Source organism: Arachis hypogaea, chromosome 6 (genome assembly GCF_003086295.3).
Source record: "Arachis hypogaea cultivar Tifrunner chromosome 6, arahy.Tifrunner.gnm2.J5K5, whole genome shotgun sequence".
NCBI classification, from domain to species: domain Eukaryota; kingdom Viridiplantae; phylum Streptophyta; class Magnoliopsida; order Fabales; family Fabaceae; genus Arachis; species Arachis hypogaea.
The window spans coordinates 105,753,984-105,875,607 of record NC_092041.1 but is presented as its reverse complement, the minus strand read 5'-3'; the positions used below and the strand labels follow the sequence as shown (position 1 = coordinate 105,875,607).

At 33.8% G+C, this 121,624-nt stretch overlaps 7 protein-coding genes, 2 long non-coding RNA genes, 1 other non-coding gene and 1 pseudogene across 14 annotated transcripts in view; 4 read left to right on the top strand and 7 right to left on the bottom strand.

Moving 5' to 3' along the window:
- Positions 1-4,013: 4,013 nt before the first annotated feature.
- Positions 4,014-8,806, top strand: LOC112697349 (uncharacterized). Its single transcript, XR_003151203.3, has 2 exons — positions 4,014-5,457; positions 8,193-8,806. It is a non-coding gene; the product is annotated as an uncharacterized lncRNA (long non-coding RNA).
- Positions 8,807-10,311: 1,505 nt separating this feature from the next.
- Positions 10,312-13,424, bottom strand: LOC112697348 (uncharacterized). Of its 2 annotated transcripts, XR_003151201.3 has the most exons (7): positions 13,236-13,424; positions 12,722-12,983; positions 12,435-12,478; positions 12,236-12,271; positions 11,683-11,795; positions 11,428-11,463; positions 10,312-10,606 (listed from the first exon to the last, which is right to left on the bottom strand). It is a non-coding gene; the product is annotated as an uncharacterized lncRNA (long non-coding RNA). The 2 variants fall into 2 exon arrangements; XR_003151200.3 differs by lacking the exon at positions 13,236-13,424 and having other exon boundaries at positions 12,742-12,983.
- Positions 13,425-33,190: 19,766 nt separating this feature from the next.
- Positions 33,191-34,804, top strand: LOC112697347 (hydroquinone glucosyltransferase-like; annotated as a pseudogene).
- A 644-nt stretch (positions 34,805-35,448) lies between these two features.
- On the bottom strand, positions 35,449-40,995 carry LOC112697346 (uncharacterized). 2 transcript variants are annotated; one of them, XM_025750485.2, is made up of 3 exons: positions 40,640-40,995; positions 38,160-38,230; positions 35,449-35,780 (listed from the first exon to the last, which is right to left on the bottom strand). In XM_025750485.2, exons 1-3 carry the CDS (start codon positions 40,850-40,852, stop codon positions 35,744-35,746), a joined length of 321 nt encoding a protein of 106 aa, XP_025606270.1. In that variant the 5' UTR covers positions 40,853-40,995; the 3' UTR covers positions 35,449-35,743. The 2 variants fall into 2 exon arrangements, with proteins under 2 accessions (XP_025606270.1, XP_025606269.1); XM_025750484.2 differs by having other exon boundaries at positions 35,449-35,797; positions 40,640-40,964.
- Positions 40,996-42,598: 1,603 nt separating this feature from the next.
- Positions 42,599-45,143, bottom strand: LOC112805870 (B3 domain-containing transcription factor VRN1-like). Its single transcript, XM_025848194.1, has 4 exons — positions 45,036-45,143; positions 43,796-44,144; positions 43,562-43,713; positions 42,599-42,862 (listed from the first exon to the last, which is right to left on the bottom strand). The coding sequence occupies exons 1-4, from the start codon at positions 45,141-45,143 to the stop codon at positions 42,599-42,601; spliced, it is 873 nt and encodes a 290-aa protein (XP_025703979.1).
- A 554-nt stretch (positions 45,144-45,697) lies between these two features.
- On the bottom strand, positions 45,698-47,632 carry LOC112697345 (uncharacterized). Its single transcript, XM_025750483.3, has 2 exons — positions 46,636-47,632; positions 45,698-46,083 (listed from the first exon to the last, which is right to left on the bottom strand). Exons 1-2 carry the CDS (start codon positions 47,454-47,456, stop codon positions 46,080-46,082), a joined length of 825 nt encoding a protein of 274 aa, XP_025606268.1. The 5' UTR covers positions 47,457-47,632; the 3' UTR covers positions 45,698-46,079.
- A 4,164-nt stretch (positions 47,633-51,796) lies between these two features.
- LOC112805869 (UDP-glucuronate 4-epimerase 3-like) lies at positions 51,797-54,134 on the bottom strand. The gene is made up of 2 exons (XM_029287668.2): positions 53,120-54,134; positions 51,797-53,003 (listed from the first exon to the last, which is right to left on the bottom strand). Exons 1-2 carry the CDS (start codon positions 53,659-53,661, stop codon positions 52,247-52,249), a joined length of 1,299 nt encoding a protein of 432 aa, XP_029143501.1. The 5' UTR covers positions 53,662-54,134; the 3' UTR covers positions 51,797-52,246.
- A 21,281-nt stretch (positions 54,135-75,415) lies between these two features.
- LOC112697343 (protease Do-like 9) lies at positions 75,416-84,914 on the top strand. 2 transcript variants are annotated; one of them, XR_011862618.1, is made up of 10 exons: positions 75,416-76,232; positions 76,963-77,162; positions 77,285-77,465; positions 77,861-78,052; positions 78,513-78,745; positions 82,279-82,366; positions 82,738-82,839; positions 82,934-82,984; positions 83,084-83,188; positions 84,338-84,914. XR_011862618.1 is itself a non-coding variant. In XM_025750479.3 (9 exons), the coding sequence occupies exons 1-9, from the start codon at positions 75,638-75,640 to the stop codon at positions 84,434-84,436; spliced, it is 1,758 nt and encodes a 585-aa protein (XP_025606264.1). In that variant the 5' UTR covers positions 75,416-75,637; the 3' UTR covers positions 84,437-84,914. The 2 variants fall into 2 exon arrangements, 1 of the variants encoding a protein (XP_025606264.1); XM_025750479.3 differs by lacking the exon at positions 82,279-82,366.
- Positions 84,915-85,233: 319 nt separating this feature from the next.
- On the bottom strand, positions 85,234-90,120 carry LOC112697344 (WAT1-related protein At3g28050). 2 transcript variants are annotated; one of them, XM_072197526.1, is made up of 8 exons: positions 90,105-90,120; positions 88,112-88,238; positions 87,888-87,953; positions 87,684-87,797; positions 86,386-86,629; positions 86,144-86,302; positions 85,893-86,044; positions 85,234-85,812 (listed from the first exon to the last, which is right to left on the bottom strand). In XM_072197526.1, the coding sequence occupies exons 2-8, from the start codon at positions 88,159-88,161 to the stop codon at positions 85,638-85,640; spliced, it is 960 nt and encodes a 319-aa protein (XP_072053627.1). In that variant the 5' UTR covers positions 88,162-88,238; positions 90,105-90,120; the 3' UTR covers positions 85,234-85,637. The 2 variants fall into 2 exon arrangements, with proteins under 2 accessions (XP_072053627.1, XP_025606267.1); XM_025750482.3 differs by lacking the exon at positions 90,105-90,120 and having other exon boundaries at positions 88,030-88,515.
- Positions 90,121-113,917: 23,797 nt separating this feature from the next.
- The window catches only part of LOC140173742 (uncharacterized mitochondrial protein AtMg00810-like), a 14,888-nt gene continuing 7,181 nt past the window's right edge, over positions 113,918-121,624 (top strand). Inside the window, exon 1 of the mRNA XM_072198308.1 lies at positions 113,918-114,306. Within this exon, the coding sequence (XP_072054409.1) occupies positions 113,918-114,306 (389 nt within the window). The remainder of the gene's footprint in view (positions 114,307-121,624) is intronic.
- On the bottom strand, positions 118,296-118,403 carry LOC112700174 (small nucleolar RNA R71). The gene has a single exon (XR_003153090.1). It is a non-coding gene; the product is annotated as a small nucleolar RNA R71 (small nucleolar RNA).

Sequence of the window (121,624 nt, the reverse complement as noted above, 5' to 3'; positions counted from 1 at the left end):
TGGTATCATTTTTCATGTATAAATAGCAAGCATCTTCGAATTCTTTTACACACAGCAATAACAAATATTCCTACTTTTCTCTTCTTTCATATATTATTATAAAGTCTGTTTCTACTTCTCTCTCTCTCTCTCTCTCTCTCTCTCTCTCTTTACAGTGAAAAGCAAGTAATAAGAAATCTATTCTCTCTTTATGTTACAATCAAATACTCTTCTCCTTATATTTCTACTACAATTCTTTCTCTTCTTTTATTTTATAAGTATTTTAAATTCTATTTTCTATTACTCTTTACATATAATATTAATAGCAATATTAATCATCTTTATTATATTGAGATAGTAACAATAAATAAATGCAATTCTCTCTCTCTTTATTTTTAATACTTCTTTCTATCTTTGTATATATATATACAATACAACATATAATATTATTATATATATATAAATTATTATTGAGCTAATTATTTTAATACTAGAGTCTTCTATTTATATATCTTTATTTTACATATCTTTTTTAGATCCTTTAAATTTCAAAAAGTGTAAGTTTAACAACCACAAACAATTGGCTCAAACCACTCAATTCAGTCACCAAAAAAAAAAACCACTCAATTCACATATATGATGCTATCTCTCTTCTCTTAAATGCACCAACTCTTAAAAAAAAAAAATTAAGAAGGATTTTTATATACACGAGCATAATCATCACATGAAACTTCCTATTACATGCACATGAATTACCACTAATTTATAGTTGCAATTGACGGTTTTCAAGTCTTAATAACTAAGCTATTTCAAATAAACTCCACTTAGTATCTAGACAAGGTTCTAACATAACAAGTTGGCACCTTTTCATTTCAATTTGATAAATTCTTTTGGCTTGTTCAAATATTAAAATATTTTTTAAATTTAATTTTGAATTTTTTTAATTAAATTAGTTTATCAAAGATTAAAAATTAATTATATTTGTTTTTCAATCTCTTTATTAATAATTTGTCAATAATTAATGTTGTGAAATATTAATTGACAACGTATATAATACGACAATTCTAATTTAATATTGACTAAATATATTTATGAAAATATATTAATTTAGTTCTTTTCTCTAATTACATGAACCTTATTGGTACGTATTTCAAATGTTCGTGATATAAAAAGACTAAATAGTATTTAATAGTTATTAGTTTTTTTTGTGACAATAGTTATTAGTTTATTTTGATGTATTTTGATTTTTGTTTATTTAATTATTATATTAGATTTTATGTTTATGAGTTTTAGAATTTTTTTGTTTTAATCTAATTAGAGGTTATAAATATCTCATGAGTTATTGTAGTAACAATATTGAGTGATTAGAAATGTCAAAGCACTTTTTGATTTCGTGATGAAACTATGATGTGAACAAATGAAGTTGAGTGTGTTCCTCTCTTGTTACACGGAGAATTTGGTAGGAGGTTGAAGAATCCTTTCATTCAATGCTGGTGTCAACAAGTTAGGTAGAGGAGTTTTGTTGTATCAAAAAATTTGATATAAAATAAAGTGATTCTCTTTGTATTTAATTTTAACTTATTTTTTGTTTTTATTTCAATTACAATTTATCTTTTCTATTCAATTTCAATTCTTGTCTTATTTATTTTTTTTTATCACCTATTTTCAATATACCTAATGATTAAATTGATAGATTTTTAAAATATATTTAGTCAATGTCCAATTGAAGATATTAGATGTCATATATGTTACTAATTAATATTTTATATTATTAACTATTGACAAAAATTGTTAATGGAATAATTGAATGATAAATATGATTAATTCGTAATATTTGAAGGACCAATTTAATTGATAAAATTTTTCAAAAACAAATTTAAAAAATATTTTATTTTTTAAAGATTAAGTTGATTATTAATTCTTTGTACATAAAGTATAATTCTCAGTATTTTTTAGGCATATATATATTATTTTAAAACTCTTTGTCTTAGTTTCTAATGCCTAATGGCACCAAAATTGCCTAGTTTAAATATTTATACTTCAAGTTAATTATAATTCGATTAGTGTGAAGAAAGCAAGACTTAATTAACAGTATCTAAGAATATTTTTTGCACTATTTTTTTAAAAAAATTCTTCTAAAATAATTGTGAATTGGAAATTATGATCACTACAACTCCTTGTGATGTATCTCATTTCAATAAAAAAAAATTAAAGCAATTATTTTTAGACAAAATCCATATAATTTACTAATTACACAGTTGAATCACAAAAATACAAAATTATTTAAAATTATATAAAAAGTGAGAGAAATTAATTCAAAATTTATAAATAATGTAATTACTACTCAAAAAATTAGGTTTTAATTGCTATTCAAATACTTATATATCCATTATGATTTTATCATATCATCGATCTGGAGTCAATTAAATGTCAGTGGTTTTTAATAAGATTTTTTTTGTTGTTTTTTTTTTTTAAATATTTTGAATCAATATGTTATTAGATCAACTTAATTAAATTTATTAAAAAAAATTATTCACTTAATACTAATGTATTCTTCTACCTTATATGGAATCGTAACTTATTTTTTATGCAAAGTATTATCTTCGCCTTTAATGTTTGGATCAATAATTTTTAATTTGCTTTTTAATGTTTTAAAAATTATATTTTTGTTCTAAAAATTTTTAAACAAATTTTATATTATTCTATTATTAAATTTATGTAAATATTTAATGGAATGAGTAATGTGGACATTAACAATATTACTGTTAAGTTATATTTTTTTTCTTATGTCAAAGAAACATAATTAAAAACTCTTTGTAACACTTTCTATTTTTAATATCTTACATGTAAATTAAAAAATCCTCAAATTCTATTGATCAATTATCAACATTCCAAAAATTACAGAAAAAAATGTTTACATTAGTGATTATTAGTCGATCAATTTTATTCACGTATTAAAATCAAACATTATTAACTTTTAAATATTCTAATTGTTCATGTCAAACTTAATAATAAGACAATATTAACTCTATTTAAAATTTTTTAAAACCGAAATATAATATTTAAAACTTTTTAAGACTAAAATAAGAATTTAAAACGTTAGACATCGAAATAGAACTTAACCAAAACATTGAGGATCAAAATAATACTTTATCTTAATTTTTATTCTTTTGATCAATACTAATTTTTATTAATTATAATTTTTAAATTAAGTATCTATAAACTTGTATCTAATAATATTCCATTCTTTCAAGACTTTTGTAATGATAAAAATTTAATTACAAGTTTTTATTAATTATAAAAATTTAATTGTAAACTTTTAAAATATAAAGATTAATTTATAAATTTGACAAAAGCCTATAAGAACCTTCACATTAATTAAATCATATTGTTAATATCGAAATCAGGGATAAAATAATACTAAATTTTAGTTTGGTAAAATTTTTACTTTTCAAAAGTAGTTTATAAAAGCTAACTTTTAAAAGATAGCTTTTTAAAAGTTGTGGCATTTATGTTTGGTAGATTAAATTAAAAATAGTTTTTAATAAACATAAGCAACAATAATTGTGTTTGGTAAAATAGCTTTCAAAATTTAAAAATACTATGATAGACATACATACAAGTATTAAATTTAAAAATTAGTTAACATATGAAGTTATATTACACTTTTAAATTTTGAAAAGTACAAGGCAACTTTGAAAAACTCTACCTTAGATGCTTTTAAAAGTACCTGCAATCACAAGCACATGATCTTTTTTATTTACCAAACATAAAATAAGGAGTTTGAGCTTTTAAAAAGCACAAACACCTCTTTAAAAAGTTTTACCAAACCAAGCCTAACAAAGAATATCTCCAATATTGTTACTTACATACTAAAGTTAGTATTGAAAGCAACAGCCCAAAAAGGATAAGCCTAACTAGTAATAGTCCACTGCAGCCCAATGAATCAATAGCAGCCCATTAGTTAATACTTCTCAAGAATAGTTAATAAATGTGGATGTACAAAAAGGGATCAATTTTTGTTAGGGTTGGATATATAATTCCTTTTAACTCTGTAAACATTTTTCTTCATTCATTCAATAAAAGTTACTCCATTAATTATTTAAGATTCTTTTTTCTTCCTTTTGCTACTGGTTCTTGTTTTCTTCATCACCTGTCTTGCTGTTCTGTATTACTTAGCTTTTAGCAATCTTTCTTTTTCTTTCATGGTATCATGAGCATCTGGTTTTTCTCAACCATGGATGCATTTCTACATTCATCTAACAATTCACCTCCTGGGACCAATAACAACAACAATTCAAACCCTGAAAATTCTGCCAACAATAACAATAATCTTCTTGCGAATCTCAATCTCTTTTCTTTCCCACCTCAGTTGTTCAACTCCCGACCCTTTACTCCGATTAGTGATAAATTAGGAGAAAGAAATCACAAAACTTGGCAACAACAAGCATTGGCAACAGTTCGAGGTCAGCTTTTGGAAAATCATCTCTATAAATATCATGTTCCTCCCAGATTCACTATGATTCAAGATCAACAAAATGGAATCAAGTCATCAGCTTATACCCAGTGGCTTCAAGATGATTATAATCTCCAGTCTTGATTTTTGGCATCTATTGATCCTGTATTCAAAACCAAAATGGTTGGTTGCTCTTTTAGTCATGAAATTTGAGGCAGAATTGAACAACATTTTGAGGAATCTATCACATATCGTGTCAAATAGCTCAAAGCACAGATAAAGATTATCAAGAAGTAAGGTTTAACAGCTTCTGAATAATTTTTGAAGATTAAGGAGATTGTAGATTCTTTAGCAGCTTTAGGCTCTCCTTTAACTGTTGAAGAACATGTTGATGCACTTTGAAGGATTGACTGAAGAATATCAAGTTTTAATTCACACTGTCAATTCCAAGCGACAAATTTTTAGTCTTTGTGAGGTTGAAACTCAAATTTTAACCTTTGATGATATGCTTGATAAATTCTGAAAATCCACAACCTCTATGATTCAAGCTAATATCTCTCAGAGTTCATTTCCTTCCAATTCCAATCCAGGTCGTGGTTTTGGAGGAAGAAGAGGTAGAGATGGTAGGTTTTCACGAGGAGGCAGATCTTTTTTCAATCAGAATAGGCCACAATGCTAGGTATGTGGTCGATTTGGTCACATTGCTTGGAATTGTTTCAACAGATTCAACTAGCATATACCTCCTCCATCACAAAATTCTCAGACTCCCTCTTCTACCTCCTTCACCAATTCTCCAAACTCTTTTAATCTGTCACAAGCGAGTACCACTACAACTACACCACCACCACCCCCTCCATCTTTTCATCATCCTACTGCCTACATAGCTGCTCCAGGATCTATTGCTAACTCCTCGTGGTACCCAGATACTGGTGCTTCCCACCACATTATTCCTGATTCATCTTTGTTTATCACATCTTCAGATTACTCAGTTCCTGACCAAGTTCAGATTGGGAATGGCTCAGGTTTGCATATATCTAAAATTGGTACTTCTTTATTATATGCTTATGATTCTAATAGATATTTCATATTACAACAATTAATTTATTCTCCAGAAATCACTAAAAATCTTATCAGTGTCTCCAAATTTGCTGAAGATAATGATGTTTATTTTTAATTTTATGCTCATGTGTGTTTTGTTAAATGCCGGCAAACTGACAAAGTGCTTCTTTAAGGACATAGACAGGGTGGCATTTACAAATTTTTCAATGTTACTGTTCCTAATTTTTCTCTAGATTCTTTACAACCTTGTGCTTTTCTTTCTTCCAAAGTTTCTTTGAAAAGACTTAGCCACACAGCCAAGAAAATTGTACTGACAATTCTATCAAGTTGTAATATTGACATGGACAAGAATAAAGATACTTTGTTTCCTGAGGTGTGTGAAAACTGTATGCATGCTAAAATGTATAAATTGCCTTTTAATTCCTCACTTACTGTTTATAATGAACCTCTCCAACTTGTTTACTCTGATGTTTGGGGTCTAGCATCCATTGTATCACACTTAGAATTTTGTTATTATATTACCTTTATTGATGCATATTCTCGGTATACTTTTCCTTTTTTACTTGTCTCTAAATCTCAAGTTCTGTTAGCTTTCAAATACTTTAAACAGCAAATGGAGAATATTACAAACCACAAAATAAAAGCTTTTCAGTCTGATAATGGTAGGGCTGGGAGAAAACATAGGCACCTCATTGAAATGAGTCTTGCCATGTTATCTACAGCCTCTATGCCATTTACTTTTTAGGATGAGGCTGTTTTAACAGCTACTCACTTGATTAATCGCATCCCAACTCCAATTTTGGACAATAAATCTCCTTACAAGACCTTGTTTAACAATGTCCCTGATTATACTTCTCTAAAAGTTTTTGGTAGTAGTTGTTTTCCTCTTTTGAGGCCTTACAACAAAACAAAGTTAGATTTTAGATCTCATAAATGTGTCTTTCTTGGTTATGCCCCAAACTCAAAAGGCTATAAATGCCTTTCACCTTATGGTAAACTTTATATCGCAAGATATGTTCAATTTGATGAAACCTCCTTTCCTTACAAGGAACTATTTGTTAAAACTGATTAGAATGACTCCTCTAGAGATTTTGATAAATCTAGTTCTTTTAACCATTTTATCTCTAGTATAGGTTCTGTTTTAGGCTCTTCATCTCATAGTTCTTCTATTTCGAATATTCAGTATACTAATCGTACTCCAAGAGATGTTAGTAGTCATAATCCAAGTATTCCTACTAATTCTAATTCCATACACTGTGATATTAAAACACAACATTATATTCCCGTCTCTGGGATGCAAATCTGCCCTCTACCTATTGACTCTAATAATAATAATAATAATAATAATAATAATAATAATAATAATAATAATAATAATAATAATAATTCTGCACTTGTTTCTAAATCTGCAGATGCTCTTATATCTTCTAAACCTCCAAATCAACATCCCATGCTCACCAGGTCTAAAATCAAAAATTTCAAACCCAAAGCTTTAATTAGTAATGTTGATTTACATGTTTTACATGAAACACCTCCTAAAACACCTAATGCTGCATTAGCTATTCCTCATTAGAAAAATGCTATGCAAGAAGAGTATGATGCCTTAATCAGAAATCATACTTGGACACTTGTGCCAAAACCTTAAAATGCCAAAATTATTGGCTCGAAATGGGTCTTCACTATAAAAAGGCTTTCCGGTGGCACCGTACAAAAGTACAAAACCAGATTGGTGGCTCAAGGCTTTCACCAATCTGAAGGCTTTGATTTTGAACAGGTGTTTAGTCCTTTTATTAGACCTGCCACCATTCGCATTGTGCTAAGTATAGCTTTATCTAAAGACTGGTTTATAAGACAATTGGATTTTAATAATGCTTTTCTTAATGGTGATTTACATGAAACTATATATATGCATCAACCTACTGGTTTCTCTCATGATTCTAACAGTTTAGTGTGTAAATTAAATAAAGCCCATTATGGCCTCAAGCAAGCTCCGAGAGAATGGTTTCTAAAGCTTAGTAATACTCTAAACAGGTTTGGCTTTGTTAGTACTAAGTCTGATACATCTTTATTCATCAAACATGGCTCTCATCAGGTCATTTATATTCTATGTTATGTTGATGACATTATCATCACTGGTAATGATTCGAATGAAATTGATGTTATGGTACAAAAGTTAAACAAGATTTTTACTCTAAAAGACTTGGGAGAGTTATCCTATTTTCTTGGTATTGAGGTTCATAAAACTGAAACTGGACAGCTTCATTTATCCCAAACTAAACATATATAAAGACCTACTGCCTAAATTAGGAATGAGTACAGCAAGTGCTATGCCTACTCCTATGATCTCCTCTTTATAGTTACTGTCTACAAGTTCAGAACAATTTGAGGATTCGAAACTCTTCAGATCTGTTGTAGGTACATTGCAATATGTTACCATCATTAGGCCTTACCTAAGTTTTGCTGTGAGAAAGGTTTCTCAATTCATGCACAGCCCTTTACTTGCTCACTGGAAGGCTGTGAAGAGGATTTTAAGATACCTTCAAGGAACACAAGAATATGGTTTGCTCTTACACGAATGCAACGACTATAGGTTGTATGGTTTTTCTGATTCTGACTGGGCAGCAGATTTACAGGATCGGAGGTCTGTTTTGGGTTATTGTGTCTTCTTTAGAACTAATTTGGTTACTTGATCTTGCAGGAAACAAACAACTATAAGTAGATCTTCAACTGAGGCAGAATTTCGAAGCCTGGCAGCCTGTGAAGCAGAGATAACATGGGTGAAGAATTTGCTGTCTGAGTTGAAGATTGCATTGACTACTATTCCATCAATATTTTGTGATAATTTAAGCACTGTTTTGCTCACTGCAAATTCAGTCTTACATGACAAAACGAAGCATTTTCAGTTAGATATTCAAGTTGTTTGAGAAAAGATCAACAAAAAGTCATTACAAGTTATACATATTCCTAAAATTGAACAAGTTGCTGACATTTTAACAAAACTTTTGTCAGCAACTAGTTATGAGAGGCTCAAAGACAAGCTCAGAGTTGTTCCAAGGAGCAACTTGAGCTTGAGAAGGGGGGGGGGGGGTATTGAGAGCAACAGCCCAAAAAGGATAAGCCTAACTAGTAATAGTCCACTGCAGCCCAATGAATCAATAGCAGCCCATTAATTAATACTTCTCAAGAATAGTTAATAAGTGTGGATGTACAAAAAGGGATCAGTTTTTGTTAGGGTTAGATATATAATTCCTTTTCACTCTGTAAACATTTTTCTTCAATCATTCAATAAAATTTACTCCATTAATTCTTCAAGATTCTTTTTTCTTCCTTTTGCTACTGGTTCTTGTTTTCTTCATCACTTGTTCTTGCTGTTCTGTATTGCTTAGCTTTTAGCAATCTTCCTTTTTCTTTCAGTTAGAATAATACATTAGCTGGGGTGGTGGCCTTAACATTTTTTCTTATTCTATTCTAATTCACTCACGAGAATAAATAAATATGCCACTAAGAAGTAACGACAATGAATCTATTCGTACTTTGTACCAAGGATACGAGCTTAAGAGATTGGAAAGATTGGAGATCCTAATTCACATAGAATCATAATTAGGCCAGAAAAATAATTTGCAAAATACTCTGAAACTTAAATGATTAATCTTTTTTGGTGTTAAAATTTGTGGTGTCTTTATCTACTAAGCTCCTTTTCTTTTTATGCCTTTTTTTAAGATAATGGCATTCTGAACGTTTACTGCTCTCAATATTCTAATTCGACAATATCGTGTAATCGCTACTTCATTAGTCTTAATGACATATCTATTTGGTAATAATCTGGTCTATTTTCTTTATCACAGTGTCGGATGATTGATATTGTCCAGAACAGTGCTCCAACTTGAGTTTCTCGACTTAACAATTTTGTCGGGAATATCCGAATTTACGGGATCAAAAATAGATAATTTTTACTTATTAATTTTTAAGTGTAAAAAATATCTAAGAAACCTTTCAATTTCTTTCATGCAAGGAGAAATTACTTTTTTTCAACTTACAAATCGCTAAGTTATCGATTCTTCTCTTTGTATCAATCAATGCTACATTGAGTATTAATTAAATAACTCCTCTTTAACTTCCACTTTCCTAATTTTCTAAAACAATTCCTCTTCTCAAAGAGAAATTTCCCAAATGTTTTCTTCTTTCTCTCCCTCGGTTTTTCTCTCTACCTTCTTTCAAGTGGTGAGTGATGCTTTCTGCAAATACTAACAATCAAGTCCCCTAATATCAAACCCAGTAAAATTTTCTCCTTTACTTTTCATAATTTCGTCGATTAATGTGTGTATTTTGAAAATGTTCTTCCTGCATTTTTCGCTTCACTATAAGAAATTACAGAAATAGCGACCGATTTAGCAACCGATTCTGGTGGTCCTAAAACCTTGGTCGCTAATTAGAAAATAGCGACCAACTTTGATCGCTAACCGTTAGCGACTAATTTTTGAACAAGGCCACAAAATCCTCACCAAAGAATATCAATCACTAAATCGGTCGCTAAATGGTGACCAAATTTTCCGTCACTAAGTCGCTAAATGGCGACCAACTTTTTGGTCGCTGAATCAGTTGCCGATGAAATTGGTCGCTAAATTGGTCATCGATGCCTTATTTAAAAATTTAAAATCTTTCTCTAATTTCTGAACTAAAAATCTAAATCAGTCGTTAAATCGGTCACAATTCCTAATCTTATAATTATAGATTTTTACTAATTTCACATTTACCACTATTAAAACTTAATTTTCATAAATAATTATATTTCCACAAATTTAAAAAAGAATCAAACATAGATCAATTTTTCAAATAAATACCAAAAACATTCACAATGGCTACATAAAAATATAGAATTTAAAATATTAAAAATTTCTAAATACATCAAATTCATAATCCATAATCTAGACTAAAACATGGTAAAAATAATTCATAGATAACATAATTCTACTCTATTTAATATCTACTTAGACCAAACAATTGCATCTATCTCAGATTATACACTCCAATATAATTCGAGCCTCTTTCAAGAATATCACGTCTTTCTATGATCGCAGGATTATCATCCAGCAATAATGACAATCGCTTTTGCTGTAAAATAATATATTAAGATCAAATGAAAAATAACACAAAACATTAAAAGATAATATTCATTAAATACATGAAAGTATTGAAAAGTATTAAGAGAATAAGTATCTTGCAAGTTACCAATTGTTAAAAAATTGACTTCTAATTCCAAGAGAAAAATAAATCAAATGAATAAATGAAGCCAGACAAAAACATTTACTCCTCAAAAATAGTTAACATGCATAAATTAAAAATTCCAATTGTTCTGAACTAACATCAATTATAATAACCATTTGAATGGACGCATTAAACTGCCGGACGCATTAAACTGCCTAACTTCCCTTTAGACTTTTACAAAATGAAAATTAAATTTTCAAATCTTAAATATTAGAACAATTATATATTCAAAAATTAGAAACCATATTACCGAATATCATAAATAATGCATATGGAATCATAAAAACAAATAAATAGGTAAAACAAATAAACAAAGTAAATGAAATCATATGCAAATAGAATAGCTCCACAAATACTGTTTTCACTCAAGTTTTTGTGGTGCACAGAAAAAAAATAAGCATGAAAAAAAAAAAAAAAAGAGATGCTGATACTTCTTTCTATTTCTTAAAACCTTTCCCCTCTTCTCTTTTTTCCTTTTAAAAAGCTAAGAATTCTTACAATTGCTATCACTAGTTATAATTAGTATACAGGGTACAGAAGAGATTAGTGAAAACCATATATGTATATTTACTGTATATATACTATTTGATCTAATCTATAATATATTTTAACAAAGTGCCTTTAGTAGTAAATAGTGTCTGTAGAGTTATGTTCATCATATGACTTACCATCTCTTTTTTTCTCCTTGCAAGAGTCAAATATCACTGCATCAATAAGAACAGACAACATAGAACAAGTGGTTAAAATGTGCAAAATTTATTTTTAGAAAAATTTTATATGTATTATTTGGTGTAGACCCTAAACCTCATCCAATAGAAAAAAAGGCTGAGTCAGTTTCCTTTATGTGAAAAAGAGCGAATACAAATATTATTATTCAAAAAACATAAACATAACCCATAAAATATTATTAATCACAAACTCACAATTAACTTCATAATCTTTCTGGGAAATTGAACACCCTGGACTTTGAGATTTTCCAACTTAGCAAAGTTGAATGCAGCAGCTTATCCGGAGCATTTTCCCCCAAATAAAAAATCTGACAAATGAAAATTTAGTAATATACTAAATACTAAATAATTTATATATAAAGGAAATTTAGATGAAATTGCTTGTTTTGGACGACAGCAATAAACTTGTGGTGCATAAATTTTTATACTTTTTTAATGGGAGGTAAACTAATTTTATGTGTATGTAGAATTAAATAAAGAAAACCAGTTTTAACTTTATAAACTATTGTTAACACCATCTAGCATCTCAACCTTTTGTCCTTTATTATATCAATTAATTATTAATCAACAAAGAATGCTATAAGTTGAATCATTGTGCACAAAACATAAATAAATTTTGTATGTAAATTTTCATATTTAACCCCCAAAGAAACACACCCTAATCTTAAAGCCTAATAAAAAAATACTGAAACTAAAACCAAATTAATCAGCAAGTGATGAACATTATAAGAAGAAATGAACAACTCACCAACGCCATGGCTTCGCTTCGACGAAGACGGTGAACCTATTAGTTCAATTCAACCAAAAAACACAAAAACACAAAAACATAATCACAAACACAAAAAATTTGAAATTATATACTACTTGGTCTTCATAATGCAAATAATTTAAAAAGAGCGCCAAAAGCGAAAAACAATAAAAATAGTACAAAATAAAAAATTATATACCTGTCAGCTTCATTGGAGGATTCGGACGATGAGCAACGTTGGATCTGAACGGTGATGCAATGATCCGTGACAAATTTAATAAGTTGAAATTAAAGCACATAATAGACAAAAAGACAGAGAAATAGATAAACAATAACAGATTAGAGACTTAATTAAATATCCTAATAGATAAAACTAAATCAAAATCAAAATCAAAATAGTGAGAAATTCTCTGAAATTATAGTGAGAAATCAAAATCAGAGATACGAAGATAAAGTACCATGACTGAAGGAAAAAATTTGCTTAACTGAAAGACTACTGTTGTTACCGGAGAAAAATTTAACACAGGAGGCGGCGCTGAGAAAAGAATGACGCGATGCGAGCAACGGCGGATCTGGACAGGGATGTGACGATCTGCGACAATGACTTAACGAGCAGACGAAGAACGCAACGAGGGGGCAAACAAGGATAAAGATTCGAGGAGGAGAGATGACACCGACGAAAATGGGGTCTACAAGAACGGTGCCGACCAGGACTCGTCGGAGAGTGAGGGAGGCGGCGAGAGAGACACTGTGTGAGAAGAGATGAGCTCAGTGTAAATTAAGGTTTAAAAGTTATGTTTTCTTTTAATATATTTTAAAATTTAATTTGTTTAATATATTGATTAATAAAAAAAATAGCTTAATTTTTCTTGTTCAATGGACCATAATCACATGATTTTTATTGTGACTATATGATTTCATTTGATAACAGCAATTGTATTGAAATTGGATAAAAAAACATTGGAACAACACCAAATAATATGTAGTTTTTGAATCAAACCTGTGAATTTCAGTTGTTAATGCATTTAGTAGTCTGATCCAATAGAAGTTTCGTGAGCATCATCTACTTCATTATTACTTCCTTTATCAACATCAAACAATGAGAAATCCTTATACCTATTGTCCATCTCAAATTGCGTTACAAGGCGCTCTCTTGGAGATTCGAGTCTACTTTTAAAATGGGGGTAATGAAGAGAAGAGAAGAGAAGAGAAGAGAAGAGAAGAGAAGGGTACTGCAGAGAGTAATCTTTAAATTGAAGATTAGAGTTTTTAATTTTGATTTAGGAATCAAATTGCACAAAAAAAATTTACTAATCCATGTCAGTTTTCGGTGGCGTCAGGTGGACAGAATGTGCCTGAAGGACGACTCTGGATATCGGAGTGTAATTTTAGGGACAAAAATGAGTAACTATTAACTTTAGAGACTACTTTGAGTCTCGAGTGTAATTTCATGGACCACTTTGAAGCATAATTTCGATTCAAATTATTGATATTTGAAAATGAATCCTCTTAATTTTTTTAACAATTGAGAGAGTAAAATGTGATTTCTCACAATTAGTTTTATAAGTGAGACTAAGAAAAAATATAGAAAAATTAAAATTTAAAAAAATTAGAGATCACACTTTACTCTTTCAATTATTAAAAAAAATTCATTTCCTTGATATTCATCATGCTATCACCAACAACTTAACACACATTAAGTTTTATCAGTTTTGGCAAGTTAGGGTCCTAAGAATTAAGATCTTTTGACAAACTTGCTAAACAATTTTGATTTAAAACGCTACTTCAATACCAAACTTTGATCACAATCTAGGAGTTCAAAATCACCAACCAAATCCTTAAAGCTTCAAGATTATAATTCCTAATCCTTAAGTGACTTATATTGTGGTTCTTAGAGTGAAATTGGTAATAAATGTGAAGATAGTAAAATTTTGATAAAACTGATGCTCTTGATTAAGCATAAAATAGCCTACTTTATCCTTAATAATCATATTTTATTATTAGTTTGGCGAGGTCTCTGACAATTCACAATCTTAAAGGGTTTATCTGTGAGGTTGGTTTTATCTGTGAAACAAAAAATCAATCTCCACAAGTGGAAGAAAAACTAAGATCTTGTGGTTTTCAAGAAATGGTTTATTGTGGATCCGGATGGATTATCTAGGGGTTTGGCAATGGCATGGAGGGATGGTTGTATTGTTCAGATTTTATAGTATGGTAGATTCTTCATTGCGGTATCAGTTCTGACAGTTAGTTCTAATGATCCCTATGGTGTTCTAGGTGTTTATATATCTCAGTTCAAATGATCAACATAGAATGGCTCAGTTTGCTGAATTAACTTCAGTCACCTAACAGTTCGATGGTAAGGTTGTGTTAGTGGGTGATTTTAGGTGGGGTGTTAAATCTCTTTCTTCTATTGAAACTTTTAACAGTTTTATTGATGATAATTTCCTTATTGATATTGGTATGGTCGGAAGACTATTCACTTGGTCTAATAGGCGGAGTGGTGATGAGTTGATATAGGAAAGACTGGACCGATTCCTAGTAGGAGTTGATTGGCAGCAACTCTATCCCAATGCATCGGTTCTTAGACTATCAGAATCAGGGTCAGATCACTCCCCCCTTCTCTTAGACTCTAATCCGAGAACTGAGAGATCTAAACAACCATTCAAATTCCAAGAAAGATGGTGTTCCAATGATGAAATAAGGCAGATTGTTAGAGAGGTTTGGCACGAATAGATTGATGGTTCAGCCATGTATATCCTAGCTCAAAAAATAAAGCATTGCCAGCATAAGATTGTCAGATGGCAGCAAGAACACAGATCTAATTCAAAGGTGGAGATTGATTTACTACAGTTTGAATTAGAGGAACTCCATTTAACAGGAATTCATGGAGGCTGGTGCGCGAAATTGAACTCCGCAAGTTTCGCACAGATAGACCGGCAAGTGCACCGGGTCGTCCAAGTAATACCTCAGGTGAGTGAGCCTCGAATCCCACGGAGATTGTCAGATTGAGTAAACAATAGCTACCTTGTAGATCTTAGTCAGGCGGATAGAAAATATAGTTATTGTAAAAAACGCATAAAATCAGAATAAATAAAGTGTTATGGATAGGTGTGAAATCAATGATAAGAAAATGGTTGAGGCTTCAGAGATGCTTCCTCTTTTTGGATCAACTTTTCTCACTCTCTACTTTAACTTCTGATGATGCATTCCATGGCAAGCTGTAAGTGATTAATGCCAGGTCAGTGGTTATTAATCTCCTCTGCTTCAGATCAAATGCCAGGTCAGTGGTCATCCAATCTGAACTGGGGTGAAGCTCCTGCAGTCCATTTCCCTTGGTGATCCTGCTCAAAATGCCACAGACAAGGTCGGATCTTCCAGATCAGAGAATATTGCTTCACGATTCTAGCCTATACCACAAAGGCCCTAATTGCCCCGTACCTCGACTGAACTGATGTCTCCAACTCCCCAACGAAGTTGTGGATTAGCCGTCTAAGAGATGTATAATCAAGCTTGTGGCTCAATACTATCCCGTCAAGGACTCGTAAGAACCCATGTAGAATAGGGATGACGGTCAAGTTACACTCCCAATTCATTAGGATGAAAAACGAAGATACATCTTAGACTAGAATCAAGCATATAGGACACTGATATTATTAATCTATAAGAATCAGCAGAGCTCCTAACCTTAACCTAGGAGGTTTAGTTGCTCATTCTGTACAATAATGTTCAAAAGTAAAAGTAGGGAAGAAGATCCTAAACAAAGGTGATCTCCTCCTTAAATACTAGGCTAATAGATAGGATTTACAGAAATAAGATAAACTAGTCTTGTAGTGTGAAAATTCACTTTTCGGGCCTACTTGGTGAGTGTTTGGGCTGAGTTTGGGATGAATCCAAGAGTTGCTACTCCCTCTGGGGCATTGGACGCCAGCTTTGGACTCCTTTTTGGGCGTTGGGTGCTAGCTGCTCCCTTTTGGGTGTCTAACACCAAGAATGGGGTCGGTAACTGGCGTTGAACGCCAGTTTTAGGCCTTTATTTCCAGAGCAAAGAATAGATTATTATATATTGCTCGAAATATCTGGAAGTTAAATTTCCAACGCTGTTGAGAACGTGTCATTTGGATTTCTGTAGCTCCAGAAATGCACGTTTGAATGCACAGAGGTTAGAATCTGACAGCATCTGCTACACTTTCCTTGCCTCTGAATCGGACTTTACCAAAACTCCTCAATTTTAGCCAAAAATGACCTGAAATCATATGAAAACATGCAAACTCAAAGTAGAATGCAAAAATATGAAATTTTCACTAAAACCTATGAGAATATAATAGAACTTAAGCAAAACATAACTAAAACAATATGAAAATGATGGCAAAAAGCGTATAAAATATCCGCTCATCAGAACACCAAACTTAAACCGTTGCTTGTCCCCAAGCAACCAAAAACAAAGTAGGATTAAAAAGAAGAGAAGGATACAATAAATCCCAGAGTTTTCAATGAAGCTCAGTTTCAATTAGATGAGAGGGACTAGTAGCTATTCACTTCTGAATAGTTTTGACATCTCACTTTCCTTTGAAGCTCAGAATAATTGGCATATTTAGGAACTCAGAATCCAGATGATACTATTGAATCTCCTAGTTTAGTTCTTTTTTATTCTTGAACATAGCTTTTTTTGAGTCGTGGCCGTGACCCTAAATGCTTTGTTTTTCAGTATTACCACTGGATACATAAACGCCACAGACACTTAACTGGGTGAATCTTTTCGGATTGTAATTCAGCTTGGTTAGAATTCCCAGATAGTGGTGTCCAAAGTTCTTAGGCACATTCTTTTTGCTTTGGATCACGACTTTAACTGCTCAGTCTCAAGCTTTTCACTTGACACCTTCACACCACAAGCATGTAGTTAGTGAAGCAGCTCATTTGAACTTTTTAGGCCAAGATTTTGTTTCTTTTGACCCTCCTAACCATTGATGCTCAAAGCCTTAGACCCTTGCTCTTGTCTTTTAGTTTAAAGAGCTATTGGCTTTTTGCTCTTGCCTTTTGGTTTAAAGAGCTATTGGCTTTTTCTTTTTCTCTCTTTTTTTTTGCATTTTTCTTTCTCTTTTTCTTTCTTTCTTTTTTTGCTGCTTTTTCTTGCTTCAAGAATCAATTTTTTTTGGATTTTTCAGATTACCAATAATACTTATCCTTTTTCATCATTCTTTTAAGAGCCAACATTCTTAACTCCAACATCAAATATGCACTGTTTATTTATGCATTCAAAAAGTAAAAGCAATGCCACCACATCAAGATAATTGAACTATTTTTTATGATATAACTCAAAATTCAAGTATCTCCCTATTCTTTTTCAAGTAAAATTTTCTTTTAAACAAGGTGAGATATATATGGAGTAATTCGTAGCTTTAAGACACAAATGAAGATGATCATGCACTAGAAACAGGAAACAAACATAAAACATAACAGAAAAATAACATTGGAAAGGGGATTAAGGGAACGGGACCACCTTAGTGACGGCGGCTACTACTCTCTCTAGTGGTCCAATAGAGCATTTAAGCTCCTCTATGTCTCGCCCTTGCCTCTGTTGCTCTTCCCTCATAGCTATTTGATCTTCTCTTATTTCATGGAGGATAGTGGCTTGGTCTTGATGTTCCAACCTCAGTTGCTCCACGTTTGAGCTTAGTTCTCCTAGAGAAGTGCTCAGTTGGTCCCAATCATTTTGGGGAGAAAAGTACATCCTTTGAGGTATCTCAGGAATTTCTTGTTGAGGCGGCTCCACATGCTCTTGTTGTGGTCCATGTGCCGGCTCTCTAACATGCTCCATCCTTCTTTTAGTGATGGGCTTTTCCTCCTCAATGGGGATGTCTTCTTCTATGACAATTCCGGCTGAATTACATAAGTGACATATGAGGTGAGGGAAGCGGAGGCAAGTTCCTTGATTGTTGACTTTCTTCCTCTTCTTCCAATGGTTAACAAAAATGAATCCATGGAAAAGAGGAGGAGATTAGTGCCCTCAGATTTGAATTCCTCCTAACAAGCTTTCTTTTAGTGTGATCAGCTTGATTCTCCTTGCTTGTTAGGATAGGGCTTGTATTGTTTCTCCATCCCCTATGCATCTTCCTCTTGGGACCTTCTTTCATGGTGGGTGGTGACCGCCCAACACCAAACTTAGGTTTGATGTCTGAAAAAACTGTATGAGTTTTCACCAAAGGAGGAGGCTTCAGTATTGTACTCTGTATGAAAGTACTTCCTTTGTCAGGGGGTAGTGGAGGTTTCAGGCCCTTGATAATCATGTAATCCTTCTGTAACCTCAACACCAATTCGCCTCTCTCAAAATCACAGAGTTTTCTTCCAGTAGAGATAGACCATTGCTCCAAAACCTCAGCAAAAAGAATATTGATTTGCATCTTTTTAGAGTCTTCCAAGGATTGTGAGCAGTGCTAGTCCTTGGTCTCCTTTTGGGGCATCTGAGGGTGTGATACTGCAGGCTTTCTTCCCATAAGAGGGGTGTGTAACAGTGTGCTTCCAACCTCTTCTTGAGTCTCTTCTTTATCTAATTCCTTAATAGTGTGTACCACCTTAGACTCATCCTCCTTGGTACTAATAAGGGCCAGACACTTTTCTCTTGGATTCAACTATGTGTCTCTGGGAAGAGTGTTAGAGGGTCTCTGCAATTTTTTAGAAAGGTTCCTCTGAATGACTACACTGCACTCCTGAGTAAGCACCACTATTTCTACTTCCCTCTAATCCCTCTTGTTATTTAATATTTCCTTCATGAACTTAGCATACGAAGGTATTTTTTCAAGAGCCTCTGCAAAGGGGATTTTGATCTCCAGCTTCTTGAAAGCTTCTAAGAATTTGGCAAATTGCCTATCCTTTTCTACTTTCTGGAGTCTTTGAGGGTATGATAACTTGGCCTTGTATTCAAGGGCTATGAGTGGTACAAGGTGAGTGTCTATGGTGCCTATAGAAGGGCTACCAGCTTGCTTATGAAAGGTATTCTCAGTACTTACACGTGTCTGGCCTCCCTTGGACTAGCGTTGGACGCCTGGGCTGTCCCCTTCTGGGCGTTGGACGCCTGGGCTACCCCCTATTAGGCGTTGGATGCCCTAGCTCCCCCCTTCTGGGCGTTGGACGCCTTGGTTGCCTTGAACTACAGCTTGTTCAGCTTCTGCCAGCTCTTCTCCCTCCCTCTTACTGTTTTAAGGCTGGGTGTTCAAGGTACTCCTAAATTGAAGAGCTTCGCACTCTTCTATTATCTGTTCAGACAAGTACTGTCTAGCTTGACTCAACTGTGCCTTTATATTCTTGTTAGAGGCTCGGGTTTCTTGCAACATCTCTTGCAATTTCAACATTTGTTGTGCAAGGGAGTGTAGCTGCTGAGTTAAAGACTTATTCTGTTCTGGAGGGTTAGATACAGTAGTCACTGTCTTAACCTCTCCTTTCATTGAAGTCTCACCAGATGAGTATAAATGCTGGTTGCTGGCGACTATCTTAATGAGTTCTTGAACTTTCTCAATTGTCTTTTTCATGTGTATTGAACCACCAGCAGAATGGTCTAAGGACCTCTCAGCCATATCTATGAGTGCGTAATAGAAGATGTCTAGCTTTACCCATTCTGAAAATATTTCAGTAGGGCATTTTTGTAGCATCATCCTGTACCTCCCCCATGCTTCATAAAGAGACTCATTATCATGTTGTTTAAAGCCTTGAATGTCCAGTCTTAGCTGGGTTAGCTTCCTTGGAGGAAAGTATCTATTCAAAAACTTTTCCACCAGCTTATTCCATGTGTTCAAGCTTAATTTGGATTGAGTATCTAACCACCTCTTTGCTTGACCTTTTACAGTAAATGGAAAGAGCAATAGCTTGTAGACATCCTGGTCTACTGCGCTAGTTCTTACTGTGTCAGCTATCTGCAGGAATTCAGCAAGAAATTATGTGGGCTCCTCTTGTGAAAGTCCCTGAAACTGGCAGTTTTGCTGCACTAGAGTGATTAACTGTGGGTTGAGCTCAAAATGAGCTACTCCAATAGGAGGTATGCTAATGTTGCTTCCATAGAAGTCAGGAGTGGTGGCTATATAAGATCCTAAGGTTATTCTTGGTTGTGCCTCTTCCTCTAGATCCATAGTGGTTCCAATATTGCTGTTACAAACACTAAAAGTTTAAAAGATTAAAAAAGATTAAGAAAGATAAGATTTAAAAATTTAAAGATTTTTGAAAATCAAGTTTAAAAGATTTAAGATAAAGAAAGTTTTGAAATTTAAAAAGAAAGATATGATACAAATTTGTAAAATATTTGAAAATATTTTATTTTAAAGTTTGAAATTTGAAAAATTAAAAAGGCAAACACTAAAAGACACCAAACTTAAAATTTTTTTGAAATCCAAGGACAAAATTTTCGAAATTTTTGGAGGACAAACACAAAAAGACACCAAATTTAAAAATTTTAAGATCAAACAAAGAAAAGGACCAAGAACAATTTGAACACCAAGAAAGAAAAACAAGAACAATATTCAAAAAATCAAGAAAGGAAAAATCAACCAAAACCAAGAAAAGGTACCAAAATTAAAAGTTTTGAAGATCAAGGACACTAATTTCAAAAATTTTAAAAGAAAAACACTACAAGACACCAAACTTAAAATTTTTAAAATCAAATGAGAAAAATAACAAGAACAATTTTGAACACAAGGAAGAACACCAAGAACAATTTTCGAAAAACTAAAAGAAAGAAAAACCAAGAAACACAAAAAGACACCAAACTTAAGAAATTTGAAACCAAAGACTCTAATTTTCGAAAATTTAGAAAAGAAAAGAAAAGGCTCAAAAAGACCCCAAACTTAAAATGTGACACAAGACTCAAACAAAAGAAAAAGATTACTAAAGAAAAGAAAAAGTTTTGAAAAGTTTTTAACAAAGAAAACAAGAAACACAAATAAAAGAGCAAATAAACCATAACAAGTACCTAATCTAAGAAACAAGATAGTCCGGTATTTTGTCAATCTCGAACAATCCCCGGTAATGGCGCCAAAAAGTTGGTGTGCAAAATTGAACTCCGAAAGTTTTGCACAGATAGACCGGCAAGTGCACCGGGTCGTCCAACTAATACCTCAGGTGAGTGAGGGTCGAATCCCACGGAGATTGTCGGATTGAGCAAGCAATGTCTATTTTGTAGATCTTAGTCAGGCAGATAGAAAATATAGTTGTTGTTAAAAGCGCATAAAAACAGAATAAATAAAGTGTTACTGGATAGGTGTGAAATCAATGATAAGAAAATGGTTGAGGCTTCGGAGATGCTTCCTCTTTTTGGATCAACTTTTCTCACTATCTACTTCAACTTCTAATAATCATTCCATGACAGGCTGTAAGTGATTAATGTCATGTCAATGGTCATTAATCTCCTCTGCTTCAGATCAAACGCCAAGTCAGTGGTCATGCAATCTGAATGGGGGTGAAGCTCCTACAGTCCATTTCCTTGGTGATCTTACTCAAAATGCCACAGACAAGGTCGGATCTTCCGGATCAGAGAATGCTACTTCATGATTCTAGCCTATACCACAAAGGCTCTAATCGCCCCATACCTCGGCTGAACTGATGTCTCCAAGTCCCCAACAAAGTCGTGGATTAGCCGTCTAAGAGATGTATAATCAAGCTTGTGGTTCAATACTATCCCGTCAAGGACTCGTAAGAACCCATGTAGAATAGGGATGACGGTCAAGTTACACTCCCAATTCATTAGGATGAAAAACGAAGATACATCTTAGAATAGAATCAAGCATAGGTTGAAATAGAACAATGATATTATTAATCCATAAGAAATAGGAGAGCTCCTAACCTTAACCTAACAGGTTCAATTGCTCACACTGTACAATAATGTTTAAAAGTAAAAGTGGGGAAAGAAGATCCTAAACAGGGTGATCTCCTCCTTAAATACTAGTCTAATAGCTAGGGTTTACAAAAATAAGATAAACTAGTCTTGTAGTGTGAAAATTCACTTTTCGGGCCTACTTGGTGAGTGTTTGGGCTAAGCTTGGGATGAAGCCACGAGTTGGTACTCCCTCTCGGGTGTTGGATGCCAACTTTGGACTCCTTTTTGGGCACTAGCTGCTCCTTTTTGGGCGTCCAATGCGAGGAATGGGGTTGGTAGCTGGCGTTGAACGCCAGCTTTGGGCCTTCATTTTCAGAGCAAAGTATAGACTATTACATATTGCTGGAAAGATCTAGAAGTAGCTTTCTAACATCGTTGAGAACGCGTCATTTGGACCTCTATAGCTCTAGAAATGCACGTTTAAATGTATAGAGATCAGAATCTCACAATATCTGCTACACTTTCCTTGCCTCTGAATCGGACTTTGCCAAAACTTCTCAATTTCAGCCAAAAATTATTTGAAATAATATGAAAACACGCAAACGTAAAGTAGAATATAAAAACATTAATTTTACACTAAAACCTATGAAAATATAATAGAACTTAAGCAAAACATAACTAAAATAATATGAGAATGAAGCCAAAAAGTGTATAAAATATCCGCTCATCAGAAGCGACATCATTTCAGAAATAAAGGACAAACTTGAAAAAGCATTGCAAATTTGGGAATCTTATTGGAAAGATAAGTTTAGAGTCAAATGGCTCAAATTCAGTGATCAAAATACAACTTTCTTCCATCAGAAATTTAGAAATAGAACTCGAAGGAATAAAATTTGGCAACTAACTGGCAATGATGGTGAAATGGCTACTTCAAATGCTGATATTGCTTCTGTAGCTGAATCTTATTTCAAGGACATCGTCTCCTCCACTTGTCATGAGAACCCTGAACTTCTGTTTACTGATTTTGAACCTAAGGTTACAAATCACATGAACCGTAGGCTTCAAAGACCAGTGACTATGGAAGAAGTGAAATGTGCAACATTTAGCATTCATCCTCAAAGTGCTCCAGAAGATGATGGTATGACAGCAAAATTTTTCAAAGCTTCTGAAACATACTTAGTGGTGATGTGTTTCGAGCATTTAAAAGCTTCTTTTCGGGGGATAGAATTTTGAAAGATTTTAACCACACTCAGATCTGTATTATTCCCAAGATTTCTGATGTTAAAGATATGACTCAGGTAAGACCAATAAGCCTATCCTAAGTCTTTTACAAGATTATTTCTAAAGTACTTGTACATAGACTTCAGGGTATGATGAATAGACTAATTAGCCCTACGCAGAGTACTTTTATTAAAGGCGGATTAATCTCTGATAATATTCTAATTGCTCATGAGTGTATGCATTACTTGAAGAACAAAAAAAGGACTCAAAAATGAAATGGCGCTAAAATTATATATGCGTAAGGCATATGATAGGGTGGAATGGCACTTTCTTTGGTTTATATTGGTGAAGTTTGGTTTTGACTCCCGGTGGATCATGTGGATTCGAGAATTAGTGACAAATGTTTCTTATTCTGTCATTGTGGAAGGACAACCCTATGATTTCTTCAAACCAAATAGAGGTATTTGACAAGGAGATCCTCTATCTCCCTATCTTTTTCTTTTCTATGCAGAATGTCTCTCCTTCTTGCTACATAAGGTAGAACAAAATAGACTAATTCAGGGTCTTCAGATACGTAGGCGATGTCCCAAGGTCAACCACCTCCTCTTTGCTGATGATTCCATCTTATTCTGTAAGGCTAATCCTGAAGCATGTTCAAACATCCTGCATTTATTGAATTCTTATGAAAGCATCAGTGGCCAGAGGGTAAATCTTAATAAATCTGCTGTATTCTTTAGCCACAACACTCCCTCCACTACTCGTATACTACTGGCTAACTCTATGAACATTAATCATATTGGGGCTCAAGATAGACACCTTGGTTTGCCTTCTACAGTCTTTAAATCGAAAAAGACTTCTTTTAGTATGATCAAAGAGAAGGTTCGGAAAAGAATCCAAGGGTGGAAGCGCAATCTTCTATCGTCAGGTGGTAGACAGGTGTTGCTTAAGGTAGTGGGAGAAGATATTCCTATTTATACATTGTCTTGCTTTAAGTTGCTTGATGGATTAATTTTGGAAATTCACTCTCTACTTTTTTAGATCTGGTGGGGACAAAAAGGTTCTGAAAGGCGGATGGCTTGGATTAGCTGGGACAGTATGACTCGCCTATGAAGAGAAGGATGCCTTGGATTTAAAGATCTTATAATCCAAAATCTGTCACTTTTAGGCAAACAGTTTTGGCGACTCGTAACACAGCCTACTTCCCTATTATCCAAAATCCTAAGAGGTAAATACTTTAGCAATGGTAATGCTATAACGACAGAAATTGGAGTCTTACCTTCTTGGGGATAGAGGAGCATACTGGAAGGTCGAAAGATTATTGAAATAGGTCTTAATTGGGCTGTGGGTACTAGAGAGAATATCCGAACCTTTGAGGATCCTTAGCTGCCTCCTCCATATCCTTTAATGATTTCTGACATACCAAATAGACAGGCTATTTCTGAGTTGGTTCCAAGAGTTAAAGATCTAATTACTGAAGATAGAAATTGGAATCAGAATCTCATTCAAGAATTATTTTTCCAAGATGTTGCAGACAAAATTTTGTCAATTAAAATTCAGTAGAGTAGGGACAAATTGCAATGGGATTTAAACAAATCCAAGTAATATGATACATTTTCAGGTTACAGAATTGGCTATTTATTTTACCATCCGCCTTTGGAGTTTTGCCCTAATTATATACAACAAAAAAAGTCGTGAATTGATCTATGGAAGTTGAACTTGCCTCACAAAATTAAGCTATTTATCTAGAAAGCTCTCCATGGCCGGCTTTCGGTGCTTGCTCAGATTCATCACCGCATCCCATCTATATCTCTAATATGCCCCTGCTGTCATGAAGCAATAGAAACAGTCACTCATTGTTTGATTGATTGCTCTAAAATTAAAGGCGTATGGTCTCAGAGTTATTTTCGTGACTATCTTCCTCCTCAGAGTCCTAACGACTTTTGGACATGGTAGACTGCATCAACAGAGATGCTTAATCCGTTGAAAAATGCTGACCGTAATCTTCAATTGCTTGCTATCATTTGCTGGAACTGTTAGAAAACTTGCAACCAGTTAATTTTTGAAGGTTCTACTTTAATGCCGTCTGCCATTCTAGCAAGCTCTGTCAAGTTGCTCCGTGAAATCTAGAGAACTCCCAGTTTAGTTCGTCATCTCCATTATGCAAACTCTTAGCTTAATTCAATTTGATCTATCATTCTTTCTTCTTTAAGATTTTTCTTCTTTTTTCGACCATGCACCGTTAGATGAATACCTTCAGTGTATTATTTTGAAAAATTTCCATCTTTTATTATGCTGTCATACTTTTGGACATCTTTGTATTTCATTTTTCAATAACTAATGAAATATAACCTACTATCTTTAAAAAAATCATATTACATGAATAAAAGTAAAAAAAAAAAAGACAATTGTTGTTTTTCCCTCCATGCAAAATTTAATTATGTTAATGAAAAAAATTAATATATTTTAGGAATTTACTTATTACTAAAAAAATTATTTAATAATATATTTATCCTATTACAATATTATTTATATAAATATTCTATTTTTAGTACGCGTAAATTGCAGTAGTAATTGCATATTTATTAAATAACATCTAAATTGCATCAAAGATTGTATTTAGTTTTAAGAATAGGGACTAGATAAGATATTGAAAATTTTTAATATCTTATTTAGTAATAAATTAGAATAAATTATAAAAATTTAATTTATTTATATTTTTTTATTTAAAAAATTTAAAAAGAAAAATATAATAATAAAAAATATAATTATAAAAAATTAATAAAAATAATTAAAAAATAAAAAATAAATTATGTCTCTTATTAATATCATTCTTGTCAAAACATAAAATAATTAAAGATCTTAGTGTGATTTTTTTTTCTAAAGTTAGGAGTGAAACTCGAACCTGCAATTTTTAGATGAATATAGAGAGACTATATTATTTAAACTATAGTTGATTGACAAGATCTTAGTGTGATTTACTAATAATAAAATTAGGATATTTATGTAAATAATATTGTAAATTGTAATAGGACAAGTATATTATTAATTATTTTTTTTCAAATTTAAATAAGTATAAATCCCTATATTTTTCTATATATTTTTTAATTATTTTGATGACTCTTTATCAAACAGATATGAAATAATGTATATAAATGTATAAAATATATAGTAGGATAAATCACAAAAATGCATTCGAATAATTTTGTTGTTGATAAAAATGCATTCGAATTTTGATATAAAAAAAAATTCTCAAATAATTTTAAAATATAATAAAAATATCTAACATTAAATATGTTTTCTCAAAATAATATTTTAGAGATTGAATTTTGATTAAATTTTTTGTAAATATAGTTTAAAAAATGAGATATTTTTATTCTTAAAATTTGATGATTTTTTGCTAAATATATATTTTTTGTGATTTTTTTGTCAACAACTAATAATACTTTTAAAAAGTCAAAAAAAATATAAAGATCAAATTTTTACTCAATTTTTTGTATGTATTTTTTAAATAATTATCTAATTATTTTTATAAAATTTTAGCTTAAATATATAAATGATTTATTAAATAAAAATTTCGTTTGTCCTTAAAAAAATATTATTTTTTATTTTTTTGTCAAAAATAAAATTATTCGAATGCTTTTTTGATAATTTATCAGTATAATAAGTCATGTTTTAGTGGATATTGGGTATTCATGTAGCATTTTTTATGTCAAATATACTAGATGAGAAAATCAATCTAGCTTGTTTTACATGGCCTGTGAAAATTCAAGATCAAAACAGCTCAGGTGCGTATTGCGTTACGTCATTGCGCTACGTCATTGCGCAACTGTCTCTTTGAAAGTTTAATTTCTTCAATAAAATAAACAATGAAAGAATAAAGAGTGTTTCCTGATGCTCATTCCGCATCTGCATTATATTCAATGAACGGTATCCCCCATGTACAAAAAATATTTAGAGGAAAAGAAGGTTTTGCTAACTTTATTAGAAAAAAGTTAACTTTATATTATTAAAAATTTAAGAGTATTATTTTTGTTGTAAAATAAATAAAAGATATATAAATATAAAATAAAGATGTATAAATAGAAGATTATAACATTAATATAATTAGCTCAATAATAATTTATATATATACATTAATATTATTTGTTGTAATATATATATAAAGATGGAAAGAAGTATTAAAAGTAAAGAGAGAATTGCATTTGTTTTTTGTTACTGTGTGTGTAAAATCTATTTGTCTCGTCCATGCTTTTATAGGCAAATAAATTCAACTTTTCAAACTATATTAATTGTGCTGTCATGAGAATTTGTTTCTTTCAGCATAGGAAATCAGATCCACCATCAATGAGCATCTATCATTATCCTTGTTGTAACACTCTCCTTGGATGCTCATTTAGAAATATGCCTCATTAAAACTTTACTAAAGAAAAATCCAGTAGGAAAAAAACCTTAGTGAAGAAAAAAGAGTACAATATCCTTTGTGATGGGGACTGCCTCATTAAAAACCTTGTCAAGAAAAACCCAATGGGAAAAAACCTGACCAAGGGAAAAAGAGTACAGTTTCCCCTTATGCCGACATCATTTAATGTTTCGAAATCGGCGCATCCCAATCTCATATACCAATCTTTCAAAAGAGGATTTTGTGAGTGACTTTGTAAATAAATCTGCCAGATTGTCACTTGAGCAGATCTGTTGGACATCAATTGTCCCTTGATTTTGAAGATCATGAGAGAAGAAGAATTTGGAAGAAATATACTTTATTCTATCACCTTTGATGTATCCGCCTTTAAGTTGAGCAATGCATGTTGTATTATCTTCAAATATGACAGTTGGAGCTATCTTATGATCAATCAATCCACATGACGACAGAATATATTGAATCAGGCTCCTTAGCCAAAAATACTCGCGACTAGCTTCATGAATCGCTAGTATTTCAGCATGATTAGAAGAGGTTGCTGCTATCGTCTGTTTTGTAGACCTTCATGATATAGCTGTACCACCATATGTGAACAGGTGTCCTGTTTGAGATCTCCCTTTATGTGGATCAGACAAGTATCCAACATCTGCATAGCCAACTAATTGTGACTTGGATTCATAGGGATAAAACAATCCCATATCAACCGTTCCATGAAGATATCGAAAGATCTGTTTGATTCCACTCTAATGTCTTCTGGTTGGAGAGGAACTATATCTTGCTAGTAAATTCACAGCAAATGATATATCGGGTCGTTTATTATTAGCAAGATACATTAGCGCTCCAATGGCACTAAGATATGCTACTTTAGGACCAAGGATATCTTCATTTTCTTCTTTAGGACGGAATTGATCCTTCTCCACATCCAAAGATCTTACGATCATTGGGGTACTCAAGGGATGTGACTTATCCATATAAAATCTCTTCAAGATCTTTTCTGTGTATGTTGTTTGATGAATAAAGATCCCATTTTTTATATGCTCAATCTGCAGGTCGAGACAAAATTTAGTTCTTCCAAGATTTTTCATCTCAAACTCTTCTTTTAGAGTTTTTATAATTGTTGGAATATCTTCAAGAGTCCCAATGATATTTAAATCATCAACGTACACAGCAATTATAATGAACCCAGATGTAGTTTTCTTTATGAAAACACATGGCAGATATCATCATTCTTGAATCCGTTTTTGGCCAGATACTTAGTAAGACGATTATACCACATTCGTCCAGATTGCTTTAGACCATATAAAGATATTTGCAATTTGACTGAGTATAACCCTTGCGAATATTCATTGAATGGTCTAGATATCTTTAGTTCTTCAGGGACTTTCATATAGATATCCCAATCTAATGAGCCGTATAAATAGGTTGTTACCACATCCATTAAATGCATATGCAGTTTATGATATGCAGATAAACTGATCAAATAACGCGATGTTATCGCATCCACTACAGGGGAATACGTTTCTTCATAATCTATACCGGGTCTTTGTGAAAAACCTTGTGCCACAAGTCGGGCTTTATAGCGCACAACTTCATTTTTCTCATTTCGTTTTCTCACAAATACCCATCGGTATCCAACAAGTTTTACATCTTCAGATGTACGAACTACAGGTCCAAAGACTTCACGTTTTGCAAGTGAGTCTAATTCAGCCTTCATGGTTTCTTTCCATTTTGGCCAATCATTCCTTTGTCGACATTCTTCGACTAATCTTGGCTCAAGATCCTTATTTTCATGTATGATATTCAATGTCACATTATATGCAAATATTTCATTGACAGTTATCTTATTTCGGTCCCATTTTTCCTTTAAAGACATAATTTATCAAGATCTCGTCATTTTCACAATTTTCAGGTACCTGAACGTCTTCTGGCGTTAACACTATATCAGAATTTTGGACAGCTACAGGTGTCTCTACTATGTCTTTTTCAACAGGAATATTATTTACCTCTTTTCTCTTTCAAGGATTTTTGTCTTTGGAACCGACAGTCCTGCCACGCTTCTGGCGTGAATTTGCTTCAGTGGCTACTTGTCATACTGGGATATCAATTTGAATTGGGGTATTTTCTGCTGGTATATAAGATTTAGTTATCCTCTTTGTATCAGAAAATGCATCAGGCAAATTATTTGCTATTCTTTGCAAATGTATAATCTTTTGAACTTCCAGTTCACATTGCCCTGATCAAGGATCTAAATGTATCAACGATGATGCATTCCAGTTAAGCTCCTTTTCAGGAAGCTTATTCTCTCCCCCCTAATGTTGGAAATTTTGATTCATCAAAATGACAATCCGCAAACCAGACTTTAAATACATCTCCAGTTTGTATCTCAAGATACCTCACTATAGAGGGAGAATCATATCCAACATATATCTCCAATTTTCTTTGAGGTCCTATTTTGGTGCGATTAGGTGGTGCAATGGGAACATATATCACACACCCAAATATTCTTAAATGGGAAACATTTGGCTGCTGGCCAAAAGCCAATTGCATAGGAGAGAACTGATGATGGTAACTCGTTGGCCTCAAACGAATAAGTGCTGCGGCATGTAAAACAGCATGCCCCCAAACCGAGGTTGGGAGATTTGTTCTCATAAGTAAGGGTCTAGCAATTAATTAGAGGCGTTTAATAAGTGATTCTGCTAACCCATTTTGTGTGTGAACATAAGCTACTGGATGTTCAACACTCATTCCATTAGCCATACAATAAGCATCAAAAGCTTGAGAAGTAAATTCACCAGCATTATCAAGACGAATTGCTTTGATTAGATTTTCTGGAAATTGTGCTTTTAATCGAATAATTTGAGCCAATAATCTCGCAAACGCCATGTTGCGAGAAGATAATAAGCACACATGTGACCATCTCGAAGATGCGTCTATTAGGACCATAAAATATCTAAAAGATTCACATGGTGGATGAATAGGTCCACATATATCACCTTGAATCCTTTCCAGAAATTTAGGGGGCTCAAATCTAATCTTTACTTGTGATGGCCTTAAAATTAACTTTTTCTGAGAACATGCATCACAACAAAATTCACTAGATTTAAGAATCTTCTGGTTCTTTAGTGAATGGCCATGAGAGTTTTCAATAATTTTCCTCATCATGGTTGTTCCCGGATGACCTAATCGGTCGTGCCAAGTTATGAATTCATTTGGGCTAGTAAACTTCTGGTTTACAGTGGCATGTGATTCAATTGCACTAATCTTGGTATAATATAACCCAGATGAAAGAGAGGGCAACTTTTTTAATATAACCTTTTTATTCAAATCATGAGCTGTGATACATAAATACTCATGATTTTCCTCATTCATTGTTTCAATATGATATCTATTTCGGCGAATATCTTTAAAACTCAACAAGTTTCTTCGAGACTTGGTAGACAATAGTGCATTATTTATTATGAATTTTGTTCCTCCAGGAAACAAAATTATAGCTCTTCCGGAGCCTTCTATCACATTGCATGAGCCAATAATAGTATTAACACATTCTTCTTTTGGCACCAGATGGGTAAAATATATATTATTTTTTAGAATAGCGTGCGAACTTACACTATCCACAAGGCATATATCTTCATTACATATCCTTGCCATTCTCTTCAAAGACAAATAATAATAAAATAAGTAGCATGTACAGTTGAATTGAATACTTGATTGGAATTATTTTTCTAAGAAATACTGCATATAAAAATAATGTCATATACTAAAATTTTATTTTAAAACATGACATATTTAATGATTTCAAAATTTATAAACATTAATATTTCATTATTTATATACATCATATTTGAAACTTAAATACATAGAAAACTTAACAATACGTTCTTTACATTATTTATTTACATGAATGCTTAACAATCTCACACATTAAACTATTCCATCATTGATTAAATGACCAATATTTCCTTCAGAATCCTCAGAGAAATCAGATACATCATAATGAGTGGTGGAATTTTCAGCATCATTTGAAACGAAATTCGACTCTTTTCCCTTGTTGTCCTTTTTCAAAGATGTCTGGTAAAGATCGACTAGGTGCCTTGGGGTACGACAGGTACGTGACCAATGGCCCTTTCCACCACAACAGAAACACTTATCCTCTGTTGATTTATTCTGCCCGATATTTCTTTCTTTATCCCACTTCTGGTGAGATCCTCTCTTTTGAATATAATTCTTTTTCCTTCCATAATTTTTCTGGTTATTAAAACCTTGCCATTTACCTCTTCTGGGGTAATTTGTCGCATTTACTTCAGGAAATGGGGCGGCGCCAGCTGAGCGCGCTTCATGATTTTTCAATAGCAACTCGTTGTTGCATTCAGCAACAAGAAGGCAAGAAATTAATTTAGAATATTTTTTAAACTCTTTTTCTCGATACTGCTGCTGCAGGAGCACATTCGAGGCATGGAAGGTTGAGAAAGTTTTCTCCAACATATCATGATCAGTGATCTTTTCCCCACATAATTTCATTCGTGAGCTGATTCGAAACATTGCAGAATTATATTCATTTATGGATTTAAAATCTTGTAAACGCAAGTGCGTCAATTCATATCGAGCTTGAGGAAATATCACCGTTTTCTGATGATTATACCTTTCTTCAAGGTCTTTCCAAAGATCTTCAGGATCTTTTAATGTGAGATATTCATTTTTCAATCCTTCGTCAAGATGACGACGAAGAAAAATCATGGCTTTGGCTTTATCCTTCTGGGATGCATTATTTTCAGCCTTAATGGTATCTCCAAGATCCATTGAATCAAGATGGATTTCAGCATCTAATATCCATGATAAATAATTGTTTTCAGATATATCAAGAGCATTGAATTCAAGATGAGAGAGCTTCGACATAATAAAAAAATTTTACCTGAGATTTCCTAAAAATTTGATTAGAGTCTCGTGCTGATAATGTGTTGTAAAATAAATAAAAGATATATTAAATATAAAATAAAGATGTATAAATAAAAGACTCTAGCATTAATATAATTAGCTCAATAATAATTTATATATATACATTAATATTATTTGTTGTAATATATATATATATATATATATATATATATATATATATATAAAGATAGAAAGAAGTATTAAAAGTAAAGAGAGAGGGAATTGTATTTGTTTTTTGTTATTGTGTGTGTAAAATCTATTTGTCTCGTCCATGCTTTTATAAGTAAATAAATTCAACTTTTTAAACTATATTAATTGTGTTGTCATGAGAATTTGCTTTTTTCATTATAAAAAATCAGATCCACCGTCAACGAGCATTCATCTTTGTCCTTGTTGTAACAATTTTCTCAATTAAATTATTCTTCTATTTTTATAGTTTGAAAAGTACGCTTAGAATTTATACTAGTTAGCAAAATCCTAATTGAAAATCATTTCACAACGTGGAAGTTGGACACAACTAGTCAACTACTACAAGGAAAAGTTCCCGTATATAGTTTACATATCTCAATTCTCAACCAAAATCAAAACCATAGCTTTTCTCGTACAATCCAATTGATGGCAAAAACAATGCGCATAGCTGTTATTACAAGTCCTGGCTTAACCCACCTAGTTCCAATACTTGAGTTCTCCAAAAGATTCTTGGAGCTTCACCCAAATTTTCATGTCACTTGCATGATTCCCTCACTTGGGCCACACCCAGATTCAACCAAATCCTACCTTCAAACTCTTCCTTCAAACATTCACTCCATCCTTCTCCCTCCAATCAACAAACAAGACTTGCCCCAAGGAGCATACCCTGGAGTTCTTATTCAAAAAACCGTTACCCTCTCTCTCCCATCAATTCGTGACACCCTTAAATCCCTCACCTTAAGGGAACCACTTGCAGCTTTGATCGCAGATGCTTACGCCTTCGAAGCACTTTCATTCGCTAAGGAGTTCAATTTCTTGTCCTACATTTACTTCCCTTCTTCAGTTATGGCTCTCTCATTGTGTTTGCATTTGCCAAAACTTGATGAGCAAGTTACCGGTGAGTACAAAGACCTAAAAGATCCTATCTATTACCCGGTTGTGTACCAGTTTTCGGGCGTGATCTTCCATTTCCAATGCAAAATCGATCCAGTGATGCTTACAAACTCTATCTAGAACGTTCCAAAGGATTCAGTAATGTAGACGGATTCATAATCAACAGCTTCTTGGAATTGGAATCAGCTGCTATGAAAGCACTTGCAAGGGAGAAAAGTTGCTTCAGCTTTTATGCTGTTGGACCAATTACACAAAAAAGGTCATCAAGCAATGATGGTGATGAGGAATTAGAGTGTTTAAGATGGTTGGATAAACAGCCACATAGTTCTGTTTTGTATGTTTCTTTCGGAAGCGGCGGAACACTCTCTCAAAGCGCAATCAATGAGCTAGCTTTGGGTTTGGAATTGAGTGGTCAAAGATTTTTATGGGTTCTTAGAGCACCAAGTGATTCATCGAGTGCTGCTTACTTAGACAACCAAAAGAACGAGGATCCTTTGAAATTTTTACCAAGTGGGTTTCTAGAAAGAACCAAAGAGAAAGGTTTGGTTTTGCCATCATGGGCACCCCAAGTACAAATCCTTAGTCACGATTCAGTTGGTGGGTTTTTGAGTCATTGTGGTTGGAACTCGGTGTTGGAAAGTGTGCAAGTGGGAGTTCCAATAATCACATGGCCACTCTTTGCAGAGCAGAGGATGAATGCTGTGTTGTTAGTTGATGGACTCAAAGTGGCGGTGAGGCCGAATGTTGGAGAAGATGGTGTTGTTGAAAAGGAGGAAGTTTCAAAGGTGATAAAGTCTCTAATGGAGCAGGAAGAAGGTAAAGCAATGCGCAAAAGAATGGAGGATTTGAAAGCTTATGCTGCTGATGCAGTGAAGAAAGATGCTGGTTCTTCAACGCATGCGTTGTCACACTTGGCTACTAAGTGGGAAAATTTTAGTGGGATTGAAGATAATAATTAATAAAGCCTTTTCCCAAAAAGGTCACCCAAAAATAAAGCCTTTTAAGGTTCGGTTGATGTGGATGTTATACATTGTTTAAGTATATGGATCAATATTTTTATTAAAATTTAGTCAGTATTTAATTAATAAAAAAATTAATTTTATATTATGAGATATAATTTTATATTATTAAAAATATTAATAATAATTAATTATTAAAATTTAGTCAGTATTTAATTAATAAAAAAATTAATTTTATATTATGAGATATAATTTTATATTATTAAAAATATTAATAATAATTAATTGATGATTATAAATCACCAAATTTACTATCTTCTTAATATTTCTCATTATTTAATATGGGCCAGCTATAGTGGCTTTTTTCTTTATTCTTTTTTTTTTTACTTCAATTATATTAAGTATATATTAAAATTAGTATAAAATATATATTAAAATATAAAATATACATTTAAAATATATATTATTAGTTGGTTGCATACTAGATGACAACATTCAACACCTCAATAAATTATTTTGTGACTCATGACAATGGCTAATTATATGAACAACAGCTGTCACTTAATGATCCATATCAATATTAGCTTAAGACAAAAACAATGTGTTCTGTCTCCTCTCTCTGAACAACCAAAGATTTTTTTTGTCTGAATGCTCAAGTTAACCAGTTAATTTAGTCTTGAATAAAGACAAATTTATCCCAAAAATCTTAAATGACTTATTACATGTGGTTTTATTTTACTTTTCTTTATAATCTTATCAGAAAATTCGATACAAGATAATGCGCCAAGACAGCAGCAATTCATTGTGATGAAACAGACGACATTTTCTGTTTTTCCCTGTGCCTGGTATATATAATTATATATTACACTTGATATGCAAATACAAACTAATGTTATCAATTCAACACAATTAACAATATAACTAATTAAACAGCATTGATATAATTAAATTGGAAATTACATGACTGAGTCCATCAATTCAATGTGTGTGTTTCCGACTCATGATTGTTGATGCAAAATCTCCACGGTTCAAAACCATCACCTCATGAACTTTTCAATGGCCTCCAGAAGAAATCCTAACCAACTAATTGTTGTATCTCATGACTTAGCCTTTTGTCGTGAATCATCCATATACCTAACCAAATAAACATGCTATATTTATTAAGTTTAACCAAGTCCTATAAGGAATAAAAATCTAATGAACAAACAAGACTAATGCTTTTATAAGCTTATGAGCTTGTTATGAATGAAAAAAAAAATTGAAATATGTGGCATCATGTCAAAGAATGTTTGATGTACTAATATAAAACTTATAAAAGTTAAAACAATACAATTTAATTGTGTATCCTCTTGGAGAAATGAGAAGTCTTTGATATCCTCTCGAGTATCGGTACCAGTCCTACCTGGTCCCAACCAAGGTGGATTTATATATAGGTAAAGGTAACGCAAAAAACAAGCCATTCATGCAATTAACTTCCAAATTAAATTAGATAAATGTTAGATGAATAAATTATGTTTGTAACCACATTTAACCAAGTCCTTTTTTTTTCTACTCGTTTTTATTGTGCCAATAAACTATTGAATCAACTTGGTCATATAGTATCACGGATTTAATTAATACTAGTAGAAATACATTTCGCTAGACCAAACTAGAGGATCAATAATTTGTTCTTATGTTAATACATTTGATATTGGTGCAAGAAGATAATAGGACCTTGATCATAGTGATTGAAAAAGAAAATAAATTGGATTAATGAGGATTTGTACAACCTATTTGTAATTTATGAGTAGAATAGAACAAATGGTGCAAAATCCTACAGAATTCTGAGAAATGAGATCATTGAGAACCGAAAGTTAGGAAAGAATTCAGTGAATTTGGACTATAACGGAGAATTCCAAAAAGGGCTATGGTCAGCGCAACTACTAGAAGCTGCTCGAAGAAGGGTGAAGTCTGTTACATGTAACTAAGTCTATAACTAGTTAGTTCTTACTGAGTCAGCATCAATTGGTTACTCTCTCCCTCGTATATTAGCTCATCACTACAATGTAATCTGATTGAACTTAACCTCATAATGAATATGCACTCATTCTCTTCTCTCGCACTCTACCCTCTACTCTCATTCTCTCTAATTTTTTCTCTGCCTTTCTTCCCTAAATACTCTTCCCTCCTTGTTTCTGATAAGGTTCACCTTGTGATGCAAAAACACCATAGAATGACATAGCTTCTCTCCCTTCTTTATACCCGAATTGAAATTTGAGATATATATAAAAAATAGATATCATTGAAACATTTTTACTATATTTCAAAATTATGTCATATCTAAATTATTACATTAAAAAATAAAAAAATAAAAATCTTTTAATACTAATAATAAATTCTCCAAATAAATGTAGTTGAACTTCAGTGGGTGTTGGTCTTAAAAATCGACTTAAATATAAATGTAGAAGAAATCATTTCAACAAGACATCTAATTTTTAATATAGGTGGAGAATTGACTTCAACCGTGAGTAATTAAAACAACTTAAGCCAATGAATAAAACCGAGACAATAAGTAGGGATTAGTCAATTGATACAAGAAACAGTAAAATATTAAAATGTGCACACACTGTAACAGCTTACTCTCCCCAAATCCTATTCTAATATTTGTCTGACTTTCCTGTTAACTATTCTCTCTTTGTCGCCACACCAGTTTGTCATGCATTGTAATATATATAACCCACATCCATTTTCACTTCCTCCTTTAGTGACCAAACTGTACCCATACACCCAAGTCACCCCACGGGTCCCAAATCCCAACAGAAGACCACTTAGATGCTAATAGGTGGGATTTTGCAAAGGAAAATAGTAACGAAGTAGACAAATGGGAGGGAAAGAAGTAGAAAGCCACTTGTAAGCCAGGTATGAAATCAAACCCAGGCATCATTTCTATTTGGAACAGTATAGGTTGGGTTCTGCTAGGAGTAGGTAGATTTTCTTCTTCCGAAGCATTCAAGATAGACAAAATATAATATTCTTATGCGGCATATATGGTTTCTTAGTGTGAAAGAACACTTGCAAGTGTACGATGGTCTTCATTTTTTCTCCTCCTGTCTTTTTTGTTTGATTAACTAGCTCGAAGGGGAGAGTTCAGAATTTACTACATGGACCACTGTTAAGACCTAACAAAATTAAATGGAACGGTTTGTTGGAGCCATTGTTAGAATGGAGTATTGTTAGTGCCTAATTGAGATAAATTTTAAGTTTTTTGTGACAAATTACTAGTTATCTCAATGTTTAAAGAGGTTAATTACATTTTTTTTCCTAAAAAATATTATAATCCTGTATATAAAACTCATCGTAACTATGTCTATAATCATGATAAGAGTTTAAGGCATGCCTGAATAATATTTTGATCTCATCTATGCAATGTTTATACTCATCTTCTCCTACATGATTAAGGTTGCCAATAAAAGACGAAAAAAAAAACAATTTGCAAGTATTATTTCTTTACATAAGCTAGAACCATATTCTTACTTATCCTGTTTACGTGGAGGCAACCCAAGTTTTGCTCTTAAATTTGCACCAGCTTCAATGAGGTCGTCCACCTATAGTCAATGTGATGAAGAGTCATAGGCATAATCGTGATGAAGGAAGACATTTTATTTTACTGAAAACCAGCATTAAAAGAAGCAGGCACCACAGTTAAGTGGGAAAAAAAAAGTTAATAATCAAATTGATCCTCCAGTTTTCACTCAATGAACAAATTGGTCCCTCTATTTTAAGTTGATCAGGTTAGTCTCTAAGTTTTAAACCTTAAATCAAATTTGTCCTTTTGTCAATTACCAAGTTAGTCTCTAAGTTACCAATCTACCATGGCATGCCATTAGGTAACTGATTGGAATGCCTTTCCTGCCATATCAGATTGCCTAATGACATGCCCCGTTGACAATTAACGTTCCACATCAGCTTTACATTAACACCGTTAACTAGCCAACTTAATTCACATTTTAAAATGGGGGACTAGCATGATTAGTTTAAAAAATGAGAGACCAATTTGATTATCAAAAGAAAACTGGAGGACCAATTTGATTGTTATCTCAAAAAGAAAATGATTATCTAAATTTTTATAATAATTAATGGACAATTATGATTCATGGTTAGAGAACAAGAAGAGAGACCAAAAACGATATGATTACCAATCACCAACAAACAACCACACATCTTTTATCATGCACCAAGCTTTGTCGTGTGCAACATTAGGCCAATGAAACAAATGCAACAAGCCAGCTCTATAATAAAAGTGATCTATCGAATATAATCTTAATTAATTTACTTGTCTCTAGAATCTTTTCAATCAAGCAAATATAAAGTATCTTGTACCTCTTATAGATTTTGTTGAAAATCATTTACTGGTAATTTAGCAACTGATGCCACTAAAAAATGAATAAATTTGATGAGAGCTGCTGCTGCTAGAATGCATATCATAACTAAGAATGTCATGGAAGATTATTAATAAAGCCAAAAGTGGACCAAACATGTATAATAGCTAAATCATATAAGCAGATTTTCTAAAGTCACAACAATTTCTCTCTGTTGTCAGGGATTGTTTTCAAATTCAATACTTGTAACAGTAATTATTCAAGCTCATATTCAGAAAAAATAAATAATAATAATAATAAAGGGGAAAAAAGAACACAGACGCACACACACTCTGACACCATAGTTTCTCCCACTGTAACTGTAAACATCATATTTGCTAACTCGAATTCCTGAGTAACACAGCTTCTTCCATCACTAGAAGTCTAGAACCCAATAAGGCCATATACAAAAACTAAGGCCCGTTTCGTATTTCACTCAGCAGGATTACCTGATAACACATTTGACTCAATCACAACTCAACCTACAATCAACAAACCCTTTTCTGACATTTTAATACAGAATATGTATTCTATCTCCTAGTTGATAATATATATATCAATACAACTCATTCTTTGTAATTTGAATTAGAGCATCTCACCATCACCATAAACATGTAACAAGAAACCACCCTAACAATTCATTCTTCGTAGTTACTGAATCACATACCCATTCCTTCCACTATACAAAACCACATGCATCTTGGTCACATACACTTTACAAGCAATACCATCCATTTCATTGCAAATTAAGCTATATCAATATTCTCTTTGTTGATCAATCTTCTTCAAACACAACCCATACCCATTTCATAAGGGGGTATTTGGTAACCAGAACCCAGCTAGCTAGGTACATTGTGGCTTTGCTCTTTCTAAATTATTGTTTAGTTACTTTAGTAACATCACAAATGAATGGAACTAGTTTTCATTTGAAACAATTTAAGCCTACAACTAGTTCTTACAACAAACTAATTTCTCTCTAATATATTTTACCTCTTTATGATACCTCCATCAACCAGTGACTGCACACCACCAACTAACCACCACTGTTCATTGTCGGTAACCATTGATCATAATAATTTTGAATGAGTTTTAAGTTTTGGAATCAAACACCATATAACAAAGAAACCGGTTCAATTTTAACCTGCCTAACGTAACCAGTTCCATCTGCACCTAATGAGTTCTCAAAGTAGCCAAACACTTCATTCTCGACCAAATTACCTAATCACATAAACATATCAAGTTTTATTTAATAAAACTACATTTCCATCCACACTTATTCGGGTCTTGAAGCAACGAAACCCAATTGAAACCAGATTCAGTTACACAAAAACCCTACTTCTATGCACGAAATATTTCTGCAATCATAAGAAACCCCTAAACTACAAACCATCACAATTCACTCTGCAAAATTACATGATCACACATACCACATTTACAACAAAAAACATATAAATAAATAAACAAAATAAAAACCAAAACCAACATGAAGCAACGGAACCCTCTTCAAACCTTCAACTCACAACATAATTCATATGAAATTACCCACCACAGCATATTACTACAGAAACAGGAATCTTGAATTCATGACAGCAGTACCTTGTGAATGCCGTTAGATCGGAGGATGAGGACGGAGGCGGAGGCGGCGCTGCCGACGAAGAGAGAAGCGACGGCGAAGGCCTTGACAGGCATGAAGCGAGAATCGCCTGTAAAGCCTTGAGTGTAGGAACGTAGACCCCATCCGAGTTGAGCAGCAGTGGCCGCACCCCACAGCCATTGTGTCCACTCCACACCGCTACCAATGTTCTCCATTGATTATACTCCCTCTCTCGCTTCTCTAACTCATCATAGCATATAGGGCCTTCCTTTTCAATGAACTCCCAAATTAGTGCTTAAAATAAATTTGGACAAATTAGACCAGAACACAATTTATTTATCCATTACCTTTTATCCGAGCTTGTGCGAAAAGATTTTTTTTTTAAATAAAAATAATTTTATATTTAAAAATTTTATATAAAAATATATTTTTATTTAATAATTATATTTAAATATAATAATATAAAATTTTATTTATTTATTAAAAATTTTCATGTGAAGTTGTTAGTCGATAATTTTTAGATAATAATATTACGATTTTTAACTAGCAAATTCACATAAAAAGAATTGTAGGTGAGTCTTTACTTTATTTATTACGTTAAAAATATTTTTTTAATAAAAAAATCTTTTTAAAAAATAATATAAATTGTAACTTCTAAAAAGAATATTTTTAATTTTTCAAGTACTTTATTTTTACTACTAAAATTTAACCAATCACATCAAAAAATAAAAAAAATTAAAAAATCTTTTTTTAACAACTTAAAAACACAAACAAATTTATAATATTTTAAATAGAAGAGATTTGGTAACAATTTTTTAAATAATTTTTATTATATATAATTTATAAAATGATATTTTGTTAACTTTAAGAGAAAAATTTATCATTTTTTTAATATAGCATGCTATTTTGGCTATAATCAAATTTATTATCATCCAAATTTAATTTATAAAATGATAGATTAATAGGTACATTAGAATATTTTAGATGTTACTTAATTCTATACAAAATGATTAGTAAAGATGGTGAGATATTTGCATAATATTGCTGTTTAGATTAGTTTCGAAAGAAAATCAATCTAATCAAAAGTAGATAATTTGTTTTAATTTGCATTATTGTTTGACTTTATTTTTCAATTTAATCATATCTAATTCCAATTTATTGTAATTTTGATTGGATTAGTTTATTCAATTTTTTAAAGAGATTTTATTATTAAAAAATATAAATAATTTTAAGTTGATAAATAAATAAATAAATTTTATATTACAAAATATTTATTAAATAATAATACATGAAAATTTTTTTTAAAAAAAGTTATAACAAATTAATATCAAATTCCTCTAAAATAAGAGAGTTATGAAGTAATAAAGTGAGGGAATTAATCACTTTTAAATTAATATAATAGAGCTCAATAAAAGCTATAAATTAAATAATGATTAATTTTTTATTTTATCATTTTATTTATTTCAAAAAATCTAAATTAAAAAAATTAAATATAATATAAATATTATCTTAAATTTAATAAATAATAATATTATATCATATTATACACAATTTGAATTGATTTTAACAAATAGATACAAAAGCTGACTTAATTCATATGGTTTGTCATTAATTCAATCAAATCTAAGAGACGAATGACAAAGTTGAGCTGAGGAAGAATGTAAGAGACTGGAGAGCCATATAGAATTCTCCTCAGTGTCATTTTTGAGAACTTTGAGATTTGAGGATATAGATCATGGTTATGGTTATGGTTTCAGTAATTTTGTATTTCAATTCAATAATTTCTTATTCATTTCAAAATTAAATACTGACAAACATTTGCAGGTATTTTAGAAGACATAATTAATGAAATAATATTAGCATTGTATAAAATTTTGTCCATAATAAGCACATGCTTGATAAGATAAAATGAGTAGAATTTATTTGTACTTGTCATGATAAAAACATAGGTTGATGCCCAATTATGGCTCAGTAGTGGAGTGCTTAAAAATGGAAACCTTCATGACTATGTCTTCAGAATGGTTAGCTAGTAATTCAAAGGAACATGCATCCCCTACTTCCAAATCAGATTCCCTTGCAAATCTTGTCCAACCTGCTGTAAGGCAACCGGTAGAATGTTTTTCGTAATAGATCAACCTAACCTTTGAAGATCTTTCTCCAACCAACAATGTAACAGTTTGCTTGCCAGGTTTGATATAATCCTTTAAGGAGCCCCTCGGTAACCACTACATAAGATGCATACTTAGTTGTGTTTAGTTTATGAGATTAGATACACGTTTATTATACTATAGTATAAACACCCAAATCCATTCTCAAAAAATTCCAACCAAACACTTTGGTTTTCAATAATATTTTATTCTCTAAATTAAAAATTCTAAAAAATTGAAAGTCGTTTTGAAAATGGACTACTTTGTCCTAGAGTATATTTATTTTCATCTAAAAGCAATGCTAGGTCACCATCCAGCAAATATTATCATTTTTAACTCGTACTTGACTAGCAATAATTTGTATATATATTTACAGAAATTTTGCATACAAAAAGTATATAATTTGCACATATATTTACCAGAATTTGCATATATGAATCAATATAATTTATGTCCATATTTTTCAGATTTTGTATGCATGAATTAATAAAATTTATTTATTAAAAATAATTTAGTATTTGTGCTAGTCAAATGATGGCAAAAAATATTAAAAGTTACTGATCTCCAAAAATTTCTCTTTATGTAATTGTTTTATAGTAAAATTTGTTAAAACTTATTTATCCATACACATATTAAAAATTTAATTGAAAGTAAAGAAGGAACTAATCTATCCGACTATAGTCATTTTCGAGGATTTTTAGAAAATAATTTTTTTAAAAAAACTAAAATTTTTTAGTCATTGATTCGAGTGTTTACTGTATAGAATATTAAACATACCATGCAACATGATCCTCTGTTTGGTTTTATCATAACCGTGAAGGAAGTATTTTTCGCAACTTCTGTAGTTTCAAATTTTCCAAAACCCGATGGCTTAGTTTTAGAAAGCAAGTCATTGGACATCTTTCCTTCCCTTGGATTCTTCAACTTACCTAGAAAAAAAGAAACAAATTAAACATAAGAAGTTATAAAAATTTCATCTAAGAATTAAATTGTCTTGAATATTAGAAGTACCCCCATCTTTGTTGTTTGCATTTGTTCTCTTGGTTTTACGAGGAAGAAGTTCCTCATCACTAGTGTTGGCCCTTTTACCATATTTATTCTTGAAGGGGTAGTCTATTTCCGTGGCACTCATATCACATATGAACACATTAAAATGAGATGTTCCATCAAATCTAAAAACCAATAGATCCCCAAACCGTAGAGAGTGATACTCCACAAACTCTTTCCAACCATTTTGTAACCAAATTCTTCCATCATGTTTCTCCAAATATACCTCCCATTCTGTGCCATTTGGAAGCTTAAGAACAACTTTGTTGGACAAGCGTTCTCCATATTCCCTTACAAACTTTCTAGGAATCATCTATCATATAGATTCAAATTAAATATGAATATATCATATAGTGTGTTCTAATAAACTCAAGTTTAATTGTATACATCAATAACTTTATCAAAAACACTTGACATTTTGATAGGGAATACACATTGGTAAACTAGGTTAGCCTAGTTTTTCATTAAGTTACAAATGTGTTATATTCCAGGCAAAATGTCAAAAACGAATTGAATATGTGGCATTATGCTAGTGAGTATAAAGTTGATAGAATTTGATCTTGACAAGAAACTATATATATTAGATTAACGTCCACAAGATTTGTAGTATTATGTAGTATTATATTTAAAATTGTTTAATAATTTTGTTCGTGTTCTGTTCTAGTGTGTTGGTTCTACATTGGAAAGGTAAAAACTAAAGAGAAAAGTTAGATTATGCCACTTTTGATAAAAAAAAAAAACAAAAACAAAAAAAAATGTGATAAGGCACTTGAGCACGATATCAAATAATGTTGTCTAAAAACAATTGTAAATTAGCTTGGTTTCTCTTTTAATATCCCATGTAGCGTTTGGTGACAGAGATCGAAATAAATCTCAATATTCTATTTGGTGCAAAGTGGAAGACAGAAATTGAAACAAGAATGAAATTCTAATTTAATTTGTACAAAGGGTAAAATTGAAATTAATTAATTAAAATAAAAGTATTTTAGGTATAAAATGTTATTAAAATTTCAGTCTTCATCTCTAAAAATTTTAGTCCCCTGTATTCTCACTTTTTGGAGATACTAAAATACTGAAATTTTAGAGACACAAACAGAAATTTTAGTATCAGTCTTTGAACCAACAAACATGATATTGAGTTTCAATTTCTTAGTCTCTCTGTCTCAATAATTCAAAACAAACGCTACCTAATAGACTTGCTTACAATTTTTCCATCTAAAATGGTGCTCGGGAGCAGGATCTTGAAGAAGTGAACAGGCTTTGTTGTTGCCTCATCACCATTGGAGGCATCTTTGTAAAGTTTAGAAGCCATTTTGAATTATTAGCAACACAAGTGATGAATCTAAGCTTCTTAGTTGTAACCCAAATATCAACGAAAAAGGGTTTCATATATGATACTTTAAAGTTGTAACGAGTTATAAAATTTAATCAATATAACTCCTGAAACATTAAGTTACAAGAAACTAGATGTTATTAACCGCAATAACATTATATGGTCATTGAATATAATAATGCCTTAAAACAAGTTTTTGACTTTCACCTAAATATTGTCTTTCACTTTCCAATTTGTATATTAATTTCATAAAATTTATTAAAAATCTCAGCAATGAAGTTTATTATGAAATTAATTTATCATGAACATAGAATCCCATTATCTAATTCCAAGGTTTTGAAAACTGAATTGATTAGTAATATTAACATTGCCAACTAATAAATGGATATTGTACAATTAAACTCTATTGAACAACCTGTAGTAAGGCCATAAAGGATTAAAGTTTAAAGCCGTTAAATGCTGCAATACAAATGTAAAAGAAAAAGGATGTATAGCTATTTATCAAGGAATAGAGATTCAGATAAAATAGTGAATGAGAGAAATGTAAACTCTTATTGATATTCCAACACTCCAGATACTCTGTATATTTACATGGAAAACTAACCTTCCTGCTAGGACTAAACTACTAACTGACCCAAATAACAAACTAACTAATTTAATTAATACACAACTCCAAACACTATTATCCATAGGAAATTAAAGTGACAAATTCACTTACACAGAAGTTGATTCTGTGCTTGAGATTTCATTACAAGCGAATAAAAAACCAGAAAAATGCTTCACCTAGATTTCTATTGCGAAAAAATTCCACATGGATTTCATAGGGTTCCTAGTAAGGAATGGTTCATCTATCAACTAGTCACAGCACAACCGAGTTGCCGAGAAATGAAAAAAGCTATGAAAAGTGGTCCCAGATCATCTGCAATAACAATGAGTAATCTGCTTCATACACTCCTCAAAATGTCAAAATCAGAAACATGGAGCAAATTATTTAGAATCTATAAAGGCATACCAATTTCAAGAAATGCATAATTGGCAAATCTCATCAACTATGGCAAAGCTAAGTTCTCAAAAGCCTACGCCTGAATTAACTAACTTAACAATCCAAGCAAAATTAAACTCAAAGCAAAAGTAATAAGGCATATTATAACCACCAAGATGCTGCATTATAAAACTTCTAGGATCAAATTACTGGTACATCAATTCAGTTATTAACTATATATATACGCACATATATGCTTGCCCATGCTTACTCAAAGAGCTTCTAATTCTTTTTTTGGTTACACTATGGCTATGAAATTTCAACCTAGATACTCACGCGTACTATCCAAATCCCTCAAGACGAGTCCTAGAGGCTTAGTGCTTCTAATTACAATAGTTAATATTTAATAAACCAATACTTTGCATTTGAAATAGGACACAAAGCCACAAATGGTAAATAGCTATGAGCCTTGGAAGAAATTGTTCTTACTCTTGCTCAAGTTCCTTGAGCTGCTTCAAAGCACCAACCATGTTTCCCTCGAAGACCCTAATTTCCTCAACGAGCTTGCTCCACAACCTAAGATAATACTTAACATTTCCATTCTCTCTCTCACACTTCTCCATGGCCAACTTAATACCCTTCAACATGCCTATATACTTGTCAAGTTTCTCCAGATACTCAAGAACACAATCTTGACTCGCCTTGCTTAAATCCCTCTCATTGTCCAATATCTCCTCGAATCCAACCCTCACCATCTCCAACTGCTCGCTGCAGCTAAACACATGCGCCTTCAGTACTTGCCAGGCATCGTCGTCATCGGTCTTCGCTTTGTTGAAGCCATGAACAACGGGGATTCTCTCCTTCAGCTTCAAGTGCAGAGTGGATTGAACGTGGTACGGCTTGCCACCAAAGATCTCATCAAGATAGTTCTTGCCATCCAAATCCAACGATTCCGGAATTGTTTCGATCGAGGAGATCGTGGTCGTTAGTGTTACTGGCCTGTTGACGAAACCGTTTCGACAAAACCCTAGAAACAGAAACGCAGATGCTGCAGTTACTGTCGCGAGGGAGGGAACTAAGTATTGGAAATTTTGTTGAGGAGGGTCGGGGGAAGGAGGTGACGGTAAAGAATTAGAATGAGAGGAAGAAGAGGCTCTGATAGAAGAAGATGGAGGCGATGATGATGATGGCGGAGAAAGTGGTGTGCGAAGGAGAGAACAACAGGTGGATTGCGTTGGGGAGGGAGAAGAGTAGTGAAATGAAGAGCAGAGAGATTGGTGGCTGTTGTGAACCGTGGGAAGGGCTTCCATGGATTCAGAACTGACGAGCTTTCGGTCAAAGAAGTCGGAGCCTGGGAGGGATCGAAAATAACCAAGTGGCAGTGCCCGATAGTTTTTGTAATTTGCTCATGTAACTAGCAAGAGACCCGCTCCCTGCGGGGTGGGTGATTGAGTTATGAAATTAATAACAATAAAATGAGATGAACACATAAAAATTGGGATTTGAATTTTTTAAATTTTGAATTTAATTTTAAAAGATAAAGTGTAATTTATTATTATTTATTTTATAGGTAAAAGTAAAAAAATATATGAAAAACATATTTAATAATAAAAGATTTTATTTTTTTTAAAGTGAAAATATAAAATTTAGAAGATCTAAATTCTAAAAATTGGATAATAATATATTTGTTATATATATTTATTGATTTCAAAAATATGATAACAATTATGTAATTAATAATTTTAAATTATGTATTAATTAAACATATTTAATCTTTAATTAATATATAATAAAAACATAGTAATAATTTTTATTTAACATGTGGATCATTTTTTGTTAGATAATTATATCTTGTAATTAAATAATACCTGATAAACTAATAAAACATAATAAAATGAGTAAATATGTAGAATAATAGACCAATTTAGCGGTTCCTCAATGCATATAAATCAAAGATTTCAAATAATAGTATAAAAGATAGCAGAATGCTTCCTCACTAATAAACACAAAGCAATCCAATTTTTTTTAAATTTGTGTAAAAATGTCTAAAGAGTATGATATGCTAATGGAAGTCAATGCCAAGAAGATTGAATGAAAATTTAAGGTACATGTTGTTCATATATGAAAAAATCTAAACAGTTACAACCAAAAGGAAGTTAATAGCATAAAGATAGTGCTTCAAGATATTGAGTTAAGTTATTTAACTTTATTTACTTCATTTCAATTTGTAATTGATAAATGAGATTCTTATAGGAAATGAATTTTTTTTTCTAAGGAGGAAGGATCCAAGCATCAATCAACAAAGATTTATTCAAGAAGTGGAAGAGTTTTTTGAGAAGTTTAAAATATACACTATAAGTACTTCATAGTTGTAGACAAAATAAAAAAAATTAAAACAACAATAAATCGATGAACTTTGATTTTTTCCACAGAACTGTTGTTGTTCGTGTGGAAAATCCAAATTATTCACTCGAACCCTTCTGTTTGAAGTCTATCCCAAAACTTCTTGCTGCTGAAAAGTTTGATGATTCTTAGCTATTGGGTGAGCAACCACTTTGTATGTTTCTTTAGATAGTAACCATCCTTTCCAGTATTTTCGAAATTGTGACTAATTTGGTATCATTTATTGTTCGTTAGACATCTTAGGGGAGGTCGTTAGGAAGGACCCAAGGGATATAATCACTAGTAAGGGAAAGGAGACAAAACATATGATGGTTGTGATAGCAGACCTAGAGTAAGCCTCTTAAATCAAATAGACAAGTTCTGTGTCGTTTGAAATAGTATACATCAGTTTAATGTGGATTTGTATGGGTGTTGTGTTACGTAGTAACAACAATCTTGATTGTGTGTTGTTTGGTGACATGGTCGACCACATACTTCTCCATCTTGAATATGACAGGATTAAACCACTAATAGTGGTGTTGCAGTTCTTTAAACACAGCCGATGGAATGGTATGCATCAACATGTTAGAATTCCTAACCCACTTCATTAGTAAAAGTGGTTTGTTTACTAAAGTTGGTATGTGATAAAGCCATGTTTACTAAAGACAAAACTGATTCTTATTGTCTCTGTTTTCAAAAAAGGTATCGATTCAGAGCCACTTTGATGTCTCTAAAATATGTGTTAATCCTGACATGAAGGAGGTACATGATTTTCAGAATAGGTTTGTGTAATAGTCAATAAGAAGCACTTTTTTTCTGTTGTGTTCCCATTAATAACGTTGTTTAATGGAGTGAATATGCAGCTTTTTTGGCAGTGTAAGGTCTAATTCGGTTAGGATTAGTCAGGTCTCTAGTCATGGTGTGCAATCTGGTGTCGTAGTGAAATCAATAGAGGATGCACTCAATTCCACAGAGGTCCAGTTAGCTAACACTTTTACTAATAACTAAGTGTATTTGGCATTCACTAAACTTAACAATAGTGGTTTGATACTTACCTAAGCTTGGTGCAGAAAGGTCCCATAAAGATTGGTGGAACTATTGTCTCTATCAATATTGGCAACAACGATTGGTTTTACAAATTGTGTAGAAAGTGTCCAAAGAAAGTAGAAACCCCGATTGAAAATTGATATGAATGTTCCAAGTGTGGTCACACACATGGCAGTGCATCTCTTAGGTGTGAGACAAGAGTTAATTTGGATGCCTTTATTTTATTGGTCAGACACATGGATTTGATTATCAGATTATTAAGAATAATTTCAAAGAATAATATTTTCAAGTGACATTTCAGATGCAGTTTAATTAACATTAAATTACTTGCATGAATTGTAAAGCATTGACCCTATTTTATTAGTCTGTTGAACTATTCAACAGGAGAATTGGTGGACGAAATTGTGATCCTCTTTGTATTTGCATGAGAGTTAAAAATTGGCTCTATTGGAATTTATAATCACAACTTCATTCAACTTAACCAGCAAGTGTACTGGGTCATCCAACTTCACAATTTATGATTACGAAATTGTTGTATTCAGATTTTTTTTACAATTTCTCACCCGGTATTGGATTTAAGGAATGCATATATATAGCCCTATATGTCTCCATAGTCAACCAAATGATGACAAAAACCTTCAAAATTTCTATTTATCTTTGAAATTGCTGCACATGCATGGACACACGGCATGCTTACAGATTCAAATTTTAATTAGTCATAATCTAAAACTCTTAAATGCACAAATTAAAAATGTTAACTAAAAAATCATGTTAGACTTGTTATCTGCCAGAATCTACAAGTGCAGATGCTTTTACTTAAATCAACTGCTATGTTAGTAGGCCAGCCGTGCATTTCAAACCTTTGATAGCCATCATCTCCACACCATATAGGTGTCCATTTTTGCGAGTCTTTTCTAATCTTCTGCATGCGACTTTGTTGGATTGGGGCACCTTGCCAATATGGTGAGATAATTTCACTTTATTTTTGACAATAGACCTCATTATAAATATCCGAACCTCCTCTAATAGTTTTACAATTGGCTTCACTCTTAACTCCTTGATTCTTGAGTTAAATACCTCACAGCCATTGTTACAGATGTTGTCCATCTTTGATCCATAACTGAAAAATGCTCTTGTCCATGACTCTTTAGGCCATTTGTCCAAGTATACCTATGCCTCTTCATTTTTCTTCTTTAGTCTATTCATCTTTTGTTCAAATTCGTGGCGGGTAGTTTCCCTAACACTGTTCCACAACATGCCTCTCAACTCCAACTCCTTTCATTATTTATTGAAATTCTATCATAAATGCCATCCGCAAAATCTGTGGTGAACCGTAGGTAACAATTCCTTAACAGCTGGTATTAAAAGGGTGAATGGTTAGAGATTGATTCAATGAGTGAGAGCACAAAATTTAGGTTTTCATAGCTTACAGAGCTATTTATTCTTCTCTTCTATGGTTCTTATTGAATATTATGTTTTTTCAGTTTAATCTTTCTTTGTTTCAATGATAAAAGACATTACAGTGAGAAATGTAAGAAAAAACCATTGAGTGAAAAAAAGTAGAGAGAGTTAGACTTAGAAAAAAGCCAATGCTTATTTCAAAAATTTTTTGTATGTATTTCTATTTTGTTTTCGTGATCCTAAGAAGATTCTCTTATAAGTTGGGTGAGCACTTTGCAGTTGAAAGTTAAGGTGGGTTTCTAGTCAAATCTGACTTGGGTAGAAGTTGAGTTTGTCCCAGATAGGATTGGGTAGAATTTTAGAAAAATTGGTGAATGTAATCTTGTTCAAAGATAGTGAAATTCCGTCATTGTTGCGATAGAGACTGGATGTAAGCTACATTACACTGAGTAGACGAACCAGGATATATGGTTGTGTCACTTCTCCGTCTCTTCTCTGTTTCTAGTTTTATACCTTAGGGATAAAATAAAATAATCTCCTAATTATTCTGTCCAGCTAGATTTCACAGCTATATAACTTGCACACAATTTTGTTCTGAATCCTTCTTTTTACAAGAGACAAAATAAAAATATCTCCTACTTTTCTTCCGAAGTAACTCTACATAATTCAAAAATCCCATTCAATTCTAAGATTACTCAAGCAAAATTAAAAGAGGCCTAGATTCAACTCTCATTCTCTAAACCACTAATATGCATCATATATATATATTGAAATTTTCAATATCAATCAAACTGAAGTTGTAAACTTATGTAAACTAAAATTTAAATTTGTCAAAATATTACATGGCCTGAAATCAGCATATACTGTTCTAGTGACAACAAACAAAAAGCATATACACTTTCAATGAATGCTACATTTTCTAATGTTACAAGAATAATTACATTTAGGGAAAAGACTAAAGAGAAGAATGTGATTCTTCCTATTTGATACTAGGTTCCAAGGCATTAGTTAGTCTCCAAGCATGAACAAGACTTCCTCAATGCAGGAAACAATGAACCTCCTCATAAGCCATCTTTGTCACATATGAAGAGCACATTGAACAAGCAACAGAACAGAAATGCCAAAGTACAACCACAAGAATTATAGTAGGCTACAATAAAAATCAGTCAAAAAATTCACATAAAAAATCAAACAATTATATCTCAAGATGCATGTTGACTGTTTATTGTTCTCCCAAATTTACCCTCCTACGATCCTACCACAAAATCATTCACTGATCAGCTTTCTTGCCATCAGAATAGTAATTGATGTACCATTGAACAAATTTCTTTAAACCATTCTGCAAATCCGTTTTTGGTTTATAACCAAACTCTGACTGAGCATAACTAATGTTTGCATGAGTAAACTGAACATCACCATTTCTTGGCAACTTCATTATGTTTCTCTCTGCCTTAACTTTCAAGAGCCTCTCCAAAATGCTCACAAGTTCCGAAACCGGCACCGGCGAAGTATTCCCTAAATTGAACACCCTCAACTGAGCCGGTCCGGTTTTCTTCCCTCCACTACCAGTACTCTTCTCTGCAGTATCCAATGCTCCCAAACAACCCCTCACAATGTCATCAATATAAGTGAAATCTCTAGCAACCGTTCCATGATTCGCAGCTTCGAAGATCGGAATTGACTTGCCCTTCAAGATATCCCTTGTGAAAAAGAAGTAGGCCATATCAGGTCTTCCCCAAGGGCCATAAACAGTGAAGAACCTCAAGCCTGTTAAGGAAAGTCCATAGATGTGATTATATGTGTGAGCGATTTCTTCACCTGCTTTCTTAGTTGCAGCATACAAGCTTGCAGGTTGGTCAGTTCTATCCCTTTCGGAAAATGGAACTTTGGTGTTCAATCCGTATACTGAGCTTGAAGATGCCCATACTATAGCAGGTTGTGGATTCATAGATTTACAAACCTCAAGCAAATTCACAAAACCTGCAATGTTGCTATGAACATATGAACCGGGGTTTTCCATCGCATACCTATGTCAAATATTGATGCATATTAGTTCTCTAAAAGCTTCAAGAGTTGTCAAAAAACAATACCTTTTTTCATAGGAACACATAAGTCTCTAATTAGGGTATAAAACAAACAATACCTGACACCAGCTTGAGCAGCTAAATGCATTACATGGGTGAAAGCCACAATCTCAAAGAGTTTCTTGAGAAGGTCAACATCATTAATGTCTCCTTCAACAATGAAGACCCCAGTACGCTCTAAGAGAGCTTGGCGTGCACGTTTTAGCGAGGGATCATAATAATCATTGAAGTTGTCAAGGCCAAGAACTCCATCACCCCTACGTTTGAGTGCAGCAGAGACATGGGTTCCAACAAAACCTGCAGCACCAGTTACAAGCACAGACACCCCATTCGGGGACCTAATTCTTGCAGAAGAACGAACCCTCTTCTCCCATGCGGCACCGAAATTGTTATAGGTCCTTAGGGACCTGCGTGAATGGTCTGTAGGAAGCGATGATGGTGATGGTATTGATGGGGTTCTAAAGAAGAAGATGAACATTAGACCCAAGAACACAAAGGACCAAAATGTGAGCTTGGCTAAGGAAGTCTGCCACCGAGGCCTATGAAAATATGAACCTTTCTCCATCTTGAACTTCCCAGGTGTGGACGGGGTGTTATCCATCTCAACTTTCTTCAACGATTTTTATTACAATGATAGAGAATATGAAATTGAATTACTCACAAATTGTGAAGAAGATAGAGCACTTTCCTTAAGAATTTATTACCACGTTTGTTTCAGAAATAGTGCATTGTTATTTCAGAAAATTAAGTATCACTATACTTGGGCATTATGGAATGATGTTCACGGTGAGGATGGGGAAAGGATCAAAGGAATGAAAGAGAACTTTCTCAGTGTTATATATGGAAATCTTCTTGTTTCTTGGCTGTTAATTAAGGTTGTTATAAGGCCACTCTTTTGGGTTTATGGTTTCTCAAACCAAAGAATTTAAAAATTTGGAAAGACTGCCTATATTGCTTAGATAGAAAAAAGAAAGTATGAAGCATTTGGTTAGTGGTGAATCAAAAGGCTTATAATAATTTGATTTAAAAAAACAAAATTTTGTTTCCAATTATTGTATGTGTATCCTTTTGATATTTGCCTGGAAGAAAGAAGAAAGAAAAAAAGAAGACATGTTTGCTTGCTGGAAATGGAAGTTCAATAGTAAAAGAAGTCTAATATTTCTCTTTTATCTAAAATAAAGCTAAATTGATTGGATGTAAGGCCTTGAAGTTGGGAGTTCCAATAGTTTGCATTATCCTTTTTATTTGAGGATATAATAAATTAATAATGTGTGGGAGAAAAGTTGTTTTCATTGAGGGGAAGAGAGTTTAAGTTTGTAATTAGAAGAGCATAATAAATAATGACTGTCTTTAAGTAAATGGTAACTTTTTTAGGCCTTTCCATAAGAGGATCTCTCTTTCTCCACCATTAAAATGTGACACTTTGTTTGGGCATAACATAACTTCTGATAATGTATATATTCAGGGGAAATAGTTTCATTGATGTACTATGCCATCTTGGGGAGTTTTAGTACTACTATAATTTAGTTTAGATTATTTTGGGCATATAAAATATAAATTGGTCTTTACTAATTTAAAACCATAGTCCTTTCCATGTCCTAGAACATCTTTTTAATAAATAATTATTTACATGAATGGCCATTTCTAAAATTAATCTCTATTTTACATCTTTTTAATATACATTTATTTAATTTAAATAAAGTTATTTTACTTTTCGTATAATTTAAATTAGTTTTGTATTCTCTCATGTAATTGCGATAATTCATAAATTATACAGATTTTACTTTTAATTTGAGTATAATCGATTTAATATACCCATAAAAAATATTGAAACGTAAGGTATTACTTAAAATAAGAGTGATCTATCATAAAGAGTTATAGTAATTGAATTGAAGCAAACATGGAATCATTAGAAATGAGAACTTGATCTCTACAATTTTTATGTTGCTCACATTTTTTAATTCTCAATAATTGTAGGTGAAAACTCACAATAAAAAATTAGTGTAATGAGTATTTCTAATGCTGTCAAATCTTGAATTTTATACACTAATTGGATCATAATATGAACTATATAGATCCAAACTAGACGGTTCTAGTGCTATTGGAAAACTAAGAAACAGAGTTTCAAAAGTGATATGCATTTGTCCAAATAAAACAGTGAGTATACCACCGCATATGCGAGTGTGTTTTGTATACGCAGATCAAGTATTGCAAATTACATTAACTTGGAACGTGAATTAGTGTTTTTGGGTGCCTTTGGTCCATTCAAGGGCTTGAGCTAGTATTCCGATAGTTACACTCTACAACGCTTTATTTAGTACTATTTCACTCGGCCTTCTACTAGTTAAAATTCTCCACCGAATAAAACCTTCATAATTATAGATAGTCTTTGTCGATTAGTTGACTTTCAATAGGAATACTAATGTAATGAACGAGCTACAAAATTTTGGGAGAACAATCACTATAAAGTTAAAGTCCAAGATCTTTTAAAATTCTGTTTTAAGTGTTGGCTATTAAATGAGACTTTTTTTTTTTAGCCTATTTGAAAACTTTTAATTTAATAAAATTGAATTTTAGTATTTAGAATAAATTAAAAAAATATAACGACTCATTGTTATAATTTATTTTATAAATTGGTGTTCTTTATTTTTAGAAATTATTTTATTATAAGTAACTAAATTAATTTTATAACTATTTAAATTCAATTAAATTCATATTCTTATATATATATTTTTTTATGATGTAATATTTTACCTAATTAAAATTATAATTCTAGTAATTTATAAGTAATGAAAATTATATATTGTTGATCGAAAAATATTTTTCGATAACAGGGAGTTAAATCGAAATGAGTTGAGTATGGTTTCTCGAAATGATATGCTTGTAAACCTGAAGTTGGAGGTAATCGGTGCTGATGTGTATTTCGATTGTGTTGTTGATCGAGTGAGCCAAATCGAATAGAAGATTCGATTCGAAGAATTGAGCAAAGCTTTCGAAAGAGCTGATCGATTAGTTGTAGAAATGGGAAGTTAATAGTTTTTATTGCACGAGGAGATTATGGAGAATATAGGCTCCGTTTGGTTGATGTATATGATGAGACATAGACACAAAGACATAGACATTAAAGACATGGACAGAAAATATTTGTGTCTATGTATTGTGTTTGGTAAAAATAAAGAACAAGACACATATTTTAAAAAGACTGAATTATCCTTCATTCTACCACAAGTTTTACTATTATTACTGTACATCCATTATCCCAAACACTACATGTCATCACCATTGAATTTTTATTTCTTTTAATATTTTTTATTTCTTCTAATATCATCTTAAATTATCATTCAAATATTAAATATATATTTTTTTGAAAAAAATAAAAACTAAAGTTATCAAAATTTAAATAAATAAAAAATTAAATGTATAATTTTTTTTTTGAAGAAAAATAGAAAGATAAATTTAGTTATAAAATCTAAAAGAGGAAGAGAAAAAAAAGAAAGGTTTAGGGAGATAAGAGGACAAATTTTAAAATTTCAATAAGGGTAAAAGAGTAAAAAATTAGTGTCTCACAAGTTGTGTCTTAATGTCTCACCAAATTGGAGGTACACAAATTTAATGTCTCTGTATCCATCCGTATCCTCTCGTGTCCTTCGAAAATCTGTGTCTCACCAAACCAAACAGCAAACATGTATCACTGTGTACCACTGTGTCTATGTCTCAGTGTCTATGTCTCTCAAACCAAACGCTGCCTACAATAACGCGGCGGGAACGGTTACAAAGAGAGACTGCATTTCAAATTTGAAATGCCGAATTTAATTGTAATTAATTGTAAATTAATGGGAAGTTATGTAAGATTAACCTATAAATACTAGGAAATTTTAGTGAATGGGGGTTGAAACTTTTACTCAAAAAATAATACTCTTGCACTTTCACATCTCAGAAAATTCCTGAGTTTGCACTCGAGTTATATTTTCTGTAGGATTTCTTTCACCTTCCTATTTCTTTCAATTTATTTTATGTGTACACTTAACATTCTAATTAATCTTATCTGTTAAATGTTCTTCATTTCCTTTGTTTGAATTTATCCTTTTGCATTTTAACATGATTTTAATAGTCTTTTGATCTCTTTAAAGGCATTTTTATTGTTTCTTTCTAATTCTGATACAAACTTTTTCATTTGCCATATACTTAGTTTTTTTTCTTTGAAAACTTTAATTTTTGAATCTTATTTATTAGTTCATAAATTTCTCTTGTTTTTTATTTTCAATAATTTGTCTAATCGGAGACGTTTTGATGTACTTTTAAAAGTTGGTACTCGCACAGAGGAGTAGGTTTCGCTCCCAGACCATTAGATATCAAACCACTATCGATTTGCTAAAAATCGACAAAACATATATATATATATTAATTTGATTAATTGATATTTTTAATTTAAAAATAGAGTTTAGTTAACAATATTATTATCGAATTCGATATCTCCCGATATGTGTAAACCCCGTAAAATTAGCGAATAATTAATTAATAATTCAAATTTTAATAAAGAAAATTAGAAATATAAATTTTATAGTAAAATAAGACAGAGCTAATTAAAATAAAAATTTTGACACTAATTTTAAAAAAATTGGCCCAAGATTGAGTCGAATGGACTGAACCGGTTGAATTGGGCCCGATCCTTTCAAGCCCAAAAAATTTAAAGAAAATGTCCCTCTTCTTTCCCATTCAGACAAGAACGCTAAAATAACCCAAGTGGGAGAGAAAAGAAGGGTTCCAATCCTAACATTCAAACAAACCTCCATAACTTTCCGCTCCGAGTTCTGATCGTCGCACCGTTTGCGGCCACGCGACCACCGCATCGAACTCTAAGAAATTATCAGAACAATTTTATAGATATGCCACACTCTCACTCCAGTTTCTCTATCCCCTTGAATTTCAAAAATTGTGAGTATATATGTTGAGATTTTGTTGATTTGGATTCTTTAGGTTCGATTTAGCTTGCGAGACTTGTTGGGCCTGGTTCATTTGGTCCGTGGGTATAGTAAAGATCATTAACTCTATTCAATTATTTGACTTTGTGTGTTGGAGATTAAATTTGGGTATGTATATGCAAAAGTTGTCCTAGGTATATGTATATATGTGATAAGAAGCAAAATTGAAAACATTAGAGGCTTGGTTGGAAGCTTGGGAAGCTAAATTGTGGTGTTGAAGGCTTGTGGGCTTGCTTTTCGCCTAAGTGGGTTACCTTGGAAAATATGTGGAAATAGGCCATGGTATGGTTTAGGTTTCTCGTATTTAATATATAATGTTCTGTGAAAAGTTAGGTTAGATGACCATAAGATAGGTTGGAATGCTTGATTGTGCTTAATGCTTAGTAAAATTTGTGAAGGATGTTGAATGAGTATGAGAATGGGTTGATGGTTAATGCTTGTGGTTGAAGATGTTGTAGTGAAGAGTTATGCATATGAATCATTATTATTGTTTCATTGATGGTTAATGCTATTTTGGATATGGATTGTTAGATTGGAGTGGTTGAAATGATTTGTTGTATGCTATGGAAAGAATGAGGATGTGGAGGAGGTAATTTAGATTATTTTAATATTGTGTAGAACTTTGGAATTTTTGGGTGAAAATCATGTTTTGGTAAAAATTGAGGTTTGAAAGTCTTGTGTAAAACGGATTTTTGGCCGAACTTTGACGAGCTATAATTCGGCTTCTGGACTCCCAAATTATTTCAAACTTATTTCATATAAAAATTGGGTCCGTTAAGTTTACGCCGTTTGAAGAACGGATGGAAAATGTTTTCAAACAAAAAAATTATGTGCGTCGGATGTTTGGTCCTAAAAGGTGAAATTCTGCAACTTAAACATTTTTTTGATTCTGCATAACTCGCGTACGCGACCACGGACCACAACACGCGACGCAGCCATTCCATTGGGGTTGGACGTTTCGCATACGCGGGGTGGTGCATGCGTACGCGAGCAAAGGATTTTAAGGGGACGCAACCATTTGCACGCGACGCGACATACCCATTCGGATTGGATATCTCACGTACGCGAGCAAGGGGATGCGTATGCAAGCAAGGAAAAATCAGTCCTTGCATACGCAAGCAAGGTGCTTGCATACGCGATGCCCCTGTTTTCTGCAAATGAGTTTTTATGTTTTAAAACATAATTTGAGCCTCTAAACCTCTGTTTTTACTTTTTTTAGCCCTAGATTATAGCAGGAAGCCTAGTAATAAGATGAAGCTAGGAAATGGTGGTAACTTGGGGTGAAGTAAAGTTGGAAAATTGATGAATTATATAAAGAAATGTGAATACTTAGAGTGCATTTGGTGCTATGACTTTGATGATATGAATATGCAATGTTTGCAAATGATTGTGAATATTTATTGGCTTATGCACTCAATTATCTGAGATACGAGTTTTACTGGGTAAAGTACCGTGACTGGTCACCACGTGTTCCATGTTGAGACTCGATACTCTGTTGATCCTACATCGTAAGAGGTGACCGGACATTTATAAATTCCTGGAAAGGTTGACCCCCCCATTGAATAAAGTTAAATATATATATATATATATATATATATATATATATATATATATGAATTATGAATGATAAGAGAAAAAGCTATGCATAGACTCATGGGGATGCGCGACCGGGGACAGTTCAGGGTTTAGAAGCCGGACTTGTCAGGTTGGCTTGATAACTGACAGATGAGACTCATCAACTATAGAACAGACATACATCATATGCATATTATTTGCTTTGCTTGTTGTGCACTAATTGGGAATGCCTAACTGATTATAATATGCTAATTGTTATACTTGCTATCTGTATTACTTGTATTCTACCCGTGTTTTGTCTTTGTCTACTTGTATGTTTATGCCAATTTACCGAAGATGGAGGAATGGAGGAAAGGTGGAAAGACTTAGTGTTAAGGTTAAGTTTTAAGCTAGGCTTAAATATCCTTAGAAGACCACTCGTTTAAAGGTTTCTGTTTTAGTCCTTTAAGCTTTAAAATCTGAGTGTCGGCATTCTAGGATTGCCTCTGGCATTCCCAGGACCTTATATCTTAGGCGCGTGGCACCTTTACCATACTGAGAACCTCCAGGTTCTCATCCCATACTATGTTGTTGTTTTTCAAATGTAGGTCGAGAGGTACCCCGGTAGGCGTTTAGAGTTCTGCAGCGAAATGGATATTTTGGGCCCTACTTTTGATATTTTGATATATATATATATATATATATATATATATATATATGTATAGACTCTCCTCATGTATATATATATATATACTTTGCTCTTGTACCTCTTAGAGGTTTTATGGAGAACTAGGGTTTTTAAACATACGTTATGGGTTAAAGGTTGTATATTTTATATGTAAATATTATCCGGTCAGCCTTAGCTTCGCAGACTGAGTTAGGAGCTTGTTATTTTGTATTCTTGACCATCTATTCCTACTTTCTGTTTATTTATGCTTATGAATCTTAGTTTTCTTTGCACGCAAGTAATCTTGTTTCCCAAGCATTTTGCATTTTATTTTGCGATTCCGCTTTGTCCATTTTTCAAGGCTCCTCGTATACTGTATCATTTTCAATATTATTATATATATACTTTTTATTTTAGAGGTCGTAATACCACACCACCTCTATTTTACGGCTTAAGCGTAAAGCTCTATGTGGTAGGGTGTTACATTATGGTATCTGAGCAGTTCGTTCCTGTAGAGCCTGAGGGACGGACTGACTATGCTTCTGTGTATTCTCTGTGTATGTGTCTATGTGCTATTAGGATATCTGATTGATATATGTGGCATAAACGTTCATGAGCATGCATTTGGGACTTGAAGCACTAGACTTGCGATATTGAGACTGATCAACTTGATATCACTTGTTTGGTGTGTATAGGAACCAGATGTTGACTCGCAGAGCGGTTGCGAGCGAGACAGAGGTATTATAGAAAATGCTAATCCTGAATTGACAGGGAACAACCCTGTAGAGTTGCCTTGGGAAACATGGCTGCGGCTATGCAGGCGACAGCCGAAGCGCTGGGTAACCAAATGAACCATGAGAACAATGGAAATAATGGCAATGAGGGTCCAATAACGCTTGCCTCTTTCCTGAAGGTTCACCTTCTGACCTTCAGGAGAACCTCAAACCCCACTGAGGTGGATAACTGGATTCAGGCGATGGAGCGGATACTGCAGGCTCAGTAGGTTCCCAAGGAGCAATGGGTCAAATTCGGGACGTATCAGCTGTAAGGCAAGGCCCAGTACTGGTGGCAGGAAACACGACGTATCCTGCAACCAAACGGTGTTGTAATCTCTTGGGAAGTGTTTCGCACAAAATTTTATAGAAAGTATTTTCCAAACTCAGTCAGAAATGCCAAAGAACTTGAATTGCTTCAATTAAAATAAGGCCAAATGACTAATGCTGAGTATACTAACAGATTCAAAGAACTGTATCGATTTTCTCACATTTGCCAAGGTGCGCCTGAGGATTTCGCTGAATGGAAATGCATTAAGTACGAGGGAGGCCTTCAGAGTGATATTCTGAGCTCCGTTACACCGATGGAGATTATAGTGTTTTCGGAACTCGTGAATAAGAGTAGGGTGACTGAGGAGCGTGTAAGGAAGGCGGCAAAAAGTCTGAGGATGCCATTCTAGAGGGCTCAGGGAAGGAACTTTGCACCAAGAGGAAGGAACTTTAAGCGTGGAGGTTTTGTTCCACAGCAGAATCAAGGTCAAGGCAGTTTCAAGAGGCCGAATCACAATGCTAATCAGGGCAGAATGTTTGAAAAGCAGTCACAGAGTGATCTAAGCTGTCAGAAGTGCAGGAAGCATCACCCAGGGGTCCCGTGCAGAGTAGGACTGGGAGTGTGTTTCTTCTGCGGATTACCCGGGCACTTGGCCTGGAATTGCCCAGAGAAGAAGAAGTATGAGACTGGTAGAGTGCAGCAGCCAGAGAGAGTGTACACCACTTCTGCAGTAGGTGCCAAGAGATCCGAGACCTTGATCAGAGATAACTGTGAAGTATCCGGTAGAATTTTAAATACTTTATTTGATTTGGGAGCAACACATTCATTCATTGCATTTGAAAGGGCTAATGAACTAGGATTGAGAATAGAAATATTGGGTTATGAGTTAAAGGTGCATAATGCCACTTATTAAATTAACATTTTAATATAATAACAATAACAAATTATTTGACACATGATTGATTAGATTATGGTCATACTATTTATTCCCAACATACGGCTCGGACTCCTGTTTAGTAGTCCGTATCTTTTTGATTGGGCAGATTGGGAGTTATACCTCCCTCTCCTGTCATGACCGCCATGCACTTCTTCATAGTAAGGAGATTTTTTCCGAGCTTGAAGGTAATCATCCTCACACTAGTGACCTTGGAACCTTTCCAGGCTCACTCTTTCTCGACTACGTGGCTGATCTCGGATCGTACGGCTGTGAGATCGAGTTCTTCGGGACTACGAACGCTCCTCCAACTTATGCTCTAACTCCATCTTATTTTGTATTTTCCGCATCTCTTGCATTTTCTGGCACATCTCTTGCATCGCATGGTCATAATATTGTGGTCCCAAGCCGACGATTCGATGTTCCCCAGAGTTATGCTCGAAACCTAGGGGCACTTGGTGATCCTCGACGGAATTAGGATCGGTTTCATGACCATTCCCATGAAGCGTTTCTTTGAGCGAAATATTTGGATTATTGGTTAATTGGATCATCTTGTGTTCAACCATGTTACGAAACAATTTTAGGGATCCCTACAGATAGCACCAATGTTCGTACTTGTTTTAGGATACGTACTGAAGAGAATCCGAGATCCTGACGTTGATTGTTCACAGACCAAGCCGAGTGGACAACATACAATACCACTCTGAAACTTAAGTCAATAACGTATGTTGCAGAGATGATAATGATGTGTTAGCTATTTCTAAAGTTTCCATTTTATACGTTCTTTGAGTATTCGTTGAGCACTTATTACTTTGGATTGACATTTATATCATTTATTCTCTGTTTCTCTGATTCGGGGATATTTGACTTACACTACCCATATTTCTTGCATGATGTTAGTAATGTATGACTTTGGATAGCTGGATTCTTATTACTGTTATTGTCTATAATATTATCCAAATTAATTTAATTATTTTTATTTCAAATACTGAAATTGGAGTTAAGCTTCAAAGTGGTTCCTGAAGTTACATTCGAGCCTCAAAGTGATCCCTGAAATTAATAGTTATCCAATTTCTTCTTTGAACTTGCTCTCCGGGACTCATACTAGTCCTTAAGACACTTTCCATTCATCGAAATACTAAAACGATGTCGTTTTGTATTAAAAAAAAACCAGAGCCTCCCCTTCCGGTCCTTCTATTTCCCTTCCTATTTTTCTTCTTTCCCCCTTATTCTTTGTTCCTTGGCTTCTTTGATGCGGACCACCGGCACAACCCATAAGACCACCGAAGCCAGCCCCTTTTTCTCCACAAGCTCGCTGTCGGCTGCCACCACTCTGGCGTCGTCGTCGAACCCAAACCGCTGCGACGTTTTCTTCTGTTGTTCCTTTCCAAGCTACCAGCCGCTAGCAACCCCAGAGGCCACCCCACGACTCCTTCTTCTTCGCTTTTCCTCCTATTCTTCTTCTCAATGTTTTTCTCCTCCCCTTCGCACAAGACCAGCCACCACTGCCACCACCCTGCGCCGCTGGCCCGTCCTTTCCCTTCGGCCTCATTGACGATTGGATTTTTGATGGTTTAGAATTTCACTAATGAAATCTCGTTGTAAAGTATAGTTTCTAAACCAAGCAATAATCCTTTCATACAAAAATTTGTTTGTCACAAGTACAAACCCCTAAAGTTAATAACCGAAGTATTTAAACCTCGGGTCGTTCTCCCTAGGATTTACAATAAAGTGTCTTGTTATTGGTTGTGAGTTATATTTGGGGTTTTTTAAGATTTTAGACAAGAAATATAAATGGCAAAGAAAATAAACGAACAACTAGCAAAGCTCTTGGCAAGATATGAGAACTAGAAGTCCTATCCTAGTTATCCTCCTCAATTGTGATGGCAAATTGTCCATTGCTCCCACTTAGTCAACCTCTAACCATGGAGGAAAGTCAAGTGGATGAATCAATTTGATTCCTCAAGTCCTAATCAACTCCCAAAGGAAAGACTAGCTTTAAAGGCATTCAAATCAATTAGCAACTTCTAATTATCAATCAACAAAGGAATTAGATAACTCAAGAGTCACTAATTACTCTACCTAGGCCAAGAGGAACAAAACCTACACTAAAATCCAACCAAGCATTTCATCAAACACTTGGAAGGTACAAAAGAAAAGCAAAGCAAATTGACAACAAGAAGAGAATCTAACAACAATTATTGAAAGAAATTAACAACAACAATCAAAAGAAACACAATTATTATGAATTACCTTGAATTGAATTGAAAGAAAGTAGAAGGAACAATACTAGATCTACAACAAAATATAGGAACAACATAAAAGAGATTACACCAAAAGAATAGGAGAAGAATGAATGTGACCACAAGGAATTGAGAAGATAGAAGTAGAAGAAGATGAATCTAAATCTAGATCTAAGAACTAAACCTAATCCTAATCCTAATTCTAGAGAGAAGTGAGAGCTTCTCTCTCTAGAAACTAGTTCTAACTACTTCTAAAACTAAACTATGACTAATGGTAACTAACTTGTGTTTCCCTCTTCATTCCTTGGGTTAAATAGCATCAGAAAATGAGTTGGATTGGGCCCACAAGGCTTCTAAAATCGCTGGCCACGTTTTGCTTCAAGTGGACTAGGTGGCAGCAACGGCGCGTGCGCGTACTATGCGCGTGCGCGCCACCATACTTATAGCAACTATGGCAAATCTTATATCGTTTCGAAGCCCCGGATGTTAGCTTTCTAACCCAACTGTAACCGTATCATTTGGACCTCTGTAGCTCAAGTTATGGTCGTTTAAGTGCGAAGAGGTCGGCTTGACAGCTTTCTGGTTCTTTCATTTCTTCATGAGTTCTCCAACTTTTCATGAAGGAAAAGGAGAAGAAAAAGAGAAAGGAGGATGAAAAGGGAAAGAACCTTAAGTTGGGAAAGGAGAAGGAGAAGGAAAAATGGAAGAGCCTCGGGTTGGGAAAGAAGAAGGGGAGGGTGTTTTTATTTTTTTTAATAAATATAAAACGATTCATTTTCAGGATTTTGATGAACGGAAAGCGTCTTAATGACTAGTACGAGTCTCAAAGTGCAAGTTCAAAAAGTTCGTTTGGAAAACAGAAGCTATTTTTTTTTACTTTTGAATTATAAAAAGTCATAATACGCGTGTTTGGCACCATTTAAAAATTTTTTTTAACTTTTCAAAAAGGTTAATTCACAACTTTATGAAGAAGTAGAAATATATGACTTCTCATTCTCGAGTCATTCTATCACTTTTCTAAAAAAAATTGACTTCAAAATAAAAAGATTTATTTTCATTCTTGGCTCTGTGAGAATGTTTTCTATTTTTTTGTGAAAATACTGGTCATCACCACTATTTCTACGCAATATTCCATCTGTTAGAGGCACTAGCCTTCCATTGTTATTTTTACACAATATTTCCCAAAACTATTGACCTTCCACCACCATTTTAAAAAATATTTGTTATCATCATTATTTTAATTTTCATTTTTATGTATAAAAAAACTATATTTTTTGAATTATTTAATCAAATAATACAACTTTAAAATAAATATTTCTATAACTAAAAATTTAAATATAAAATAACTTATTTATAAGTTGTTATTAATAAAAATCTTTTATTTTTTTAAAAGAATTTACGGGCCTGCTACACATACAAGTTTACAAGCTTACAAGTTGGTCCAGCCCAAATAGAACTCACGCGCATGAAGAGAAATAACATGGCGCGTCAAAATCACGCGCTCAACACTCGAACGGTTACGTATGGCAGACTCTTCCACTTCTTCCACTTCTCAAAGCGCTTTGAAAATAAGGAAACCGTCCCATTTTCGAGCGAAAATCAAAGTTCAAAATATACAAAGCGTTGTTCGAAACCTCTATCAAAACACCATCAAACTCTCCGTGAAGAATCTGAAGAGAAAACAAAGCAACAATACTCAACGTAAGTTCATTAAGATTCCTGTATATTTTACTTTTCTTCTACGTCGTTCTTCTAGGGTTTACTATTATTCTTGCTTCTTTGTTACACTGTTCTAAGTTCTACGTCGTTGTTCTAAGTTCTACGTCATTCTACGTTGTTGTTCTAAGTTCTCCTGCTATTTTTGTTGATTTTTGGGGGTTTATTCCGTAGATTGGGGGGTGTATACTACTTAACCTTGTAATGTGGCTTGATATTGAAGCATGGTTGAGTGATATCTGACTGATATCTATATGGATGTATCTGAATAATATCTATGGGTGTATCTCACTGTAATCAATGGGTGTATCTTGTTGATATCTTTGGGTGTATCTGAGTCATATATATGGGTGTATCTTACTGTTATCAATGGGTGTATCTTATTGTTATTAATGGGTGTATCTGAGTCATATATATATGGGTGTATCTTACTGATATCTTTGGGTGTATTTTTCGTTTCAGAGAAAATGGCAGCAAGAAACCAAACAAAAGACCTTAAGTGTGCCACACATCTCCTGAGTGATAAGTTCAGAAACATGACTGAGGAGAAGAAGGCGATTGTGAGGGATCTTGGATTCGGTGGGTTGATGCACATCCCACCACTAAGGGTGGATCACCAACTCTTAAGGGAGCTGGCAAACAACTTCAAACTTGGGGAGAACAAACTGAAGACAGGATATGGTTCTTTCCAAATAACACCAAAAAAATAGGTCATGCGCTTGGGATCAATGCAACAGGTAACTAGCTTAAAATTATAGGTGTATATTAAGTTGTTACTTGGGTGTATTTAAGTTGATGCTTGGGTGTATTTGAACCGACTTGGATACTTTGTTGTCTTCCTTTTTGTAGGAGATCTATTTCCTGAGAAAGTTGAGTATAAGAAATTTTCTGATGATGACAAAATAATTTATAGAAGATTCCAGGGTAAGACCCTCAAAAGTCTTACCGATGAAATGATGGAAATCGGCATTGGCAACGAAGAGGAACGCCTGATGTTCAAGAGGATATTCATCCTCTACATACAGATGGCGTTCCTTTTGCCAACGACGATAAACAAAATATCGCCCGTGCACCTGGCCCCAATTTTTAAGATGGACGGCATATCGGAGAGAAACTAGGGGGGCATGTTTTGACCTTCATGGTCAAGGGCATTACAGACTACCAGGAGAAGAAGAAGAAGGCAATTAATGGCTGCCTCTTCGCCCCGATGATAATCTACTTTCATCTTTCAAAAAACAAAGGCAAGAATAGGACTGAAAGACCACCAAAGCTCTGGATTGCCAACTGGACTAAGGAGCAGTTGGTGAAAAGAATGACTGCAGAAAGAGAGGAAATTTTGGTAAGTAAACATAATAAGTTGGGTGTATTTTATTTACCCGAATGCTGCTAACTAAAATATCTCATGTTTCAGGAGATTGTGAAGATGGCAGAGACAAGAGAAAAAATGAAAAAAAAAAGAAAAAAAGAAAAAAACAAGAAATAAAAAAAACAAAAAAAAGGAAGGCGAGTCCAACATCTTCTTCAGAGACAGAAACTACTGACAGTGACACTTCTACCTCTGAGTCTGAGGCTCAAGAAGACTCAGAGGATTCAGGAAGAAAACACCCCAGCAAAAAGGGGAAAAAGTAAGTACCATACTTGGGTGTAATTTCTTTTTCGGGTTGGGTGTATTTTGTTTGTTCACGTTGGGTGTATGTAGCTTATTAAGCAGGGTGTGTTTTGTTTGCTGCGTTGGGTGTATATTGTATATTCAGTTGGGTGTATCTCGTGAATTCATTTGGGTGTATTTTTAGTATGTTCTAAATGACAATTGTTTGCCTTCCAGAATGGACTCCAGAAAAAGAAAGCAGAGGCAAGAGGAGTCAGATTCTGATTCAGAATCTGAATTTGAACCAAGTGATGAGTAATGTCCTGAAATTATTACTCCTTTCTTTTGGCTTCATTATAAAGATTTCGTGTATTAACTGAAGTGTCTATTATTAACTTATAGGAGCGAAGAATCATCACCTGCGGAGAAGGAGAAGAAAAAGAAAAAAACAAAAACAACACCAAAAAAGTAAGCACTTCTTTGGATAATATTCTGTGATAAAATTAATTTTTTATTTCTGATTGGTACTCTTTTTTTTCCACCCAGAACACAACAAAAAAAGAAAAAAGTTGTTGTGGAGGATTCACCTCCTGAAGAAGATCAATACTTTGACGGGTACAGTACCTCGTAAGCTATATTACGGTCTATCATCGTAATTATTTTTGTTAACGTCTTATTTTATGAATGTAGTGAGAGATATGAAATATCAAGTGACGAACTCGATGAATGGCTAAGGGAAAACGTTGATAAATCTGCTGCAGAGGGGTATGTCTTGCTGGGCTGTGTATTTGAGATTTTGGTGTGTTTTGTTTGCTAATAATTGTATCTTGTTTAGCAGGGAGAACCAAGCTGACCTGCGATCGACAGAAGGTCGCTATGTGTCCTCTGAAACATAAGAAGCTTTATTATTTAATAAAATCTTGTTATTATTTGAGATTTGGATGTATTTTGTGAACCATTTGGGTGTATTTTGTGGATCAAGTTGGGTGTATATTGTCCATTTGGTTGGTTGTGTCTCGTGCATTCATTTGGGTGTATTTTATACCTGTATCTTATTTTGTCTGAATAACATGAAATCTGTTTAGACTACCGGCTGTGAACTTGGGAAGTGATGATCCTTCCTCTCAGGGACGCACAGAACAGAGTAGTGTAAACCAGCCGTCACAGAGCATGTAATTTCTCTTTCAAATAACTGTTACTTTTGTTCTTCTATTACCTTCTACTTCTAATTCTGTATATATTTTTTTTAGAAAAAAAGCCCTTTATTATTTTATTCAAGAAAAAAAGGCAGCAAACAAAAAGCAAAAACTGCAAGTATGTAAGTTCTCAAAAAACAAAGCCCGTCTTCTTTTTGAATTGTTCGGGTGTATTTTTTGACCTTCTTTGGGTGTATTTTAGGTTGATTCCGACTGATTCGAATATGATGGTTGTGAGGGAACAAACACCGTCGGAAGCGCTTGCAGTGTGAGTTTTTCAAGAATATTTCAACCTTATAACCTTATTATTTTCAAATACGTTGTTAACCTTTCATTTTTCTTCTTGTTTAGAGTCCCGATCCAGGTTTTTGTGCCGGCATCCCAAACAACCAGTGACACAGATTTCGAACCAACCCCTATGCTACGGATTGAAGGGACTACAGAAACGTAAGAAATAGTATTGGGTGTATATTTGTTTAGAGTTTGGGTGTATATTTGCTAACAGTTTGGGTGTATATTGTTCCTGATCAATTTTTTTTACGCCATGATTAATTTTGTGTAACTGTGCAGCACTCCTGAACCCCCCAAACAACTTCAAGAAACCACACCCACGCTTCCCCCAGCTCCACTAAAATGTAAGTTCATCAGACTAAAATTAATCTCTGCTTATCATCCGTATATTCTTATTCTTACTCTTATTGTTATACATCATGACGCAGTCATCCAGCCGCAGAAGACGCTGCTGCCCTGTTGATGATGGCACGGACAGCAACCTATGTCCCTAAAATAGATCCAGGGATGTCATCATTCAGCCTTGGATTGACTGATTCAAGCCAAGAGGGGGCGTCAACGCAGGAGACAGAAAGGGAAAAATCTCCAGAAACTGCAAGTATGCTAGAACAATTAGACAGTTTGGTCCAAAAATTAGCAAGCAGTGCGGCGAAGGGAAAAGACGAAAGTCCACAAATTCAGAGGGAGACTGGGGGAGAAAGTTCTGCAAAGTTTGAAACTCCTGGGGGAATAAATCGAATTCCAGATGATATGAAACAAAAGTGCTACATCTGGGGGACGAGACTGAAGGAAGACACAGATGGTAATACTGACGAGTGTGAGGAGATTTGCACTCTGATTGGCCAAGGAGAATACATTTTGATAAGAATGCACCTTGCATCCCTCCAGGCAAAAAGTGATATAGAATCTCAGGTAATATTAGACTAACATTAATGTTTTTCCACCAAAGTCAACTGCAAATGTTTATTAATTTAAAATTGATTTCGGCATATATTTCTAAATTGTATCTGCCATCTGCCTCATCCTAAACCAGAAAAATGAAAAGAGGTTTCAGGAACAAATATACTGTCTCCCCTCCGATATTGTGGTAAGTGTTACTTCTACGAACTTTGGGTGTATTTTTTGTATTGATTTGGGTGTATTTTTTAGGTTCGATTGGGTGTAAGTTGTGTATTTTCAGTATTTCATTTCTTGTTTCGCAATTCTTGCAGAGCATGGCACTTTCGGATCACCCAAAGGGGGAATTCATATCCCCGAAAACGAAAAAGGAATTCAGGGTGGAAGTCTACCCGAGTTTCATTCCCTTCATAGATAGAAAAAAATTAAGTTCGCATCCATATGTAAGTTTTCGTTTGCTAAATTTGTTAGTTCGCTTATTTACTTATATGCCAAATAAAATAACACACTGTTGAAATGTGGCAATCCTTCAGATTTTTGCTCCTGTTTGCCACTCGGGGCATTGGTGGTTATGGCTGATAAATAGAACAAAGCGGAAATGTCAAATACTTGACCCGCTACACAAAAAAGCTCCAAGCGATGAGAGAAAGGACATTAATAAATTCACTGTAAGTTGCCTCTGTCTTCTTTACTTTAATAGATAGGTCTATTTCGTTAGTTGTGTTAGTTGTATATTGTGCATTCAGTTGGGTGTATCTTGTCCATTCATTCGAGTGTATTACTGATTCGTTTTGGTATTTAAGGGATATGTATTTTCAAGATTGATAACATATGCCGGCGGGAAACCTCTGGCGAAAGGGGAGAACGAGAAGAAAATTAAAGCATCATATGTTAAAATATCAGGGCAAAAAACAAGGTATAAATTTGTGACTCTGAACATTAAACTTTTCTAAATGAGATTTGTAATTTATTTTCTTCGTTTTCAGCTATGACTGCGCTATCTACGTAATGAAGTGGCTTGAGTTAATTGAGGCGGAAAACATTAAAAAGGGGAAGTATGAATGGGATAATTGGCCACATGTAACTGTCTTTAGAACTATATAACTATGTATTACTTTACTGAATTAATATTTCTGTTTAAACATAACATACTTTTTAATTGTAGGAGGAGGTGGACCACTATAGAGTGGAGTATGCTTCCCGGATACTATTTCAGTGAGATGAATAAACAGAGAGATCGGGCAATTAGAGAGAGTAGTGCTATAAGGCTGTCGAAGCCATCCTCTGTATTATTGAGTCCGTTTTGTCAGATCAATTCTGCTGATATAGAAACTGGGTAATCCAACTGCTGGGTAGTTTGTAAATTGAACAAATGATGTAAATATTTGCCATTTATCAACAACTTCTATTCCATGTATATTTTTTCCCATAGTTAAACTATCTGTGATGGTAAACTGTCTGTGATGTATTCAAAAACTGTATTACAGGTGGTAAAATATGAAGCAAAAAATCAAGGCATATATAAACATAAATTATAAACTGTTACACCCAACGCAAGTCTAATAATACACCCAAGATTGAATAAAATATACACCCAACTTTCTGTGCTGTATTCAAAATGTATGAATTACATGTACTAAAATATGAAGAAAAACATCAAATGAAATATACGCCCATAACCTGCGAATTTTTACAGCTTTTGTTCTATATGTATCTATATATGTGTCTATATGTAAATTGTGAATTAACAAAAATACACCCAAAAAGAACAGTGCTTTTACACCTATATTCTATATAACTATACACCCAAAGAGTTATCCCCTGCTGCTGGTACCCTGAACTGATAATTTATAACGTGTCCTTGATATTGGCTGCAATTTGAATGCGCCGCTGATGCAGCATCAAACAGGTTTATCTAAATATAACACTCACACATTAGCTAAACTATTAACGAGAAAAATAAACTCAATCTCCACAAATTTAAAGAACATTACTTTTACCTCGCTTAAAACTTTAGTCTTCTTCTTCTTTGTGGCATTTGCAATCTGTTTCTCCAACTTTGAACCTAGCCTATTTTTTGGACGTCCTCTTGTTCGAATCCTTGGCGGGCTTTGAAGCTCGTTAACGGATTCCAAGTTGGCGTCTTCGTGGGATAAAGAAGATGTCCCCTTCCTTTTGGCTTTTAATGCTTCCATCTCGGCCATGGTGTTATCGTACGCACGGTGCAGAATTGCAGTCAGCTCCTCCGATTCGGAGGCAAATTCGCAAATATTTTGCGAACGAAAAATCAATTGGTCGAACCTCTTGCTTCTTGACTCCATCAGTGGCTCGTCGTGGCTGCTCTTGATGTGTATGTGTCGCCTCTTTACCTTCTTGCTCCATCGTTCCAGTATATATCTAGGGGACACTTGGCTTACTTGTTCGAAGCTTAACACGCTTAGTGCGTGACGGCACAGTATCCCTCTCGACTCGAATAATAAGCATTGGCATTTTACCTCGGCTGCAACTGAGTCGTAGGTAACCGCGAATTTGTTGAATATTGAGCTGGAAACTTGTTCTATGACTTCGTATACTGAATAGCCTAGAGCGGAATTCTTTAATCTGGTGATACAATTCGCCTTTCCTCTGAATTGTGCTTGGACTTCCCTAAACTTTGCATGAGTCTATGCATCTTGAAACTGAGCTTCAATGGAGGATTTGGTTGCACACGGTATGATCGTATGAAAATCTGCAGCATCTGATTCTCTCTCTGCTTGCTCCCTGCTTCTGAGGCAATTATCGTACTGTTTGACGAACTGAATAAGCGAGCTGTTCGGGTGATGTACTTGTTAAAAAATGAATGCATGCTCTCGCTCCTTTGTGTGCTTCTCATCCCTGCCCAGAAGTGGTGATCCAGATAGATAGGAACCCATATGTGACGGTCTTCGTACAGATCTGCATAATACACCCAAACACAGACTGTAAAATACACCCGAAAGAACGTACAATTTACACCTCTGCTGCAGATTTTAAAAAAACATTACCTGAAAGCCACTTGTTGTCCGCAAGACCAAAATTCAGCAGAAAATCGTTCCAATTCCTATCGAATGAGTCTTTGCTATGAGAGTTCCAAACAACATGGCTCATTTCTTGTTCGATATCGGCATGTCCCTTGTACCCGTTTAATTTGCTTGGAATCTTCTTCATGATGTGCCAAATATACCAGCGGTGAACTGTTGTTGGCATACAGGCCTCTAAAGCCCTTTTCATTGATGCACACTGATCGGTGAGAAACTCTTTCGGAGCGTTTCCTCCCATGCAACGAAGCCAGCATTGAAATAACCATTTGAATGATTCAATTTCTTTGTTCTTCATCAAAGAGCATCCGAGAAGTGTTGACTGACCGTGGTGATTCACCCCGACAAAAGAACCACAGACCAAATTATACCTGAAACAAATTACCATGGTCCAGAATGCAAAATCATTAGGTACACCCCAACAAATGCTTCGAATACACCCAATGAAACAACCAATATACACCTCTGCCGCGGATTCGTAAAAATAAATTAATTTAGCATCATAAACAGGGACAGTTTGTTACCTGTTTGTATTGTAGGTGGTGTCGAATGAAATGACGTCTCCGAAATACTCAAAGGCGGCTCTGCTTCTTGCATCGGCCCAAAAAGCCAGCTTAATCGATTGATCCTCCTCGAGTTCCAGCTCAAAAAAGAAATTCGGATTCTTCTCTTTCATTCTTAAGAAATATTTCCCGAATTTCTTTGCATCTTCTTGTTCGGAAACATTCCGCACTTCCCTGGTAATGTAATTCCTCACGTCCTTTTCGATAAAATTTAACTCGCGGTAACCCCCGACAGCCGCAACAAATGATTGGTAGGTTTTGCTTGGTCTGATACTGGCCTCATCGTTATTCTCTATCGTACGACGAATGGACATGCTTAGTTTCCTGTGCTGTTTGAGCATCTCTGCTTTGCTTGGACAACAGGGGTGTGAATGATCCAGCATAACCTTTGAAATGATCCAAGCACCGACATCCTTCAATGTGTGTATATAAATTCTTGCAGGACCGTTTACACCGGCTGTCGGATTGGTCTTCTCGGTTGGAGATATTTTAGATTTCCATTTTCCCTCTCTGCTACATGTAATCAGTTGATTCTTAATCTCGTTTCCCTTCCTATTTGTGCACCTAACTCTTGTAGAGAAACCTGCAGCCTTGGCATAGTTCCTATAAAATTTTCCGGCATCTTCAAGGGTGGTAAAGGTCATTCTGACCTTTGGAACAAGCTCGTCATCAACAGCCGAGAGAGGCTGCATAATACACCGTGTCAGAACTGTGAATACACCCATAGATATGATTCAAATACACCCAATCATGTCTAATATGATACACCCGAACCGCAACAACTCAACTACAGAATGACCTTTAAACCCATAAACTGTCAATACACAGGCTGCAGAATACACCATGTCAAAAACTAAAAACACACCCAATCATGTCTGATATAATACACCTGAACAACAACAACTCAAATAAAAATAACAAAAAACCAGTAAAGTGTAGATACACCCACACTTCTAGCTAAAATACACCCAAAGAAGAATTGATCTACACCCGAGCGTCTGCTATAAATTCCAGGTAATTAATCACAACTAATATATTGAATCGACAGATTCATGTTAACGTGTTACTTTCACAGTTAATGTTCAGCAATTTTTAAACTACACAATGCTATACAAATTATTGAAAGAAAATTCATACTAATCCTATGTAAATCAAACTTCAGGAACTTCGTTAGATTCAAATTCATAATCCACTTCGCCTGGATTCAGCTGACAATCTGAGATTGAATGATCCATTATCTTCAAAACGAGTTCAAACTTTGATTTCAGAAAACAACAAATCAAAAGAGAAAACGAAGCTCGAGTTGCAGAGAGAGAAAAAGGTAACGTAAACGAAGAACATACCAGTGAGAAAAGGAGAGGAAAAGATCGATGGAGAAGAATGAGGGAAGACGCGCGAGAAGAAGAAGAACCAAATCTCAAAATAACGAAAACGAAGAAGGAAACAAATATTTTAAATTTGGAAGTTAGATATACGCGGGATGTTATATAGCGCGTGTAATCAACGTACGTGGAGTAGCGCGTATTTTGATTTTATTGTTTAATAAACTTGTAAAGCATACAAGCCCTGTGCAGAGCTTTTCCGAAGAATTTATTTAAGCAACTGCACCTAAGCATTAAATTCTAATCTTTCGGAACTTAAATATCTATTGGATAAAAGAGGAGGATCTATTTGTCCTTTTTTTTTGTTTCATAGTTTATATAACCCAGCAAATTTCCGACTCTCGTCTCCTACCGCGTCTGCTGTTGTGGCAGACTTGTGCAAAGAGAAGAAACTGGTCACCTCTCGATTCTCCTCCCTATTATCATAAATTTCTCTCCCCTCTAACACGCTCTCACACGCAAAAATGGGCGACAAGAAGAGAAAGCGACCACGAAAATCGAAACCCGCAACTGACGAAGAAACCGCATCCCCAGACCATAACACCACCACCACAAGCAGCAACGCCACCACCTCCAAGAACGACGTCGTTGTCATCCCTGCCCCCGAACCCGCCGAAACCAGTGACCCGGAGTCCCATGGGCTACGCCGTGGCCGGTCCAAGAACAAGAAAAAGAAATCGCCGCCGACCTCCGCGACGGTGCCGGATCGGCGTAGCTCCCGGATTGCAGAACAAAATGGGGACTACGCAGCGACGGGGTCGGTGGCAGAGCCGCCGCTGATGCCAAAGTGGGAGGGCAGCGGGGCCGCAGCGAAGGTGGTGCCGTCAATGGACGCGGTGGTGAAGGTGTTCTGCGTGCACACGGAGCCGAATTTCTCGCTACCGTGGCAGCGGAAGAGGCAGTACAGCTCCAGCAGCAGCGGGTTCATCGTGGCGGGTCGGAGGGTGTTGACCAACGCTCACTCTGTTGAGCACCACACTCAGGTCAAGCTCAAGAAGCGTGGGTCTGATACAAAGTACTTGGCCACCGTGCTGGCCATTGGGACCGAATGCGATATTGGTAACTGAAAATTTTCGGTCTTTGTTTAATGTATTTCTCGATCTGTATTTGAACTCCTTGATAGCATTTAGTTCTTTTGAGGGTTTGCGTTTGTTGAGGTTCCTTCAATATTAGAACTTTTATGTGTTGCTATCCAAATGGAAAACTTGTAGCACTACAAGGAATTGAATGAAAATGACAGTGACAGTGACGATCTTTACTTCGTGTTGAATATATAATTGCATTAGGGAGAGGAAAATATTGTGATATGCATGTAAAAGAAGAATTATATATCATGTTACAATTTATCTTTATTTTGAAGCATTCCTTTTTATTTTCAGTTTCTAAAAATTGGAAAAACGTTTATATATCATGGAATGGATCCTCTCAATTGTTGTGTGTGCAATCTTTTACTATTCAACATCTTCTCTAACATGTTTTCGGTTGATCCCACTTAAAGAGTATATGGTAAGAGATCAGAGAGGAAAAAATTAAGAGGATTCATTTCCTGTTATCAGGGTTTTGGATGGTTTCTGCTGTAATGCTGTTAATTCCTCCTACTCTCTTACATTGGGCAGGAAGTGTTAATATACCTTCTAATGGTGTAAGCATTGATTCATTGTAGTCAACCCCACTCAGTTATTTGTACTAATTGTTGTATTATTGTATGTTTGTGGATGATGTTATGCTACACATACACGTGATTTATTAATTCATCTACACTTCTTTTTTCCTTCTGATAATGTTTCAGCATTATTGACGGTGAGTGATGATGACTTTTGGGAGGGAGTTTCACCTGTTGAGTTTGGAGATTTGCCTGTACTGCAAGATGCTGTGACTGTTGTAGGCTATCCTATTGGAGGAGATACAATATCTGTGACTAGTGGTGTTGTTTCACGCATGGAGATACTCTCGTATGTTCATGGTTCTACCGAACTTCTGGGACTTCAGGTAATGGAAATTCTCAGTTCTTAATTTAACGTTGTATTTCTAGAGTTATCCATATATATGTGTGTGTGTGCGCGCGCGCGTTACACTGACTATTGCTGGTGACTCCTCAAATACCTCTACAGATAGATGCTGCAATAAATTCTGGGAATTCTGGTGGACCTGCATTTAATGATAAGGGAAAATGTGTGGGGATTGCATTCCAGTCTCTTAAACACGAAGATGTGGAGAATATAGGATACGTAATACCCACTCCCGTTATCCTACATTTTATCAAAGACTATGAAAAGAATGGGGCTTATACAGGTACTGAGAATAATGCTTCACTTGTCAAGCACATCATCCCTCTCTTTTCTCAAATCCTAAAAAAAAAAAAAAAAACACAAATAAAGATCCATCCCTAACTAGAAAACCAATAATATAATAATAATAATAATAAAAAAAACTGTAGATGAGAAAGTGATTAGCTGCTTAGCTGGAGAATTCTATTTTCAATTTATTCTTGACTTTTTTTTTGGGGGTTATACCTTTTGGTGCCCCCTTCCTTCTCCTGGTTGGCCTTCACAATTTAATGCATGTGTGTTTAGTTTTTACCATTTTTTACTGGTTGACCTTAACAATTTAGTGCATTTACTTATTGTGTGTTTGACAGCTAGATCTCACATCTTAACTGAATTTATCTTCAATGAATTGCTTTTCAGGATTTCCCGTTCTTGGAGTTGAGTGGCAGAAAATGGAAAATCCTGATCTGAGAATGTCAATGGGGATGGCATCTGACCAGAAAGGTGTGCGTATTAGAAGAATTGAACCCACAGCTCCAGAATCTCATGTTCTAAAGCCATCTGATGTGATTATTAGCTTTGACGGGGTCAATATTGCCAACGATGGAACAGGTAATCTGCCATGTTTTTACTTGGTTAGCATTCTCAATATCTGTAAAATGTAAATTTGCTCAACTTTCCACATATCATTCCCGTGTTTCCACCTATCATATCATTATATGGATTTGTGCACAACTAGAAAACCTGCTAAGAAATAATGAATGTTTCTGAATTGTTATTTGGTTCCCCCTTCATATGAAATATCTTTTGAAATCTTGAACATTTATTATAAGTTTGGATATGGTTTATCCTTAGTGCTAGTGGAAAAGTATTTGAAAATGTTACTCTGATTTCTTCTTTATTGTGACCATTGATGCTACAAAATGGGATTGAATTTATATATCTATATTATGGAATTCATTTAATGTGTAGAAACCTGATCCTGTTTTGCTTTAAAATTCATTAAATAAGGTTAACTCATTGTTCCATTGGTTTACAGAGCTAACATTCTAATTCTGGGATATATTTGTAGTTCCGTTCAGGCATGGGGAGCGCATTGGTTTCAGTTATCTTGTCTCTCAGAAGTATACTGGGGATAGAGCTCTAGTAAAGGTTTTACGTAATTCAGAGATACTTGAATTTAACATAAAACTTGCAACTCATAAGCGGCTTATTCCAGCGCACATCAAAGGCAGGCCTCCTTCCTACTATATAATTGCTGGATTTGTTTTTACTGCCGTTTCAGTCCCATATCTTAGATCTGAGGTTAGTAATTGTTGTTGTTGTTGTTGTTATTATTATTATTATTATTATTATTGGTGTAAAACAAGTATCATTAACAAGAGAAGGATATTACAAAGGTATGAAGAATAAGCAATTATTACAGTCTCCCCGAAAAAGTTCATGCAGCTTGCATCAAGTAGAAGCAAGATGCCTAATCTTATCCCACATGGCTGGCTTGTTTAAATGTTTGTCGTTAAAGATGCTGGAGTTACATTCCAGCCAAATACCCCAAATAGTAGCATAAATAGCATACTGCCACAAATATTTGGCTTTCTTCCTCGTCCTCCCAAAACCAACAAATGCAGTCAACAAGAATTGATTTGAGTATCCGACACTCCCAATACTAAGTACTTAATAATGCATTCCGGAAAACGTTTGTCACTGGATAATGGGAAAACAAAATGATATTTGATTTAGAATTCAACGCAAGTGTTAGCATAGCTAAAATAACCATATCTGATCTGCGAACCTACTAAACATCATTGGTATTTTGGTATTAAACCTGTGAGGTATGGTTTCCAAATGAAGAATTTGATGCTAGCAGGAGCTTTAGATTTCCAAATAGGTTTATTAAGTTGGAAGGAGGATGTATTTGTGGAATGAGTTAAGAATAGAAACAGGAACAGAAAGTAAGATTTACAAGAAAACAATTTAGAGGGATTAATGGTCAACAATGTTTCAGGATGACACTGAATTGTTTGGGATTTGAAAATAATGGAAGTCCAAAGAAAGGTATAGTCCTAAAAATTTTGGATTGGAGAGTTATGTAAAGAAGACAGGTGAGAAAGGAAAGAGGAGCCTCAGAACCAATGATCCTCCCACAAATTAAAGTGAGAACCATTACCTACTTTTAAAGAATGCAAATATCTATGGCCTTTGGGAAATAAATTTCCAATGGCTAGAATGAGCAGCTTAATAGGAAGTGTTAGCATCCCACCCTTCCTTTTCTAAGCCATTCTTGTTCTGGGTAACCTGATGCCACAAAAAGAGTGAGATTCATAGGATCTAGTTGAAGACTTGAAGGTATGAGACTTGATACCTACATCAAAAGTATGGGATTTTAGTGTGGAGTTTATAAGGATTTGTACTTTCAAATAACAGTAGCTAGCTTTTTTGATAGGGAGTTCTCAGATTTTTATCAATTGATATCAGAGTCTTCCACCATGTTATGGCTAAACGGCATGGCTGGTGATGCCAACATTGTAGTGTTTGCTTGTTATTCGCAATGGAGGGAGTTGTATCTACAGGGACTTGATACTAGAGTCAGGCATGAGTTGCAAGGGGGTATTAGGTTTAGAACTAATACCCGACACATGCATTATGCATAATATGTGTGGTTAGGCATGACTTTTAAACCTAATACCTCTTGCAACCCTTGTCGGACTTGAGCATTAGATTTCCTACTGGTACTCTCCATTGGGAATAACGAGATTGGTGCGAGAGGATCTATGATGGTTGTGTCTCCTACCCATCTCTCTCCAGTGTTGTTCAAGTAACTTCGTATACAAACAAATGGGACCATTGCAATGATTTTAACCCTAAGCAAGGTATCTATTTTCGGAACAAAAGTGATATATTTGGATTTAATATTCACACTGATGTTATCAATCCTATGGAATTCTTTAAGCATTTCAAAAGGATCAGCTTTGATGATCAGTGGTAAACAAATCAGGACCCACTGCCTTTCCCATATCCATGCTCTAAACTACTTTACTTCATCTTATTCAGGGTTTCTCTTAAGAAAGGATGCTACTTTGTGGGTGGCAGGATACCAATATAACCCTTCAAGCAAAGGTCTAGAAGGTTCCCGTTGAAATAACTGTCCTCATAGAATCTTGTGATGTCTTTCGTGCACACTTTCTGTAATTTCCAATGCTTTGATTACTGATAGTGTTTTTCCCTTTCTCCATGCCGCCGGATAGGTCACTCAGAAAAAATTCAGAACTTATATCTTCTTTAGCCCATTGGATCCTTTTCTTTTGCTTCTAACTTATTTTTCCTTTCAGCAATATAATGTCATAGTCATTAAGCTAAGAGACCTTCTCTCGGTAATCTCTATTCCCTAGTTCTATCCAAATTCAATTTGTTGAAGGGGAGCCTTGGAGCAACCATTGAGTTGTCTTCATGTGAGTTCAAGGTCACGTGTTCAAGTTGTGAAAACAGCCATTGATGTAATTATCAGGTTAGGCTGTGTACATTACACTCTTTGAGTGCGGCCTTTCTCGGACCCTGCGTTAACGTGGGATGCTTGTGCACTGGGCTGTCCTTTTATATATACTAGTGGCTCAACAGGCACTATCATGCCTGTTCAGCCGCTTTTCTATTATTTTTAAGAGATTAATTTTTATATTTTTATTTTAAAATTATAAATTTAATAAAATAATTTAAACATTAAGAATAAAAAATTTAGAAGCAAAAATATTGTTTTTAAATTATTTAACTTTAAGAATGTATAAAATTTATAAATTTAAATTAAATAAGATATTAAAAATTTTTATTACGTTGTTATTATGTGTAAAAAAATCAAAATAAAGATTTAGAAATATTATTTACAAATTAACTATTTATAAATTTTATTAAGTATATTTATTTATTTTTAACAGTATTTAATTTGAATTAGAGATAAAAAATTATATTCAAAGTATTTTTTATTTTTATACATAATTTTAATTGATAAAAAATATTTTTTAATTTTATTATTCACTTTTTAAAATTATCTTTAATTTTATTATTTTTTTAAATTATTAATTTATATTTTTATTATTGTCTCAACACCACTGTGATATTACATTGTTTTCCTTTCTCGTCTTCTTCTATTCGATGGTTATTAATTATCACCAAATATCGTTATCAGAACTTTTAATTTTGTCTATCACTTTGATTAATAACCAACTATTCTGTTAACTTTTATGAGTTGTTGAAGTTTTGCTAAAAGAATTTTTGTGTCTTTTCAATATCTAAATGTATAAAAATTATAATTTTTTCTTGATATGCGTGTTAGTTGTCTTATTTTGTTCTAGTAACAAGAAATTTAAGACAAAAAATATTCAAAATTTTTGTTATATTATCAAAAATGGATGTCAACAATTCTAAAACATAATATCAAAATATATTTTTTTTTGACTAAATAATAAAAAAATAATACACCATTGTAAGTTTTTTAACTAATAATTATAAATTGAAGTCGCAGTTTAATATAGTACATCTGTGAATATTTTTAACTTCCTATATAATAAGCCAAAAGAACTATTCATAAAGCATCGCTTCCAATCTCTCACCATGTCAGGTAGTCTTTAAATGAAATCATGAACTTTACAGCAAATGAATGCTTAATTATAATCCTATCCCATAAAACTTGCTTGTCAGAAAATTTTTCATTGAATGTACGCGAATTGTGCTCCAACTAAATACTCCAAATTGTAGCATATAAATCATTTTAGATTGTCATGAACTTATATCTTTCCAATCCTTGGACTGCTGTAGTGTTGTCTAGATTTAAACATCTTTCTTAACAGGAACATAACTGCTACAAGAAGTTGCCATATGTTCTCGTATCCAAAGGTGTTTGACACTTTGACCTCATATCATCATGCAGTACTCCAGGTGGAGCACTGGCAGAATCTTATTTCTTTGTTTGAGCATTGTATGTGGATTAAATTCTATATTTAGTGCTTGTCTCGCCAATTAGATTCCCCAATTAGATCTGAATTTTCTTTATGGAAGTTCAAAATTATTCAATGTTATGATTGTTTATCCATCAAGTCCAAAGTGAAAAGGCATCTATCATTTTGCAACAGTGCATATAAAACCAATGTTATTGTGATTTCTGGTTGCAAGTTGTAAAAGTAGTGTTTTAAATATCTTAAATTTGTGTCTATGATTACAGAAAATTTTATTTCTGGAAATTATCTTTTGTTGTTTGAGTTTATATTTGTTACTAACTTTATTATTGCTTCTTAATTTGTATGATCCAGTATGGTAAAGATTATGAGTTTGATGCTCCAGTGAAGCTCCTAGAGAAACATCTACATGCTATGGCACAATCTGTTGATGAGCAACTTGTTGTTGTTTCTCAGGTCTTGGCCTATGCTATCCCTTATTTTAATTTTCTTTTTTTTTTTTTCAATTGGATTTGCTGTTTAACATTTGCTCTTAAACTTTACTATATAGGTTCTGGTGTCTGACATTAATATTGGATATGAGGAGATAGTTAACACTCAGGTAAGAGAACATTTATTGATATTAAATTATTAATTGTTATAGATCTTAATCAATGGTTGGTTTGAAATGCTTACCCCTTCTCTTTTTGGATTCATATAGGTTCTTGCTTTCAATGGTAAGCCTGTGAAGAATCTGAAGAGCTTGGCCACGATGGTTGAGAACTGTGATGATGAGTTTCTAAAGTTTGATCTGGAATACCAACAGGTTCCCTCTCATGGACTCAGTCGTGTGAATTTTTTTTTGACTTTCTAAAGTTTTCTGAATTAACATTTAATCTATTTCACACTTTCTAAAGTTTTCTGAATTAACATTTAATCTAACTTTCGTGTATCAGTAAGCTGCCCATTCTTCTCTTTACCCATTCTTTACATATTTCGTTTAAGCATATATTTTTTCTAGTTTCTTATGTGGAATTTGATTTGTCATATCAATTAGAAGTTGTTTCTTTCTCTATCTTTTACATAACTACACTTTAGTCCTAGGAAAATTTTCATTTAAAAACTTAGCCTGTAAAAGATTAAATGTACTCACTTTAGTCCTTGTAATATTTATGTTTCAACACTTTAGTTTGTAAAAGATTATAGGCTTAAACAAGTTTTTGGTCCCTGTAAAATACTCGATTTTTGGTTTCGGTCTACTAAATTTGAAAAGTTGTCTATTTTAATCCTTCTTGTTAGTTTGCTTTAAAGAGTGGTTTCTATATTGTAGAAAATTTAAGAAATATAAGACTGCTAAGAATGAGACAAAGGTGGCAATAAGAAAGTCAAAACAAGAGTGTATGAGAATCTTTATCAGTCTTTGGGTACGAAGGATGAGAGATTTGGATCAAATTAAGTCATTAAGGACAAGAATGGTGAGATTTTGGTCACTGATGAAAGTATTGACGAAATATAGAAGAGCTACTTTTTCACGAGTTATTTATGGAGGGAGAGGAGACTCTTTTGTATTTTCAGTTACATACAAGAAAGAAGACCAAAATTTTAATTATTACCGAAGAATTTGAGACGTTGAAGTAAAGGAAGTCCTAAAGCTGATGAAGAATGAGAGGGCAGTAGGCTTAGACAATATTTGGATTGAAGTTTGAAAAGATTTAGGAGGTGTTGGTCAAAATATGCATGCGACAGTAGATATCTATAAAAAGTTAAAAACACAAATGTTTAAAATTTTGATCAAATTGCTGCAATATTTTGTTTTTGGGTAAGCCAAAGAGAGAGCAAAAAGAAAAGTACACAGGTCTAAACAAGGAAGCCCCGATGAGATAACTACTTTAATTCTCGAATATTTTATAGCTCAATAACTTCATTATGAATCAGATGAATGCTTATTCAAATTTTGAATGTCCCACTTTTGCAGATAGTAGTACTAAAGACCAGCACTGCCAAGGCGGCAACCTTGGATATCCTCACAACACATTGTATACCGTCGGCAATATCTGATGACCTGAAAGCATGAAAGGCATTGGCGAGAGCTATTTCAATTTTCACTGTCGCTTTGTGGTATGTTTTTCGAGGGGTACTAAACACGTGTTATCAGATTTTTGATCATGAGATCTATACAGTAGACGGTGAGCTGAACAATGAAGCACGCAGAGGAGACATTGAAATCTGGCGGGGAGTATTTGGGGAATTTGAAATGCATAAGCTGTTTAGATGCATATTGTCATTTTCATTGGCGGTTGAATGCTTTCTACTCTATTCATGTCTATCATTTAGTATCTTTCCTCATTCAGAAACATTATAGTCCTTGTGGAGGAATGGATAGGAGAGGGTAGGGACTAGGGAATATTTTTCCCTATTTAGAGAAATTGTTCCCCCAGAAAAATTTGACATTGTGGTGTATTATTTTTCTTTAGTTAGGACGAGGCATGTAGACTTTTCATATTGAGGATATTAATGTTTGATTTGTAATAAAAGGCAAATAATTTGAAATATTCTGCATTTTTTAAGGTATACATATTTTTTTGTCACTTTGGGGTATAGTTTCGAATGTACTCTTAGGGTTGTATTTTTCTCTATTTTAGGGATTACAACGGTTCTATGGGGCTGGGATTTGTCCCCATCCCCAGTCTCTATTCGGTTGGGAAAAGAAAAACTTTCGATTCGCTTGTTAACTACACTCAATACAAATTCATGCCATGCATAAGATACAAAATTTTATTGTGGCATCCATTAAAAAAGAAAGACACAATGTTACTCTTACTGTTTTTTTGTATCTCTGCACTCTTTCATTCTGTATCAGAGTAGGCATCATTGGTTATTACTGATTTTCAATTTCTTTTTTTGGTTTATTTAGCAATATTTGCTGACTTAATACAAATTAAGCTGCACAGAAGCTTTTGGAAACCTATCATGGAAAATATGTTACAACAGACACACAAGCTTGCTTTCATTTCATATCTTCAGAATACACGTTCATATTACTCCCACTTGGTGATAGAATGCTTTCTCTTTAGAAATTTTGGTTTATGTTCCTTGCTTTGTGGTGTAAGTACACTACTCTCATTCAATTGAACTGTTTCTGATGGGATTTTTGATCCTTATATGCTTCTATATTTGTTCTTTCTGATTCTATCTTCCATCTACTCCGTTTCTTTTCTGGCTTCTCTTTTGGGATATTTTTCATTGCTTAGAGCTTTGAAGAGTAGTTTGGTCAGTTATATAAGTGAATGTTTTTCTTCAGATAAATCACTTTTATAGCTTTGCAAGAGAGGAACATTGTTCTCTGTAGTTGGTAACACCGGGTTTGAGATGTTTTCATCCACCTCTTCTGCTGCCTTACCCCACATTACTGTGTAAAATCCAATTGATATTATTGTTGCTCCAATTAGACTGCAAAGTGGAGAAACAATTTAGTGGCATTTGCAGATGTATACATGTAACCGAGTTTATGCGAAAAGCCAAACACATACCTTCCAAGGTGAAGAGAATCACCAAGAAACATGACTCCCATGGCTACAGCTATGACAATCGAGAGTGGCTTGAACATTGCGACGTAGACAGGTCCCTTTATGCGTAATACCCATGTGTGGACAGCATTGTTCAAGAACGATCCGAAAATTCCCTAAACATGTGAAATGCATCATCAAAATTTTTTTTTTTTTTTCAGATAAATAGCATACACTATACCATAAAGTTCTCTTCTACTTTGTGTGTATCTTACAGAGCAAAGGACAGATGCCAACGCTGTATCTACTCCTATTTTCCAAGCACCTGGATTTGTCTCTGTAAAAATGCCAACAATTGCGGCCATGATGCTTACGCATAAATTGTAATAGAAGACAACAGTTAGTTCAGCAGGGTACACCTTCATGATTTGCACCTGAAATATATTTAGTCCAAAATTAGATAAACTATTAGAATTAGCCTCTCTGAAACTTCCTATAGCAGCCGGGGAATTCGTACTTGTACAATGTACCACATAGGAACCAATATATACTCAGCCATCAGTAGAAGGCCGCCGATGGCCCAACTTTGATCCACAGAACTGAGATTGTTAATTGGATGTTGAATTGAGAACGAAGGCGCATGAATAATGATGATCGGTGGTCCTTTGTAAAGAGTTACAACGAATGCTCCTGATATTGATACTATGGTGCCCAAGACTTTAGCTTGGCTGCTTGAACTTTTCAGAGCCACTTTTTCCATCCTTAAAACATTCAACAGAAAACATGGTGTACAAAGTCAGCATAACAATATGAATCATAAAGAGATCATTCATCTGAGTAGTTTAAACTTTAAACTTAGTCATTAACTATTCTTCAGTAAGGATATTGAACTAATGAATGGGGAGACAGGATCATCAGCTTTTCGGAAAATGAAATTCATTTATTGCATTAATTCAAATAAACCGTTTACATGCAGAAGGGGTGGTTTAAGTAGTATACAGTTAACAACTTGTAACAGAAAACAAATTACTCTGAACAGCAATGTAAGTTGAAGCTAAATAAATACTCCAAGCTGGCTCACACCAAGTTAAACATACGATTTATACTTTTCCAAAATCGAAAACAAAATTTTCTTAGTAGTCATTACATTAATTCTTTGGATAACTGTAGAACTTCAGAGGATCGCTTTGAAAGGTTTTGTCATGAATTTGGTTATAAGAAGCCGGCAAGATCTAATAAACTGTCAAAATTTAAAAGTAATAATTACATATAAAGAGATTGTTAAGTTCAAGTGAAGTTGGCACAGTGGTAGGGGCACACTACGATCCCTCTAAGGAAAACTTAAGGGTGCATTTGGTATGCATTTCTATTCTCTGTTTTTATTTTCACTATTTTATGTTTTCAAAATTTTGTAGAATTTTTTTTTCTTTTCTATTTTCACATCTAGTTTCCTGTTTTTTCTTCAGAAAATTCTGAAAATAGAAGCAAAAAGGCAAACCAAACACATTCTACTTATCAAGATAGCAAGAGTTAGAAGAGCATGTTTATCTGTAAGTTTTATCAATTCACTCTTTTTTTTTCAATAAAAAATGTCATTGTAACTTATAAAAAGTTATGTTTCAATTAAAAACTGCCAAAAATGGAAAGTTATTACTACTTGGGAAATCTGGGAATCAAAGTTGGACATAAAAAAGTAGTTAACCAAACGTAAAAGAAAAACACGTTAACCAAAACTAATGATTGAGAAGTCCTTAACCATTGAAAATGCAAGACAGCGAGATTCTTTTGCTATTCATATCAATGGAGGTAAGGAACCTGAAAGCGATGGCGAGCAAGAAGGTAAAAGCCGGCACCAAATTGCTGATCGCCGAAGAAAGAGTTGGCGAACTGAAACTGATTCCTGTGTACCCCATTATCTGAGATGAGCATCTTCAATTTTCAACAATCCATCAGTAAAGACCAAAAGAAGTAACAGAAGAAATCCAAGATCCATCAAATTAAATTACAATTTGCATGTACCCGATGAGGCCAAGAAAAGCAATTTTAGTTGCAACTGGCAAAGTAAGAGGAGGAAGCACTCTTGATCTGCAAAACAGAGAAAGTAACAGAATATAACATATTTTTGTTTGCAAATGAAATGATTGTAAAAGTCAATAGTAACCTTGAGGAGATGAAGGGAGCAGGAAGAAGCAGAATAGCAGCAACAGCATAAGCATAAACAACAAAGACATGGTAGCTCATGCCTTTCATGGTAGCTGCTTTGAACAGAGTGTTCAATCCAACATTCACGCATTCCATGCTCACCATGGCACCCAAAGGAACCAAATCATTCAACAACTTTCTCGCCATCTTCCTCTTCCCCTCAAAAAACTAACATGCAAATGCAATATTGCGAGACTCAACTTCAAGTTCGGTAGTCAGGGAGGAAAAGGCTTCTGTCAAATGATGACAACTCGACCATTTTTTTTATACAAATAATTAATTTGGTAAACCTGGATTATTTTTGTCAGACGAAAATTTTAGATATGTGGACAAAAACTTTAGGCAGAGAGAGTAGTAGAGTGGAGTGTTGCTATGAAAATACTCATTTTGGTTTGGTGGCATCACTTTCAAGATAATGCTGAAAAAAGCTTTGATCATTTGGCGTATTTGTGTGTGAGAGTGACTTTGGTTATAATGGGTGACGTAGAACACAAGCAGAAATATTAAATTGTTGGAAGATAAGAAATGTGATGTGAAACGGATCTTCCTTGCAATAATTTAGGTGGATATGGCTTGCTGGGCTTCACTACTTCATACTATACTAATAATCAACTTGTGTGCGATCCACAAGACAACTTTACTTTAATTTTAGTCATTAAAATTTAAAATATTTGGCTAAAAAAATTTTGAAAATTAATTTAAAATATTGCTCTTTAATTTTTGTATCATGCTACTTTAGACCAATTGCCGTTTTGTCAAACTGTATACGACCGTATACAGAGAAAGCCCGCACTTTTCTTTTCTTTTTTTGTTGTATTTTATTCTCTTCCTTTTTAACCTCATTTTTCCATTCATTATTCTCCTACTCCACAAGTTTTTCTTTTTTTTCCTTTTCTATCTCGATCAAACCGACTTGTATAACCAATATGAAGGGGCTTTATTAATGGCCATTGTCCATGATGAATATTAACATGAGAATGGTAATTTAGTATTTCTTTATATTATTTTTTTATTTTAATATTTTTAATATTTTTATTTTTAATATTGTTTTAAAATTTAATGTTTATAATTTTATTATTGTTTATAATTAATTTTTATTTAATTTGTCTTTTTTTAATAAGATTATAATCTATATTATAAAAAATACACTAAAACATAATTACACTAAAACATAATATACGAGAATTATAATTATAAAAGAGAATACTAAAAATAATTAAAATATTAAATATTTATCTTAGTGGTGATCGAAACAAATTTAAAACTTTTTTATGATATTTTTTATATATAATTTTTTTAGTATTATTAATATTTTTTTAATATGTTATATTTTTTATTATTATTATTTACGGTTAATTTTTTATTTAATTTATTTTACCTGATAAAATCAATAAACTATATTATAAAAAGATGATAGTAAAAATAATACAAAAAATCACAATTATAAAAGTGTATAATGTCAAACACATCGCTAATAAAAAATAAAAATAATAAATAATAAAAAAGAGCTCATATAAATAAAAATAATAAGAATTTTATAAATAATACAATAACATGTATAAAAGATAAAGTTAGTAAAAAGTAAATAAAGATTTAATGTCAATGGTAAGAATTAACCTGCTAGGGAGTCAATAGACTATTTGTACAACGTGTACAATGAGGTTCCCAAAAATTTAAACTAATTTTTGAGTTCACCACGGATCAAACTCTTGACTTTTTAGATCTAGAGCTCTAATACCATGTCATGATAACACTCATTTTAAAAATTTCAACTGATGAAAAAAATAACACTAATGATTATATCTCTAATACTTCCTAAACCTCCATTGCACATATTATACAAATATTCCATTAGTTTCTCGTACTTTTTCTTTCAAATAACAGAAAAAATACTGCCAACTTTATAAAGCTCTTCAACTTGCTCAATAACAGGAAAGATGCCAACACAGTCATTATCAAATGAGTGCATGAATTCCAAATTTGTCATTTCTTTTGTTTCATAATTGATACAACAAATCATTAAAGGAACCTTACTGTCCAACAAGGAGTTTTCATCTTGAAACAATTCATCTTCTTTTGTTTTTCTCCAAGTAACAGAATAAAACCCAGTAGACACTATCACTGTTCCAACAACATTGAAGTTCAAGAGAAAAAGATTATTAAGCAACAACGGAAAAGTAAAATTAACTAATTTAGTACAGAATCTGAGTTGATCAGAAATTAAATAGTTTTAATTGATAGATAATATACCTTCCAAGATACAAAGCTTCACCAAGGAATATCACACTCATAACAGTAGCATTGGCAATTGAGAGAAACTTGAAGATTGACATATATACAGAACCTTTTCGGTGGAGACACCGAGTGTGAACCACAGTGCTTAACAACGTGCTACACAATGCCTGCAACATGTGTATATTATGATAGGATTTTTTTCTAATATTAATTTTTCAAAAATATTATCCGAATTTTAAAGTGTGGAATACATTTTATTTTATTTTATTTTATTTTAAATGAGTTCGTCGCACCCTTGAATTTTAGTTTTCTATGAATTTCGTTTTATTCAACGGCTAACTTCGAGTTAAATCTTCTGTAAACACCTATAAAAAAAAGAATAAATAGATAATATACAACAAAATTAAAAATTCAAAAAAGATATATAAACAGAAAATATAATAAATATGATTTCTTTAACATTGTTGGTTACAATAATAATTATTAATATCGTCTCCAAAAATATATATGAGTACACAATAGTACATAAAAATAAAAATTTAATTTAGTTTAATTTGAATGAAAAAAAAGTTAAAAAATACAACAATTATAATTTTTTTAACATCGTCAACGTCAATCGTGTGCCACCAAGAGTACACCAATCCATAAGAGTACACAAATAAATCTTTTTCAACTCAAAAACATAAAAATTTAAGGTTCATCGAAGATGCTGTGAACTTTATGAATTTTATAAGATTTATTGGAGTAGCAAACATGTCCCACAGATAAAAAAAATTGTTGGATTTTTGAATATAAAATTGGTTTTTTGTTAATTAAGTTTTTTTTTTTTATTTTATAACAAAAAAATACTTTTTTTTTCTAACTCTTTTCTATAACATTACTCTATGGGAATGCTAAAAAAAATATTATTTGTATATTAAAATTAGTTATTAAAATTAATTATTATATATTGTGTGTAAATATGTGTTATTTAATTTATTTTTAATGCATATTTTATACTAATAATTAATTTTAATAACTAATTTTAATATACACGTAACTTAATCATTAATCGATGCTAACTAAGCGTTCCTTTTATATTATTTTTTTACTAATATATAAAATAGTATTTTATTACAAAGATACAAATATATTATTATTCTGTACCAATAGATATTTTTTTATGTTTTCTATACCTTCTAAATAGAAATAAAAACTCTAAGTAGAGTTTGTTTCGTTTGTTTTTTTATATTTTTTTGTTTTTAAAATTTTATAAAGAATAAAAGAACAGGAGATAAATAAAGAAAATAAAATTATATTACTTTTACTATTTTTTTTACAAAATTTAAATAACAGAAAATACTAAAAAAAATAAAAATACAAATCAAATGTACTCTAAATTTTTATATTTATATTTTCAAAAATAAAATCTAAACTCAACATAAAAAAATCAATTTTAAAAAATAGCTCCAAAATGTGATAAAAAGTGAATAAAGACCACACGAATATAAGGTGTGTTTGATTTAATGTTTTATTTTTATTTTTATTTTTAATATTTTTTATTTTTTAAATTTTATAAAAAATAAAAATAAAAAATTTTATTTTTTATTTTTATTTTTTATAAAATTTAAAAAAATAAAAATATTAAATATAAGAGCAAAAGATAAATTATTTTTTATTTTTATTTTTTATAAAATTTAAAAAAATAAAAATATTAAATACAAGAGCAAAAGATAAAAACGCAAACTAAACGCGTTATCTCGTTGTCCGAAGATATTTTGATTCCCAAAATTTGTCTCTCGTATATGTCTCACATAAGTAACAAAATGATATTTTAGAATTATGGAGGTGCGTACCGAGTATACAATAGCCACAAATGTTATATTAGATTTTAGTCTCCAAACACTCCAATTCCTTTCCGCTGGAAAACAGACTGGGGCAGTAAGAATATCACAGTCCACTTTGCTTGATACAATTTCACGATATGAGTCTGTCCATAAATGCTATACACAATTCAACCTTAGAGTTATCTTTTCCATCCTTCAAAGTTCAAACAAAGAACCACAAAGATATCACAAAGGGATGATCCTAATAAAAGTCACATTTAGCAAATGATCCTCTTACTATATATATTGACATCAAGATCCTTTTCCAGTAGTCAATGCAGGCATATGTTAAATATGAACATAAACATTTTTGTAGAAATTCTCTATCGCTAAAATTGGTATCCTAAACTCATCAAATCACACTTATAACATAGAGTATAGAAAATTATTTTTTAATTAATTAATTTTATTATAAATTCAAGACTGATAAATTTCTAAGAATACTTAGGGTTTCGTCCCAATCTTTTTTTTACATACAGAATCGTCTCTAAAGTTTAATTTAATTTTAAAATTGTCTTTACTTTAGAAACCAAAATCGTACAAAGATGACGACAAAAATAAAAATAGAAATAAATTGTAGACAGCATCTTTTTCTTCTTTTCTTCCCCTTGTTCTTCTTTCCTTCTCTTTGCAAAAATATTCCCTTTCTCTTAGTTTTTTTATAATTTTTTTGTTTTGAATAATTTGGTCAAAAATTTTAAGATTTAAGTAAAAAGATCAATTTTAAAAGTTAGTTTTAAATCTTAGAAACGATCTTGAATGCGAAAAAAGGTTGAGGACGAAAAAAATTTTCAAGTTATACCTTAGGGACAAAATTCGTACTTAACTCGAATACTTATCAATTGACTAAGTAATATCCCTAGTCTATAAGAAATCTTATATATATAAAGAAGAATACCAAAATAAACTATAGGATTTTTATTTATGTTTATTTATTCTATTGGTTTTTATAATTTTACCAAATTTTTAATTAAATTTTTATACTTTTTCTTCTTTTAATTAGGTCTATATACTGTTTTTAATTTTATAATTAGGTCCTTTCTAGTGTAAAAATTGTTAGAATTAACTGAATATTTTTTCGTAAATTAAAGGTATTTATAATTAAAAATTTAACTAAATCTTTGACCGCATGTATTTTGACAGAAATATCCGATTAATTTTAACGTTTTTTATATGAAAAGATATCATTATAAAATTAAAAATAATATAGGAATTCAATTGAAAAAAAAACATAGAATCTACTTAAAAATTTAATAAAATTATAAAAATAAAAAATTAATTAAATATTTTATTTAATTAATTAATTTATTTTTAGGGGTAATATAAAATAAACTCAACGTTGTACTCGCTTAGTATATCTTGCTAAATAGGTTTGATTTCATACACTTAAATTTAAGGCAAAATGACATATATTGCAGAACTAGCTAGCCATTCATGTTGAACTACTTTTGAAGCATCTCTGGTGATAATTAAGGTACGGTTGAATGAGAAGCAGCAGCAAACCTGAAAAGGACACCAAGTATGAATAGAGTTTTTTAATTTTGATATGGGGAAGGTGTTGGTGTTTTCCAACGTTATGGGGGTTTGAGGTGTTTAACGGAGATGTGACGGTGTTGTTAAAGAAATCGGTGGCACCGATGGGGGAAGGAAATCGGTGGGATCGATTTCCGGGAGGGGGAGATGCGCAAATCGGTGGCACCGATTGGTGACCCCTTGCCACACGTCGCGCATGCAGCTGGCTCCTAGGTGGCCCGTGACCCCTTATGTGTATTTCACCCACTCAAAACCGGATATTCCTATCTCTTTCACCCTCCAACACTCTCTCTTTCACTCTCAACTTTCCCTTTCTGCTTACTCTCAACCCCACTATTTCACCATTGTTGGACCACCTTATCTCAGTGAAAAAATTAAATAAAAATGCCAAAAAAAAGAAAAACCAAGGAAGTAAATCAACCGGAGTTTCATATTGTTAATTATCTTGGAGATCCAAATTATGTAAGTTTTTATTTTTTAATAATTTTATTTAATGATAATAATAGTGATAATTTTAGATTTTATTAACAGTATATATTGTAATGACACTAAGTAGAAATTAAAAATTAAACATGTATGTATGTATTTTATTATTAGGTGGTTAGAAATAGAAATAAAAATAGGAATAAACCTTGTATGTATGTATGTATGGAGATGAATGTTTGTTTGTTTGTACCGGTGAAGATGAAGGCCTGGGTTTTTTTTATGTATATTATTTAAAAAAAAGAAAAAAGAAATGTTTGAAAAAATAATACATGAAAGAGAAAAAAAGTAAGATCTGTACATATTAAATTGGAATAGGGAGATATTGATATATTGTTGTTGTTATTATCAGTATTAGTAATTGAATTTAATTAATTATTATGATTAATAATGAAAATTTTATTACTTATTTTATTTATGATCGTTAATTATTATGATTAATAATAAAATTAGTATATATACTGTTTGAATAATAATAATAATAAAAAATTTTATTAGTATGTTCTTTGGTTTATAATAATAATAATAATAATAATAATAATAATAAATAATAATAATAATAATAATAATAAAAAAATTAGTATGTATGCTATTTGAATAATAATAATAATAATAATAATAATAATAAAAAATTAGTATGCTGTTTTTTTATATGAATAATAATAATAATAATAACAATAATAATAATACTAATTGATAATAATAATAATAATAAAAAATTAGTATGCTGTTTTTTATATGAATAATAATAATAATAATAACAATAATAATAATAATAATAGAAAAATTAGTATGTATGCTGTTTGAATAATAATAATAATAATAATAATAATAATTAGTATGCTGTTTTTTATATGAATAATAATAATAATAACAATAATAATAATAATAATAATAATTAATAATAATAATAATAATACTAATAATAATAAAAGATTAGTATGCTGTTTTTTTATATGAATAATAATAATAATAACTATAATAATAATAAAAATAATAATAGAGGCTGATTTACTGTGTAAGGTTAATTAATTTCTGTTATAAGGTAATGCATATGATTGAAGAATTTTTGTACAATAGATTTAATGAATATGTTTGAATTACAATTATGCTGGGAATTAGTTTTAATGGACATGTTAAGCATAATTGTGTTTTTGAATAATATAGTTATATTATACTTGTTCTTATACTGGAAAATGTGGTATTGTAGGCTTCAAGGATGTTGATGTGCGATCATTTACACCCGTCGGATCCATATAGCCAAATTGTTGAGGCACAGTTACGCGAGACTGGATTTTATTATGTATCTCAAATTGGAGTTATTAAAGGCCAGTCAGCAATGATTAATGCTCTGATTGAGAGATGGCGGCTCGAGACTCATACTTTTCATTTTTCGGTTGGTGAGTGTGCCGTGACCTTGGAGGATGTGGCGGTAATTCTCGGTCTGCCAACAAATGGTCTTCCGGTTACAGGTCCGACCATGAGTAGCTTTGAGGCATTGGAAGTCGAGTGCTTGCACCAATTTGGAATTGCACCCAGCAAAAATGACTGTAGAGGGAGCTTTATAAAATTAACGTGGTTTAGGGGTGTGAGAGATCGTATAGTGTTGAATGATGATGTGCACATGCAGATGTATGTAAAGTGTCACATAATGTTGTTATTTGGGAAAATTCTGTTTGCAGATAAGTCGGGTGCAGGGGTGCACTGGAAATTTTTACCTTTGCTCCGCAACTTCGGTGGGATCATACAGTTTAGTTGGGGTTCGGCATGCCTGGCACACTTGTATAGATCATTGTGTAGGGCAACTCGTGTCGACTGCAAGGAGATGGACGGTCCACTGACACTGTTGGTCAGTTGGGCTTGGATCTGGCTACCATTTCTAGCGCCGATTCCTGGCAATCTCCGAGTGTTTCCAATTGCAAACAGGTACAAGTATGACTTCCATTGTACCTCCTTATCTCCCAACAGTACTTCTTCTGCATTTTGGTTACCCTGATCAACCAGTCACAACCATTTCCATATTCTATACATTTAGCATAGAATGTCGTCGGTTTCGACTCATATACCCGATAGTCCACACCTCTCCGGATGGTATAATCTTTCATTGCTTTGATTACTGCCTCCCTTGAGCTGAATTCCATCCCCACTGTGAACTCACCATCCGCCACAACAGGAGGGGCTGCATACATCAAAAGTAATAAATGCTTCATTATGTACTCAGTAAGAAGTCTTTCATTACAACTCAATTAATAAACATACTTTACTAGGTAAGATCGTTATAGTCTTATTTTTCGCTATTCCATCTACGTAAACAACAACTAAATATCATTCACAACAAAGAACTATTAATTAATAAAAAAATCAAACGCTATGGTCACAAATGCCTGGTCACATATCACATACATTACTCATCTGACTTATCGATCTGCTACTTCAGAGATTCACGTAGCTACCTAGGTTTACGCACCTGGATTCATATATTGCGGAAACTCCGGTGCGTGCATAGCCTCCAAATCCAACGACCGCATGAAAGAAGGCTCTTGAAACGGATGCGGGTTTGCTAGTGCATTTGCAACTTCTGCCACATCTGCGTTCATGGCGCCGCCAGCTGCATCTTCGTCCTCACCTAGACCGACGATCTCATAGTTACTTTCAAATTCATCTTCGCTTTCACTATTATAATCTTCCAATTCAATGTTACGGTCCGCTTCAGATTGCTCAAACTCAATATATAACTCGATGCACGACATTCGGTGGCGATTTTTCATGTACATTGAAAACATTTCATGCATACTCGCTTCGTCCATCACATACTTGGTCTGAAATTGAACAAACCCACCAAACACAGGTAAAGGATACCTGTACAAAATACACGATATCCTCCTACATCTTTGAGTGCCTATCTTTTCACAAATCACACCTTTCAACTCCTCAAATGACAATGTGAACGGAATAACAACATCTAATGGATTTTCACACACAAATTGAACTCCCTCATATGTTTGTAATAAGATCTGTCCGTAATAATAAACCTTCAATACAACTCTATCATCCATAACACTAACTATTCTCAGCCTCACAGGAATTTCTTTTACAAAAATGAAAGAGAGGAATCAAAGAAGAGAAGAGAGGAGAAGAGGATGAACATTAGCGGACAAGGAAAAAATGGGGCTTCTGTGATACCACCATCCGCTTTTTGTGTTGACTAAGGGCAAATCGGAGGGACCGACCGCTGCACACCCAAATCGGTGGGTCCGATTGGTGCACCCCGGATTAAAATAAAATTCCAGCACCCACAAATCGGTGGCACCGATTTAATACCCATCAGCCTCGCCCTACCTCAAATCGGTGGCACCGATTTCACCTCTCACTCACACAAATCGGTGGTACCGATTTCGCCTACTTCAAATTGGTGCCTCCGATTTCTTCCCCCAAAATTCCAAAAAAGCAACGCCGTCATAACAGTGTAAATCACCCATAATCATCATATTCCAGCATAACTCACACCCCAATATCATATCTAAAAAAATTTGCCGTATGAATACACTTAAAATTTTAATTTATATTTTATATAAATAATAAAAATAATAATTTATATATATATATATATATATATAGATATAACTTAAAATTAATATACTACTATGTTAGTATCTATTTCGATGTCAGTCTCATGGCCTAACCAAAAATATTTGGAATACAAGTCTGCCCGTCAAGTCCTTAACTTATCTTTATTCTATTCCGAGTAGAATAAAAAGTAGAGTTAAACCCCAAAATGGTCCTGAGATTGGCGTTTTGCACTGAAATCATCCCTGAGATTCCAATTGCACCAATTACGTCCCTGAGATTGAAAAAAATGCACCATAGTTGTCCCTGACCCATTTTCCATTAACGACGTGATGACATGGCATGATGACGTGGACTGTAAGTGACACGTGTCACTTCATGATTTGGCCACGTGTAATGGTAGGATGATGTGGTGACCAGTGACACGTGGCATGCTGACGTGGATAGTTGTGCCACGTGTTACAATGTTATTTGGCCACGTGTCCAGTTGTGCCACGTGTCGCAACAGTATTCGTCCACGTGTCATCCATTATGCCATCGTTGTATATGCACCAAATTAGTCCCTCACTTTGCATTAAGTGACTCATTTTAGTCCTTGAAATTGAATGTCGTGCACCAAACTAGTCCCTTCACCAATTTTTTCTCATTTTTTTTAAATTTAAAATTTTAATATCTTGGATACACTAATTTATATTCTATTTTTTCATATATCATTTAAATACAAGTGCTTTTATAAAAAAATTTAAGATTTTAGTTTTAATTATATAATTTTTTAATAATTTAATATTGGTAAATTTTATAATATATAAGTATGTTATTATAAAAAAAATAATTATATGATTGATTAGACACATTTTTTTCATAAAAAAACGTGTTTTTAACAAGAAATTAATAATTAAAATAAATATTGTTTTCTTATGAAATACACATTTTCGTTCTGTATAAATGAGCTAGATTGAAGATACTTCAACCACCCTCACTACCACTTTTGATTTCTGCAGTCTAGACGAAAGAGGTCAGAGATGATAATGAGGGAAGCTTGAAATGCCTTCACGTCAACTCCAAGACGGCGGCTATTAGAGGTATCCGCAAGAGAAAAAATATTTTATAAAAGTATTGAAAGAGGTTGGAGATGGTAGTGAAGGTGCTTGAAAAGCCTTCACGTTAACTCCAAGTCGGCGAATAGGGTATTCGCAAGAGAAAAAACATTTTATAAAAACACTTTTATTTGAAGAACGTGTGAAAAAATAGAATTGAAATTAATGCATTAAAAAATATTGAGAATTTTGAATTTATAGAAAAAAATGAGAAAAATTTGGTGAAGGGACTAGTTTGGTGCACGGCATTCAATTTCAGGGACTAAAATGAGTCACTTAATGCAAAGTGAGGGACTAATTTGGTGCATATACAACGATGGCATAATGGATGACACGTGGACCAATACTATTGTGACATGTGGCACAACTGGACACGTGGCCAAATAACATTGTGACACATGGCACAACTATCCACGTCAGCATGCCACGTGTCACTGGTCACCACATCATCCTACCATTACACGTGGCTAAATCATGAAGTGACACGTGTCACTTACAGTCCACATCATCATGCCATGTCATCACGTCGTTAATGGAAAATGGGTCAGGGACTACTATGGTGCATTTTTTTCAATCTCAGGGACGTAATTGGTGCAATTGGAATCTCAGGAACGATTTCAGTGCAAAACGCCAATCTTAGGGACCATTTTGGGGTTTATCTCTAAAAAGTAATAATAGAGGTTTATTCTATTTCAATGCTACGCATTCGTGTATAAACCTGTGCAGACGAAAATAGGGATTTCAAAGGGTGGGAGCGGGGATGTCTCCTGCTACTTATCTCCGTCCTCAAATTTATTTTTTATTTTTGTTTTTATTTTTTGTCGTGCGAAAATATTGTTTTTTATCCTTATTTTTCATGGGGCCTATTTTTTGCGGAGACCCCATTTCCATTTATCAGATAGTTATAACTAATTATTAATTTTCATATGATTAAAGTTGCAAGTATTCATCACATACAAAATAGTAAAATTTTATACAAAAAATCTAAATAATACGATAGTGACTTCTTTTGAAATGACGCAGTGGGGAGACGCAACGATGAGCCAAAGAACAAAGCATGGACGAGGTGGGAGATATAGTAACAGAGAGGAGAATGGACACGACGACAGAGTTACGAAAAGGAACGCCGCAAATAGAAAGCACGACGCGGTAAGGATGATGGCACGGTGAGGTGTGACGATGCGGTGAGAAGGGAGAGTGGCGAGGGGGTGGTTGCAGAGAGGTTAGATAGAGTATGAACAGCATTAGGAATCTCTGAATTGAAGGCTTATGTAAATGAAGATTAGGAATTGTGTGTGTGTGTGTGTGTGAAATAAACTATTAAGGATAATTCAATAAATTTATAAATTTCGGGGAATAGCGGGGACGGGGCGGGGATCTCTACTCGAATCCCCGCGCTTGCCTCAGAAAAATTTTGTCCCCCATCCCTATCCCACGGAAAAATTTTCCCACAGTCGGATCCCCATTCGAAGCAGTCCTCGCATGGATCTCCGCGTCTCGGAGAGTTTTGCCATCCCTAGACGAAATAACACGAATATCTCGGCTAATGAGTCTATTTCTGCCGTAGAAGGCTTAACGCGTTTAACAGAACAAAATCTATTTAAGAGAAGTATTAAGCGTTTAGACTAATTATAAGATAAGAGAAATTAGTTCCCATCAATCTTTTAATCTATGGTTGCTCTTTTTTTCTCCTAAGATTTTTTTCTCTTCCATCATATTAGGCCCAATCCTTCATCATATGGAATGAGTATGTCTTGGCTACAAGGAAAAGAAAGCGCCTAAAAGATCTAGCTTCTTGGAAGACTGGTTGCTAGCCCTATCATCATCCTGCGATTTTCTAAGGCGGGATTGGCGGTCCCATGCCGATATTGAAAAAGGACGGGCCCTATAAACTAGCTCTTCAATGGCTATTGGTCGTTGGGCATTCACAGGATACCCAATGGTCACATGCATATTTGTGGCCTCTTCATATTCGTTACGCTTTTGATGTAAGGAATAAAACATTTACATTCGAGGATTTTGAGATAGTTAAGGAATTGAACCTTAGTAGAATCTTTTTTTTGGGGAGAATAATGTATATCCTCTCTTTCTTTTTTATACCCACCCTTTTCTTTATTGGCAGTAGTTGAGATGGATGGTATATCTCGATGACCTTTTCTGAGAGTATGGCATGGGTTACTTCAGCGCTATAGTGCTTGATCCTCGAACATTGACTCGAGGTATTTTTTCTACCCCCTTTTACCCTAAAAAAAATAGAGACACTTTGCGTTCTTGAACCGTTAACTATTTTTCGGCTCCCTTCAGGTTAGCTTAGAAATAACTCCAACTCCTTATTGAAGAAGTTCATTAATAATTTAATATCTTGACTCTGCTAGCCTTCACTCTTTTTTTTTTGGTACTGCTTGTTGAGATTGGCATAAAAGATAGGGATTGAATAGAGTTTTTTTTGCAAATCCAACCACTTCGTCAGCAGGTGATGATAACTGCCATCATTTTAGGTTTTTAAACCATAAGGACAGAATGTTTTTAGCGGCAAATAGAATGAAGCAGACAATATAACACAATCTATCAATTGTTGAGCTAAACCAGTCTTTTACCCTAAAGAACACAAGTTTTACAGAATCATCAGGAACTTAGATACAAAATTTATATACTAACTAGGTGAGTTTGATTTCCTTTTCTCTTTTTTTTTTGCTTTGGCCAATGACACTAAAGATGAGATATAGAGTCCCTATATTCTTGTTGTTGGTGGAGAACAGCAATCGGACTAGATTTTTAGATTGGCTTGAATACCTTCTACTTGTGATTCATTCGAGCCTTGTGAGGCTGAGGCCTCTTGAAGCCGTCTGACCGCGGTCTCTGACTCATGAATCTTTTTCTTTATCCCAAGTAACTAAAAGATATCTATTTTTTCAGGAGCGCCATACTTGCATACACAAAAAAAAAAACATAAATTTTCATATTATTTTGTCCCGTTCATCTAACCTAGTGGAAGAGGTACGTGACAAACTATCTAAAAGTATAGTATCTGATAGTATAAATTGGACATTACTAACCCTACCTAACAAAGGGATGTCCATAAAAAACTAAGGTCTATTAACAAATATTATTATATTTAGTCAATAATAATTTATATCTATATTTATAAAATTTTGTACACAAACAATATATAATTTACATATATAAATTAATACAGATTACATTCATATTTTTAAAAATTTATACACATAAATTAATAAAATTTATTTATTAAAAATAATTTAATATTTATATTAATAAAATAATAATTAAAAATACTAAAAATTTACTAACTCCTAAAAGTTTTTCTTATTCTCTTTGCAAATTGCAGTTTCTTTTTTCTTTAATTTAGTATTTCTACTTGCAACTTGATAAAAAAAAACAAAACTATTAACAACGCTTTTGATTGTTCGGCTATTCTTCATTACAGTTATATTGAATATTATATACTGAATCTGTTAATCACTCCTGTATTTAAATTTTTATTAACCGAAATATTAACTACTAAATCAGTCACTAAATATTTGTACATATATTTTATATTTATTATGTATTTTATATAAAAAATAATATAATATAACTAATCTTTTATATACATATAACATAGTTGATATATATAATCAACTTTTTTGTTTATTTTATTTTATATTTAAATAAAAATATTATGTAATATTAAAATTAATCATCATGTATTTATATGAATATATAGATAGTTTAATTTATTTTTAATATATTAATTTTGATACAGTAAAATATTTTACATAATCGTACAATCATATCCGTTCTTTTGAATGATTATTCATTTTGTTGATCTAATGTTATGTAATTAGAAAAAATTCAGGTACAGTTAACTTCATATGAAGTTGATAGTTTAGAATTGTTAAATGAAAATTTAATCAAACATGTCAAGTCATTTAATGACTCTCAGTTATCAACTTCACATGAAGTTAATTACATCTCAATTTTTACTTACGTAATTAAATACACATATAAAATTATTTTACACTAATAATGCATCAAAATTAAATTTATATTTTATATTTTAATATATATTCTATATTAATAATAACTAATTTTAATATATATCTAATGTCGTTATTTTAAATACTAACTCGCTCTAATAATTTTTAACACTAAAAAAAAAGAGAAAAAACATTTTAATTTAAAAAAAAACTATATTTCAATTAGAATAAAAGAATACCATATAATATATTTTATGACGTTATATCTGTTAGCATCTTAGTCTAAAATTTTTATTAAACAAGCGTAAGATTTTATTTTGCTATCATAGTAGTGTATATTATACACCATGTTAGAAGGAGTATATTTTGGTAAATTGACATGTTTTACCATCCTCATTAAATGTATATAATACAAATCAAATTAAATTTAATCATAAAATTACTCATCATATAGTCATATTACATAATAGAAAACACAATAAAACTAGACATCTAAAATTTTTTAAATTAAGTATTTAATTAAATTGTTTTTTTAACATATGTATATATATACGTATTGTAACTGTTTTTCTTTTTTTTTTTCTTTTTTTCTCCTTTTTTATTATTATTTGTCAACGTCGTCATCATCTTCAACAACGTTGTCATCATCGTGATCGTTATTTTTTTCTTCTTCTTCTCTTTTGTTTGACTTTTTTTTTTACTCTCTGTCATTATTATCATCGTCGTCATCTTTATTTTTTTATTTATCTTCAAAAAATTAGAGCAAAGAAATTTTAATGCACAATATATACATTTTTTATGCACAATATCGAAATTTTTAAGGATTATATGTCCAGAACATTGACATTTAACCAACAAAATACACACAACACATAAATTTTAATACACAAGACAAAAAATTTGATGCACGTCAGCAGAAAATTTAGAGCACATCACAAATTTTTTAAAGACTACATGTCTAAAACATCGGTATCCAACCAATAAAATACATACAGTATAAAAATTCTGATGCTCAGTACAGAAATTTGACGCACAAAAAAAATAAACATTCATAGCAAAAAAAATTATGTACAACACAAAAATATTTGAAAAACTACGTATAGAAAATATTGATTCACCAATAAACAAATTATCTTCGTAGCAAAAATTTATGTGATATGAGTGAAATTTTCTGTGTTATGCAAAAATTTTTTGTTATATAGATAAATTTGTATTCTATACAAAATTTTTTATACTATGTCAATAAATTTTTATACTTTCTAATAAAAATTATTGTGTTAAGAAACTTAAAGAAAAAAACGATAATGCACGCGCATATTTTTTTTATTCGACTTGTGCCGATTTAATTAAAAAAGACTTGTCTATATAACACCACCTTAAAAAAATATTTAAAGTATATACGGTCTTTAAACACCAACCCCCTAAACAAACTATTTTTCGTTTTAAAATATGGATATCTATCAACAATTATTATAAATTATTTCTCTATTATTTTTCACATTGTAGCTCTGTAACTATTGAGGATATACAAAAAAAAGTAGAATAACAAGAATAGGTTAGAAGTAACTTTTTGTTTTAGATAGTGTAGCAGCTTTATATATTAGAAGAGAGAGCTATAACTTGCTTCGGTATTTTCTATTCACTCATGTACAACCCTAATGGTTTAGTGCACTATTATTTAGACTAATCTTCTCATATTCAATATATTCTTCTCTACTTTATTGTCTTTTGGGTTTTAGCTCTCTATTGTGAATCTTGTGTTCATTTTTTGTTTTTTAGCTTATGTACTTGAGCTTCTATATGATATCATAAGCTTTTGATTTTTCTCAACCATGGATGCATCTCCACATTCATCTAACAATTCACTTTCTGGGACTAACAACAACAATTCAAACCCAGAAAATTCTGCTAACAACAACAACAATAATAATCTTCTTGCTAATTTCATCAATCCCTTTTCTTTCCCATCTCAGTTGTTCAACTCCCGACCTTTTACTACGATTAGTGATAAATTAGGAGAAAGAAATCACAAGGCTTGGCAACAACTAACAAGCATTGGCGACAGTTCGAGGTCAACTTTTAGAAAATCATCTCTATAAAGATCGTGTTCCTCTCAGATTCACTACGATTGAAGATTAACAAAATGGAATCGAGTCATCAGCGTATATAATGGTTAGTTTCTCTATCCAGTCTTGGCTTCTAACATCTATTGATCCCGTAGTCAAAATTAAAATGGTTAGTTTCTCTATCAGTCATTAAATTTGGGGCAGAATTGAACAATATTTTAAAGAATCAACCAAATATCATGTCAAACAGCTCAAAGTACAAATAAAGATTATCAAGAAGTAAGGTTCAACAGTTTCTGGATATATTTCAAAGATTAAAGAGATTGCAGATTCTTTAGCAGCTTTAGACTCTCCTTTAAGTGTTGAAGAACATGTTGATGCACTGCTTGAGGGATTAAATGAAGAATATCAAGTTTTAATTCACACTGTCAATTCCAAACGAAAAATTTTCAGTCTTTGTGAGGTTGAAACTCAAATTTTAACCTTTGATGATATGCTTGATAAATTCTGAAAATCTACAACTTCTATGATTCAAGCTAATATCTCTCAGAGTTCATTTTCTTTCAATTCCAATCCAGGTCATGGTTTTGGAGGAAGAAGAGGTAGAGGAGGTAGGTTTTCATGAGGAGACAGATCCTTTTTCAATCAGAATAGGCCACAATGCCAAGTATGTGGTGGATTTGGTCATATTGCTTGGCATTGTTTCAATAGATTCAACCAGCACATACCTACTCCATGACAAAATTCTCAAACTCCTTCCTCCACCTCCTTCACCAATTCTCCAAACTCTTCTAATCTGTCATAAGCGAGTATCACTACAACTACACCTCCACCACCAACACCTTCCTTTCATAACCCTATAGCCTATATGGCAGTACCTACATCAATGATAGATTCTAACCGATACCCGGACACTGGAGCATCTCATCATGTTACATCGGATTCATCATCCTTCATTTTTAGCTCTGAATACTCTGGCCCATATCAAATTCAGATTGGAAATGGATTGGGTTTGCCTATTAAGAGTGTTGGTAACTCATTCTTATATTATATTGATTATAAACATTTTTTTATACTGTAAGATTTAATATTTTCTTCAGACATCACAAAGAATTTAATTAGTGTTGCAAAATTTGCTGAAGAAAACAAAGTGTTGACTAGATCAAATCAAAATCAGATCCCTAATTTATTTTATAAATCTTTTCTGTAAATAGAATTAATTATAATATCCTTTCCAGTTTTAGTTTAGCTTATTTTTAGGTATTTTATGATTAGAAATCTTTTCTTATTTTGGGCTAGTATTTTTCTCATTTTCTAATTATTTCTATTTCTGTAATTCCTCTATAAAGAGGATGATTTCTTATACATTTGAATATACATAATATTCAAACACTTCAAGTTGGTATCAGAGCATAATCTCTGCACTGTGCTTCTGATTTATAGATATGGCTGACAGTTTCTCAGTCATTAATCATGAACACCTCTTCCTCTAACTCCCTATTCAGGAAAGCATTCTTTATATCCAATTAATGTAAAAGCCAATTTTAATTCACAGCAAGAGATAAGAGAATCCGCACAGAGTTGAGTTTAGCAACTGGAGCTAAGGTCTCTCGATAATATACTCCATAGGTTTGTGTAAATCTCCTAGCTACTAACCTAGCCTTATACCTCTCTATGCTTCCTTCAGCATTGCACTTGATGTTGAAAATCCACCTGCAGCCAACCAATTTTGTATTCTGTGGCAGATCTACAATCTCACAAGTTTCATTCTTCTTGAGTGCATCCCACTCTTCCATCACTGCTAATTTCCAGTTGGGATCATCTAGTGCTTCCTCTATATTCCTAAGCTCAAACAGATTTGTAATTTTAGAAGTAAAAGCTCGATGTTTTTGAGAGAGATTTTCGTAAGAGACATAATTGAAAATAAGATGGTTGGTGCTAGTTTTGAGTACCTTTTTGGTGCAGGTTCTGGTTTCTTTCCTAAGAGCTATTGGCAAATTATTATTAGAAATAACAATTTCAGATTTACCTGAAAGATCCTCAGGTACTACAGTTGGGCCGTTTTCTGGATTTTCAGATTGGGCTGGTACAGAGATGATGGGCTGGTCTCTAGTCTTTTTGGGATATTTTCGAACATAACATCGAAGCTCCTTTTCTGATTGTGGTATTTCTTTTCCTGTTTGTGTTCCAACTAATTTTGGCACAATTTCAGAATTGGTTTCCACATCTTTTTTTGGCAATTATTTTAGAATTTATTTGATTAGTGAAAGTTGTATCCTCAATATGTAAGATAGGAGTGGGTAAAAGTTCATGCAAAAATTTTTCTTCACTTAGACTCTCTCCCTGAAGAAATTTTTTCTGAAAAAATGTTTCATGTTCTAAAAAAGTAACATCCATGCTTACATGACATTTTTGTGTGTGGATTGAAACATTTATAACCCTTTTGACTTGGGGAATAGCCAATAAAAATATATTTTTCTGCCCTTGGATCAAGTTTACTTTGGGGTGAAGGTGTATGCAAAAATACAGTACAACCAAATACTTTTAAAGGTAAATCAGAATGCAACCTACATGCTGAAAAATTCTTTTTGAAAGTATCCAACGATGTGCAGTAATTTAACACTCGCGTATGCATTCAATTTATGAGATGGGTTGCTATTCGGACAGCATCTCCCCATAAATATGTTGGAACATTACCATCAAATTTAATACCAGGTCTAACCGAAATTAATTAAATAATAAGTTAAGTAGGAGCGAATATGGTTGGAAGATTTGGCAATTGGAATTTGATGATTTAAATATGATATTTGGATTCAGTGAATTTTTCCGAGTCGGAAGACATAGTTTTCTGCGTAAAAGCACGCAGTGGAATTTTGACCGGTAGTACCGGCTGAGACCTGTCTGGTACTGCAGCTGAGAAAATTGATTATGAGTATATAGGATTAAGAAATGAGAAATTATAATTAGGGGAGGTAGAAATATTTGAAGTGCGATTTAGAGCGCTAATCTTAAAGGTTTTGGTCCAAAATTGGGCCAACAGACAAAAATAAGTGAACCGGGCCTAAGTAGACCCAAGACCCAACATATATAAACATTAGTTATGAGCATTTCAGCTCATTTTTCCCTAAAGAAGGGGTGTTGGGCGCTGAAATTGGGAAGAGAGAAGAGAAGAGAGAAAACCTAACTCTCTTTGATCTTCAAACCACCATAACTTGAGCTACGGAGCTCCGATTGACGAGCCGTTTGCGGCCATGCGTCGCTCTTCTCATCCTCTACAATTCTATCTAAGTTTTGTGGTGAGTATTCCATTCATCTCTGCCCAGTTTTCGAAATTCCCTACTGTTACACGTTTTTGGGTAGTTAGTATTGAAATCTTGTGATTTTGGGTGTTTAGGGATACTCCAAATGGATTCCAAGTGGGTTCTATCCCTACTTCATATGAGATGAGGTAAGAAGTGCTAAAGCCCTTGTGATTTGTCATTTTTATGAGCCCTAGGTTGATGTATGTATGTGATATTGGTTATGTTAGTGTATTTGGTAATGTTGGTGCACAATTGGGAGATTGGTATTGCTTGAGGAGCTTTGGTGAGGCTTGGAGCTAAGGGTTGGTGGAGGCTTCCATAGAAGAGGCTCAATTGGTTTGGTTACAAGAGGTACGGTTTAAGTTTCATTTAAGTACCATGTGGTGTGACGAGAATTCCTAGGCTAGATGTCCCTAGGATTAAGTTTGAATTGTGTAAATGGTTGGTGCTAATATGCATAGTTGGTATGTAATGTGAATTAATGATTGGGTTGAGAATTGTGTGGCCTTGTATGCTTAGTGTATTGAAAATTTGATGTATTGGGTAATGAGTATTAATTTGTGGTTTATGCATTTAAATTGTGAGATTGGGCCGGAGGCCGTAAATTTTGGGCCAGAGGCCGGAAAGAGGTAAGGAAGGTAAGTTGATGTGTGCATTGTATAATGACACAAGTGATTGGATGAATTTCAGATAATGAATATGTGAATGATTGTGTTGGTTATTGAATAATAAGGTTTGAGGAGTTGAAGTGTGGAATTTGGTAATGTTGGGTGAAATTATGTAGATGAGGTATATTTGGTTTTGGTTGAGAAATATTATGTGGTCATATATGTGATTATGATTATTGATGTCTTGATGGTATGATAATGCATGAGAGATATGTATATTGTGATATATGCTTGAGGAATGATTAAGGTTGATTTGTGGGTGAAACCACGTGATAGTGAGTATGACATTGATTATGTATAATGATGGTTGATTGGAAATAGTATTGTAGGAAATTGGGATGAGGAAGGATGTATGACATGTTGATGTGTTTGTAATTTAGCCATTTGTTTGAAATGGGTAAAAATGGTTATATGGCGGTTTTGTGAATCGTGGCAAAGTGTTAATGTATGAGTTGAGGAGGCTTGATGTTGATTTTGGTATATTTTGATTGATTTCAAAAAGGGTTGAAACTAGCATGTTTTGGTTGATTTTAAAAAGGGTTGAAAATGGCTTGTTTTGAAAAGGGCACCTTGTGGTTTTGTATAAAAACATGGTTTTTGGGCATACTTTGATAGGACATAACTTGGACTCTAGATCTCCGTTTTGTGCCAAACTTATTTAGAAGTGAAATTGGATCCGGGATGTCCATGCCGTTCAAAGAACGGGCGAAAAACAATTTAAAATGAGAAAGTTATGTCCGTCGGAAGATTGGGGGTTGAATCTGTGAATTCTGCAGCTTTTAACTTAGAAAATTTTTTAGCAGAATGACCCTCCCTGCGTAGGCGCACTTGGCGCGTACGCATCGTTCTTCAAGAAGGCACCATCCACGCGTGCGCGTGGTGTGCGCGTGCGCGTCGATGCGCTGCACCCAATGCCCAACCATTTTCTCGAGAGTTGTGCCAGTTTTGTGCCTGGGGCATAAATGCACCCACGCGTACGCGTCGTCTGGCTGTGTTTCAATCCGCGCGTCCGCGTAGCCCTGTTTTCATCCCAAAGTTAATTTTTGAGTTTTAAAAGCTAAATCTCATACTTCTAAGCGTCCGATCTCACCCCTTATGTATTAAATCATTATGATATGCCTAACAATGAGAAAGGAGCTAGGGGATGTGGTAACTTGCAAATGAAGCAAGGGGAAAAGTTATGATCAATGATGATCAAAGATGATTATATAAGATACGGAGGATGGCGGTGGAAGTACCGTGTATGCCATGAGCCGAAGGGCTATATTTATTGATAAATGGTTGGTTCTTGATTGAACCATGAGCTGGATAGCTGAGTTATTGCCGGATACGGTGGAGCCATGTTGATAAATTGGCTAGTTCTGGATTGAACTGTGAGCCGGATGGCTGAGTTATTGCCGAGTTACGGCAAAGCCATTATAGATTATGGCTGAGTATAAAGGCATATATGATAAATGAACGAATATGATAAATGAATAATGATGGAAAGTGTTGAATGTAAGCATGCTTGTGTTTTCTCTCTGGTTGTAAGGGTGACAGGGCACCGATACCTTCTAATGGCGACAGGGCGCAGATACCCTCTAATGGCGACAGGGTGTAGATACCCTCTAATGATATTAATATGCAACAGAGAGACTGTGCCCGAGTTAGCTACCGAACACGTCGGGTTGGCTTGATAACCAACAGATGATATCATCAGCCATAGGATAGGCATACATCATTTGCATATGTTTGAATTGTTTGGGTTTGCCTATTTATTTTGGATTTCTATATCATATATGCTATGCTACCTGATTATGTGCTACTTGTTCTACTTGTACCTTATTTGTGTATTACTTGCCTGTATTGCTTGTGTTTGTACAACTGAGAGTCCCCTCATGCTAGTGTCGGTGGATGTTGGGGCTGTTCTTGATGAGATAATTTGAACTCCCTGGGAAGATGCAGTGATGTGGTTTCACTAGCTCCAGGTGAGGGTATGATGTATTGATACAAAATTGCTGAGGTAGAACAACTGGTGATGGTTTTGCTTATGATTCCGAGTCTGATTCGTGGAAGAGTCAGCGAGTTGGAGAACATGTGTAACATGAACTAGATTTAGTATCCCCTTACAACAGTAGCCTATTCATGGATTAGTGAGAATCTAGGCTGGATATTTGGTGAAGTAGTTTAGGATTGCTTAGTGAGTTTTTATTGCAGTGCATTATATTTATTTGGCACTTTTACCATACTGGGAACCTATGGGCCCGGGGTTCTCATTCCTATATATCTCTTTTTTTTTCAGATACAGGTCCAGGTGCTCAGAAGTGAGCTGTGGTTCGTCTGAGAGACGACGAAGATATTTATTTTCTCTACTTTGTGTTTTTCTTAGAATCTCTCCACCTTTGTTTTGAAAAGATTATATTATGTATTGAACTCTTTTGAAACTTGCCTATAGAGGCTCTTATGTTTCTTTTGGGAGAGATTAGGATATACTGTTGTCAACTACTTTTATACTGTACCCTAGCCGGCCTAAACTTCGCGGGTCGCGACTAGTGGCTATTTACTTATGCTATAAATATCTATCTGTTATCTATCTCTTAATCTCCTTTATGCCTTGTCCGTATATCGCGTTCGGCTTAACAGTTTAACTTTTTGTTGTCGAAACGTGAGTGATACGTCTTCGCGATTTTATTTCTACTCTTTTCAGGCTTCTCGATTAATACTCCTTTCTAAATTTACCCTATTTATATATTAAAAATCCACCTGAGAGTCGTACCACCGTAATATCATTGACTTATGACTCGATCATAAGGATTTGAATATTAGGGTGTTACATCAAACCTAATGGCGCGTGCTACTTCAAGAAGATGTTTGTTCTTCCTTTCAGCAAAGCCATTTTGTTGGGGTGTATTGGGGCATGTAGATTGATGTTGAATACCTTTTTTTGAAAAAATTCACCAAGATTTTATTAAAGAATTCAGTACCATTATCACTTTTTAATATTGAAATTTTTGTGTCAAATTGAGTTTCTACCATTTTTGAAAAATACTGAAAAATTTTAGAAACCTCATATTTTTTATGCATGAGATAGATCCAACATAGTCGTGTGTGGTCATCAATAAAAGTCACAAACCATTTCTTTCCAAATTGAGTTGTTATTTTCGATGGACCCCATACATCACTATGAATCAACTAGAAAGGTTTAGATGCATGATAAGGTTAAGAGTAATAAAGAACTCTATGGCTCTTTGCACGAATACAACTTTCACATTTAAGTAAGGAAGAATCAATATTCTTAAACAAACTTAGAAACAAATGTTTGAGATATAGAAAATTAGGGTGTCCTAGTCTATTGCGCCAGAGCATTATTTGGTCCTTTATAGGCATAGAACTTATACCACTAAATCCTTGAGCTACTTTATCTTCCGAAATATCCTCAAAATGATAGAGCTCATTCATCATCTTAGCACTACCAATCATCTTCCTCGAGGTCCGGTCCTGAAAAATATCATGAGTGTCAAAGAATGTCACAGCACAATTGAAATCCTTGCAGATTTTACTAATAGAGAGAAGATTATAAGAAAGATTTGGGACATGTAGGACATTTCTTAGGTCAATATTTTTGGACAATTTAATTGTCTCTTTTCCAGAAATGGATGAAAAACTACCATCAGCAACTCTAATTTTCTCATTTTCAAAAGAAGGAGAATAAGTTTTAAATAAAGGAGAGAGGCTGATCATATGGTCAGATGCACCTGAATCGACAATCCATTGTGCATTCAAGTTTGAAGTGCAGTTAAGGGACATAGGAATACTAAAATTACCTGTTTGAGCTAAAGAACCACTAGGAGTACCAGATATAGAACTGGAATTTAACAGCCTTATGAACTGCTCAACCTGTTCCTTACTCAATGATGATTTTTCAGCCTCATGAGCAGTTAGGGTAGAACGTATTTTGGGACCAGGTTTGCTACCTTTAAGATGTGCTGATTTTCCATAAATCTTCTAGCAGGTTTTTTGGGTGTGACGAGGTTTATTGCAGTAGTCACACCAAAGATTGGAGGGATGCTTCTGATTTGATGAACTTTTAAGTGCAGCAGGTGCCACTAAGAGTGCATTAGACTCCAAAAAAGTCTGTTCAGTCTTGCCATTCCCCATCATCACAGCTCTATGAGTTTTCTCTCTTCTAACCTCAGTAAAAACTTCTCCAATTGAGGGTAGGATTGCTCTTCCAATAATTCTGCCATGAACTTCATCTAGCTCTACATTGAGGCCTGCAAGAAATTGAAATATCCTCCCTTCTTCCACTGTTTGTTGGTGGTGTTTGGCATCAGCGGCTGAAATCCACTTGTAGTCATTGAAGTGGTCAAGATCCTGCCACACCCACTTCAATGTGTGGAAATATTTGGTGACATTGTCACTCCCTTGTTGAATTTTTCTAACTTTTAGAGTAAGTTCATAAATCTGGGATTTATTCCCAAGATCAGAGTACATCTCCTTGACACTATCCCACAATTCTTTGGCAGTGGTATAGTATATATAGTTACTATTAATATCCTCCCATTGAGTTCACCAGCCATGTCATCACCATGAAATTTCAGTATCCTACACATTATATTGTGTGTCCCAACTGAAAATTAGCAATGATGGAAGAATGGGATGCACTCAAGAAGAATAAAACTTGGGAGATTGTAGATCTGCCACAGAATACAAAATTGGTTGGCTATAGGTGGGTTTTCAACATCAAGTACAATGCTGATGGAAGCATAGAGAGGTATAAGGCTAGGTTAGTAGCTAGTAGACTTACACAAACCTATGGAGTAGATTATCGAGAGACCTTTGCTCCAGTTGCTAAACTCAACTCTGTGCAGATTCTCTTATCTCTTGCTGCGAATTACAATTGGCCTTTACTTGTAAAGAATGCTTTCCTGAATGGGGAGCTGGAGAAAGAGGTGTTCGTGAAACTTTCACCTGGATTTGAGGCTGAACTAGGAAGGAATAAAGTGTGCAAACTAAAAAAATCTCTCTATGGATTGAAACAATCCCCAAGAGCTTGGTTTGAATGACTTGGAATGGTGGCGAAGGGACTTGGTTATACTCAAAGCCAAGCTGACCATACACTTTTCTATAAATATTCAGCAGTTAATAAAACTGCCATCTTAATTGTATATGTGGATGACATTATTCTGACAGGTGATGATAGCTTGGAGCTAAAAGACTTGAAGGAAAAGCTTGCCAAAGCTTTTGGAATCAAAGAACTTGGCTCATTAAAATACTTCCCTGGAATTGAATTTGCAAGGTATAAAGAAGGAATTTTTATGAACCAACGAAAGTACATCCTAGATATTTTAAAAGAGACGAGATTACTTGATTGTAAAGCTGCTGAAACACCTATAGAGCCTAACTTAAAATTGAAGCCAGCTGAACCAGAAAATGTAATGGACAAAGGGAGATATCAGCGGTTAGTGGGAAGGCTAATCTATTTATCACATACACGCTCGGATATAGCCTTTGCTGTGAGCATGGTAAGCCAGTTTATGCATTCACCTGGTCGAGAACACATGGATCGATGCTGTTGATGAGCGGATAATTTATACGCTTTTTGGCATTGTTTTTAGTATGTTTTTAGTATGTTTTAGTTAGTTTTTAATATATTTTTATTAGTTTTTATTTAAAATTCACTTTTCTGAACTTTACTATGAGTTTGTGTATTTTTCTGTGATTTCAGGTATTTTCTGGCTGAAATTGAGGGACCTGAGCAAAAATCTGATTCAGAGGCTAAAAAGGACTGCAGATGGTGTTGGATTCTGACCTCCCTGTACTCGAAGTGGATTTTCTAGAGCTACAGAGGCCCAATTGGCGCGCTCTCAATTGCGTTGGAAAGAGGACATCCTGCGCTTTCCAGCAATATATAATAGTCTATACTTTGCCCGAGATTTGATGGCCAAAATCGGCGTTCCAAATCAGCTCAAGAATTCTAGCGTTTAACGCCGGATCTGGCACAAGAATGGGAGTTAAACGCCCAAACTGGCACAAAAGCTGGCGTTTAACTCCAAGAAAAGTCTCTATACATGAAAGCTTCAATGCTCAGCCCAAGCACACACCAAGTGGGCCCGAAAGTGGATTTTTATGTCATTTACTCATCTTTGTAAACCCTAAGCTACTAGTTCTCTACAAATAGGACCTTTTGCTATTGTATTTACATCTTTTGATCACTTTAGATCTTAGGATCATCTTTGGACATCTAGTTCTTAGATCATGGGGGCTGGCCTCATGGTCATGCCTAGACCTTGTTCTTATGTATTTTCAACGGTGGAGTTTCTACACACCATAGATTAAGGTGTGGAGCTCTGCTGTACCTCGAGTATTAATGCAATTACTATTGTTCTTCTATTCAATTCAACTTATTCTTGTTCTAAGATATTCATTTGCACCCAAGAACATGATGAATGTGATGATTATGTGACGCTCATCATCATTCTCACTTATGAACGCGTGCCTGACAACCACTTTCGTTCTACATGCAAACAAGGCTTGAGTGGATATCTCTTGGATTCCTTAATCAGAATCTTCGTGGTATAAGCTAGAATTGATGGCGGCATTCTTGAAAATCCGGAAGGTCTAAACCTTGTCTGTGGTATTCTGAGTAGGATTCAAGGATTGAATGACTGTGACGAGCTTCAAACTTGCGATTGTGGGGCGTTAGTGACAGACGCAAAAGAATCACTGGATTCTATTCCGACATGATCGAGAACCGACAGATGAATAGCCGTGCTATGACAGAGCGCGTTGAACATTTTCACTGAGAGGACGGGACTGTAGCCATTGACAACGGTGATGCCCAACATACAGCTTGCCATGGAAAGGAGTAAGAAGGATTGGATGAAGACAGTAGGAAAGCAGAGAGACGGAAGGGACAAAGCATCTCCATACGCTTATCTGAAATTCTCACCAATGAATTACATAAGTATCTCTATCTTTATTTTATGTTTTATTCATCTTTTAGTTATCTATCCTCCATAACCATTTGAATCCGCCTGACTGAGATTTACAAGATGACCATAGCTTGCTTCATACCAACAATCTCCGTGGGATCGACCCTTACTCGCGTAAGATTTTTTACTTGGACGACCCAGTATACTTGCTGGTTAGTTGTGCAAAGTTGTGATAAAGAGTTGAGATTGCAATTGAGCATACCATGTTGATGGCGTCATTGATGATCTCAATTTTGTGCACCAAGTTTTTGGCGCCGTTGCCGGGGAATTAAATGTCCTAACTATAGTTTCACATTTATTCCCTGCAATAACAGTGCCAAGTTTTGATCCGGCAACAACACCAAGTTTTTGGCGCCGTTGCCGGGGATTGTTCAAGTTTGGACAACTGACGGTTCATCTTGTTGCTTAGATTAGGTATTTTTCTTCAGAATTTTTAAGAATGAATTCTAGAGTTTCAAGGTGATGTTCTTATCATCACCAAAGCTGATTGATTTTCATCAATTTAGCTCTTGAATGTAATGTCCTGCTGAAGCTTGGCTAGCCATGTCTAATCTTTTTAGACTAAATCTTTAGACTAACATTGCATGATTCCTTGAATTCTTATTAAAAATTTTGAATCTCTTTATTTTCTTTTCCATATAATTTTTGAAAAATCCAAAAAAGTTACAAAGTCATAAAAATCAAAAATATTTTATGTTTCTTGTTTGAGTCTAGTGTCTCATTTTAAATTTGGTATCAATTGCATGTTTCTGTTCTTCTTGCATTTTTTGAATTCATTCATGTGTCTCCATTGATCTTCAAGTTGTTCTTGATGATTTACTTGCTCTGATCTTTAAATTCTCTTGTTTTGTGTGTTTAGTTGTTTCTCATATGCATTCTCAATTTGTTAGTGTCAGTAGTATACAAACTTTTAAGTTTGGTGTCTTGCATGCATTGGTTATTTGATTTTAGTTGCATTTTGATTATTTCTCATCATTAAAAATCCAAAAAAATTTTCAAAAGTGTGTCTTTTCTAGTTGATAATACAGAGAATTGAAGATTCAGAACATACAGCAGAGGAATTACACAGAAAAAGCTTGGTGTTCAAAACGCCCAATGAGGAAGGAAAACTGGCGTTTAAACGCCAGCCAGGGCTGGGCGTTTAACGCCCAAAAAGGTAGAGTTTTGGGCGTTAAACGCCAGAATGGATACCATTCTGGGTGTTTAACGCCAGGATGGCACAAGAGGGAAGATTTTGTTTTTAATGCAAATTTTTTTCAAGTTTCCATAATTTTTCAAATCAAATCTTTTTCAAATCATATATTTTCAAAATCAATTTCTTTCCTTTTTCAAAAAAATACTTGCTAACAATTAATGATTTGATTCAACATTTCAAGTATGTTGTCTTTTCTGTTGAGAAAGGTTTAATGTCTGAATCATATCTTTTAAATTTCTTGTTAGCCAAATCATTAATTTTAAAAATCAAATCTTTTTAAATTGCTTTTCAATCATATATTTTCAATCATATCTTTTTTAAAACCATAACTTTTCAATCATATCTTCTTAATCACATCTTTTTCAAAATAGTTTTCAAATCATATCTTTTTGATTTCTAGTTTCAAAATCTTTTTCAAAAATCACTTTATTTCTTTCTTAATCTGAGTTTTCGAAAATCATCAATCAAATTTTCAAAATTTCTTTTTAATTATTTTAAATCTTTTACTTTAATTTCAAAAAAATTCTTTCCTTCTTCTCACATCCTTCTAATTAAGGACTAACACTCCTCCACTCTCAACAATTCGAACTCCATCTCTCTTGATAAGTTCGAATTCTTCTTCTACCTCCTCCTTCTATTCTTCTTTTCCTCTGACATCTCAAGGAATCTCTATACTGTGACATAGAGAATTCCATATTTTCTTGTTCTCTTCTCTTTCATATGAGCAGGAGCAAAGACAAAAGCATTCTTGTTGAGGCTGACCCTGAACCTGAAAGGACCTTGAAGCAAAAGCTAAGAGAAGGTAAAGCACAATTCTCTATAGAGGACCTAACAGAAATCTTCAAAGAAGAAGACATGGCAGCCAAAAACAACAACAATGCAAACAATGCAAGGAAGGTGCTGGGTGACTTTACTGCACATACTCCCGACTTCTATGGGAGAAGCATCTCTATCCCTGCCATTGGAGCAAACAACTTTGAGCTTAAGCCTCAATTAGTTTCTCTAATGCAACAGAATTGCAAGTTTCATGGACTTCCATTGGAAGATCCTCATCAGTTTTTAGCTGAATTCTTGCAAATCTGTGACACTGTCAAGACCAATGGGGTTGACCCTGAGGTCTACAGACTTATGCTATTCCCTTTTGCTGTAAGAGACAGAGCTAGGATATGGTTGGACTCACAACCTAAAGAAAGCCTGAACTCTTGGGAAAAGCTAGTCAATGCCTTATTGGCAAAGTTCTTTCCACCTCAAAAATTGAGTAAGCTTAGAGTGGAAGTCCAAACCTTCAGACAGAAAGAAGGTGAATCCCTCTATGAAGCTTGGGAAAGATACAAACAATTGATCAGAAAGTGTCCTTCTGACATGCTTTCTGAATGGAGCATCATAGTTATCTTCTATGATGGTCTGTCTGAACTGTCCAAGATGTCATTGGACAGCTCTGCTGGAGGATCTCTTCATCTGAAGAAGACGCATGCAGAAGCTCAAGAACTCATTGAAATGGTTGCAAATAACCAATTCATGTACACTTCTGAAAGGAATCTTGTGAACAATGGGACGAATCAGAAGAAAGGAGTTCTTGAGATTGATACTCTGAATGCCATATTGGCTCAGAACAAAATATTGACTCAGCAAGTCAATATGATTTCTCAAAGTCTGTCTGGAATGCAAGCTGCACCAGGAAGTACTAAGGACGCTTCATCTGAAGAAGAAGCTTATGATCCTGAGAACCCATCAATGGAAGAGGTGAATTACATGGGAGAACCCTATGGAAACACCTATAATCCTTCATGGGGAAATCATCCAAATCTCTCATGTAAGGATCAACAGAGACCTCAACAAGGTTGCAACAACAATAATGGTGGAAGAAACAGGTTTAGCAATGGCAAGCCTTTTCCATCATCTTCTCAGCAACAGATAGAGAATTCTAAGCAGAGCCACTCTGACTTAGCAACCATGATCTCTGATCTAATTAAAACCACTCAAGGTTTCATGACTGAAACAAGGTCCTTCATTAGAAACTTGGAGGCACAAGTGGGTCAGCTGAGTAAGAAAGTTACTGAACTCCCTCCTAGTACTCTTCCAAGCAATACAGAAGAGAATCCAAAAGGAGAGTGTAAGGCCATCAACATGGCCAAATTTGGAGAGGAGAAAGAGGCAGTGAGCGCCAATGAGGAAGACCTTAATGGATGTCTACTGGCCTCCAATGAGTTCCCTAATGAAGAACCATGGGAATCTGAGGCTCACACTGAGACCATAGAGATTCCATTGGATTTACTTCTGCCATTCATGAGCTCTGATGAGTATTCTTCCTCTGAAGAGGATGAAGATGTTACTGAAGAGCAAGTTGCTAAGTACCTGGGAGCAATCATGAAGCTACATGACAAGTTATTTGATAATGAGACTTGGGAGGATGAACCTCCTTTGCTCACCAAAGAACTGGATGACTTGACTAGGCAGAGATTACCTCAAAAGAGACAGGATCCTGAAACGTTCTCAATACCTTGTACCATAGGCACCATGACCATTAAGAAGGCTCTGTGTGACCTAGGGTCAAGCATAAACCTCATGCCTCTCTCTGTAATGGAGAAGCTAGGGATCTTTGAGGTGCAAGCTGCAAGAATCTCACTAGAGATGGCAGACAATTCAAGAAAACAAGCTTATGGACTTGTAGATGATGTTCTGGTAAAGATTGAAGACCATTACATCCCTGCTGATTTCATAGTCCTAGAGACTGGGAAGTGCATGGATGAATCCATCATCCTTGGCAAACCATTCCTAGCCACAGCAAAGGCTGTGATTGATGTTGACAGAGGAAAATTGATCATTCAAGTGAATAAAGAATCCTTTGTGTTTAAGGCTCAAGGATATCCCTCTGTAACCATGGAGAGGAAGCATGAAGAGCTTCTCTCAAAACAGAGTCAAACAGAGCCCCACAGTCAAACTCTAAGTTTGGTGTTGGGAGGCCACAACCAAATTCTAAGTTTGGTGTTAAACGCCCACATTCAAACTCTAAGTTTGGTGTTGGGAGGTTCCAACATTGCTCTGAACATCTGTGAGGCTCCATGAGGGCCCACTATCAAGCTACTGACATTAAAGAAGCACTTGTTGGGAGGCAACCCAATGTTATATTTATCTATTTTCCATTGTTATTTTATGTTTTCTATAGGTTGATGATCATGTGAAGTCACAAAAATAATTGAAAAAGCAAAAACAGAATGAAAAATAGAAAGAAAAATAGTACACCCTGGAGGAAATGCTTGCTGGCGTTTAAACGCCAGTAAGGGCAGCAAATGGGCGTTTAACGCCCAGTCTGGCACCATTCTGGGTGTTTAACGCCAGAAAGGGGCACCAGACTGGCGTTTAACGCCAGAAAGGGGCACCAGACTGGCGTTTAACGCCAGAAAGGGGCACCAGACTGGCGTTTAACGCCAGAAAAGGGCAGCAGCCCGGTGTTTAACGCCAAGATTGGCAGAAGGGGCGTTTTTGCACGCCACTTGGTGCAGGGATGAGCTATCCTTGACACCTTAGGATCTGTGGACCCCACAGGATCCCCACCTACCCCACCACCCTCTCTCTTCTTCACCTATTCACCAATCACCTCAATACCTCTTCCCTAAAAACCCTTCACCTATCAAATCCCACCATTCTCTTCACCACTCACATCCATCCTTCATAAAATCCCACCTACCTCACCATCCAAATTCAAACCACTTTCCCTCCCAAACCCACCCATAATGGCCGAACCCTACCCCTCTCTCCACCCCTATATAAACCCATCTTCACCCCTTCATTTTCACACAACCTAAACACTACTTCTCCCCTTGGCCGAAACACAAAGCCCCCTCCATCTCCTATCTTTCTTCTTCTTCTACTCTCTTCTTTCTTCTTTTGCTCGAGGACGAGCAAACCTTCTAAGTTTGGTGTGGTAAAAGTATTACTTTTTGTTTTTCCATAACCATTTATGGCATCTAAGGCCGGAGAAACCTCTAGAAAGAGGAAAGGGAAGGCAAAAGCTTCCACCTCCGAGTCATGAGAGATGGACAGATTCATCTCAAGGGTGCATCAAGACCACTTCTATGAAGTTGTGGCCATGAAGAAGGTGATCCCCGAGGTTCCTTTCAAACTCAAAAAGAGTGAATATCCAGAGATTCGACATGAGATCCAAAGAAGAGGTTGGGAAGTTCTTACCAACCCCATTCAACAAGTCGGAATCTTAATGATTCAAGAGTTCTATGCCAATGCATGGATCACCAAGAACCATGATCAAAGTGTGAACCTGGACCCTAAGAATTGGCTTACAATAGTTCGGGGGAAATGCTTAGATTTTAGTCCGAAAAATGTAAGGTTGGCATTCAACTTGCCCATGATGCAAGGAGATGAACATCCCTACACTAGAAGGGTCAACTTTGATCAAAGGTTGGACCAAGTCCTCATAGACATTTGTGAAGAGGGCGCTCAATGGAAAAGAGATTCAAGAGGGAAGCCGGTTCAACTGAGAAGGCATGACCTCAAGCCTGTGGCTAGGGGATGGTTGGAGTTTATCCAACGCTCAATCATTCCCACTAGCAACCGGTCTGAAGCTACTATAG

Coding starts and splice junctions, on each gene's coding strand:
- LOC112697346 (XM_025750484.2), bottom strand. CDS start 40,852: ATGGAGAACATTGGTAGCGGTGTGGAGTGGACACAATGGCTGTGGGGT. Junction 38,231..40,639: donor GATCTAACGGCATTCACAAG/GTACTGCTGTCA, acceptor CATTGACTATAG/GTGGACGACCTCATTGAAGC. Junction 35,798..38,159: donor CCTCCACGTAAACAGGATAA/GTAAGAATATGG, acceptor TAATAAATATAG/CATGTTTATTTGGTTAGGTA.
- LOC112805870 (XM_025848194.1), bottom strand. CDS start 45,143: ATGGCTTCTAAACTTTACAAAGATGCCTCCAATGGTGATGAGGCAACA. Junction 43,714..43,795: donor TGCAAACAACAAAGATGGGG/GTACTTCTAATA, acceptor CTTTTTTTCTAG/GTAAGTTGAAGAATCCAAGG. Junction 42,863..43,561: donor ACAGAGGATCATGTTGCATG/GTATGTTTAATA, acceptor CATCTTATGTAG/TGGTTACCGAGGGGCTCCTT.
- LOC112697345 (XM_025750483.3), bottom strand. CDS start 47,456: ATGGAAGCCCTTCCCACGGTTCACAACAGCCACCAATCTCTCTGCTCT.
- LOC112805869 (XM_029287668.2), bottom strand. CDS start 53,661: ATGGATAACACCCCGTCCACACCTGGGAAGTTCAAGATGGAGAAAGGT. Junction 53,004..53,119: donor GCTGCTCAAGCTGGTGTCAG/GTATTGTTTGTT, acceptor TATTTGACATAG/GTATGCGATGGAAAACCCCG.
- LOC112697343 (XM_025750479.3), top strand. CDS start 75,638: ATGGGCGACAAGAAGAGAAAGCGACCACGAAAATCGAAACCCGCAACT. Junction 78,746..82,737: donor TCCCATATCTTAGATCTGAG/GTTAGTAATTGT, acceptor TGTATGATCCAG/TATGGTAAAGATTATGAGTT. Junction 82,985..83,083: donor AGGAGATAGTTAACACTCAG/GTAAGAGAACAT, acceptor GGATTCATATAG/GTTCTTGCTTTCAATGGTAA.
- LOC112697344 (XM_025750482.3), bottom strand. CDS start 88,217: ATGGCGAGAAAGTTGTTGAATGATTTGGTTCCTTTGGGTGCCATGGTG. Junction 87,798..87,887: donor GCTTTTCTTGGCCTCATCGG/GTACATGCAAAT, acceptor TGAAAATTGAAG/ATGCTCATCTCAGATAATGG. Junction 85,813..85,892: donor GATTCTCTTCACCTTGGAAG/GTATGTGTTTGG, acceptor TCCACTTTGCAG/TCTAATTGGAGCAACAATAA.